The 102,482-nt window shown below is 34.6% G+C and overlaps 16 protein-coding genes and 1 pseudogene across 20 annotated transcripts; 7 read left to right on the plus strand and 10 right to left on the minus strand.

Annotated features, from left to right (window-relative positions):
- Nucleotides 1–5,810: 5,810 nt before the first annotated feature.
- Nucleotides 5,811–7,238, minus strand: Crz (Corazonin). 3 transcript variants are annotated; one of them, XM_036361292.2, is made up of 3 exons: nucleotides 7,129–7,238; nucleotides 6,346–6,525; nucleotides 5,811–6,287 (listed from the first exon to the last, which is right to left on the minus strand). In XM_036361292.2, exons 2-3 carry the CDS (start codon nucleotides 6,513–6,515, stop codon nucleotides 6,122–6,124), a joined length of 336 nt encoding a protein of 111 aa, XP_036217185.1. In that variant the 5' UTR covers nucleotides 6,516–6,525; nucleotides 7,129–7,238; the 3' UTR covers nucleotides 5,811–6,121. The 3 variants fall into 3 exon arrangements, with proteins under 3 accessions (XP_036217185.1, XP_014093041.1, XP_036217186.1); XM_014237566.3 differs by lacking the exon at nucleotides 7,129–7,238 and adding an exon at nucleotides 6,653–6,863; XM_036361293.2 differs by lacking the exon at nucleotides 7,129–7,238 and adding an exon at nucleotides 6,672–6,689.
- Nucleotides 7,239–7,941: 703 nt separating this feature from the next.
- On the minus strand, nucleotides 7,942–58,124 carry LOC106619470 (solute carrier family 46 member 2). Of its 2 annotated transcripts, XM_014237564.3 has the most exons (11): nucleotides 12,919–13,307; nucleotides 12,616–12,847; nucleotides 10,252–10,365; nucleotides 9,954–10,113; nucleotides 9,805–9,893; nucleotides 9,302–9,742; nucleotides 9,142–9,243; nucleotides 8,831–8,934; nucleotides 8,645–8,762; nucleotides 8,420–8,576; nucleotides 7,942–8,290 (listed from the first exon to the last, which is right to left on the minus strand). In XM_014237564.3, the coding sequence occupies exons 1-11, from the start codon at nucleotides 13,105–13,107 to the stop codon at nucleotides 8,179–8,181; spliced, it is 1,818 nt and encodes a 605-aa protein (XP_014093039.2). In that variant the 5' UTR covers nucleotides 13,108–13,307; the 3' UTR covers nucleotides 7,942–8,178. The 2 variants fall into 2 exon arrangements, with proteins under 2 accessions (XP_014093039.2, XP_069962026.1); XM_070105925.1 differs by lacking the exons at nucleotides 12,616–12,847; nucleotides 12,919–13,307 and adding an exon at nucleotides 56,785–58,124 and having other exon boundaries at nucleotides 7,947–8,290.
- sav (scaffold protein salvador) lies at nucleotides 14,860–17,328 on the plus strand. Its single transcript, XM_014237560.3, has 2 exons — nucleotides 14,860–16,812; nucleotides 16,923–17,328. The coding sequence occupies exons 1-2, from the start codon at nucleotides 15,140–15,142 to the stop codon at nucleotides 17,005–17,007; spliced, it is 1,758 nt and encodes a 585-aa protein (XP_014093035.2). The 5' UTR covers nucleotides 14,860–15,139; the 3' UTR covers nucleotides 17,008–17,328.
- Ctns (lysosomal cystine transporter cystinosin) lies at nucleotides 19,723–35,016 on the plus strand. Of its 2 annotated transcripts, none has more exons than XM_014237561.3 (9): nucleotides 19,723–20,030; nucleotides 31,103–31,205; nucleotides 31,271–31,400; nucleotides 31,645–31,827; nucleotides 31,903–32,263; nucleotides 33,236–33,403; nucleotides 33,516–33,633; nucleotides 33,696–33,798; nucleotides 34,737–35,016. In XM_014237561.3, the coding sequence occupies exons 2-9, from the start codon at nucleotides 31,133–31,135 to the stop codon at nucleotides 34,819–34,821; spliced, it is 1,221 nt and encodes a 406-aa protein (XP_014093036.1). In that variant the 5' UTR covers nucleotides 19,723–20,030; nucleotides 31,103–31,132; the 3' UTR covers nucleotides 34,822–35,016. The 2 variants fall into 2 exon arrangements, with proteins under 2 accessions (XP_014093036.1, XP_014093038.1); XM_014237563.3 differs by having other exon boundaries at nucleotides 31,274–31,400.
- On the minus strand, nucleotides 35,228–37,481 carry LOC106619464 (heat shock protein 68). The gene has a single exon (XM_070105923.1). The coding sequence runs from the start codon at nucleotides 37,345–37,347 to the stop codon at nucleotides 35,422–35,424; it is 1,926 nt and encodes a 641-aa protein (XP_069962024.1). The 5' UTR covers nucleotides 37,348–37,481; the 3' UTR covers nucleotides 35,228–35,421.
- LOC106619474 (heat shock protein 68-like) lies at nucleotides 39,824–45,115 on the plus strand (annotated as a pseudogene).
- LOC106626198 (heat shock protein 68) lies at nucleotides 49,587–51,888 on the minus strand. The gene is given in 1 exon segment (XM_014246010.3): nucleotides 49,587–51,888. A coding segment is annotated over 1 exon segment (1,902 nt). The 5' UTR covers nucleotides 51,697–51,888; the 3' UTR covers nucleotides 49,587–49,794.
- On the plus strand, nucleotides 54,121–56,468 carry LOC118680639 (heat shock protein 68-like). The gene has a single exon (XM_070105924.1). The coding sequence runs from the start codon at nucleotides 54,312–54,314 to the stop codon at nucleotides 56,235–56,237; it is 1,926 nt and encodes a 641-aa protein (XP_069962025.1). The 5' UTR covers nucleotides 54,121–54,311; the 3' UTR covers nucleotides 56,238–56,468.
- Nucleotides 58,125–58,751: 627 nt separating the features above from the next.
- Nucleotides 58,752–66,000, minus strand: ry (xanthine dehydrogenase rosy). The gene is made up of 6 exons (XM_014237573.3): nucleotides 65,649–66,000; nucleotides 60,542–63,148; nucleotides 60,214–60,482; nucleotides 59,272–60,148; nucleotides 59,039–59,206; nucleotides 58,752–58,974 (listed from the first exon to the last, which is right to left on the minus strand). Exons 1-6 carry the CDS (start codon nucleotides 65,754–65,756, stop codon nucleotides 58,924–58,926), a joined length of 4,080 nt encoding a protein of 1,359 aa, XP_014093048.2. The 5' UTR covers nucleotides 65,757–66,000; the 3' UTR covers nucleotides 58,752–58,923.
- Nucleotides 66,001–70,961: 4,961 nt separating this feature from the next.
- Nucleotides 70,962–81,532, minus strand: LOC106619479 (gelsolin). The gene is made up of 11 exons (XM_014237571.3): nucleotides 81,384–81,532; nucleotides 76,108–76,291; nucleotides 75,720–75,888; nucleotides 74,400–74,474; nucleotides 73,974–74,166; nucleotides 73,321–73,614; nucleotides 72,197–73,248; nucleotides 71,884–72,129; nucleotides 71,701–71,811; nucleotides 71,497–71,622; nucleotides 70,962–71,063 (listed from the first exon to the last, which is right to left on the minus strand). The coding sequence occupies exons 2-11, from the start codon at nucleotides 76,134–76,136 to the stop codon at nucleotides 70,989–70,991; spliced, it is 2,370 nt and encodes a 789-aa protein (XP_014093046.2). The 5' UTR covers nucleotides 76,137–76,291; nucleotides 81,384–81,532; the 3' UTR covers nucleotides 70,962–70,988.
- Nucleotides 81,533–81,995: 463 nt separating this feature from the next.
- abs (ATP-dependent RNA helicase abstrakt) lies at nucleotides 81,996–84,310 on the minus strand. The gene is made up of 3 exons (XM_014237559.3): nucleotides 83,315–84,310; nucleotides 82,720–83,251; nucleotides 81,996–82,653 (listed from the first exon to the last, which is right to left on the minus strand). The coding sequence occupies exons 1-3, from the start codon at nucleotides 84,146–84,148 to the stop codon at nucleotides 82,151–82,153; spliced, it is 1,869 nt and encodes a 622-aa protein (XP_014093034.1). The 5' UTR covers nucleotides 84,149–84,310; the 3' UTR covers nucleotides 81,996–82,150.
- A 518-nt stretch (nucleotides 84,311–84,828) lies between these two features.
- Nucleotides 84,829–86,300, plus strand: LOC106619483 (pre-mRNA-splicing factor RBM22). Its single transcript, XM_014237576.3, has one exon. It carries the CDS (start codon nucleotides 84,962–84,964, stop codon nucleotides 86,219–86,221), a length of 1,260 nt encoding a protein of 419 aa, XP_014093051.1. The 5' UTR covers nucleotides 84,829–84,961; the 3' UTR covers nucleotides 86,222–86,300.
- LOC106619482 (NF-kappa-B-repressing factor) lies at nucleotides 86,292–88,068 on the minus strand. The gene is made up of 5 exons (XM_014237574.3): nucleotides 87,642–88,068; nucleotides 87,282–87,507; nucleotides 87,096–87,222; nucleotides 86,681–87,039; nucleotides 86,292–86,609 (listed from the first exon to the last, which is right to left on the minus strand). Exons 1-5 carry the CDS (start codon nucleotides 87,976–87,978, stop codon nucleotides 86,393–86,395), a joined length of 1,266 nt encoding a protein of 421 aa, XP_014093049.2. The 5' UTR covers nucleotides 87,979–88,068; the 3' UTR covers nucleotides 86,292–86,392.
- A 759-nt stretch (nucleotides 88,069–88,827) lies between these two features.
- Boh1 (Buddy of Hmr 1) lies at nucleotides 88,828–90,316 on the plus strand. The gene is made up of 2 exons (XM_014237569.3): nucleotides 88,828–89,092; nucleotides 89,160–90,316. Exons 1-2 carry the CDS (start codon nucleotides 88,976–88,978, stop codon nucleotides 90,174–90,176), a joined length of 1,134 nt encoding a protein of 377 aa, XP_014093044.2. The 5' UTR covers nucleotides 88,828–88,975; the 3' UTR covers nucleotides 90,177–90,316.
- mRpS22 (mitochondrial ribosomal protein S22) lies at nucleotides 90,294–91,699 on the minus strand. The gene has a single exon (XM_014237568.3). It carries the CDS (start codon nucleotides 91,577–91,579, stop codon nucleotides 90,410–90,412), a length of 1,170 nt encoding a protein of 389 aa, XP_014093043.2. The 5' UTR covers nucleotides 91,580–91,699; the 3' UTR covers nucleotides 90,294–90,409.
- Nucleotides 91,700–92,145: 446 nt separating this feature from the next.
- On the plus strand, nucleotides 92,146–94,622 carry LOC106619475 (uncharacterized). Its single transcript, XM_014237567.3, has 5 exons — nucleotides 92,146–92,504; nucleotides 92,577–92,847; nucleotides 92,905–93,027; nucleotides 93,086–93,247; nucleotides 93,312–94,622. The coding sequence occupies exons 1-5, from the start codon at nucleotides 92,230–92,232 to the stop codon at nucleotides 94,329–94,331; spliced, it is 1,851 nt and encodes a 616-aa protein (XP_014093042.3). The 5' UTR covers nucleotides 92,146–92,229; the 3' UTR covers nucleotides 94,332–94,622.
- On the minus strand, nucleotides 94,476–96,652 carry mil (milkah). The gene is made up of 6 exons (XM_014237570.3): nucleotides 96,435–96,652; nucleotides 95,511–95,677; nucleotides 95,324–95,447; nucleotides 95,028–95,259; nucleotides 94,874–94,953; nucleotides 94,476–94,817 (listed from the first exon to the last, which is right to left on the minus strand). Exons 1-6 carry the CDS (start codon nucleotides 96,519–96,521, stop codon nucleotides 94,620–94,622), a joined length of 888 nt encoding a protein of 295 aa, XP_014093045.2. The 5' UTR covers nucleotides 96,522–96,652; the 3' UTR covers nucleotides 94,476–94,619.
- Nucleotides 96,653–102,482: the final 5,830 nt, after the last annotated feature.

Genomic DNA, 102,482 nt, shown 5'->3' on the forward strand with positions numbered 1-102,482 from the left:
TTGATGCGTAACTTTGCAATTGCAATCGAATGCTGTGTAACGCAGGTGACAAATCTGCTGTCAACAGCATAACAAATATGCGAATGTCAAAGTATTCTTGTTGTTTTTGTTGTAGAGTTATAAAACTGCAAAAGTGTATGTGTGTATGTAAATATATATTTGCCGAGGCACTGAAGTTGGTGACGTAAATTTAATTTCAATAAAAGTCAATAAGCAATTTTGTTGGCAAAGAGAGAAAGAGCATGCAGTCATCCTTAACCAGCAACTCCCCCACACAGCAGAGGACAAGAGAATGCACTTTGTGCAGAGTACAGAACAACAAAGTGGCGAATTTGAATGTGAGAACAGGTATTGATAACCCTGCAGGAAAAATACACGTATATGCAACTTGAGAATTTTTTTTTTTGCAGTTTTGGTGGTGTTTTTGTTTCACATAAAATTCAAGCCCACTTTGACCGCTATTATATTTTTGTAAGAATTTGATTAATTTTTTATCTTTCACTGAACTTGAAATACGTTTATTTAATATATTATTCGACAAGAATATAATTCGCCTTATTCTTTTTAATATAATATATACATATGTTGCTAAGCTTGAAAATTAATGCTAAAAAAACGTTACTTGAAACAATGAAAGAAATTAATGGATACCGATTATTTTATGTTGGAATCATTAAGTAGTAAATTTTACAAAAAATATATAAATACATATATATATATTTAACTTTTGTGAAAGCCTCTTTTGTATCAATATAAAAATACTCTTAGGAAACTTTTTCAAAAGCTTCAAGGACAATATTCTTACTTCAATATTAGGCAATTTTCGACGAAAACTCAATTGTATTAATTTTTTGTCTAATATTTTTTGTGAAAAAGCTAGCAATAACAAGTAACAATATATAAAAGAAGATTTTAAGAACTACTTTTAAAATAAAGGAATCAATCTATTGCAATCCAAGGGTAAACCCAGAAATATATGTATCTTTAATAAAATACTAAAATTTTATATTTTTGAAAAAATCGTTGTTAATGCAAAAAATTAACCTTCTTTTATACCTTGAACAAGGTCGGTTGTCACGTAGTTTGTAACAACCATAAGGCAATTTCGGAGACTCTATAAACGATGAGTGCGACGTGTCGAATCGATTTAGCCATATACTGTCCGTCAGTCTTTATATACGGGTACTAGCCCCTCAGTTTTTGAGATAAGGATCATTGTTTAACTGTCTCTTACTCCTCAAGCAGCTGCAAAATTTTTGGAATCGCCGATATCGGCCCATTGGCATATGTCTGCCATAAACTGACCGATCAAAATCAGGTTTTTGTATAAATTTTTTTTTTATTTAACAAGATATCTTCACAAAATTTGCATATAATGTGGATTTAACATTAACATATTTTTCATATGGGACCACTTAAGCATATAGCTGCCATACAAAAGAGCAAATCAATATTCAGTTCTTGTACGAAAAAGTGTTTTATTTGTGATGGGCATTACAGGGGATGGGTGAACCGAAGTTTACCTTTTTTCTTGTTTTCATATATAACTTTACAAGAAATGTTCGAAAAATTCTATCAAAAAATATTTTCGCCCAATCTTCATATTTCATATACAAATGTTTAAATATTAGCGAAAAAATGCCTACAGGGCACTATTACATCGAACAGTGTTGCCTGGGAAATCGTCGATACATTTGTTTTAATATTTGTGCGAAACACAGTAGCGACAACGACAAGGAAGCATCAATTGTAATTGTATTTTAATGCAATTTACGCTTCGGACATCAACTCTTCCACCCTCATCCGTACAAAAGCGTATGAAAAGCCCATAGCGATTTACGATTGTTTCCTTGTGCATGGACAAACGAACACCCTGCCAGTAGTGTCAGTCGCCATAAACGGCATCAGTCAGCTTTGTGGCAGGCTATGAGTGAACATACGCACACACACATAAACACATTTGGAGTCATTCATTGTGAAATATGTCCGATGTCCTTAATTTTACTTTTTGCTCTTTTACCAGATTAAAAGATAAAAATTCATATTCCCCAATTCCCAAAGCATACGTTCGTCGCCCAATGCCGTAGCGTGAAGCTGCCTCTACAGCAATCAACATCGAGCAGCAACAATAACAAGAGCCATCGTATAAGCTCTAATACACATATAAATTTATGTGTATGTATATATCACTCGTGGTATGATTGCTGCAAATGAAAAAGGAAAAATTAAACACGAATGACAGAGTTATTCGGACTTTGTTACAATCATCCCGCCTCAGCCCTCACAAACAATCCCCGAGGATCAATTACCTTGTTAGGTAGAAATTCAATTTGAAAACATATTTCGCTTGCCGCCGCCACCAGCCAGAGCCAAAGTCGCAGCCAAAGCCGACGCGACACCAGCACCACCCTCTTTTAGTGGCTTACAAATGTACAATCATTTGCCACTTGTGTTTTGTATTCATTTATTGTGTTAATAGCAATGCATGTATGTGTGTGTGTATGTAACTAGGAAGTAGATGTTTATTTATGATTGTTGGAATGATTTGTTTGTTGTTCTTACAGTGAAAAGTGTTTGCAAATCTTTTGTACCGAATGTTCATACATTTTTGGGTATGTTTGTATACATGAGTGTAATGAAATGTATGTTAAGTTGTCCTCTTAATTGTTTTATAATTATTTGGATATAAAATAAATGTGATTTAATTATTAAGCAAAACCAAAGAAAAACTTTAACTTCGGCTGCACCGAAGCTATAATACCCTTCACAAATACAAAGGTTCCTTACAAAAACTTGATTCCGATTGTTAAATTTTTATGGCAGCTATATGATATAGTGATCTGAACTGAACAACTTCTTTGGAGAAAACATGTTTGCCTTAAGCAACAACTCTCTCTTTGACATGGCTAAATCAGCTCAGCTCATCATGCTGATCATTTATGTATATATTTTATAGGGTCTCCTTCGTTTCCTTCTGGGTGTTACAAACTTACAAAAATATTGTATATAATATTTATTCTTTAATATAATATAATGTCAGCTACATTTTTTTGGGATTTTCTTTCTGGATGGATGAATGATATCTTCAACCGTGATACCATTATTTTCGATACATTTCGATTTCGATAAGTTATACCTCTAAAAATCGCATACTACAATTTTAATCGATATCTCAAATAGTTTTTGAGTTACAGCCTTCTAAAGGGCAGCCGCTCAGTTCAATCAGTTCCAACAGCTTATCTTTAAAAGCGTTTTTCTCGAAACTACATTTTTCAAAATTGTTTGAGTGATAACCAGATCGCTTACCAAATTTTTCATCATATTCTGTATAAACCTAGTTCTTCATACAATGACCTCCCAGTTTTTTGATCAAGTCAAAAGTTTAATTTTGGCTAGCCAAAAATAACTAAAATTTTGGGTAAAATTCGAGTCTTTTTTAAAAACCTAGCCATTTTTTCGATTCTTTTTCGATAGGTCATTGCACGGATAATATATTCCAGTCGAGAATTTTTTTAGGTTTCATCCACGGAGAAGACCAGACTTAGCGCATTCCATATATATGTGTATTCTTTATATATGTAAAAATATGATATACCATTAAAATTAAAAAAACAAGTTTAGTTCACAAAAACTGCCTTTCTTAGGCTATCGCACTAGATGTCTCCCTTAAAGGTTGTTATCTTAATTAAATAAATGGATACCGCATAAAGAACTTTTTTTTAAACAATAATTGATAAATACTCACGCAAGCTAAAGACCTATGGTCCATATTACCGTCAGTATACACCAGCCACACAGCATAGCCAATTTACCGCCGTAAAACATTTGCAAACATATTTATACTACTTTTATTTTAACGGGCACATCTAGTGTGAGTTTGAAAAAATCGATGTTTTATATTTCGATCGGTTATACCTTTAAAAATATCATACTAAAATTGTAAATCGATATCTGAAATAGTTTTTGAATTACAGTTCTTTAAAGTGTAGCCGCTCATTTCAAGTTGATGGAGCAGCAGTTTATTTTTAAGAGCGTTTTTCTCAAAATTTTCTCTGATTGTAGATCACTGTACGGAAAATATCTGCTAGTTTAACGCGGGTTTTTTATTTTTAGGTTTCATCTCCGAAGAAGGAATCCATGCAGCAGAAGGAATCCATCTTTTTTAGCGTCGTCGCAGGCCTCGTGGAACTCAAAAAATATTTAATTTTGTTTAAATACCACTGTGTATTTATGGAACATGTATAAATGTACCATGAGAATAATCGATGCAGTATGTTTTTTTTTTAATTTCCAAAAATTGACTTTTTCAGGCTGTCAAACGAGGTGTGCCCCTTTCGATTTCGAATTGTTTCAAAAACTGACTCCAGCTTCTTTGACTTGTTTACCTTGCTTATTTATGGCTGTTTTGTAGTTGTGGGGCTCTGAAATTCGGTATGATAAGGAACATTCCTATGTGTCTAAGAAAATACTGCAAAGCTACGGTATTTTTACAGTCTTTAAGCTAACTTATAATAACGGTATTTTGCGGAAAATTTCTAATTAGTTTGGTATGAAAATTAATATTTTATTTCATATTGGAAATTTTGGATGAAACTACCTACAAAATTTGACGAATTCTTTTAGCACACATTGTTCATATTATACGAGCATGTACATTAAGGCGGTTACAAAAGTTTGCCTTCGAAAAACAATTTTAGAGGAAATATGGAATACACGCAGGACTCAAAATATTCTGCAGTCTAATTTTAATGAAATATATTAAAATATATTTTCTATTTTCAAATGAAAAAAGAAATTTTGATCATAATTAATGTTTGTTTATACAATCAGATCGGCTCCAATGTAAATGCATAATATATGCGTATACCATCTGCGCATAAACATTTACGCGTATTTACACACGTATAAATAAGGCATTTATCACACGGCATGAGTTATGAAATTATGTTGTTACAACAAAATACTGAGGAACACCAAATACACCCCTGATAATTTTTTGATGTAACCAAAGTTGGTGTTTATAAATATTTGATGAGGGCTGTTGCTTGTTATACAATTGGCTATTTACATAACGACACTGTTGGGAGGAGAAGTGGCTATTCAATAAAAAGGGAGCGAACGGGACTTTAAAGACAGAAAAATGTAATAAGAAGACTTGCCTTATTAGCAGATCGAATAATAAAATCTCTCTCATCGGAAATAATTTGGCAGATATTTTAAGTAGTAGTCTAAGAATATACACATATACATATAAAGTTATACAAGTATATAGCAAGTCTATTTAGTACTGCCCTAAGTTCTGTTATAAGCTCAGGCCGTTATAAAAATTCCCGATGTACAAAATGTTATTCGAAATGGTCATTTTGTCAATGCTTTCACACAAGCCCTCAAACGATTCGACCATTGATCCATAACACCACAGACGGTAGTAAAATGGATATAAATCTGTTTCATATTGCTTTTAAGCCACTGTTGGGTGCTTTTGGTCGTGAGTGCTGCATTTTCGTTGACATAAATTTTTTTTTTCTTAGAAGATTTCTGCGAATGCGTTTGCGAGTACTTTTTATGGCTGTATTGGTTCGAAACACGCGACGACCACTACTTCTCTTTCTGTCATCAGCTTTAGACGTTTGGGAACAAAAGACGAATAGTGCGGTTTAAAAACATGCTCAAAATAATAACTTTTTTGAGAAGCTCATAAAGTTCTTTTCCCACACTTATACAGAGCAATCAAAAAAACGAAATAAAAATATTTTTCACGACCTTAAAAATCTTTTTACTCCATTCATGGACAGAATCAAACACATATATTGTTTTTCAACTTAGCTTTTCGCTATATTTGCACGATTTACTTAATTTTTTTTTTATTATTATAATTTTTTACACATATGGGTGTAGTTATGAACATTCAAAGGACATTTTAAACTTGCAAATTCATATAATATTTTAACTGTAGTTTATCAAAAATTTTAACGAAATTATATATGCTATATATATACAATAAATAATTTTATTATGTATGTGTATGCATGCTGTTCCAAATATTCTACTAAATATACATACTACTAAATTCGTGTGGAGCTGTTTCGTTTTATTAATATTTTATGGCCATAATCACGTTTTAATGTTTTCCATAATCGTTCGCTTCGGCAGCATTCAGTTCTTCGTACAATTCATTTGATTGATGATGATTTCCAAATAAATTGCCATTTGCCGGAGTCAAGGCCGGTACGCCGGCACGAATCGACAGGGGATTGTGTAATAAATATTGCAACTGCATAAGACACCTAAATAGAGTAATGCGATTAAATATGAATATTGAAAATAATTTCGGTTTCAACACACCTTTCCAATTTGCGTTCGCCATCTTGTGGGAGCATTTCGGATATATCATTGTCACGATGGGAGTTCATAGCTCGCTTGCCGCTGGTCCAGCCGTGCGAGTATTGAAACGTTTGGCCAAAGCAAGTGGCCAATAAGCAGAAGACAGCCAAGGAGAAGAATAATTTGAACATCTTTTTTATGCTGTAAATAGGCAATTGTTGTACGTTATTTGAATATTTATTTGATTGAAATATGTTTAGAGGAGGTGTATATTATTTTTAAAAACCATTTGTTGTAAGAAATATAATATCTTAAACAAGGTTCTTACTGTTTGTTAACTTATTTACAATTTATATGTACAAGTGTAAGTATATATCGCCCAGATTTCTTAAATCCTTCAAAAGGATATTGCAACATATTTACATATGCAATCCCTGTCTAGGCACCGTTTTATTTTTATTAAACAATTTATAAATAATCATAATGAATTTTTTCATTAAGTTGACTCTAAACAAATATTTGCTGCAGTTCTTGTTGAATTTGTAAACATTACAAAGTGTACAGCGCGCCATCTTTGTGTGAGCTATCGAACTACTATCAGACATATGCCAAATCACAACAGTGGCTGTATACAAGATTTTGCTTTAAATACTAGCACAGTGCCTCCCAATATACAATTTCACACTAATGTAAATTTTTAGTCGAAATACCAAAGTACGATTTAAACAACATTTATTTAAAACCTTCTAACAAAATTCACTACAAGTTATCGAAAATAAATTTATTTGTTTAATTTATGCTTACTTTGACTAGAGATTCGTTTGCTTGTGTAAACTTTGTACTCGATTGGAGCAAAGCGCTGATTGTACTGGGCTTCCTGTTGATGGAGTATCCGTTTTTATACCAACTGCCAGGCCTAGATGTTTGCGGCGCAACGATTAAGAAGATATGGCTACTCACTCACGCACATATTAACTAACAACACATATGGATAACAACCTTGGTTTTAACAAAGATTAACAATGATTATTTTAGCTACGCTATTGTTTTCCAAGGCAGTTATCCCGACAGTAGTATTTAAATGGGTAGTGCGCGAAAAGCCCACCCAAACACAAAAAGAAGCAGAACACACACATGCATGCAAACATACATAAATGCAAATAGAGCATATGTGTTGAAGCAAATGGCACAGGTTTATGGTCGAAAGAATAAATTGAATGAATTTGTTGATTAAAATTACCACTTACGGATTTCATGGATTTTATGCTTAAGCAACAAGTGTTAGCTGCGGGCCAATGTGAAGGAGTTAAAACACACAACTCGTGCACAAATTGCATATCAAAGTGTGTACGTAAGTATTTAATTTTGTTTATGTATGTGTTTTTGTTCAGCGCTGCGGTAATCATTGCTTCAATCAAACTGGGAGATATTTTAGTAGGCCTTTAAGTGAAGAATTCATTGAGTTGAAGGATATATGAAGTTAAGTGTAGGACAAAGAGAAGGTTTAAGAAAAAATATTTTGGTAAAACCGAAAAATTTTGTATATCGATTTCAATTTGAAGTTAGAGAATTTGTATACTTTTATTTACAAGGAAAATCTCTTATGATGGACATAAAATAAGACATTGTAAAATTAGAAAACTAAAGTTTACCATAATAGAAAAAAAACTTTTCAGCGTGAAAAGTTAAACAGAATTGAATATTATTTTGTTTTAAATAAAGGTAAGGCATCGCAAAATATTTTCGCTATATAAAACTCAAGTTAAATTTTCAATCACTAGTTTGAATAGAAATTTTTCAAAAATTCTTGAACAACCTGTCAGCACTCTTGCTAATTTTATGTAAAAACATTTATTATAGACTAGTTATTTCACAATCCGGAGTTGTGGGGGCAGTATTTGCATTAGCACTTTCCGCTGGCTTCTGCTGAGTTTTATTTCTGCGCCGTAAAATGATATAACACAATCTGCAAGCGAAAAGAACAACACATTTTTTGAAATTAATATATAATATTATATATAAAATAAATAGAACAAAAAATACAAAAAACACAAAAATCAATTTAGAAAGGGAATATGCAAAAAATACCACTCACATAAACACCAGCACATTGGGTACATAGAATATTTCGCCAAAGAGAAAGATCGCACCAGGAAAACTTTCCACAGTTTCTTGATATATGACACTAAAAATTGGCGGGAATATGAACTGCCCAATTGGCTCACTAATACCAAATATCGAGTACATTTTACCTGTAAAAACCGAAAATTTTTGACAAAATACAATCACATCGTTCAAACAATGACCTATAAACACTAACTTAATTCCTCGCCATCAACAATGCTGGAGCTGATAGTTTTAATGGCAATGACACGCAAACTCACGAACATATCAACAACACCAGCCACATAGAAGGACTTTGTATCCTTGGCAAAAGCCTAAAATGATGCAAAAATTAAAATGGCTATAATTACAATAAAAAGTAATTTTTCAATAATGAACTTACAAATAGAATTCGTGAAATAACTATTGCCACGGCTGATAACATACCAATCGTAGGGTCCGAAAATTTCAACAATTTACTAAGTATAGCCGTGCCAATGAAAGTACCTAAAAGAAAAAACAAAAATTTATAAAAATTGGTTAAAATAGAAGAAGTCTAAACTAAAGATCAGTTAGAGAGAAAAAAAGTACAAAAGTTGTCTGAACGTAACTAAAAACAGTTTGGAACGTATAAATGATTTTGAAACCAAATGTGTATATATACCATATACTCGTATGCATAATTTTTTAATTTAAAAAAAATTTTCTAAATACCAACTAAGGCCGCTGCAGAAGAAAACGTGAAGAAGAAACTGAAGTCATTGCCGTTCCAGTTGAGTTTAATAAGTGTGTAACGATACCAATAATCGTTTTCGCCTGCAAATTATTTACATAGATTTACATTTACATTTAGAAGTTAAATGTTTTGACCCACCTGAAACTGGACCCAACGTCAAAAAGTAAGCAGTAATAAGTAACATCAATAACATTCTGCCATGGTTGGGACGTTTTACTAACGGAAATTTAATGCAATCTATCACCAAAGTCGGATCGAAGAATTCACGAAGAAAGGAACGTCGAGCGGGTGTTGCAGCTGCAGCATTCGGCAATTGTACCGACTTATCCGACGGCTGTAAATGTGAATTTAATTCAAAACTCACATTCTTGACGCGATCCACCTCATCGCTGCCGGTGTGTTGATAAGCCAAATTGTCAGCGCCAACTCGTAGTGAGGGTGGACCTTGTGCCGGCAAAGGTGGTGGGGTGTCTTCAATGACTTTTTCAACTGTTTTTGGTGCGGGTTGTACCTCTTTTATAAAGAATATTATGTAGAGTATAGCAATAATTTGAAATGATGCGGCCATTCCAAAGGAAACTGAAAGAGACGATGCAATAATGCGAGTAATTTGTGCTCTAAAACAATTAAAAAGAACTTACATATATAACCAAGTTTCTGAAATAGAAAACCGCTTATAGGTTGGCCAATAAAAGGCACGGCTGTCACAAACATCGCAAAGATGCCAAATCTGTTGAGATTTGACAGAAACATTAATTTCAAAATAATAATTGAAAATTGCAAAAATCACCTAAATATGCGATCTTTTTCAGGTGTCGCTATAGTTATATAACTATATACAGCCATTAAACAAAACGTGAGTCCACCGAATAATGCCGGTACGATCGCCTCACAGTATGCGCCAAATTCCATTGGTAGGGCGTCGAAGAAGATTGCCGAAATGAGCAAACCTTAAGGGAATTCATGTCATAACAACGTTATATTAAATTTTAGTGACATCACTTCTGATTTTCGTTTTAATTTACATTTTATAGTTAATTATTTTTCGTTAAGAAGCTAGATTTTTTTTTTAAATAAAATATGCTTACATGTGAAGGAAAGTAGCTCGCCGACAATGGGCATAATCATGCATGGCTTGCGTTTATTATAACGATCAGACCAGCCGCCAGCAAAAAGTAGCACAATCAAAGGAAAGATAGCAGCTGTCAATAATAATAAATACAATACATTACTTATAGTCAAAGAAATAATTCTTTAAGTTCTTTCAAAACCTTTGGCACTGAAAGTTTTTGAAAATCATTAGTTATTTTAATAGCCTATACCATTCCATCATATCAGTGTGACATAACCTACAAATTATAATTATCATCGAACTTTTAGTTTATTTAATTTTAATCTAATTTTTTTTAAACTATTTTTGATTATAGACGAAACAGTGTAACGGGTTGAGCCGATTTAGCCATGTTCGCCTGTCTGTCTATTTGTATACATATACGCGAACTAGTCTCTTAGTTTTTGAGTAATCGTTCTAAAATTTTGTACACGTTCAAGAAACTGCTTATTTGTCGAAACCGCCAATATCGTATCACTACTGGATATATCTGTCATACAAACTGATCGATCAAAATCAAGTCCTTGTATGGAAAGTTTTTTTATTTGATAATATATCTTCACGTAATTTGGCACTTATTATTGTTTATGGCAACATTATAATCTCCAAACATTTTGTTCAGATCGTACTACTATAGCAAATACCATAGGTGCTCTATCGAAATCAAGATAAAGGTTTTATTGCGAAGGGTATTGCCTTGGTGCCGCAGAATTTTGTTTTTTTGCTTGTTCTAATTGAGAAAAGTATTGTTATTCAATTTTATTAATATATTTTTTTTATTTATATAGTTTTTGTTTTTAAAATAATATTATTAGATTTTATTTATTTATATTTTCTTAAGCTTACAAATTTTCAAAATATTTTGAAGTAAAAATAAACTAAATATTGATAAAACAAAAATTTGCATATAACAGTTAATTCAATTGTTTAATACATACATACATACATATTAACCTTCATAGAGAAATTAAGCTTCGTGATGAGTAAACGTTTGCATTTGAATATGTACTTATGTATGTATGTAATTAATCTCTGAAAATGTATGAGAACTCGTCACAATTAAAAATTTTGTCTGTAAAGAGTTCCGCAAATCAATTTTTCCGTGTCATAAACTGAATTGACAATTAATTGAAATATATCTCCTTTGCATGCAATTGAATATAAATGTTTAAAATACTTTTAGAAAATTTGTTTTTTATTATAAAATAGTTTCCTTGAAATAATTAAAATTAAAAAATTATTTTCAAAATCCATGCTTTATCTATTTATATGCTTTTTATAACGGTATACACACCAGCGCTTACAGCGAAAATAAAAAATGTTCTAATCCATCACTAATAAATCCATTTCATTGAAAGTGGCTATTTAATAGCACCTCTAAATCAATTAAACAAGAGAATGTTGTAATAAAGCTATTTTGCGATCATCTTCAAGTAGGAAAAATTCATTCAACGTTTCACTAATTGACATTATCTCACATCGAATATGATTGCCTACGAAGATTTATACACAAGCACACAAATGCTATAAAAAACATCAACCAGTACGAATGCTGATTAATCCGTTTATATAAACACTAAAAAATTTTAATGAAAACAACTTGTTTGAAAATCAAACTGGACGGGAGGTAGATGCCTACGGAACCAGTTTTGAACTATAATTCAAAAATCACTGAAGTTCTGGAGATGAATTGGCAACTATTTGCGTGCGTGAAAAAGGCAAATTACCAAATCAAAACAAACGAAAAATCACATTCCAATAAACAATCGAAGCCTCTAATGGAGATTCTTTAAGTGGATTTTTTTTTAGTTTATCAGACATTAACAATTAACATAAACGGCGCAAAATTACTATATATATTTGGGATTTACAAGTACCACTAAGCATCATTAAAGAAAAACAAACTGAAAAATAATAATATGTTAGTTATTTCAAAAAAAAATCTTATGCAAAAACAAGTAAAATTTAATTATGTCTTGGAGCTATTATTGTGAAGATTGTTTTACTTTTTTGTTTTGTTTTCTTGTTTCGCCACACACATATTTGCATAGAGATTCTGTAGCTTGATTGCGAAAGGAACTGGTAATTCCAGCAATTAGTGGATTGGTATTTATATTTTCTAAAATTTAAACACAAATTTATCAGACTTTCATTATTTGTTAAACACGAAATGCAAATACCCTAAACAGGTTCCAAATATTAAATTCTTTGGTACATACCCAAATAAATAGTCAATTAAAAAAGCAAATGAAGCGTTAATGCAAACAGCGGATGTCATGTGAATTCACAAAATTTTACTATGGGCCCACAAAGGATCAAATGCTATAATAAACATACACACCAATGGGTGCCCGTTTCCCCGATACATCGGCAGCTAATTTTTGCGCCTCGACTTCAGCTTTGCACACGGTGTAGTTGAAGCCCGTCGAACTAATAGAGAGCGCAGCATCTGCTGCCACTGCGCCGAGCGTTGTATTCTCGAAATTGAAGTCGTCACATTCTATGCCCAGTTCCGATTTGTCCAAAGTGGTGTCGCAGATAATTTTATTATAACCCAAATTAACGCGACACGCCTAAAAAATCGAAACAACTTCAGTTTTAAGCGAAATCCAAATTGAAAGGGTTCACTCTCAGGCAGTGTTACCTTGTCGAGCGGAAAATTTTGCATTGCGACTGCATTAAAAACACTAGCCATCAGGTAAAAAAAGAAAAATGGTTCGATCACCAAATATTGGCGATATGCCCATAATTTTTTTAAATAAACCACCATTCCTTTTGGCTCCGTCTCCGCTTCCGCTGCGTCATCGGCGGAAATGCCATTTTGTTGTGACATTTCACTTTATAGCGAGTGCACTTTGCAACTTTTGTACAAATTTAATATTTAATTTCTGTAATCTTTAAATTTCTTTATTTATTTTTTATTTTTGCACTCTTCAAGACAATTTAGCACATTTCCAGTGCATATATATTAATTATTGTAATTGATGACTAGAATTATATAGTATAAGCTTCTCGAGTTAGTGACTGCCGATGCTCGCGCCCGTTTAAAAACTAAACAGTCTATAACAATTCGTATATTAAGCACCTAATGGTTATTTGCATTCATGATCATCTCAACCTTTACTAAAACTGGTCCAACTCGTGTTGAATGATCAGCGCTTGAACAAAATGCTCATCTTTCGCATCAGCCAAATTATAATAACTCTCTTATGCTTAGTCGTTAATTCTGTAATAATTTATGAGCAAAAACTTTACTAACTAATTAATTCATATAAACAAAATAATTACAGGCACATCGATGATTTTGAGTGAAGTTGTGCTAGGCTCATGTTATTACATTTTGAAACAAGCTGAATTGGATTGTAAACAAAAAACGGTAAAACAAACAATTATATATGTAACTTCGATGTTATACATACACCGTTGTAACAACATACACCGATGTCACAGTCAAACTTTTTTAACGTTTTTTTTTTTAATAAAACGGCAGACTAAACTACTTTACTACAAACGCAAAAAAAATTAGATGTAAATTTAAAAAAAAATCTTTATTAACTTCTAATTATAAGCTTCAGACGATCACGATCTGAGTATTATTATTATGTTGTTTATTTTATAAAAAAAACATTTTCTAAAAAAATTTTTTTTTTCTAAAAAAGTTTTTTTTTCAAATATTAATAGTCCGTGACAATTTAAACAAAAACAAAATAAACAACGTAGAATAAAAAAAATTAACTCACAAATAGCTTTCTTTGAAGTTAAAAAAGACGATTTGAGAGGTTAAAATGAAATATTGATAAAATAATAAAAAATATTATGAAATTAATAATTAATTTTTAATCTAGCTTTTGGTATTAACTTCTTTTTATTCGTTTTATTCTCCTGTATTTGGATTAAATTTTTATATAAATCAGTATTCGGTGTAAAATATATAAAAACTATTTTTAATTAAGATTTTCCGGATTACAAAAAAAAAAGGAAATTGTTTTCGAATGTTGATTCAATTATCTTCTTAATGCATTATCAACACAACGAAAATGGGGAGTGAAAAAGGTATCAGTTATTAGGTTTTTCTGAAAAATATTATTTAACAATTGGGTCTGAATAATAAGTAAACTAATTGAAGTACTAAGATATTTCTTATTTTCTACTAAAGAGTTTATGATTAAATTGAAAACAAAGGGAAAATTTATTTAAACTCTTTTGAACAATTATTTTAAATACTGAAATGCCTGAAATGCTTACAATGTATATTTATTTAAAATTTTCACACGAAACAAATGTTTTATTATAAGAATTTCCAATATTATGTCATGGCAACTCTCCCCATTCTTAAATGTCAGGCAGTAAGTCAAAGATGTGTTTATATATAATTAATCGATATTCTACTATCGAAAAATAACAATGATGATGAACTGACAATCTCAAAATGAATATATTTAAAAAGTAAATGTTACAAGTCAAGCACTTTTTATATATATAATTTGTTTGTTTTTGAATTTATAATCAATATTAATCATAAATAATCGATAAGAAAAGTGGCTCTACTATCTAATGCATATTTGCACATCACTACACAATCCAATTTGACATTTTGTACTTGTAAATTTGTTCCGGTTGTTTATTTCTTCACGTCTTCATAAGTTCTTTATTTATTTGCTGTGTTATTAGTGAGTAAGATAAGAAGTAAAAATTAACTTCAACATTCATAATAATTAAAAAGAGCGCATGGAAATTAACGCAGAATAACAAATTGCTACCGCAACTAAAATCTTTGCTTTTGCATGGCAACAAAAGAAATTTTCATTTTAATATGGATACTTCGATTTTTGGTAGCTTTTTATGAGAGGCGTTGTAGAGATTGAATGAACTACCTAATTTTGCTGTGCAATCGTAAACCGACCATGTTGTCGCGCCGCAGTAAAGAAAAGGCTACCGCTCATAAGGAAGGTGTGGTTGGTAAGTATGTGAAAAAGGAAACACCTCCTGAAATACCAGTGATAAATGTCTGGTCGTTTGATGAGCAACGTGCCAAGCATAATAAGAAATCACTGCAGCGTTGTGCCAGCACTTCGCCCAGTTGCGAATTTACCGGACGAAGTTCTGGTAATTCTAGTCGCAATACTTACTCCTGCGGCAACGACTCACAATTGAATTCGCAGCCTGATTATTATCATGCCAGACGGGCGCAATCTCAATTGCCTCCAACGACAACAACAACAATGCGTTCAGTGTCGCAGGCACATCAACAACGTTACGGTGTGACCGGTTTTTATGCGCCTACCAATTCCATGTCTTCAACAAACCAACATCCACATTTTTATTCAAGTAATAATTTGGATGTGGCCAGCAACGGGCATGGTCATAGCGGTAACAGCAGCAATGCTAGTAACAGCACCAGCAACTATGTAAACATTGAGCAAATTGATCGAATGCGACGTCAGCAATCATCACCGTTGTTGCAGCCAAACAATGCAGCGTACGAACAATTTCATAGAAGGCATTCTGCGAATCAAAAACATAGTAACTCTTATGATGGACGTATCCGTGGCTTTACAAACAGTGATACTAATGCCACATCAATAGCTGAAGGTATGGATTCCTACAACAATGTACTTCAGATACCACGTGGGGCTACGCCAACTCCACCACAACATTATCCAACCAATGCCAGTTATTTAGCCGGCTCTGACTCCTATCCCATCTATGAAAACCCCTTTCGAGTTTCTTCGAATACTTCGGGAAGTGTGGTCAACAACAATCATACATCAATGAATAATTTCGATAGTCGATCTGATCAATCAACTGCAGAAGTACGCTCTGAGTCACCCATTTATAGTAATACAACTCTGGCCGTTTCCAACAATAACTTACATTCATCATACGATTTGACTGGTGGTACAGCAGCTGCAACGTCTGTTCAATCTTTGTACCATGCACCGTCAAGGCAGCTACACTCACAATCGGTCGGCAAAACAAACAGTACAACAAATGTTTTACAAAAGGTGCCATCACAGCAATCCATAGAAGAAGAGCTACCACTTCCACCCGGCTGGGCAATGCAATATACTCTTCATGGACGCAAGTATTATATAGACCATCACACACATACAACACATTGGTCACATCCACTAGAGAGGGAAGGTCTCCCGGTAGGATGGCGACGTGTTGTTTCGAAAATTCACGGTACCTACTATGAAAACCAATATACAGGGCAATGCCAAAGACAGCATCCCTGCCTTACCTCATATTATGTATATACTACATCTGCCGAACCACCGAAGGCCATATGCCCCGAAATGCCAGTTCCTTATACACCGCCAGTACACACACATAATGCGCTAGTGCCGGCCAATCCGTATTTGTTAGAAGAGATACCCAAATGGTTGGTGGTATACTCAAATGCTGATTCATCGAAAGATCATATGCTGCAATTCAACATGTTCAGTTTGCAAGATCTTGAGTGCTTCGATGGCATGTTGGTACGCTTGTTTAAGCAAGAGCTCGGCACAATTGTTGGCTTTTACGAACGGTATAGGTAAGTGGGAAATACTGTTATGTAGCGTATGTTGGTATACCTTATTTATTTTTGTCATAAATGTTTATCGTTTCGAGTTTTTAATTTTCTGTTGTTTTTCGGTTTATCAGACGTGCTTTAATCTTGGAAAAGAATCGTCGTGCAGAGCAGGAGCGCTATTTGCAAGAGTTACATACACAAGCCACACATCAATAACACACGTTAAAATGCAGCTATTTGAATCCTACTTGAGTATAGTGTGTGCTGTGCTTCTTCAACACATACATATATACGCATATAAGGAAGCCTTATATCTTTTTAAGTAAAATTGAACTGTCTTGTTCTGTTGAACTGTGAACTGTGAACTGTTTTCGTACCAACAAACATTTTATAACTTTTAAGTAAAAAATTTATGTTACTGATTTTAAATAATATGTATATTATTTTAATTTACCAATTATTATGTTCTATAAAATGTTTTTGTGATTTGCTCTACTATCATTTTATTTATACATATATATTCATATATTTTTCATTTTAACATATCTGACTTTTGCAAAAATAATTATAAATATACTTTATATTCAAATTTTTTTCAAAGATAAAGATAAGTGTTTTACTTTTTCATGTGTGTACATGTAAATATATATTCATGAAATTATTTTTTATAGCCTGAAGAGATATATTAAGTTTGCCACGAAGTTTGTAACACCCAGAAGGAAACTTCGGTGAGTTGAGTTGATTTAGCCATGTCCGCGTGTTTGTCTGTCTGTACATACTAGTCACTCAATTTTTGAGATATCGATCTGAAATTTTGCACACGTTCTTTTTCCAAGAAGCTGCTCATTTCGGAACCGTCGATATCAGCCTACTGTAGCGTATAGCTGCCATAAAAACTAATCGGTCGAAATCAAGTCGATGTAAGGAAAACTTGTTTATTTGACATATTGTCTTTACGAAATTTGGCACATTTTATTTTTGAAGGCAGCGCTATAATCTCCAAACAAATTCGATCCACTATATCCTCTGCCTTACAATTTGACCGATATAAATCAAGTTGTTGTATGGAAAACTTTTTTAATCGACAAAATATCTGCACGAAATATATATACACACTTAGTTTTCATACTTAAATTTTGTACTTACACTTTTCGTCACTTAATTGACTTATTGCTGAAGTAATTATGAAGTTAATAAAAGATGTTTTAATTTCATAAATTTGCTTAGTTTAAAATAAATGATTATTTATTGTATAAAACCATTGTGGATTGCTTCTCTTGTTAGCAATATTGTTAATTTATCTGCGACTTAGATGAACAAACCCTGAAAATAGTAGGTTAGGTTTGAAAACTTTTATTAATTGTTCAACAAATTTACTTTTAATTCGTAAATAAAAATCAATTTTCGACTTGGCAATAGGTGAAAAGAAAGAGGTAGTAGTTCTGGAGAAAGGACCATTTTCAGATCTGCGCCAAGATCAGTTTTGTTATATAAGCTGAAAATATTTACTGAAAAATAAGCATTTAACTTCCTGACCTCAACAAACAGCGGCCTTTAACTGGTGTAACCATCGCACAATGGCACTTTGTATGCTGTAAAGGAATACAATTTTCTGACTCCGACCACAAAATTTAAACGTACTCGTCTAAGATCTCTTCTCTGTAGGCCAACAAATTCGAAGCGGACCTTTCCCTAACCTTCCGTTTTATAGTTTCTACGAGAATAGCTTAAGTCACTCATAAGAACAGCAACACCAATCAAATTATTTCAAACCATTTATGTAAACTCGACTGCTTTGAGAACGAGCTCAGTTGCTGTTGTTGTAATTTCGAGGAATGGTGACGAGTTGACTGTCCTTGGTCGGATAAAAATCCAGGTTCGTTCCAGTTACTTAGACCCGACTGTCATAAGCTCAGTAATAGATAGCAGTGAAGTGTACTCCATCCAGAAAACAAAAAAACGTTAGCTTCGGTTCCTTCACAAATATAAATAAAAATTTATATAAAATTATCATATTACATTTAAAAACTTCATTTTGCCACAATTTTATGGTTATTAATATGCTTTTATTAGCTTGGGTTGTATGTATGTAATGGAATCTTAGAGCTTAATTTTCACCGGTTTCCAGAAGTCTGATCAACATAAAACTTTGCATTCGTGTCAAGGACCTAAGACAATGCAATAATTTGATAACAGTTTCCCATTACTTTAAAGGTGGGCGTAACCCCGCCCCTAAATGATTTAATGTATATATCTTCCAAACCGCTAAAGCTACCTCAACCAAATTTGCTGAGAGGAAGTCTTTTTCATACGCGATGAAAATGGCAAAATCAGATAATAACCACGCCCACTCCCCATATAACAGTTATGTTAAAATATTCTAAAAGTGCGATAACTGACGAAATAATTGCGCCATAAGCATTAATTTTCACAAACAAGATGGTAGGGAAGAGCTTTATAGAAGGAGGTTTAAAAATTCCTTTAAAGCGTGTTTTTTAGTTTTTTAAACTATAATTTATTTTATACACTACTACAAATTAAAAAAATAAAACATTTCAAATCTGAAGTTTTTGAAATTTGTTAAAAACTTTTAACTTAGTTTAAATTAAAATATATCTCTTATATAGCGATTACTTACTGTACATATCTGTCACTCATATCCCCATTTGATAACAATCTACATTGTTATCAATTATAGTACATATATAAGTATTGCAGATGTAACTGTAATCAGTTGTAGATTTGGCTTTCGTATGCTCTTGGATGCGGTTATCAGCTTAACAAATCGCTATATATTATATATAAACACTTCGCTGAGGCGCAAGCAGTAAGTACACTGAGCTGAGTGTACTGAATTGTCCGATTTAAAGTTTTCAACACTCATGTGTTTGCACTTTAGTGTTTCAATAAGAAGCGGTCTCCTCTTATTACAGACTGAGTGTGCCGTCATTAGTCGCGATATAAACGTCGAAGCGGTCGGACTCATATGTGCTCTGAGACTCGTATTTCGAACCCCGTATCGGCAACGGCTCACGTGTGACGATAAAGAAATTTTCGCTTAAGTTGCAAAGTTTTGCCCGCGTTATTCTGTATTGAGGGCTTTAAACTCAACACTTTATGAATACGCGAATAAATATTGATGTAAAAAAGTTAAAACTCGATTTTTGCATATTTGATTAATTAAACATTTCGGCTTTGGCCTATTAGCACAATTCCAACAATAATCGCTGGGCACTTTGGTATGTTTGTTTTCGTTTTCGTTTAGGTTTAACGTATATGTTGTTGTTTTTCAAAGTGGCGCTTATTATTTCCTGTGTGTTCCTTTTTATTCGTCGCTTTTTATTTTCTTTTTATATGTATGCAAAAATGTGCAAAGCTTTATTGCTTTTACGTGCTGTGGCGCAAGTTTTTGACGATTAGCAAAAAAAGAACGATTTTCTGTCGTATTGCTTACTGAAATAATTAATTAATGGCATACGCGAGCCAACAGATTTCAATGTGATTATTCAAATTCAAAATTATTATTCTTCAAATAGAAAGTGTTAATCCATATTTATATATACCCACTATATAAAGATTTGTATATTCTGCTGATTATTTACAATATAAGTATATGAAATTATCGGTTCATTCACACTCGGCCGGTGATAAAAGCGTGAATAGGCGTTCTAATTTAAGGATCAACATGCAAAAATAAACCAAGAACTGTGATATCTTAATACTATATACAACACTTCCATGGACACATATATACATACATACATCGTTGACATAGGGTATGGAAAGTATCCTCGGGTTTTTACTTTAAAAAATACTTATCTAGATATATTAAAGTTGAAGTCTGTAAATATATTAAAGTTAAAAAAATAAATGCTAATTACAAATGCTTATAATCTGAAATCAATTAAAACAAAAAAAATTTACAATAAAAATCTGCATAGTTAAATTTATGTGTTTAATTTCCTGGATTTTAATTATTCGATTATAGTTCAATTAATTTGACATTTTCATCGCGGCCATCTGGCTCACTAAACCTAATCAATAGAAAGTTTAATTTCTAAAAATATGTTAAATATTTTAAAGCAAATCTAGCTTACAAGACCTTGCCAATGAAGAACTTAAGATTTTATTCCGTTCAAATAAATGACAAAAGTCATTAAGGAATTATTGTAGTGAGTCTCTGCATAAAAATAAGACAGTTGTATAACTACTTTTGTAAAGAGAAGAATGTACTCATGGACTGGAAATAAATATCTTTTATTATTCATCATACTACAATATCCATTTCTTACTATGAAAAAATTAAAATTTATCCTTTATATCGTTAGAACGGAGTTTTATTTCTTTTGATGTTACGTTAATAATCAAAAAATCGATTTTTTTTGGAATATATGTCCAATGTACATGAAAATATTCTCTTAAAAATCCGGCCAATAGTTTCGGAAATATAAGCGTATTTTTATGAATTCTTTAACTTAGTAATCGACTCCCAAAACTTTAACCACGTTTTCGTCGAAACGCTGTTGAGTTGAAATTTTTAAACACCTTTGTAGATATATTTGTCAGGTAATGGTCGAAGGAATGCGATTTTTGACAATACTTTTCTCATAAAAAACCACGAATGAATAAATCGCTGATTATTAAGGTATACTAAACTATGTAAATGTACACTGTTTTTTTTTATTTACCATATAAAATGCCTCTTAAAAAAAAATTAACTTAAGAAAGAGTTTTTTCTGACTTGCAAGTGAAAATAACTCATTTAAATACCGCCGAGATAGTCAAACTATTGGTCCAGTGACACTGAACTGTAAGCTAAATAAATTGCAAAGGTTGTGGATAAATTTAGGGAAGTAATACTTAGATTGTCGCACTAATAGCAGGCAGAACCTGAGTGTGATTCTTATTTCCAATATCCAAAAGTGTTTTATAAAAAAGGACAGCCCCGCCGCTTATGGAAAAATCCAAAAATATTCCTGACATGGCAAACTACTCATAACATTTATTAGCCATAACGAGTCGGCTGAAAATTTTTCAGACCTTCCTAGAATGTGCACGACCACCTCGAACCACCACAAAACCACGACCAAGCTTCCAGCACAGCTATGCACCGATTGTGTCAGAATTACAAACCTTTCACGAGTCATATCGCTCGAACTGAGTTCGTGAACGATTTTTAAAGCGTGTTGGTATTACAGCAGCTCAAAATGTGATTCTATATGTGATACATTTATGCGTTCCTTTTTATGCTGCTATGCAATAATAGGAAATTCTTTCTTAATACAAGCTTTTACTACATTTTTTATAACATTCATACACACATATTCGTACAATCTGTTATATATATTATCACACTTGCAGGTATTAAATACATATATAAGGTACATACATATGTACGTCTATAAAAATAGTTATTCTGGTTCAATTGCTTCATACCTAAATGTTCTACGCTAACGTGTCAGTGGAAAAAATTCAATGCTGTATAATTATGCAAATATTTTCGAACAATACCAAAATATATTACACTAACCAAAAATAATTATTCAATTTGCGGTATATTTTTTAATTATTTTATTATTTCTTCTTCAAGCTTCATTTGGAATTCTTTAAATTATTGCGAAATATTCTAACTTGTGTTCTAATCTACGCTAACCACACTTTGGTTATAAAAATGTGCATAGTATATATTCGTATGTACATGTATGTATATTGAATTGCAACAAGGTAACGGGAAAATAGTTATAAAAATTTTATAACAAGAACAAGAGTTTGACGTTAACTGATTATTGATAAGGCAATAGAATTGTTAAAATGAATGATTTTCTTCGTCAAATGGAGGATAATAAAGTGGAACACATTCACATATGAGTGGTTTTATTATAATTATGTAATTAATAATTTAGTTCATTTAACTTGAGTATTACAGATATTAATAAGTATTAGTAAAAAGGGGATGTTATCAGTAATAATTAATAATTTGTAATAATAGCTCGCTTCTGCATTAAAAATATGCATCAATGTTATAGTAAAATGAGGAAAATATTAATATTTTGGTTTAGGTGCACACCGTTTTTTTTACCTATAGTTTAAATATAGTGGATACTTATCATACAAGGAAATATTACTAGCCTCTCAATGTAGAAATGGCGGACCTCTTTATCAAAAAAAAAAACCTTCAGATATGTAACGTACAGAAACCATTACTTTGTCCTGTATTTCAAAAATTTGAGCTTGGTAAACCTATGAAGGAAACCTCGGAAACCAAGACGTAATGATCCCAAAAATGTGATTTATACACATTAATTATCTTCAAGTAATGTATATAATATATGAAAATATTTAAGATGGCTGTTTTTAATGATTTAAGTATCTTTTATTCATTTCATATACGAGTATTTTAGATAACACATCGTGCCTATGAAAGTACATAATTGTATTGAAACCTCCTTAGTTTATAAATATAAACACAAAACGGCGTGTATAAAAACAAGATTGCAGTCTATATAAAATGATTTGCCAATATCATTACCAACTTCCAGAATAGTAGCATAGGCAAACTGTTTCCGTTTTATGTTATACTTGTAATATTTTTAGTAATCTTTTGTATTTCGGCTCTAATTGCATTTTCTGTTTAGGAAAAACAACGCTGGCCCCAAAATCAGCTGAATCGACTGAATATAAGCTACAGCACTCTGACAAGACCTTGAACAAGAAAAAATATGTATGTACATATGTATATAAACACAAGCTCGTAATTATCAATTGTCTCAGTTTTGATTTCACAATATTTCATACAACTAGAACAGTAAACTCTTCCGACACTAAACACGTCAGCCTCGCTAATTATTTGAAGATTTATTCTTTTTCAAGTGAATTCTTATCTTGATTTTTGAACTAAACTTTCGTCGAATTTCGAAAATTTCCAACATGTCCAGCAACATACACATATCGGATGGGATAAAATAATTCACTTCTTTAAAAGAAATTTAGACACATTATGTGCACAAAAATATTCTCGGAAATTCTTTGGAATCATATCGATATTTTTTTTAGATTTTAATCTCAGTTAATTAACTTTTTTCGACATTTCATCATTTTTTCCAAAGCGGAGGCCAAAAAATATGAGATTTTTGAATCCACTCAGCAGTTCGTTCCTGAGGATCTCTCATTTATATGGGTAATTGAACCCGGTCTCAATTTGTTGGTCGTTAGCGTGCAAGCCAAATCAGCTATATAGGTATGTCAACAGCTCGTTATTTTTAACTACGACTGTAAAGTTTATTTTTAGTTCTCTGTAGACTAAACAAATATACAGGTACCTAAACCGCTTAAATAATAATAACAAGTTGCGCATCATATTTATTTTATTTATGTGCATTGTTGTAAAAAAAACACTGAAGAACAAATGCAACCAAACAAAATGACAAATTTGCACTTTGAGTTGGTTGGCCCACAATTAATAGAAGCACAGCGTTGAGATAAAAAAAATATCGAAATTGAGATTATAAAAAATCTCGGAATATGTACGAGTAGAACTACCCAGAACCGCGGCTGGTGGAATTTAAAATGACACAAATTTTAATAAATTGTTTTTTATGGCTTAATAACTTGAGGCCACAGGCCAGGTTTCCCGTTATGAGGTAATTTTAACAAGTAGATAATTGCGTCATATCTAACTCACATTCCACGCAAAGCAATAAATTGCTCTTATCAAACTATGTGACATGTTCTTACATTCCATATAGACCTTATGAAAGTGTTACTTTGTTTAGGACTTACTTTGTTCAAAACTAACAAAATTATGGTAGGCTTGAACTGCAATGCACTATTCTTCTTTCTTTTACATTTATTGTGGTGTTTGTGTTTTGCTAATTTGTTGAGCACTGTGCATTTTCTATTTCGAATAGTTTAGTAATATAAGCTTATTATACTTGTTTATTTGCTAACTTTTTAAACCGGCTTATGAATACAGGCACTGAGACACAGGTGTTTTTCAGCGCTACTGAACGCTATATACATAAGTAGATACATGTACACTTACATGCGTATGTTTGTAGACCAGAATGTACAACCGAAACTTTAGCGATTCATTGCCAAGAGCGAGACTTATAAATTAGTCTTATTAACCATTTTTCAACTATGTGCTAACATATTCAGAGTGCACTCGTATATGTACATATGTGAAATTCCATACAGTTCAACTAAATTAAATACATATCACTAATTGATTTCCAAAGTTGAGGTAAGCTCCATTTTTTTAAACTGAAACGATCGTTTTAACTTGAAATTTTCTCTTGTTGCTAACACGGTTGCATTTACAATATGGAAAGTGTTAAAACTTCCTACGCTAAATAACGCTAATTTCGATAAACTTTGATTATACTTCAAAAAGTTGTACTAGTTTCTACGAGTTTTGCAAAAATGCTCATGCCATTATAGCATATAGCTGTCATTGTATGATCTGCTGATCGATAAAAATCAAGTCGTTTTATGAAAACTTTTTATATGATATCTTTTCGAAATTTGGCACAGACTGTTGCCCAAGCCAATACTACAATCTCCGAATATATTGGTCAGAGCGGACCATTTGATCCCTGAAGATCTTTTTAACAGATCATTTATCCTTATTAAGTAACCTAAATTCAACTTCAAGGTTGTTTATATCATAAAACGTGTCTAGAAAGAACTAGCAAAACATTTTCTGTTAGAATAAGTCATGGTCCGGTTTCGTTCAATGAGAAACTACTGTTGTTGGTACGAAGTATATTTTTTTTATTCAATATTATCTCTCTTACTTCCATACTTTTATTCCAATGATCCTCCAATAATTTTATGCCATCCTTATAATGGCTTTCCGAAAGCTCTGCAAAATACCCGTCTACGGCTGTAAAAACTTCGACGAAAAACGTTTGCAAGGAAGGAATTGTTTCAGGTTTCTGAAGAGGTAGCAGTCGCTGGGAGTCAATTCTGGTGAATACGGTGGATGCTCAAGCAATTCGTTCTTTAATTCGTTGAATTTTGTCATTGTTAAAACACCTTTGTAAGCAGGTGCATTGTCTTGAAAAAAAATTATTTTTTTTCTACTGCAAACCAGGTCTTTTCTCACGAATTTTTTCATGCAGCTGATCCAAAAGGCTGCAATATCATTCAGAGTTTATTGTTTTACCTTTCTACAGAAAATCAATCAACAAAATTCCTTTTGCATCCCAAAAAACTGATGTCATAACCTTCTTTGCTGATCGTTATGACTTCACCTGCTTTAGAGCTGAACAACCAGCTTCAGTCCACTGTAAACGTTCTTGTTTTAATTTAGGATATTGGTGATAGATCCAAGTCTCATCCATGGTTCTAAAACGACGCAAGAAATCGGTTTTATTCTGCCTAAAACGCTCCAAGTTATGCTGAGAAATTTGTTTTTGATACAGTTTTTGTTGAATTGTTAACCTGTGCGGCACTAACTTTTCCAAGTCCTTTTTCATATGTAAATCTTCATGTAAAATATAAAGTACTCGTTCGTTCTGCGATACCTATGGCATTAGCAATTTTACGCTTAGTCAAGCTTGAATCATCACTAACAATATTATGAACTTCCTCACTGATTTTTGGTGTGGTTGCTGTTTTTGGTCGTCCTTCCCGTGAATCGTCTTCAAGCCTAGTACGACCACGTTTAAATTCATTAGCCCACAATTCAACGGTGCGTTTTGAAGGTGAGGACACTTTATACACTTCAAACAATTGTTCATAGATTTCCTTTGTTTTTAAACCTTTCAATACAAAGAATCTAATCACTGCGCGATATTCAATTCTTTCCATAATAAAAAAAAATACTCTGACACGTCAACTTCAAATGGCATGTAAACAAAGAATTAATTGAGAGAATGACTTGTAACTTTGCATGTGTTTTCACGACAGATGCACCAACTTGACAAAAAAATTTAGAGCTAGTAGTGCTAATTCTTGGTGAGAGCAGAAACTTGACAACCAACCTATTTTTGCTGTAAGAAATGTTATATGTATTATAGCTTCCGCAGTGCAGCCGAAATTGACTGCGCGAATTGAATTGACGTAGTGAAATCCGTATATAATCAATTATCTATATATTCCTACGTTTTATTTTATAAAATAGATATACTTATAAGTAAAAATATTACATTATTTCTGCTTATTCCTTGTCCCTAGCACCACTCCAATTGCGAGATATACTTCTTTAATCATACTTTTCCTAGCCATAAATTATTAGTGACAAAAGCAAATGTATTCAATTAAGCGGAAAATGCATTAATGATAATCCGATCAGTTCATTCAAGAGCGATAAGTTTCATTCATATATTACGAGATGGAGAATATGTCCATAATCGAAACTTATAGGATCATGAAAATAATTTAAGTAATTAATTCTTAATTATTTATATCAGATATACTTTGAGTCATTTGCTTAAACGGTATCCAATAAATCTTAGATAATTAAAATCAATCTGCAAATCCGGGAACAAAATGTATCTATGATATGGAGATGGCTTTTGAGTTACCCTATATATATAAGTTAATTAAAGAAAAAATAAGCATTTATGTAATCTTTGACAACGGATTTTTATTATTGTACAACTATGCAATTAATAATGAAATGACAATACCTGTGTAAAGATTTTGTCCTATATGACGATTTACACATCAGATAAACGACCCTATTATGAAACAATGTATTCTCGATATAAAATTTATAATCATATTATTAAAGACAACCTGTCCGACGTACTCACATAGAATAAACCAATTTTTGTAATAACAGCTTGCATATCGATTTAATAGCGATATTCTAATCTTAGCTGTACAAAAAATTTATGTGCAATGTCAATTTAATAACCGTTGTTATCAGCTACGTGGTTTGTATGAGTTTTATGGCTTGTTGTTGTGTATACTTAATAAAGTGACTATTGAAATTATTAGGGATGAACATTGAAACTAAGTTAAACACAGATGAATTTAACAAAGTAATAAAGCCAACCTTAACGAAATGTCAGTCACCAAATGATAGATAAATTTTCTTGTTAAATTGTAAGCAATAATTTTTCATAATCATATAATCATAATGGCAGTATAAGTTTTGTATATCAAATTAGATATGTAAAAATTTGACAGCTGTCAAACAATATTGGAAGTTAACCGAACAAACTTATATGCATACGAGCATATGTATACAAATATAGATAAATTAGCTAGAAAAATGATCAGTAGAAGAATCAACCATTATGTTACGAATAATTCCATTATTAGATTTAAAGTATTCCGCTTAAATTACCAATCCCGGCACGAAATATGGGAATTCCATATTATGATTACGTCAAATAAACGTCATTTTCAATGGTAGTGGATACTTATGCACGTCCATTCATCAACAACCAAAATAATGTTGCCTAGAATTACTAATTACTGGTCGAATTCATGTTACTGACCTTTACTTAGAAAAGTAAATAAGTCATATAACAATTACAATTTAAGCAAGTGCTCACGTACATATCTAACATACTTCCCCCATTGCCCCGTATAGACAATGGCACACTATTGGCAAACAGCGATTACATTTTCACTGGCGCAATTAATCGGCGTTTGGTCATTCCAATAAACACTAATATGATAATTTTAGCACGTTCGGTCTCGTTTTCATTTAATAAATGGACGTCGCAGTACTCAATCACGTTTTAAAGGTTCACAGCGTATGCACGTATGGACGTATAATTTTTACAAGGGTGGTACAATAAAGCAAGGGTATTTAAAACCCAATTTTGAATTTAAAATACTTTAAGATAATATTCTCTCTCTCATTTATAATTAAATCTTTTTAAACATTAATGGAATATGCCACGATCTAGCACCACTTAGTAACCTAACTTTGTCTTTGGAAAAGTTGACATGTTTCTACATTTTTAGCTTACATCCGCTCGACAAAGTTTAAGATTGGCGCAGACCATTAGTTTATAACCAGTGCTCACCTTGTTCAGCTATTTCCTCCTTTCGAAATTTCACTCTTATGGTATGGGGTCGCACTGAGTAGATGGGTTATGGTCACGAAGGCCTTCGCATCTGTATGCTTGTGTACTGGATTAGGTGTGTCCCAAATAAGTTGGACTCTGTTACAAGCTGATATGCTATTGACTACTCTTGCTACGCACCCCCGAACCAATAATGACTAATTACTTATGTGTATATCTGAAATAAACCGAAATATTGTACCGACCAGGGTATTATCATGTGCTCAGTTGACCTGGGAGATTTAAAGGGAACTTATTCGCTAAATAGGGCTTCACTTGAAAAATGTATTGAAAAACGAAAGATGCCATGTTGATTTTTATGCTTTACTTATAGAGCAGAGTCGATAACTTTAAACGGAACTTTGGTTCAGTAACGTTCTTTATTTTTTTGCGTTTTCTGAAAAAAAAATTACCGTAGTAATATATATATATTTTTTAGCATTAAAAAGTAAATAAACAACGAAGAAAAAATCACACCGGCTATTTCAAAAAAGCAGATATTTTGTCGTGGATCTCCTTCACCGATATTAAATCAAAATAAGGTGAAAACATAAATATTTGAAATAAAAAGATACGGTGTGTTTGGGATATAAAAAGGTTAGCTCACCCCAAATTTAGTGTAAATTATTAGAGAATTTTTTTTTTGTAAAAGAAAAATAATATCATAAATATAATCACATAAATATGAAGTTATATGAAGAAAATGTTAGCACAAAAGTTGTAGATATTCGTATTAACTACAACATTACCATGTAACTGTTTTCCCTAGGACTTGTAGTCTTTCCGGGAATCGAGATAAACCGTTTTTTACCCTTAAAGTTTCAACCACTTCCCCTTTTTTTCACTTCCTGACCACATATTACCTGTATATTATTTTTTCTTTCAATTTTGTTATATTTTTTCTTACATGCATATCATCTTCTATTGAGTTGAATCTGTTCAATCCCGTCTTGTAATTACAAAACAATTGATTCAACCAATCTGTAGTACTACATACAAAGTACATATGTGAAGTATGTATCTTTATTAGGGCAATCAATAAATGCACTTTCATAAATACATCAGTGTATGAAAAATCCACACGCACTTTACTCGTATTAATTGATTCAATTGCGTGGAATTTCCGCACTTAGGCATGAAGCAGTAAAGGAAATTATTAAAAATAAACATACACATATACATATGTACATATGTACATTCCAGACGATCTGATGTGCATTCCTTAAATATTGTTTCAAATACCAACTAAACATTTTATATAAGTGAATATGAATGAAAGTGTTGACAAAAAAATTTAAAAATTTTTTGAATGTAGCTGTTGTAGTAGATTCTCAGAGAAACAATAATAAATTAAATAATATAATGAAAGTATTAACAATTAATTAATTAGCGAGTAGTAGTAGTAGAGAGTTTACAAGTAATGGAAAATATAATATATGTATGAACATGACTACATACAAGTATTATATATCCATGTTTGCCATGCATTAAATATGTACGAGTATGAACACAATTACATTCAATAGTAGTGATACCGAAATGTTGATAACTTTAACTATAATGAATGATATTTAAAACGAGAAAAAGCGTTAACTTCAGACCAAAGCTATACTATAATACTCATCATAAATCCATACAAGAACTAGATTTTGATCGGTCAGTTTGTATGGTTGCTACATATACCAGTCTACTATAGTGGTCAGATCTGAATAACATGTACAGTGAATGGCAGCAATGAATATCCTATAGTGGTCCGATAACAGAGATTACGACAAATGAGCAGCTTCTTGGGGAGAAAATTATATCTGTACATATATTTGTAAAAGTTCAGAGCGATTTCTCAAAAACTTAGGGGCTAGTTAGCATATATACAGACAGACGGACATGGCTACTATAAATCGATACATACATATGTATATACTTTAAAGGGTTTCCGACGTTTCCTACTTTCTGTTACATGCTACGTAGCGAACTTATACCCTGTTCAGAGTATAACGATTCCACTACAATGATTACAAGTATGCGATATAAGCGCATATACATGTATGAGATTATTTTAAATGCTTTCGACAGATTTCAGTTACTAATTTACTAGTTTTTTTGAGAGATCATTAGAAATCTTACGAGGAAATCGCGCACTTCTAGAGTTATCTAATGTATTGCCGATTAGCTAACTTTCAATCTCCAAAACAGCTAAGATATTATTCGATGAAATTTGCAATCTAATTTTCTTATATCTATTTTCAATTTGTTAAAAATTTTAAAATATTTATTTATTTCAGAAAATTTGTGTAATAGAGAACGCGCCAAAAATGAAGGGTTCTACTGGTATTCACAGTATACCACGATATACGAAATCATTAATTTTTGTGTTATCAATAACAGGTGAGTTAGGGAAATGTATATTTTATTGTATTTTATAATAACTAATTAATTCGGCGAATTTCCAGCAGCTTTACTCACACAAACAATCGCAGATGAACGATTCACGCGAAGCTCTAACCGAAGCGGGTTAACGGTATCCACACATGATCTCACAATTATAGTAAATAACATAAAAACATTTGATGTTTTACTCAGGTGAGTCGCAGGAGAATCAAGTATATGTAAGCCTTTACAGGGTGAGGCAATATTTGCAAAGTATTAATACTGAGAGCAAGCAATACAATCGCAACAAGCGAAATAAAATTAATCCGTTCCTACGCTAGTAGAAACTACGTCACCAACCACCATTTGATGATTATTTTGTTAATTATTAGATTTTACAATTCCTTCGCAATGAGATTGCTATAATTACATAGGGTACTTTTCTTATATTCTACAGTGAACCATTGGCACAAGACGTCTTTATCCAATTGGTAAAACAACATGAGACTTTAGTAGAATTGGACCCTAACTATTTCACAATCAGTGCGTCGAATCCACAAAATAGAACCGTTAGCGTGCGGGGTCTCCAACTTGGGCACCTAGATGTTACCGCCACGAGTGTACCGGACGAGTCATGGATGTACGTACTATGCGCTACATTATGAATGAACTAACTTTTTATTATTGTAAAATATTCATACAATTTTCTATACAGTGTTGACGATTTATTTATACGCATTACTGTTGCAAAGTCGGAGCCTATTATTTACACCTCAATTGTGTTCGGTTGGATTTATTTTCTGGCCTGGTCCATTTCGTTCTATCCGCAGATTTTCATTAATTTTAAGCGAAAATCTGTAGTTGGACTCAACTTTGACTTTCTCGCGCTCAACGTTGTTGGTTTTGCACTGTATAGTGTTTACAATTGTGGCCTTTATTGGGTATCCAGCATACAGGAGGAATATGCCAGTCGACATCCACGTGGTATAAATCCAGTTTTATTGAATGATGTAGTATTCGGTTTACATGCGGTGTTTGCGACAGTCATCGCAATTATTCAGTGTGTTTTATATGAGGTGAGGTTGGGTGAATCACAACGCAAACATATCTACTAATTATAAATAGAAAGGTAAACTTTAATTGGTACAGTAATTATAACCGAATAGTGTATATTAAGATTTCCACGATGTTTATGACCCAGAAAGTATATAGAGGGTCAAACTATATAGTAATCGCTATAGATGGGTTTTCCCTTGTCAAGATAGTCGATAAATATTACACTTGTCATATCCCAAAATACCGAGGCCATAACCTTTCCAGCACATTGTTGTGATTTCGAGACGAGGTTCTCCAGCTGCTGTCCACTCAAATGACGGTCATCGATTCCGGAGTGAAGTGATGGATCCAAGTTGAAAATTCCGGTTTGTTACGTTTAAACATGGCCAAACACTGCTCAGAATCATCAACATGTTGCTGTTTTTGGTCAACAATCAGCAAACGCGGCAACTGAGCTTTCTCAGCTATATCAAGCAACTTTACTTCCCGATCATTCAGAACCATTTTGTGGATATTTTTATGATTTCTGGTGTTATAGCCTCATTTGGACGCCCACTGTGTTTTGAATCGCTGGTGTCTCTACGACCACGTTTGAAGTCAGCAAACTAACGTTTTATTGTGGTTTCTGATGATGCGGAGTCCCCATAACAATTTTTAAGCCATTGTTTTGCTTTTACGAAATTTTTTCCCTCAAAAAGCAGTGTAAAATTAAAACACGAAATTAGTTATCACCCATTACTTTTAAAATAACAAAAGTAGCGTCACTCTTAGCACACTAACTCGCAAATGTATAGAATGTTATGAAATTTTAACAGCTGGCTTTTGAAGGTTAATACTAAGTGGAAATGAGGGAATTTAATAAAACTAGTGCCATATGAGACCCGGGACTTTTCAGCCCATGTGTTATATTATAAGCAAAGCACCTGAGAAGAGTACAACCGAAGTTAACATTTTTTCTTATTTTATTTTATTATTATGTGTTATTATTACAGCGCGCCGATCAAAGAATCTCCAGAATCGCTTCATGTATATTAGGCGCAATCGCTATAATTGTTTTGGTTACATTAATTCTAGCCGTTACTGGTGTTGTGTATTGGCTGGATTTTCTATACTACTGCAGTTACATTAAACTGGCGATGATCATCAAATACGTGCCTCAGGTTAGTTAAAAAAAAAAAAAATATTGGCTTAAAGGCAGCTCAAAAAAAAAACGCTGTGTAAAAGATAAACTATCAAATTTTATTAATACTTGTTTCTCTTGAATGTCTGTAGGCGCTGATGAACTATCGCCGCAAAAGCACTACTGGCTGGAGTATTGGTAATATCCTATTGGATCTCACTGGTGGTTTGCTCAGCATGTTGCAGATGATCTTGAACGCATACAATTATAGTAATTTGTTTTGGTTTTCATTCATTTAAAAAATAATTTATATTTTATTTGCATATTTGTAGATGATTGGGTGTCAATTTTTGGTTCTGTGACGAAATTCGGCATGGGTCTATTCACTGTGCTCTTCGATATATTGTTTATTCTACAACACTATGTATTTTACAGGTTTGTTCGAAAAGCTCTAAAGTATATTTATTAATCACTTATCTTAGTGTTGGCCACAATTTATCCATACATTAAAAATCACACAAATACATGTACAGGGTTTTCCAATAAGAGTGATATGATTAAAAAAAAACCCCACTACTTGTTAAGGAAATTCAACAGTTTTTTATTTAATGTGAAGTAAAATCGATACAATTGAGTTCTGTATATAACATCATTCAAATGGCCTCCAAGACTTTTTTTGCAGGAACGAATTCGATGAACCCAATTGTCGAGTACTTTTTCCACTAAATCAAGTCGTTCAATATTGACTTCAAACGCTTGAAGAGACTAGTTTATAGCTAAAGACCAATGACTTTAAATAACCTCACAAGAAGTAGTCTAATGGTGTTAAACCACAACTTCTTGGAAGTCATTCAATGTCACAATTTCTTAAAACTATCGAATCTCCAAACTTTCCTCGCAATAATTCGGTTGTTGCACGTGCATTGCGGCACATAGTACCGTCTTCTTAGAACCAGATGTTGTCGAGATCAACTTCTTCCAATTTCGGCCTTAAAAAGTTTTTTATCATCGACCGATCTCCATTAACAGGACATCAGCTTTATTTCAAAAAAAAAAAAATGGGTGAAACGACACTTAGAAATCATATCATCCCTATTGGAAAACACGATATAATATTTTGTGATATAGACAAACAGATAAATCACAGTTTGGTCAAGGCAAAAGCTCAATAATTCCAAATTGCATCACCAACTGAACACACAGCTTCATCAATGGCATACACGAATACACCCATTGAAGCACCTGCATACGCACACAATTATAAATGTACATATATGTATATGTATGCACATAACCACATAACTGTCATATTCATAAAAATGCACTTGCTCTGCTAGTCGATATTCTATATAAATGCATAATTTTTTTTCTAGGCACTCCCAACAGCTTTCCATCTCTACGATTACTAACGCCACAGAAGTGGTTACTGACAAAGCTGACGAGCAACCGCGCTATTAGTTTTACTTATTTATGTTTTATTATTATTTTTTAGGTTTTGTGTTTAATATTTATTTTGTTAATGCTTGTTAAACACTCATGTGTATATGTGTATACTCACACACTTTTCTTGTACTTAAGATGTAAGTATGTAATATAATTTAAATTATTACGAATAAAAGTATACAATTGAGTACTTTTAAGGACACCCCAAAATTGTAAACACACTTTTATTTCAAATGATTGGAAACTAATTTATTACTTTGCAAGAAAATTTTGAGAGATAACTCATTAGAAATTCGAATGTAAATCTATAATGGAATTTTTATTTTCGGAATTGCCTAAGTACAAATAAGCGAAGAGCGGAACAACAAACTAAAATATTCGAACTCCATATTTGAAACACCCGTTTTAGTAAAATGCGAAATTCTTTGTTTAAAACATATTAAAAAGCGGCCGATTTTATTCAATATTTGTAAGAAACTACGAACTTAAATCAACAATAACAACAGATTTACACAAGCTTTCATTTCAAAGATAATTTAACTAATAACTAAATCACAGTCTTGTTCTAATTACTTAATCAAATAAATCAAAATTGAATTGTATTGAAACTGGAGTTTAGTCCACTTCTTCGACTGTTGGTCCACCGTAATTACCACCGCCAAAACCACCAGATTGTTGACCGCAATTACCAGGTTGCGAACCAGCACCTCCTGCTTGCTGGTGCATTTTTGTCATAATTGGACTACATATTTTCGTTAGCTCCTCCAGCTTATACTCAAACTCCTCCTTTTCGGCAGTGGTATTGCCATCAAGCCATTTAATTGTCTCGTTACATTTCTCCAGTACTCGATCTTTATCTGATTGACTTAATTTACTTCCCGCTTCGTCAGCAGCTTGTTTCACACCAAACACATAACTTTCAAGTTGATTACGAGCAGCTATGCGTTGACGGTGTTTTTCATCTTCTTCGGCATATTTCTCGGCTTCATTTACCATACGATCGATGTCTGCTTGTGAAAGCCGTCCCTTATCGTTCTTTATAGTAATATTCTTAGCATTTCCGGTGCTCATCTCCTTTGCAGTCACATTCAAAATTCCATTAGCATCCAAATCGAATGTTACATCTACTTTGGGTACTCCTCGAGGAGCTGGTGGAATTCCAGTTAAATTGAATGTGCCCAACAAGTTGTTGTCTTTGGTCATGGCACGTTCGCCCTCAAACACCTGAATGGTGACAGCTGGTTGGTTGTCTGCATATGTCGTAAAGGTTTTAGACTGTTTGCATGGAATACGACTGTTCCGCTCAATCAATTTGGTCATCACTCCACCAGCGGTCTCAATTCCAAGTGATAATGGTGCCACGTCAACCAAGAGGACATCTTGAATTGCACTGCTCTTATCACCACTCAGAATGGCTGCTTGAATAGCTGCACCATATGCTACCGCCTCGTCTGGATTGATAGAAAGATTTAAACTCTTTCCACCGAAGAATGTTTGTAGCAAGCTTTGCACTTTAGGAATACGAGTTGAACCACCAACAAGGACAATATCGTGGATTTGGCTTTTGTCCATTTTGGCATCGTTCAAAGCCTTTTCTACTGGATCTAGTGTACTGCGGAACAAATCACCACACATTTCCTCAAACCGTGCTCGGCTTATTTTTGTGTAGAAATCTACTCCTTCGTATAGAGCATCAATCTCGATAGAGGCTTCTGTGCTGGACGACAGTGTACGTTTCGCACGTTCAGCCGCGGTCCTTAATCGTCGCAACGCTCGAGGATTCGATCGCAAATCCTTTTTATATTTTCTTTTAAACTCTTCTGCAAAGTGGCTTACCAATCGATTGTCGAAGTCTTCTCCACCCAAGTGAGTATCGCCAGCCGTCGCACGCACTTCAAATAGCGATCCTTCGTCAATAGTTAAAATGGATACATCGAAAGTACCACCGCCCAAATCAAATATGAGCACATTGCGTTCGCCTTTAAGGTTTTTATCCAGACCATAAGCTAACGCCGCTGCTGTTGGTTCATTAATAATTCGGAGAACATTCAACCCTGCAATGGCACCAGCATCCTTGGTGGCTTGACGCTGCGAGTCGTTGAAGTAAGCCGGCACTGTGATAACGGCATCTCTTACAGATGTACCCAAATACGCCTCAGCAGTTTCTTTCATTTTTGTTAGCACCATCGAACTTATTTCTTCGGGAGCAAACTTTTTCTGTTCTCCTTTGAATTCAACACTTAACTTAGGCTTTCCACGATCGTTAACCACTGTAAAAGGCCAATGCTTTATGTCCTCCTGGATTTTAGTATCATCAAACTTTCGTCCAATTAATCGCTTGGCATCAAACATTGTGTTCTTTGGGTTCATGGTAACTTGATTCTTCGCAGCGTCACCAATAAGTCGCTCCGAGTCTGTGAACGCCACATAGCTGGGTGTTGTGCGATTACCTTGATCGTTCGCTATGATTTCCACTTTTCCGTGTTGGAATACTCCTACACACGAGTATGTTGTTCCCAAATCTATTCCAATTGCAACCATTTTTATGGCTTTGTACTTTTTTAATAAATTATTTTCAATTAAACTGAATTAAACTTTCAATATTCACTAATATTCTGAAATTGTTTCTTATGCACTTGGTAAAAAGTTGTTCTTAATCTCTTTTGTTTTGCTAAATAACTTTAGCTAACTTTGTTATGTTTATTCGTTTTGACTTTTCAATTCAAACTATGCGGAGGAGAAATTTTCGGCCGCTATTTATATGAAATTGGTCGGAAAGAGAATTTTCGAGAACAGATTTCTTGACCTTTCTCGAAATGACTACGTGCTATCCGCTGTAAAAAAGGCAGACAGCTGACGATTGTGTGCAGTAATTGGGGAGAGAAATAAGAAACTGTCCTCAGCAAGGCGAAACCAGAGAATTTAGAAGAAGTCTATTTACGTTCTCTGGTGGAACTATGCGGAGGAGAATTTTTCGACCGCTACTTACATGAAATCTTTCGAAGAGAGAATTGTGGTAAATATAACTCTTGAGTAATCTCGAATGTCTAAGGACCGTTCGCTATTCGTAATTGAGAAAAACAACAAAGAGACGTAAAATATGTTGCCAGTAGGAATCTAGAAAACACTAGTTCTTAAGGTTTTATTGACACTGTCTATAACTGCAAAGTAATTATGCCGTATACAAATAGTTCAAAAATTAAAATCACTTACATGTTTGTTTACAATTTATCTGAGAGTTCGAGAGACTACCACAAATTGGTTGCAATCTCAAAAGTTTATATATAATAGTCGACCTATTTAATTTAAATTTGTATCTGACAGTTGATAAGGAGAGTATGAGTAATACTCTCATAAAATTGTTGTAGGAATTAAATTTATCAATTAAATATTTCTCTTGGAATGAAATTTCTTCTAGTAACTGTCGAATTGTTATGTCTTGAAATATTAACAATGAAATATTAACAAATTATGATTCTTAATTGAAAATATGTACATAATGTATTCAATTTACTAATATTACATTTACTACTTAAACGTAATGCTATGTGAAAGTTCACAATCTATAAAATTTCTTAACGTAACAATTGACTTTGCTAATTTTTTTAGATTAAGTTTTGGAAAATTGTTGGTCCTTTAATATAAAAGTATTCTCTAATTTAGGTCTAGCTTTTCTTGAAAACACTATTTTAGTTGTTTATCAAATTTCAAAGTTAGAATTCCACAAAACTACCTATTCTTTCTAAGAAGTATTGACTGCTTATTGGATATCCGAACAAATTGAAACAAATGTTGTTGTGGTAATCCCATAATATAATGAGTGAGTATATCAAATAGAATGTGGATTTCTGCATCAAAAAAATGATCCGAAACATGCAAAGCCAGGAAAGCATTGCTATCTAGCTTCAATTCTAACGAATTTGTAGTTACAGCTCAAATTTCCCGAACATTTATAGACCTATTCCACTATATTTATTAAAATTTGAAACCCAAACCAGTGTTCTTACTACATTAAGAATCAACTATTTGTCTGTACTTTAACTACTGTCTTATTGTATGAAAAGTATACATACTGCTTATTGTGTTCCCGCTACCTGGGATTGCAAATGCTACTAGTTGAAAGTTGCATATAAATACATTTGTAGTAGAGTTAAATTTCTAATGTTCCTCAATATGTGTGGATTTATGGGGTTTTGTAAATACAGTAAGTCCGCAGTTTTGATTCACTGTTTTTTTTGTGATGAAAACTTATTAAAATATGATAGATACTTATGTACATCAATATGGAGTTCATTTACATTCTCTGGTATGTACACGTGGAGGAATAGAATTTTTAATATTATCACTTATCAATAAATATATATGCGCGCACTGCTCTATATGTAAGTATGTATGTAAAAATATTCGTATGATCTTGCAAAATAAGTTATGCATACAAATATATTAGCGAATGTAAGTATATCACAATTGACAACTCCGAAATTTGTAGTAAATCACACAACATTTTCATTCATGAACGCTGGCGCACATGCAATAAGCTAAGTCGTTTCATTCATAAAAGTAGACACCATCTCCCTCTACGAACATGCGTTTACATCAAGCGCCTTTTCGCGACGATTCTTCTAAGTTCTCAGATTTAACAATATGGGATTGAACTTTTGTTTGTTTATATATTTGTTTAGAAGAAGATAAATATAATCTTGTTTAATTTAAAAACAACATTATTTCTCTTTTAATATATTGGTACTCTCCGCTCCCATTTCTCAAAATATACATTTGTACATATATATGCATAAACGTTCTCGATTGCAGTTAGGAGGAGATGCTCTTCTCCACTTTGTTGAGAACAGTTTCTTATTTCTCTTCCCAATTACTGCACCCAGTAGATTATATTGTTCTCTGATAGCACGTAGTCATTTCGAGAAATCTCAAGAAATCTGTTCTCGAAAATTCTCTTTCCAACCAATTTCATATAAATAGCGGCCGAAAATTTCTCCTCTGCATAGTTTGAATTGAAACGTCAAAACGAGTAAACATAACAAACTTAGCTAAAGTTATTTAACAAAACAAAAGAGATTAAGAACAACTTTTTACCAAGTGCATAGGAAACAATTTCAGAATATTATTGAATATTGAAAGTTAAATTCAGTTTAATTGAAAATAATTTATTAAAAAAGTACAAAGCCATAAAAATGGTTCCAATTGGAATAGATTTGGGAACAACATACTCGTGTATGGAAAAGTGGAAATCATAGCGAACGATCAAGGAAATCTCACATCACTCAGCTATGTGGCGTTCACAGACTCGGAGCGACTTATTGGGGACGCTGCGAAGAATCAAGTTGCCATGAACCCAAAGAACACAGTGTTTGATGCCAAGCGATTAATTGGACGAAAGTATGATGATATTAAAATCCAGGAGGACATAAAGCATTGACCTTTTACAGTGGTTAACGATTGTGGTAAGCCCAAGTTAAGTGTTGAATTCAAAGGAGAACAGAAAAAGTTTGCTCCCGAAGAAATAAGTTCGATGGTGTTAACAAAAATGAAAGAAACTGCTGAGGCGTATTTGGGTACATCTGTAAGAGATGCCGTTATCACAGTGCCGGCTTACTTCAACGACTCGCAGCGTCAAGCCACCAAGGATGCTGGTGCCATTGCAGGGTTAAATGTTCTCCGAATTATTAATGAACCAACAGCAGTGGCGTTAGCTTATGGTCTGGATAAAAACCTTAAAGGCGAACGCAATGTGCTCATATTTGATTTGGGCGGTGGTACTTTCGATGTATCCATTTTAACTATTGACGAAGGATCGCTATTTGAAGTGCGTGCGACGGCTGGCGATTCTCACTTGGGTGGAGAAGACTTCGACAATCGATTGGTAAGCCACTTTGCAGAAGAGTTTAAACGAAAATATAAAAAGGATTTGCGATCGAATCCTCGAGCGTTGCGACGATTAAGGACCGCGGCTGAACGTGCGAAACGTACACTGTCGTCCAGCACAGAAGCCTCTATCGAGATTGATACTCTATACGAAGGAGTAGATTTCTACACAAAAATAAGCCGAGCACGGTTTGAGGAAATGTGTGGTGATTTGTTCCGCAGTACACTAGATCCAGTAGAAAAGTTGAACGATGCCAAAATGGACAAAAGCCAAATCCACGATATTGTCCTTGTTGGTGGTTCAACTCGTATTCCTAAAGTGCAAAGCTTGCTACATACATTCTTCGGTGGAAAGGCGGTAGCATATGGTGCAGCTATTCAAGCAGCCATTCTGAGTGGTGATAAGAGCAATGCAATTCAAGATGTCCTCTTGGTTGACGTGGCACCTTTATCACTTGGAATTGAGACCGCTGGTGGAGTGATGACCAAATTGTTTGAGCGGAACAGTCGTATTCCATGCAAACAGTCTAAAACCTTTACGACATATGCAGACAACCAACCAGCTGTCACCATTCAGGTGTTTGAGGGCGAACGTGCCATGACCAAAGACAACAATTTGCTGGGCACATTCAATTTAACTGGAATTCCACCAGCTCCTCGAGGAGTACCCAAAGTATATGTAACATTCGATTTGGATGCTAATGGAATTTTAAATATATAATATATAACAATAAGGGACGGCTTTCACAAGCAAACATCGATCGTATGGTAAATGAAGCCGAGAAATATGCCGAAGAAGATGAAAAACACCGTCAACGCATAGCTGCTGCTGTAAATTAAGTCAATCAGGTAAAGATCGAGTACTGGAGAAATGTAACGAGACAATTAAATGGCTTGATGGCAACACCACTGCCGAAAAGGAGGAGTTTGAGTATAAGCTGAAAGCTGACGAAAATATGTAGTCCAATTATGACAAAAATGCACCAGCAAGCAGGAGGTGCTGGTTCGCAACCTGGTAATTGCGGTCAACAATCTGGTGATTTTGGCGGTGGTAATTACGGTGGACCAACAGTCGAAGAAGTTGACTAAATATGAATCATAACGGATTTCTCTCTTGAGCTCGATCACTGGGTTGTTAAATTAGAGTCCCAATTTAATGGCTATACACTTATCTTTATTCCAACAACTTAACACTTATTGCTCGATATTCCAGTTTGCAACTTATTGCTTATAGCTTAATTGCTTTTTACACGGCAGCACTCTAATTAGAATTGTGTCTGCTCAGAGAACGTATATATATATATATAATAATAATATTTTATATATATATGTATATAATAATAACATATATATATATATATATATATATATTATAGCCCTTATATAGTAAATTTTTAACAAAAGTTCGCTACTAGAACATTCTGGCAACTACGAATTCGCTATCTAGTTGCTTCTGGCAGCTTATCGTTGTTTCTGATTTTTTCTGGTATTCGTGTTCGCCACACTGCCCTCTACCTAAGTCTGATCGACCCGATTAGACAAATTTGCGGTACCAAACGCTGCAAGCCGTTGCAGATGAACCACCTTCATTTTATTCCTTGGTCTTCCAACGGTCTGTATGCGATACACTACATCATTGAGTCGTTTAATAACCTGGTATGGTCCCAATTACACTGTAATTTGGGAGATAACCCTTTCTTTCGCTGTGGGTTATATAACAATACCAAATCGCCTTCAATAAAACCCTCAGAGTTTATTGCCTTGTCGTATTTTGCTTTCATCTTATCGCTCATATTTTTGGTGCGGTGTCTCACCATGGCATGTATATCCCTCATCTCGTCTTCTAGGATGTTATTGAATTCCTTAGTATTCCTTCCTCCGTTGGCGTTAATTCCAAACTTTAAATCAATCGGTAGTCGAAGATCATTACCAAAAATTACCCCGTCAGGAGTCTGCCCCCCCGTACAGCAGACCGATAAGCCATTAGGAACAAGGATATATAAATATCCCAATCTTTTTGATACTTGTCTACAACTTTCCTCAAATGTTCTTTCAAAGTTCAATTGAATCGTTTTACCATGCCATCGAACTGCGGATGTAGTGCAGTTCCTTGGTCAGAATGTAATTCTATTGGAACATCATATCTCGATATCCAATTGTTGATGAATACATCCGCTACTGTTCCTGCCTTTTGCTTAGGAATTGCGTATACCTCTGGCCATTTGCTAAAATTGGACATGACTACGAAAACATCTGTTTTCTAATTTACTGATAGGAAATGGACCAGCTACATCCATGGCTACTCGCTCAAACGGCGCACCTGAATTGTACTGCTTCATCTGACCATGACTCCTGGACCGCGACCCTTTAGCAGCAATGCACTCGACACAATTGGCGATCCACTCCGTAACTGATTGACGACAACCAACCCAATAAAATTTTTGTTTTAATTTCTCCAAGGTTTTAGTGATACCCATGTGTCCTCTACTTGGACCGTTGTGCAGCTCGTTGAGAACTTCAGGAATTCTTTCTTTGGGACAATCAACAGAGCTCGTGAACTTTGCTTTCTCATACGCGATGCTAGCAGCCAGACACTAACTTCAAACTATTCCATTGTGCTTTATAAGCCTTTGCGACTGGGCTTTCTGCAGCTATTTATTCTCTCGTTGGACGTTAATCCAATCCGTGTATTAGACTTTTCAAATCTGGATCCTGTTGCTGACATTTCCGTAGCTTCTCCGGATCCCAGTCTGATGTTATAGTCATAAATCGGACATCTATAATGTCTTCTTTAGTTTTTCCTTTACGTCCAACTGGATTATTGGGCTGGTTACAGTTGCGTGCAATATGGCCACTTTTTCCGCAGTTGAAGCATTTATGCACACCATCATTTTTCTTATGCGCTTCCGTAGATTTTTCCATTGCTTTCAGTACGTTGTCAATTTGTTTAAGTAATTGGTTCACCCTCTATTTCTACTTTAAGAGCTTTAAATGAGCTTGATTGCAAAGCAGAGATGCAGTTTCCTGTGTCAGAGCATACGACACGGCTTCTGCAAACGTCAATTTTGGACATGCTAATGCAGCGAAGCGTGCAGTGTTATCTCGTATTCCATTGGCGAAAGTCTGAAATTTCGTGTCCTCGATGTATTCCATGGATTCATGTGCATAAGCTAAGTGAGCTAACCTCTCAATCTCTGTAGAAAACTCCTGCAGAGACTCATTGGCTTTCTGGCGGCGATTTCGCAACTCGATTTGAAAGACCTGCTTCCTGTGTTCACTACCATACCGTCTTTCTAATGCGCCCATCAACATTTCATAACTACTCGCCTCGCAGTTTGGAATGGTCTGTAATTCTGCTGCAGATCCTTTTAATGCAACGAACAATGCAGCTACTTCATCTTCAACGTTCCAATTATTTTAAGATGCCGTCTTTTCGAATTGAAGCTTAAAAACGTGGAACGGAACAGTGCCATTAAAGGATGGACCTTTTACCTTGGCAGAAGCTGTTGACACAATTGACCGATTTAATTGTAGCTCGCGGAAACGATCTTTCAATTCATCCATTTCAATTTTAATTTTAACCCGCTCTTCCGAAATCTGTGAGGACGGTTCTGCTATTTGTGAGGTCACCTGTGCTGATATACGTGCATCTTGCGCGGCGAACTGCTCTTCCAGCCGCGTTTCTAACGAGGACAATTGGGATTGTTGTGTCAACATTTGTGATGACACCTCTGCTATTTTTTGGGTTATACGTGCATTCTGCTCTTTCCCCATCTGCGATACTGCAGCAAAAATCATGTTTATGTCCACCATCTTTAACGAGCATTGAGCCTCTTCCTTTTCTTCTATCTTTGTTGTCTCTTCCTCTAATTCCATGTGAAAGACATATTCCTCAACATTAATATTTTCCGCCTGAATGGCCTCTCTCAACCCTCCAGCTCCTTTTTCAGTTATGGAATCTTCAGATCGTTAAACTTGGCCATTTTCAAACAAATTATCTCCTTGGGAATTTCTTTGACAATCCCACTTCTGACACCAATTATAAATGATTTCTCGAGAAATCGTCTACCTGTAACTCGCTTTTCAGTTCGATCACTGGATTGTTAAATTAAAGTCCCAATTTAATGGCTATACACTTATCTTTATTCCAACAACTTAACACTTATTGCTCGATATTCGAGTTTACAACTTATTGCTTATAGCTTAATTGCTCTAATTAGAACAGTTTATCGTCGATTCTGATTTGTTCTGGTATTCGTGTTCGCCACAGTATATTTTAAGTTCCTTATAAATTGTTAATATTTTTAATGTATGTATGATGGAATATTTGGCTAGTGCTGAAGTTATGTTAGCGTAATTAGTGAGTTTTATTTGTAAGCATAATTTAAATAAAGGCGACCGCTAGTCCAATATTTTGAAAAGAAAATGGTGTTTTTTTGCATTTATAGGTATTCAAAATAATATTTTGCAGTTGATCTTCTGTGTTTTATTTATTAATTATTACAACAATCAGGTTCGGGAAGTGTGAAAATATCTTTTACCTAACAATAGCACATATATATATGACTGTCTGATCTGATGCAGATATACATACAAGTATGTACACAGATATTGATTTTGGTATCATGTAAAATTAGCATCTACTTTCGTTATTTTAAAAGATTATTCAAATATTTGCATCATAGATGAAAAAGGTTTTCGTTCTAATTAAAGCACATTAAATTTTTTCCAAAAGTAACAAAAATTTATACAAACTGTTGATACTTGTCACTTGATTTAATTTGGCGGTAGCCATGTTCGATAGTTATGAAATTGAATCCATAGGAGGGGGAAGTTGAGAGCAGAAAATTTTTGACAAGTGGGGAAGTTTTAATTGTATTAAATGCCATCTGTCATTTGTGCTTTAGTCAGCCAATTTCCGCTGAGGCTAGTCAAGGTTTCCATGAAGGCTATTATTATTATTATTATACTATTGGAAATGGTGTGGTAGAATTGCTCGATATTAAATACTTCCAATAGAATTTAATATTTCAAATAAATTTACGTCAAGGAGTAAAAGAAACCCAAAAAACAAGTAAGGAAGAGTTATGTTGTACCGTAACCGAAATCGTGAATGGATTACAATCTTAATTGATATATTATTAAATTGCATTACAGATCACAAACTCACTTAGTTTTACAACTATATATTTATCTTCTGGTCAGCAAAAGTTATATTAAAATAGTCGTCAAATGAGATGTAGCTGACATAATCTCAACTAAAAAAGCTAAATTTAATATATTGAATTGATAAGTTGATGTGCAGAAAATTAATCCGAAGATCGAAATTGATTATACTCGTATTAGGGACATAAAGTTTGCGCCAAGGTCTAAAAAGCTTTTCCGCTTAACTTCATTAAAATATCACTCATTTTGACCAACCTAAACGGTTTAAAGTCAGCTGGAAAGTCGGAAATCACTATTTAGGGTATATTGGGGGCAAAAAAACCCTGGCCTGATTGCACTAACTTTTATCATCGCTGAAGTATACTCGAGAATATATTTTCAAGCTATTTTATATATGGGTCATTCCATCGAAAATTTACATTAAACATTTTTTTCTTACAAAACATTTTTTTGTATTCTTGGAAGCAAAATATTAGACATGTTTTTTATTTCGACTACAATAAATATAAAAAAGTTTGGAATTATGAATTTTCAAAATTTCAACGCTCGAAAAAAGTACCTTTAAACACTTGCGTATACGAAGAAAACTATTTCATTATAAAAGTAACTAGCCATTGTTTACGATTTTTTCTCAGTTTTCCAATGAGATATAAGTGGTATTTTAACGTTATTTTTAAATAAAAAGAACATGTTTATAAACATTTAATTTTTTTTCAATTTAAAACTATTTTTATTTAATTTATTTAATGAAAAATGTACATGCAGAGTAAAGTTAACCGGCTAGCGCAGGTTTTCACCCGATTTTATCCATATTTTGTCCAAAGATATACTATTATTGGTAAAACACGCTCTCGCAATTTCAGTAAGATAACTCACTTATTGACCGTTATATGCAGTATAAAGTCACCTGAATATTCGAAAATCTAAGAGAAGTATTGACCCGATTCAATCCATTAATGACATTGGGAATACTATTATCAGGAGAGGAATTGTTTCGAACTTCTATAATATAATATATCTCATACATTGATCAATATTTTCGGTAAGAAGTAAGCAATAGGATCTGTGGTCCACATATTCGGTATCTGGAGGCTTGAACAGTTGCAGTACGATTTTGACAATTTTTGGTTATAAGGTGACAGACTTTAGAGGCACTATTTGTACAAAATTTTATCCCAATCACTGGTGCTGGACTTGTATACTAAAAAGTGAAATTTAAAATTCTGTTATATGGGACAGGACAGTGTTATGTACATAATTTGGTTAAAATTGATGCAGTAGGTCCTGAGATATGTGATTTTACCTAAATGTGGGCGATGCCACGTCCATCGTCAAACTTTGACACCGGGTCCAAAACACCCTCTCGTACCTTCTTGGGCGTAAAATTTAATGTCCCTGGCGCATTTATTTATTGATGTATCGCACTTTTAGTAATTTTTAATAAAAAACCGTTATATGGGTGATGGGCAGGGATATAATCCGATTTTATTCATTTTCGCGCGATCAATAGCAATATCAAAAAGATTTGTTCTGAGAAAATTTGGTTATTATAGCTTTAGTGGTTAAGGAGATAAGATTATTAAATCTATTGGAGGACGGGGATAAGCCTACTTTTTCAAAAGTTTTTAACCGCAAAAGCCTCTTCTTAATGCGATCCGTTGTATTAAATAACAACCTTTTATATTATCTTATTGTGGATATTAGTTATTGAACTTTATAGATTTTCGTGGCAATGGTCCGAATACGCAAATCTGCAATACGAACATTCTTATGGTGCCCAAAAATATATGCACCAAGTTTCATCAAGATATCTAAATTTTTACTCAAGTTACCCCCGGTTTTCCGGATGGTATATAACCTTATATCTATCTCGATTAGTTTTAGGTGATACAAACAACCGGTAGGTGAACAAAATATTTTACTTTGTAGTATTTGCAAGAGTATAAAAATGTTTTGAAAGAATTCGATATTCATTATTCGTGAATGGATTACAATCATATTTGATATCTAACATAAGTATAAAGCATAAATATTTATATCTAAATCAATCTAGATAACACAGTAATATTCATTATTCTCGTATTAGTATTGTGCGAAGGTACATACTGTTATCCATAATTTGTATTACCGAATGAAATGACTGATTATTATTATAACATAGTCTCTCTTAATTTAATTGCAATATCTTCTGTTGAGATATGTGAGATATAAACTTAACCGAAGAGGCAAAATTTAAAATATTGGGTATTTAAGGGAAAAGTAACTGAAGGTGAAGATACCGTTATATTGGGGATTTGGACTTACACTTACTTTTTTCTAGTGCAAATGGTTAAGAAAACTTTTAGTTCTATTAAAATATCACACATATTGTCAAGTCAACTACAAAGTCGAAAATCACTACAGTAGGTATATGGGGGCTAGCAAAGTATTGACCCGATCATAGCCATTTTTGTCATAAGGACACAATTATCGTAGAAGAACGCTATCTCAACTTCAATCGAAAGTTCGAAAATTTTAATATTAATTATATGGCGGTTAGGGAAACTATGGAGCCGATTTTAATAATATTTGATATAGGACTCTCTTAATTTCATTAATATTTCTAAAAGACTGATACATTAAGTATAAGGGTCCACATATAATTTATGTTTCGATTTCGACAAATTTGGACTTAAAAACGCTATTTGCGAGGAGTTTTTTTCCCATAATTTCTTTGGTGCTTGATTTATGTACTCTAAAATGAAAAATACAGATGGAATATAAATTTGTGTTTTCCCGTTTTCACACGGTAACACAAGAATATTAACACCAAATTTGGTTGATATTGAGATATGTGGACGGTGCCCAATCAATTTTTAGACTGAATCTTATGTAGCTTTTCCGTCCCATTTCAAGTGGGAAATTTAATGTTTCTGGTTTTTATTTAATGCGTTATCTCAATTTTAGTAGTTTTCAACATAACAGTCATATGTTATGCAGAGCGGACGCAGTTAACAAACGATTTCATGAATTTTCACACATTGTGAGAAGATGCTAAAAAGGCTTGTTCTCAGCAAGTTTGGTATATTTAGCTTTAGTGGTTTGTCAGATATACAAGTATACCACTTTAAATCTATTAGCGGACAAGGTCAAAACAAAATTTATGTCCGTGAAAACGGTCCGATTCCGCCCTTCCGCAATACCAACATACTCAGAGAGTCAAAGAAATATATGTATGCAAATTTGTTCCCATTGTGTATTAAAACAGCTTTTAGACTTTTATTGAGCCATTAAGTTGTATGATAAGGATACCAATTTCTTCAAATAAATCATTCACGTTATGACCAAAATAGAGTACATCTTTTTTACTGAAGAAACAAGAAAATGTTTCATGCTGTTGTTGTTGTATTGGTTATCTAATCCCCGGTTGGGTGGTAAGGTTTAGGTTAAATGTCATCGAAGTCATCTAACGCTAGACTCAGAAAGCATGCAAGGAAGTGGTTAGTATTATGCGGATACCCGTTGCATGCGGACATATATTTAGTATGTCGCGGTCGACATCAATGTTATGACAATGTTTTCTATTTACAATTGTAAGTAAAATGTAAATTAAACAACAATTAAAGAAATATATATGTAACTAGTACTTTTCTTATAATGTAACTTTTCTCTTTACAGATGGGAGAGTTCTAGATTTCGATTGACGTAAGCATGTGGTGTTATCGAACATGTCGATGAAATTAAAAACCAAATTTTAGATTTACAAAATTTTTTGTAAGTGTTCGCTTTATTCAATTGTATAAATAAATTACTACGTCAAATAACAACATTTTCATACAACTTTCACATAATTGAGAAAAATAAATAAATTAAAACAGATTCTATATATATATTTACAAGCTAATATTAAAGGTACATTTTCTTTGGCATTTACATGAATAGAATGATGTAAACTGGAATTTAGTCAACTTCTTCGACTGTTGGTCCACCAAAATTACCACCGCCAAAACCACCAGATTGTTGACCGCAATTACCAGGTTGCGAACCAGCACCCCCTGTTTGCTGGTGCATTTTTGTCATAATTGGACTACATATTTTCGTTAGCTCCTCCAGCTTATACTCAAACTCCTCCTTTTCGGCAGTGGTATTGCCATCAAGCCATTTAATTGTCTCGTTACATTTCTCCAGTACTCGATCTTTATCTGATTGACTTAATTTACTTCCCGCTTCGTCAGCAGCTTGTTTCACACCAAACACATAACTTTCAAGTTGATTACGAGCAGCTATGCGTTGACGGTGTTTTTCATCTTCTTCGGCATATTTCTCAGCTTCATTTACCATACGATCGATGTCTGCTTGTGAAAGCCGTCCCTTATCGTTCTTTATAGTAATATTCTTAGCATTTCCGGTGCTCATCTCCTTTGCAGTCACATTCAAAATTCCATTAGCATCCAAATCGAATGTTACATCTACTTTGGGTACTCCTCGAGGAGCTGGTGGAATTCCAGTTAAATTGAATGTGCCCAACAAGTTGTTGTCTTTGGTCATGGCACGTTCGCCCTCAAACACCTAAATGGTGACAGCTGGTTGGTTGTCTGCATATGTCGTAAAGGTTTTAGACTGTTTGCATGGAATACGACTGTTCCGCTCAATCAATTTGGTCATCATTCCACCAGCGGTCTCAATTCCAAGTGATAATGGTGCCACGTCAACCAAGAGGACATCTTGAATTGCACTGCTCTTATCACCACTCAGAATGGCTGCTTGAATTGCTGCACCATATGCTACCGCCTCGTCTGGATTGATAGAAAGATTTAAACTCTTTCCACCGAAGAATGTTTGTAGCAAGCTTTGCACTTTAGGAATACGAGTTGAACCACCAACAAGGACAATATCGTGGATTTGGCTTTTGTCCATTTTGGCATCGTTCAAAGCCTTTTCTACTGGATCTAGTGTACTGCGGAACAAATCACCACACATTTCCTCAAACCGTGCTCGGCTTATTTTTGTGTAGAAATCTACTCCTTCGTATAGAGCATCAATCTCGATAGAGGCTTCTGTGCTGGACGACAGTGTACGTTTCGCACGTTCAGCTCGAGGATTCGATCGCAAATCCTTTTTATATTTTCTTTTAAACTCTTCTGCAAAGTGGCTTACCAATCGATTGTCGAAGTCTTCTCCACCTAAGTGAGTATCGCCAGCCGTCGCACGCACTTCAAATAGCGATCCTTCGTCAATAGTTAAAATGGAAACATCGAAAGTACCACCGCCCAAATCAAATATGAGCACATTGCGTTCGCCTTTAAGGTTTTTATCCAGACCATAAGCTAACGCCGCTGCTGTTGGTTCATTAATAATTCGGAGAACATTCAACCCTGCAATGGCACCAGCATCCTTGGTGGCTTGACGCTGCGAGTCGTTGAAGTAAGCCGGCACTGTGATAACGGCATCTCTTACAGATGTACCCAAATACGCCTCAGCAGTTTCTTTCATTTTTGTTAGCACCATCGAACTTATTTCTTCGGGAGCAAACTTTTTCTGTTCTCCTTTGAATTCAACACTTAACTTAGGCTTTCCACGATCGTTAACCACTGTAAAAGGCCAATGCTTTATGTCCTCCTGGATTTTAGTATCATCAAACTTTCGTCCAATTAATCGCTTGGCATCAAACATTGTGTTCTTTGGGTTCATGGCAACTTGATTCTTCGCAGCGTCACCAATAAGTCGCTCCGAGTCTGTGAACGCCACATAGCTGGGTGTTGTGCGATTACCTTGATCGTTCGCTATGATTTCCACTTTTCCGTGTTGGAATACTCCTACACACGAGTATGTTGTTCCCAAATCTATTCCAATTGCAACCATTTTTATGGCTTTGTACTTTTTTAATAAATTATTTTCAATTAAACTGAATTAAACTTTCAATATTCACTAATATTCTGAAATTGTTTCTTATGCTCTTGGTAAAAAGTTGTTCTTAATCTCTTTTGTTTTGCTAAATAACTTTAGCTAACTTTGTTATGTTTATTCGTTTTGATTTTTCAATTCAAACTATGCGGAGGAGAAATTTTCGGCCGCTATTTATATGAAATTGGTCGGAAAGAGAATTTTCGAGAACAGATTTCTTGACCTTTCTCGAAATGACTACGTGCTATCCGCTGTAAAAAAGGCAGACAGCTGACGATTGTGTGCAGTAATTGGGGAGAGAAATAAGAAACTGTTCTCAGCAAGGTGAAACCAGAGAATTTAGAAGAAGTCTATTTACGTTCTCTGGTGGAACTATGCGGAGGAGAATTTTTCGACCGCTACTTACATAAAATCTTTCGAAGAGAGAATTGTCGGAAATATAACTCTTGATTATATAGGAAAAACAACAAAGAGACGTAAAATATGTTGCCAGTAGGAATCTAGAAAACACTAGTTCTTAAGGTTTTATTGACACTGTCTATAACTGCAAAGTAATTATGCCGTATACAAATAGTTCAAAAATTAAAATCACTTACATGTTTGTTTACAATCTATCTGAGAGTTCGAGAGACTACCACAAATTGGTTGCAATCTCAAAAGTTTATATATAATAGTCGACCTATTTAATTTAAATTTGTATCTGACAGTTGATAAGGAGAGTATGAGTAATACTCTCATAAAATTGTTGTAGGAATTAAATTTATCAATTAAATATTTCTCTTGGAATGAAATTTCTTCTAGTAATTGTCGAATTGTTATGTCTTGAAATATTAAAAATGAAATATTAACAAATTATGATTCTTAATTGAAAATATGTACATAATGTCTTCAATTTACTAATATTACATTTACTACTTAAACGTAATGCTATGTGAAAGTTCGCAATCTATAAAATTTCTTAACGTAACAATTGACTTTGCTAAGTTTTTTAGATTAAGTTTTGGAAAATTGTTGGTCCTTTAATATAAAAGTATTCTCTAATTTAGATCTAGCTTTTCTTGAAAACACTATTTTAGTTTTTTATCAAATTTCAAAGTTAGAATTCCACAAAACTACCTATTCTTTCTAAGAAGTGTTGGAGTCCGAACAAATTGAAACAAATGTTGTTGTGGTAATCCCATAATATAATGAGTGAGTATATCAAATAGAATGTGGATTTCTGCATCAAAAAAATGATCCGAAACATGCAAAGCCAGGAAAGCATTGCTATCTAGCTTCAATCCTGACGAATGTGTAGTTACAGCTCAAATTTTCCGAACATTTATAGACCTATTCCACTATATATATTAAAATTTGAAACCCAAACCAGTGTTCTTACTACATTAAGAATCAACTATTTGTCTGTATTTTAACTACTGTCTTATTGTATGAAAAGTATACATACTGCTTATTGTGTTCCCGCTACCTGGGATTGCAAATGCTACTAGTTGAAAGTTGCATATAAATACATTTGTAGTAGAGTTAAATTTCTAGTGCTCCTCAATATGTGTGGATTTATGGGGTTTTGTAAATACAGTAAGTCCGCAGTTTTGATTCACTGTTTTTTTTGTGATGAAAACTTATTAAAATATGATAGATACTTATGTACATCAATATGGAGTTCATTTACATTCTCTGGTATGTACACGTGGAGGAATAGAATTTTTAATATTATCACTTATCAATAAATATATGTGCGCGCACTGCTCTATATGTAAGTATGTATGTAAAAATATTCGTATGACCTTGCAAAATAAGTTATGCATACAAATATATTAGCGAATAAATGTAAGTATGTCACAATTGACAAATCCTAAATTTGTAGTAAATCACACAACATTTTCATTCATGAACGCTGGCGCACATGCAATAAGCTAAGTCGTTTCATTCATAAAAGTAGACACCATCTCCCTCTACGAACATGCGTTTACATCAAGCGCCTTTTCGCGACGATTCTTCTAAGTTCTCAGATTTAACAATATGGGATTGAACTTTTGTTTTTTTATATATTTGTTTAGAAGAAGATAAATATAATCTTGTTTAATTTAAAAACAACATTATTTCTCTTTTAATATATTGGTACTCTCCGCTCCCATTTCTCAAAATATACATTTGTACATATATATGCATAAACGTTTTCGATTGAAGTTAGAAGAGCATCTCCTCCACTTTGTTCAGAACAGTTTCTTATTTCTCTCCCCAATTACTGCACACAATCGTCAGCTGTCTGCCTTTTTTACAGCGGATAGCAGGTAGTCATTTCGAGAAAGGTCAAGAAATCTGTTCTCGAAAATTCTCTTTCCGACCAATTTCATATAAATAGCGGCCGAAAATTTCTCCTCCGCATAGTTTGAATTGAAAAGTCAAAGCGAGTAAACATAACAAACTTAGCTAAAGTCATTTAGCAAAACAAAAGAGATTAAAAACAACTTTTTACCAAGTGCATAAGAAACAATTTCAGAATATTATTGAATATTGAAAGTTAAATTCAGTTTAATTGAAAATATTTATTAAAAAAGTACAAAGCCATAAAAATGGTTGCAATTGGAATAGATTTGGGAACAACATACTCGTGTGTAGGAGTATTCCAACACGGAAAAGTGGAAATCATAGCGAACGATCAAGGTAATCGCACAACACCCAGCTATGTGGCGTTCACAGACTCGGAGCGACTTATTGGTGACGCTGCGAAGAATCAAGTTGCCATGAACCCAAAGAACACAGTGTTTGATGCCAAGCGATTAATTGGACGAAAGTATGATGATACTAAAATCCAGGAGGACATAAAGCATTGGCCTTTTACAGTGGTTAACGATTGTGGAAAGCCCAAGTTAAGTGTTGAATTCAAAGGAGAACAGAAAAAGTTTGCTCCCGAAGAAATAAGTTCGATGGTGCTAACAAAAATGAAAGAAACTGCTGAGGCGTATTTGGGTACATCTGTAAGAGATGCCGTTATCACGGTGCCGGCTTACTTCAACGACTCGCAGCGTCAAGCCACCAAGGATGCTGGTGCCATTGCAGGGTTGAATGTTCTCCGAATTATTAATGAACCAACAGCAGCGGCGTTAGCTTATGGTCTGGATAAAAACCTTAAAGGCGAACGTAATGTGCTCATATTTGATTTGGGCGGTGGTACTTTCGATGTTTCCATTTTAACTATTGACGAAGGATCGCTATTTGAAGTGCGTGCGACGGCTGGCGATACTCACTTGGGTGGAGAAGACTTCGACAATCGATTGGTAAACCACTTTGCAGAAGAGTTTAAACGAAAATATAAAAAGGATTTGCGATCGAACCCTCGAGCGTTGCGACGATTAAGGACCGCGGCTGAACGTGCGAAACGTACACTGTCGTCCAGCACAGAAGCCTCTATCGAGATTGATGCTCTATACGAAGGAGTAGATTTCTACACAAAAATAAGCCGAGCACGGTTTGAGGAAATGTGTGGTGATTTGTTCCGCAGTACACTATATCCAGTAGAAAAGGCTTTGAACGATGCCAAAATGGACAAAAGCCAAATCCACGATATTGTCCTTGTTGGTGGTTCAACTCGTATTCCTAAAGTGCAAAGCTTGCTACAAACATTCTTCGGTGGAAAGAGTTTAAATCTTTCTATCAATCCAGACGAGGCGGTAGCATATGGTGCAGCAATTCAAGCAGCCATTCTGAGTGGTGATAAGAGCAGTGCAATTCAAGATGTCCTCTTGGTTGACGTGGCACCATTATCACTTGGAATTGAGACCGCTGGTGGAGTGATGACCAAATTGATTGAGCGGAACAGTCGTATTCCATGCAAACAGTCTAAAACCTTTACGACATATGCAGACAACCAACCAGCTGTCACCATTCAGGTGTTTGAGGGCGAACGTGCCATGACCAAAGATAACAATTTGCTGGGCACATTCAATTTAACTGGAATTCCACCAGCTCCTCGAGGAGTACCCAAAGTAGATGTAACATTCGATTTGGATGCTAATGGAATTTTGAATGTGACTGCAAAGGAGATGAGCACCGGAAATGCTAAGAATATTACTATAAAGAACGATAAGGGACGGCTTTCACAAGCAGACATCGATCGTATGGTAAATGAAGCTGAGAAATATGCCAAAGAAGATGAAAAACACCGTCAACGCATAGCTGCTCGTATTCAACTTGAAAGTTATGTGTTTGGTGTGAAACAAGCTGCTGACGAAGCGGGAAGTAAATTAAGTCAATCAGATAAAGATCGAGTACTGGAGAAATGTAACGAGACAATTAAATGGCTTGATGGCAATACCACTGCCGAAAAGGAGGAGTTTGAGTATAAGCTGGAGGAGCTAACGAAAATATGTAGTCCAATTATGACAAAAATGCACCAGCAAGCCGGAGGTGCTGGTTCGCAACCTGGTAATTGCGGTCAACAATCTGGTGGTTTTGGCGGTGGTAATTTCGGTGGACCAACAGTCGAAGAAGTTGACTAAATATGAGTCACAAATGTTGTGCAAAAATTATTATAGTAATTAGCACTAGTTTATACAAGACTGAAAGTTCCTAGAGTATATTTTAAGTTCTTTATAAATTGTTAATATTTTAAATGTATGTATGCTGGAATATTTGGCTAGTGCTGAAGTTATTTTAGCGTAATTAGTGAGTTTAATTTGTAAGCATAATTTAAATAAAGGCGACCGCTAGTCCAATATTTTGAAAAGAAAGTGGTGTTTTTTTTCATTTATAGGTATTCAAAATAATATTTTGCAGTTGATCTTCTGTGTTTTATTTATTGATTATTACAACAATCAGGTTCGGGAAGTTTTATAAATGTGGAAATATCTTTTACCTAACAATAGCACAAATTATATATATGACTGTCTGATCTGATACAGATATGCAAGTATGTAAATATGTACTTAGATTATCTAATTGTTTCTACGGCTACTGAGTACCAGATATTGAAAATAGTATTAAGTAAAATCAGCATCTACTTACCACAGATTATTTTTATTGTAGTTATTTTAAAAGATTACTCACATATTTGCATCATAGATGAAAAAGGTTTTCGTTCTAATTAAAGCACATTAAATTTTTTCCAAAAGTAACAGAAATTTATACAAACTGTTGATACTTGTCACTTGATTTAATTTGGCGGTAGCCATGTTCGGTAGTTATGAAATTGAAACCATAGGAAGGGGAAATTGAGAGCAGAGAGTTTTTGACAAGTGGGGCAGTTTTAATTGTATTAAATGCCACCTGTCATTTATACCGTAGTCAGCCAATTTCCGCTGAGGCTAGTCAAGGTTTATTTGAAATGATTAAATTTTCATAAAACTGAAATTTAAATCAAAAATATAAATTTGTGATTTTAAGTCACTTTACTTTTTTCAAGTCAAACTACTGTAGTAATTCTTCCAAAACTTTTTCTTATCAGCACGTGCTGTGTTCGAATACTTTAATTAACGCTTCAATTATTTCTGAAGAAGACGTCCTACTTAATTTAAATAAGTTAAAAACATCTTTTAGTTACGGCCCAGACATGACACCTTCATGCTTCCTAAAAAATAGTGCCAAATATATTTACTTGCCTTTGACAAGGATATTCAATTCCTCTCTTAAACACGGTAATACCTTCAATATGGAAACAGTCATTTATAATTCCTTTGCATAAAAGTGGATTTAGATCCAACATTGAAAACTATAGAGTTATCGCAAAACTATCAGTTATACCTAAACTTTTTGAAGCTTCTATCACTGACCATATAACCTTTTCGATTTCTCCGTTAATTTCCTCATCTCAGCATGGATTATACACAGACTTTAGCAAAGCTTTCGATAAAGTAAATCTCTCGATTATCATACATAAACTTGATCTACTGGGCTTTCAGCCAAGATTTCTTCAATGGGTAGCTTCCTATCTTTATAATAGAACACAACGAGCGATATTTGAGGATACACCTTCAGATACAATTAATGTTTCTTCACGTGTTTCGCAAGGTAGTCATCTTGACCCGATTCTCTTCTTGTTGTTTATTAACGATATCTCTTCAGTAATAGAATTCTCAAAAATTTTATTATACGCTGACGACGTAAAGCTTTTTAAATCATACACTTCAACTGAGGAAAGGTGGCTGTTGCAATCAGACTTAAATAATTTGGTTGCATGGTGTGATAGAAATGATTTGCCATTGAATCTCAATAAATGTAAGATGATGTGCTTTTCCCGTAAATCTGAGCACCACTCTTCTTATGTAATAAAACACCATATTCTAGAGCAAGTTTTTAACTATGTTGATTTAGAAGTTAATATGGACCCTAAGCTTAATTTTAGTCTTCATATTGATACCATGGTCTTGAAAGCAAAAGCTGTCCTCAGTTTTGTTAAACTTTGGTCTAAAGAATTTAGAGATCCGTATATTACTAAAACACTTTATACAACTTTGGTTAGACCTATATTGGAATATGGCTCTGTTGTATGGAACCCTAGCTACCAAATCCATTCTGACAAGTTAGAGTCTGTTCAAAAACAATTTTTACTTTTCGCCTTAGCGCATTTCCGATGGGATTCTAGAGTAAGTCTACCTCCATACACTAGTCGTTTAAAACTTATTAATCTACCTACACTATCTAGACGTAGGGAAATGCTTGGCATAATATTCTTAGTGAAAATTTTGAATGGACCAGTTTGCAGTTCTTTTCTCCTGTCTGAAATTAAATTTAATATCCCGGTTTTGACAATTCACACGCTGGTCCGCAATTGAACCTTCTCTATGATATACGTTCTCTGCATTGATCTGAAAATTTGCACACGTCCTTTTCTCTCCAAGAAGCTGCCCATTTATTGGCAAAATTTTGCATGGATTATATCAGATCGGATAACTATAGCATATAGATACTATAAAAACTCTCTTTTTAGTCATAAGCCATATTGGTATTGATCACAATATTGTTAGATAAGTTAATAATTTCTCAACCCGAAAATTTATCTTAATGTATTGACCATATAATTTGCATGTGTATGTTTTATTAATATTATCATCATATTATATGATAGCACCAATTTATACTCTTATATTACATTCCCAGTATATCAATCTACTGATAGTCAAATGCCTGCAGGAGTGTAAATACTTGTGTACAAATAATATATTTTGACTTCAACTCATGATTTCATGTTTATGGTACCACATTCCAAGGTGTGTAGGTATCAGGGGGCGGTTGATCAATCTTAAAATACAATAGAAAAACATTTAATTAACCATAAGTGACGAAATTGTAATTTTAATTATACCAATTCTGTAAATTCGTCTTGGCATGCCATTCGTATACGAGCAGCCGTCGCTGGGGCATTCAGTACAAAGTTGCCGTTTAGCCGCCTTTCAGCGCGTGCAGCTGATATTGCTTCCTTAATAGCAAAAAATACAGTGCTGCCTATAAATAATGGTGGCTCCCCAACGGCCTGTATAAGATATGTATTGTACTAATATGTATATTTAAAGAGCACAATAAGTGAGCAGTTAGTACCTTTGAGGAATAAACAGCCCTAGGATTAGGCGCACCAGTTAAAAGGCTCACATTAAACTCGCCCGGTATATCGGCAAATCCTGGAAGTTTATACATGCCAGGTCCGCGCGAATAAAGAGCACCTTGAGGTGAATAAATGAGCTCTTCCAATACAAACAAGCCATAACCTTGCATGAATGCACCTTCAATTTGTCCAATATCGATAGCTGGATTCAAGCTGGAACCTATATCCATTACGATGTCTGTGCTCAACACTTGATGATCACCTGTTAAGCAATCAATTTCAACCGTTGATACACCAACACCATTCGTATAATAATTATAACAACGCGCATTTGGATTTGTCTTTGGGTCGTCGCCAACATCTAACATTTTATAGAATCCACTTGCTGAGAGACCTATTCGAGCGAAATATGCTTTACTGATCCAATCTTGCCACGTAGCTTTCGGATTGGCCTCCTTAATAGGATTCAGTCGCTGATTTATCTTCTCACAAGCATCCAATACTGCCATACCATTCAAATCTGAACCTACACTAGCTGCCGTTGGTGAAGTGTTTGGTACCTTATCGGTCGCGGTTTCAGCAATATGAATTAGCTCCGTTGGTATGCCTAATGCTCGCGCGCAACATTGTATCATTTTGGTGTGTAGACCCTGTCCGATCTCGACGCCACCATGCGAAAGTAATACCGAACCATCGCCATATATATTTACCAGCGCTCCGGCTTGATTGAGATGCATTGCACCAAATGCAATACCATATTTGGTAGGCACCAGGGAGATACCGCGTTTGCGCCAGCGATGGCTCTTATTAAATTCTTCAATTTCTGCACGCTTCGCGTAGAATTTCGACAGATCTAAGCAATCTCTGAAACATCTTTAATAAAAGTAAGAAATTAATTTCAAATATCAAATGTAAATACTACGAATGAGACTACTTACTTTTCAATAGGGAAGTTTTCCAACTTTTGATTATAGTGTGTGTAATCACCAGTTTTATAAAAATTCAACTGCATGACATCCAAGTAATCCTTGTCAACTATGCGCGCCACATCACGTACTATATGTTCCGCCGCAAACATGCCCTGAGGCCCACCAAATCCTCTAAACGCTGTGTTAGATGGTAAATTCGTTTTGCAAACCCAACCACCAACTTTAACATTTGGTATGCGATAACAATTCTCGAAATGATTCATAGCACGATCAAGAACCTAGAGAAAATATATAGTCGCTTTAGCAATGTAGTGAAATTGTAGTGGAGAACACTTACACTAAATGAGAGATCCATTGAGCAGCCGGCATTAGTAAAGCACTCAATGTCGCATGCCGTTATTAGGCCTTCCTTGGTGAAACCAATTTTGTATTTGAAGAGAAATGGATGTCTAGTGCCCGTTGTCATCATATCTTCATCTCGATCAAGCATACAGCGTACCGGTCTTCTTAGCCTATAACTGGCTAATGCAACTGGAAGTGCTACGATAAATGAACGCGACTCTTTACCGCCAAATCCGCCACCCAAGCGTTTAGATCGGCATACCACTCTATGCCATGGCACAGATAACACATGAGCAACTAGTTTTTGTATCTCCGTGGGATTTTGGGTCGAACAAAATAGTTCAATTTCATCACTATCTCGCGGCGTTGCCACACAAGCGTGCGTTTCCAAATAGAAATGTTCCTGACCACCCATCCGACAGCTACCTTCATAAAAGTGATTAGCCTCCTTAAAAGCTTTCTGTATATCACCCTTCTCAATATATTGTGGATAATTGGGAAAATAGGATTTATGTGCGATGGCCTGCTCAATTGTTACAATTATCGGGGTTAGCTCCTCGTACTTGATATGCACTAGACGCGCCGCACGTTGTGCTAAAACTTGACTATCCGCAACAATGGCACCGATTACTTGCCCCTGGCAATAAACTATTTCCGAAGCGAAGACTTCCTCATCGTGAAACACGGCACCAACTCTATTTTCGTGTTCACTCAAATCTTTGCTGGAAAAGAATGCGTGTACACCGTGCTGTTTCAGCGCTTCGGTAGCATCAATAGATATGATCTTTGCATGCGCTTTGGTACTAAGTACAAGCGCTAGATATAATTCATTTTCATGACGCGGAATATCATCGCAGTAAATTGCTTCACCCGTTGCCTGTTTCAGCGCGGAGGTGTGTACCTTTGGTCTACCGATGGGATCACATGTTGATTGTTCGGCACATACCCTCTCAAAGAGCTGGGCACTCTGCAAAATCGGTGTATGGAAGGTATTAGCACCGCTCAGTTCTCTCACTGGTATTGCATCATCTTCAATAGTACCGGCTTTAATTAATTCTTGACTAATGGCCAAATATGCCTTGAAGAATAAGCTAACTACCAGTGAACGACGATAGGCGATCATACCACCCGGTGCAGACGGGGCCAATGGCAATTCGGCACATAAGCTTTCAGTCACACGCTCAACTAATACCCGATTCCATTTCTGCTTTGCCATGATTTGTGATGTTTTCGGTGCCATGATCGTTATGGGTGCCATACCGCCGAAAGCCATATAAATTTGTTTGACTATATTGGCATTCGGTTCGAAGGTCACATTTATAACTGCATTCACGATTGCAATGTCATCATCTCTACGGCGCGCTTGCTTAAATGCCACAAAGTGTTGATCTTTTGAGCTCTTCGGAAAGTATATGCCTACCAAAACTTCATGTGGCAAAATTGTATTCTTGCGATATCCAGTAAAGAAGCCCGGACCCATGTGTACATCCCGAGTTTGTACTTTCCCATCAACTAAGCTGCACACTTTAAGCTTGGCGCATGCTGCAGTCAAAATGGGGTTCATGTCGGAAATTGGACTTCCAGTCATAATATTTCCGCCGAGTGACGCCACGTTCCGTATCTGTTTGCCCGCGAAGTAGTGTAACATTTTTACAGCACAACGGAAGAAACGTGTTTCGTGCTCCGGCAATTTCTCTATACGTTCGCGTAAGTACTCATCAATGTCCATTAAGGTAACAGCAGAACCAAATAGAATGCTATCCTCTAAATCACATATCTCATTCAATTCCGGTACCTTAATGGGATTGATGTGTACGGTGTATAGGAACTGCTTAAATTTCATTTCAACACCAACTTCCGTATTGCCAACAATTATTTTGCCATGCGGGTGCTCCGATTTCAGCTTCAGTAAGTCTAATAGTTCCACCGGACGGTACCATGTCGAACGCGGTCCTTTGAATAAAAGATTTTCCGCATCATATTGCGAATTTAAATGCAGTTCTGGTGGAAAAATGGGTTCCTGACTGGAATCGAAGGGTAAAAATTCGCTTTTTTCAAATAACTTTTCGTTTTCGTTTTCATTTTCGCCATTTTGTCTTTTATTACCATTTAACTTGCAGCACTTATCACCCATGGCACAGCTAAATTCTTTCGTGAAAGTCTTATATCCTTCCAAAATAGGACGATAACCGGTACAACGGCATAGGTTGCCTTGAAACGCCACTTCCAAATCCTTCATTGATGGCAGAGGCATGCTTCGAAGTAGTGCGTACATAGACATTACTATGCCTGGTGTACAAAAGCCACATTGACTGCCATGGGCTTTAGCCAGACGCTCTTGTACGGGGTGGAGGCGGGTGCGTGTGCTACCGATCCCCTCTATGGTGGTTACTGCGCACCCATGCATCGCACATACTGGCATTAAACAGGCGTTAACAGCCAAGTGTTTGATGCTGTTGGTGGCGCGATCAACGCGCGAAAGCATAACCGTACAAGCGCCACAACCACCTTCGCCACATCCCAATTTCGTGCCACATAAACGCAGTTTGTCGCGCAGATATGTCAGTAGAGTGCATTCTGGATCTGGTGTCGCATCAACGACCTAAACAATGGACAATATATTATATTTTGGTGAAAAATTAAATTTACGATCTAAAATATTTGTCTGCCAAAGTGTGTGTCACAGATATCTACTTAATACCGATTAGGTTAGGTTAGGTTAAAAGGTGGATCCAAAACAAAACGGATCCCACAAGCACAGCTGTAAACGCCGGTATATTGTGATACCTAAATAATCATCCTAATTATTGACAAAAATACTCTCAAAATTAGGCAAAGCGCTTTGTGCCTGCCGCAAATTTGTTGAGGCGGTTGATATCAATGCCGACTACTTCGCCAGGTTCGCCAAAGGTATAACTGTGGAGATGTTTCAACCACTAGTTAGTTGTTGTGCAACGCCTTTGTCGAATACAGTTCTAGTTATACTCTCACGACATGTTGCTACAGAGTATATTTCGTGTGTATATATATAATTATAAATAATCAGGATGACAAAACGAGGTGGGATCTGGGTGGCTGTCTGTCCGTACAAGTGATAATTTGAGTAAAAATTTAGAAATCTTGATAAAACTTGCTACATATGTTTTAGTGTACCCAAGGAAGATCGGTATTGTAGACGGACGTAATGGGACCACTGCCACGTCAAAAAACGCCATTTTACGAAAACTTATAAAGTATCATAACTAAGCACAAAGTTAAGATACAAAACTGTTATTTGGTACAAGCGAACGCAGGGTCGCTGTGTGCTAAAAATTGTTTAAAAGTGGGTGTGGCCCGCCTCCTGAATGGTTTAATGTATATATCTTCCAAACCGCTGAAGCTAAATCAATCAAACTTGCTGACAAGAAGTTATAATCAAAAAATCAGATAATAAAAACTCCCAAATATTCTTATCACACACGGTGAAAATGGACGAAATCGGATGACAACCACACCTACATCCCGTATAGAAAACTTCTAAATTGCATCTGATTCCTTCACTTTACAAATACAAATCAAACATCAATGAAGAATAAAACTTTGCACAAATAATGCCCTCAAGATATTTCAACTTACGCCCAAAACTGGCACCAAATATGTAGACTTCAGTCTGGTATTGAAATTCGGGGAGAATATATTGTTATAACAGGATGCACTTGGCCCAGAGATGGGTAAAATCGGGTCAACACATCCCTTAACTCCCATATACCTAATATAAATATTTTCCGGTTGGCTTTATGCCGCATCTGTTGGTCAATATGTAAGAAATCTCAATGAAATTCCGAAAGAATCTCTTTCTAATAACAGTGTATCCTCTTGTTTAAAATAGATGAAGTAAAAAACTACAATCTAGGAAGAAGCCAAAAGTGTTGGAGGGTGGAAAAAGCCTTGGCATCAGTGTTTTAGAAAAGAGGAGATTGCCTTTGAAGGCAGTTAATATGGTTAATAAACACGCCAATAGAGTTTTCTAAATTTCAGTGATAGTTGTTAGCGAAAATATATCTAAAATGATTTTTATCAACTTCAGATCAGATGTTTATAGGTAATGAAAGACCTCCAAAAAACAGCTTTACTTGCAAATTACATTAATAAAAATACGATGTTTATATAATTATTATTGAAACGTCAAGTGCCATTCAGATATTGACATTTTAATACTAATAACCTTTTACAATATGTTCATACAATATATACAAAGACGTTCATGATACATTAAGAAGTCATAAACAACCCTGTGAGAAAATCCCGATCAGTAACTAGCTGAGGTATAATTAACTAAAAGTAACACTACATAGGTATTTCTACCTTTACTTTCAATGTGAACATTTTCGCCTATAACGCATCTCTCTGGCTAAGCCGAATATCGTACTAAAACGATTATTTTCGAGGCAATCAATAAAGTATTTTCTTGGTTTATAGCAAAAGTAAAAAGGGGCACCAAAGTACTTAAGTACTTTCTTATAGGGGCTATACATATGTATGCATGTAGTATGTATGTACATATTTGTTATTTTTTGTGATTATAGGTCCATACATTTTAGACCTCAAGCTTATATATGTACGTATGTGTGTATGTATATATATTTATGATTCTACATATGTACATACTTATTTATATTTCACTGCTGCATAAAATGTCAGTCAATAAATCATGCTTATCACAAATGAAATACCCTACAGTTACGCAGAACAAAGTTTCTATTATTTTCTTAAGAGCCTTGTGCAAAAGCTGATGTAAAGTGTAAAAACTAGTTCAAAGATAACGACATCATAATACTACTACACTATAATTTGTAACGATATTATAATTGTGAGTTTTTTTTGTTTGTCGCAAGAACTATAACCTATTTTGAAAGGGGATTCTAAAAACAGATTTCTTTCGTTTCAAATATATCTCTTTGAAATCCATAGTTATTCGCCTCTCTTATAGGCTACGTGTAACACATAGCGAGCACCTTATACATTTCTTGCTTCTCGCTCTTTGCTCTACAATTTTGTCGTTACACATTCATTGACCTGTTCACTAGTATTTTTTAAGGTTTTAAGTATGAATAGACACACACCTTTTTGCCATTCACGAAAAATATTAACGGTGACTCCTTGTCAATTGGAATTTTTGTCGCGTCTCCATTTACCGCCATGATATGAGCAATTGAATTATTTTGCGACATTTTATTGTACTTATATCTTCTAAAATTTTTCCGAAATTCTTGAAGATGTTTTACTATACACTTATATACATATGTATACTTTCACTTCATAACACTCTTTAAGACTAATGTTTTCAGCTGCCGAAAAGTTTTTATTTATAAAGATAATTCTGTTAAAATGCAATTACGCGTAGTTTTTGAACTCTAAAATAATAGTAATATTTCACACACAACTAGCCAAGTGGACTGACAAAAGCGAACTGAATCCACAAGTGCTGTCTCTCCAGCATATGAGTTCAGTGGCAATATACGTGTATGTACATACGTATAGCCTCTGTATTAATTGAGACTAGCTCATGACTGGTTTGGAATAAGCATTTTGTAAATCAGTACTAGTTTGCGTGTGGCCCCTTTATTAGAAACAATAGTGTATTTTTTTTAATCAAAATGTTTTCTAAATAAGATTTCTTAATCGTACCCGAAGAACGGAAAGTATTTAACTCGAACCCTACCAAGGTGGTCAGTGTGCTCATTACACACTGTGTAATGTCTCCAAATAAATGCTTGCAAATAGCTTGTATTGTTTGGGGCGCCGTCGACGGCAAGTACTCACGTAAATCACAACGAAAGTTGTCCGTCTGTCTGTATATACGCGAACTAGTGCCTCAGTTTTTAAGATATTCATCTGAAATTTTGCACACGTTTTTTACTCTCCAAGAAGCCGCTGATTTGTCAATATCGGACCACTATAGCCTTCAGTTGTCATACAAACTGAACGATCAAAATCCAGTTCATGTACGAAATGTTTTTTCAATAATTAGCTCCTGAAACTATCAACTGTTTACAACGCTGAATAATTGCTATAGTGAGAAGAGCTCCAAATTGAAGATATCATTAAAAAATCAAGACCATGAAGACCATTTTCAAAAAATAAAATAAATTAATTTTACATTATACCAAAAATGTAATATGTATTTGTTAATGATTCAATCAAAGTCCGTTTTGAGATACTTAAAGACGACAAAAAACTGATAAATGAGTGTCAATCACTTGAACTCTCTCACCCAAAGTGTTCAAGATCAGTATACTTGTATAAGCCGCTGCAACTACTTGGTATGTTAATTCTAAGATTCAATTTGTGAATCTAATCACTATACCACTGTTCATTTATTACATACTCGTATTTATGTTTAAAAGTATTCACAAGCAGCAATGGTTCTACCTCGAACCGTTTTGAGTTACTTAAAAGGCAGTTAAAAAATAAAACCTTATTTATTTATTTGTTCTTGAAACAGCTGAGAAATATACCCAATCTCTTGATTTCTCGCCATCACTACTTAAAGTCTCTCAGCACAGCTTATCAACTACGATGAAAACAGTTTCTCTTCTTTTCTCATATAATAGAATGTCATGTTTTTTTTCATTTTGCTTCAATGTTTACAATTTTTACAGTATTTAAATTGCTATTATTTTATTTGATAGTAAATTATTTGCGTGCACACTCGTACATACATACATATTTATGTAAACAAGTGCAAACGTAGCTCAGTTTAATGAATAAACTCAAATACTGCCAAATGATAACCACATACATATATAAATACATACGTAGACGCATGCACGTAAAATGTTGATAATTTACTACCTCAATAGAATTCAGACAACAATAACAGTATTCGCGCCGCTTTCCTCAGATGCAAAGAAGCTCATTAATATTTGGCGAAGAACAAAAAGAGGAGGTTAGCAATTCAACTAGTGTGCTTTAGAATTCTCACACCCTTTTTTTAGTTTTATTAATCCATTAACGATAATTATTTAATATTAGATTTCGATCCAATGATGGTAGCTGTGGGAACCTCCATTTATTTACGATATATAAACATATCTATATACATACATACTTTATAAATCAATCATGCATCATAAACTTGAGATGGAAGTACCGCAATCTCAACAATAATTAGTATATAATCTCCGTAGCACTTTGCGAACGATAAAAAATTACAATAACTACAATTCGTTAAAGTTGCTTTGATCGGACGATTATAAAAATATAGATTATTATATTATTATAAGTAGCTACAATGTCAATTGGCATTTATACGAGAAATATAACTTTATCGCAATATACCATACATACATATACTTACATATGTATGTACAATATTAGTTCCGCTCCACAGTACTATATAAAATTAGAGTAAAATGTAATGGCTATTTTGCAAGCAGTAAATTGGGAATCTTTTCCGGAGATATAATTTCAAAAAAGTTATAATATAATATAATTATGTCCGCGTTAAAAAAATTTAAAAAAAAATTTGTTTATATTTTCCGTTGGAAATGGTTTTTAATTTCATTTCAATTCTATTGTCTTGACATTGATAGCAGGAAGCAACTGCCCGTGGGGGCATAGTTGGGCTTTTTTTTAGAGCCACCCGGCGATATCGAATACAGTGCGAGCACTTAACTTGGCCTCAAAAACGTAATAAGCAAAGTCGATGTTGGATCTAAAACAGTTTAAGCACTGGCAGCAGATATACATCCATTACCACGAGAAGGAATTAGCACAATGTTATTGTATTCGTAGGAAACCATAAAGCCCGTTTTATTTTCTTGTGCTGAAAAATATTGCATCGGATTTCACGGATTGTTCTGGAACCTGAATTCTGTGACAGTTTCTGCGCTCGAAATGAAAAAATACTGTTTTTGGTACGAAATATATTTTTTTATTGAATATAATCTCCCTTAATTTCAATACACTTATTCCAATGATCCTCCAATAAATTTATGCCATCCATATAATGACTTTCTCGGAAGCTCTGCAAATTACCCGTCCACGCCTGTAATAGCTTCTTCTTTTGACGAAAAACGTTTTCCAGGAAGGATTTGTTTTAGGTTTAGGTAGTAGTCGCTGTTAACCAAATCTGATAAATACGGTGGATGCTCAACAATTTGCGTAGTTTAATTTGTAGAATTTTGTCATTGTTAAAACACCTTTGTGAGCAGGTGCATTGTCTTGATGAAAAATACTCTTTTTGTTCACCAGCCCACAATTCAACGGTGCGTTTTGAAGATGAGGACTCCTTATACACTTCTAGCAATTGTTCTTTTGTGTTCTCACGACAGATGTACTAACTTGAGAAAAAAAAACATTTAGAGCTAGTAGTGCTATTTCTTGCTGAGAGCAGAAACTTTTTAACCATCCTGTAGTAGACAAATATTTCAACCGCGAATATATATTTTTTTGAAGAGCTTACAGTACTCCAAGGTTGAGCTCCATAAGTCCATATTGGTTCGAGGACTTACTTGAAAGAACTTTTTATAAGAAATTCTATATTATATTACATATTATTATATATTATATTTTTATATTTACACGCAATTATGCGTATACATTTATATATTTCGAGCTATACCATACCAGGAAACTTTTACTTTTGGAAATTAGTATACGAATTTCAAATTAGTATTTATTTTGTGTAAGCTACTGTAATAATTAATCAAATAAATAGAAATGCATACTATAGAAAATTTGAAAAGCTTAGCGGCATACTTACGAATAGCTTTAAGAGTAGCTTTTTATACGTTTTCCGTTATTTACGATACTCGCGTTAAATGAAATTTAAAATTTATAGCACTCATACGATATACATTCGTTCCTTAACGGAATATGTCAATAAACGATATCCCTTAATTACGGTAAAATCATATAATTTCCAGCGAAAATGGTCGAAATGTTAAGGGAAGCTATTCACATCCCGTAAAACCATTATAGTATTTACACAGAGAACAGATTATACGTTCTTTGGTTGGTATTTACTTTGGATGGCGAAATTTCGGTCAAAGCTTATACAATAAACTGACCCAAATTAAAAAAAAAAAAACAAGTAAGGAAGTTCTAAGTTCGGGTGTTACCGAACATTTTAAAAGTCAACTATAGGCATTGGAGTCCACATATTCAGTACCTAGGGGCTTGAACAGTTTTGGTTCGATTTAGACAATTTTTGGTCACAAGGTGGCATACTTTAAACGTATTATTCACGCAAAGTTTTACCCCGATATAATCATTGTTGCTTGATATGCATAGTGGAAAGTGAAAGAATCAGATGGAATTGAAAATGGTGTTATATGGGAAATAGGCGTGGTTTCAAATAGATCTCGCACTATAACATAGAAATATGAGAATAACATTATGTACCGAATTTGGTTGAAATCGGTGAAGCAGATCCCAAGATATGAGTCCCACCTAAAAGTGGGCGGTGCCACACCCACTGTCTAATTTTGAACGCGGTTCCTATAAAGTCATTTCATAGCATCCCAGAGATAAAATTTAATGTCTCTGGTGTGTTTTGTGCTTGATTTATCCCACTTTTAGTAGTTTTTAACAGTTCCATTACATGAGGAGTGGGCGGGGTTGCCACCCGATTTCACCCATTCTACCCACGGACGGACAGACAGTCACCTGGATTTCAACTCGTCTCTTCATCCTGATCATTTATATATAAAGAACGATATATCTAACTCAATTAGTTTTAGGTGATACAAACAACCGTTAGGCGAACAAAACTATTATACTCTAGCAACAGGTTCCAAGAGTATAAAAATAATAACACCGTAACTTTGATATGTTAGCATATAAAAATGTACGAAATCGGGCAGATATTCGCGTAGGCTGAACAGCTCAACCGTGAAGTCGCTTAGTTCTTAGAACGATTCTTTATGACCATATTACTATCATAAGATGTTCACCGAATCGAATATTTTAGCTATCGAAGGAACAAACTGACCCAAATCACCATCTTAGAAATGTTGAATGGATCCGGAAGAATTTCCAGACACACAAAAGATTAATTTTTTCAATGTTATCGGCTGCAACAGGAATAAATGAACATGGCATCATATTTTTCGTCACCGAACTTTCACAATTAAATACCTGCGTTTTCGAATGAGAAAACACTCAAACCACTTTCGCAACTTTTGAAGTACCAATTCTATTGGTAAAACAGAATTTATAGTTAAGAATCTTTTTGTTAAACGAATTTGGTCATTTGGAGTGACTAATAAAAGTACTGCAAATATTCGACTGATTATAGATTATAGACAAAACATTTCTATATTAAAAACTACGGTTATCAAATAAAAGAAATCTTTTTTACCATTTAAAAATAAATTTGATGTATTTATTCTACAAAATAACTTGTTCATTGCTTATTTATAGGGTATTAGAGACATTTTGTGTGGTTAGAAACCTTTCTAAAGCTCATTTGAGTCAAAGATGTCGTTGCTATCCACAATTTGCTTCCTGAAGTCTTCATACGAGGGGGTGGCCTATTACATAAGTAAAAACAAATTAAGTAGACAAAAGTATATATAAAGTTAGTTGAATCAAAAAAATATATATTTAAAAATATAAAAATTCAAAGTTAGTATTTAATTTTATATAATATAAAAAGTGAGAGGAATTTTTAAAGTATAAGAAAAATTTTAATCTAAATGTAAAAAATGATTATTTTGTGAGTTGCTCAGCTTGTTATAGAATTGTTAAGGTATTTAAGACAAGTACATATTTTTTTATGTATGTAGAAGTTTCGTATTTGTAACTATGAGCATACTAAAGTGAATGTTTGTTTTTGTTTTTGTATAGTATATCGAATAATGTGTGTTAATGTAGTTCAAAGAAAACAATTACTGAATTTAGGGAAAACAAACGCATTAACTGAAATATGATTCCTCAGGTAAATTCAAGCTAATTTCTACTAACCTGCCAGTAATTGGCTTCCCAAGTGGGAAACAAGCGGGTGAAGGCCCGAGGTTCGTGACTCTGTTCAATGCGTATGACAGTGGTAGTATCGATTGTACGTTCTGTGGGCTCGTCTTTAATATATTTCTGCAATAAAAAAGAAAACATTTAAATAAACAGCATATAATACCAACATATGAACCCCTTTTAATTTAGTTCACAAACCTTCGCCAAATCGAGAATTCTGCCATTTTCCTCGGCTGTGGCACCAGTGCCGACCCACATATAGATTTCATCACCGGCATCCAATAGCATAATGTCATTTGTGTCGAGATCCTTTACATATAGTATAATAGAAATATTTATTTGTTAATAAAATCTAAGTTACAGATTATCTAGAAAACCCACAGCTTGCTCGAAGCGCGCAATTTCTTCCACCTTCAAACGTTCACCATTCAAACGGCAGTGAAATAGCCTTGGTTCCAACAGCGGCTTGGTGGCCTCACTCATGCTGCGATCGTATATGCCCTCTCCATGCAAAATCTCCCAAAAGTTATCGGGTTCAGCACCCTCCTCAACCACTTCGACAACAGCATCAGACCAGTACTTTGAAAATCGTTCGATGGCCATGTCTTTCTCGAATTTGCTAGCGGCCTGCATTTTTGCAAGATTTTAATTAAATATTCAATTATAAAAATTAAAGAAAAACTTTAATATTTACCAAGCCAACCCATATATAGATCTTGTGCGGGTTCATTGTTGTCAAAGCAAAAACATCAATTGAGGCTAGCGACGAAGAGTCTGCAACCACTTCGCTAGCGTGCACATCGCTGGCATCAGTGCCACGTATGCGATATAGTTGTGGATGGATTGGTACAGCAGTATAAGATGTGATCAATTTTCCCTTGAATAATTTGAGAAAATGTCGGGGTTCATTGTTCTGTGTGGTACGCACCAATATTGCATCGAGTTCAAGCGCTAAAGCCAAGCCATCCTCGAATGCACGTTCCTTTACAGCCTGTGTAGCTTTAACACCCTCCCACACGTATATAATCATACCTGATTCCCTGTTCTTGTTATTGTACTTGTAGACAATTACATAGGCGGCGAATCCCAACAACGGCATTTTTGGTGTCAGTGAAATAACATTTCGTAATGTGTCTCCACGTCCGTAATTACTAACATATTGTACCGCTTCTACAATATCATTTTCACCACTATCAGGCATGAAGCCAATAGCACTACCACCGCTCTTTTTAAGTTTTTCAACATCGGTAAGTTCGCTCAATTCAAAATCGTCCGAGTCATAACCCATGGCAGAGCGTATCAAACGTGTATGTGCCATACCTGCATCGCGCCAAGTGGAGAAATATTGTTTGAATGGCGCAGATTCAGCGCCTTCGATCACACGATGTACCTGTGTCCAAGCGGGGTACTTTTTAGTGCTTAAAAATTCCTGTGCCTTGCTCAAGGCATCAGTCTTTTCCTTTGATGTCGAGCGACGGCCCACCCAAACGTAAATACCAGAACCAGTATCCAAAATAAAACAGTCGTTGGTGTCCAGCATTTCTTGACGCAAGGGCTTTGCGGAGATTGGATCGATTTTCAAACCACCACGTGCATCTGATACTTTATATAAGGACACAGAGTTTGCATCAGCCGTTTCAAAAGCGCCATCCTCTTGCTCAGCAGCCTCGTCCGGCACTTGGTTGCTCGCACCTGAGCCTAAAACTTCAAAAAAGTGCTGCTTGTCCAAATCCGAGCTGAACTCATCTTATAAATTACACAAAAGTATATATTTCATAATTAAATATTAAATTATTACCGCTAAATAGAAATGCTTACCAGTTATCTCAACCCTGGCACGACCATTGTGGTCTTGATCGCGAATTTGATTCGCCGCGCTAATCGCTTTCAACTTCTCCACGCGCTTCGCTTGAGGTCCGACATAAACGAGAATCTCATTGCCGGCATCTAAAATGAAGCAATCGCCTTTGTTCATCGACGACACAGACAGATTCACCTGACGGACACGCACGTTACGTTTGCCCTTCACCTGGAAGAGACGCTTCTCGCCGGCTGCATTAGTCTCCACATGCTTGAAGCCGGTTCCAACGCCACCTTGCTCATAACGCACACCTAAAGACGACGTAAGAGAATACAAATACATTTTTTAAGATCGGAAATGTGTGATGTATGATCATATAGGGACGGAAGTATTTATATATATAATATTATTGCACTCAGAGCTCATTAAATATGTGAATATTTCTAAATTGACTTAGTAGGTATTATCTTGTCGCAACTCTTTCGCGTTCCACCCCTTCTATACGTTTTGGAGTTAGTGCGGACACAATCATCGTATATTGGTAATAATTATATTACATACATACAAAAGTTCTGCAGTAAATCAACAAGCAACCACGGCGACCTATGTATTCAGTGCTTGCATCTATCCCTTGCATTTTTTGCATGTGAACATAGTTGTTTGTACTCACCGTTTCTGAAGTAACTGAGAAATAGTTGTGATTCGTGATCCTGAACTTCACGGTGCTGCACCGGAGTGCCATTAAGCTGGTCATCCAACTGCACAGCATAAATAGCGGCAGCGCCAGCTTCGTCGGTCGATGTTTCCGAACCCAACCAAAAATGAATATCCCAGGAGAGTTTCTTATCTTTGCGTTCGATTGTCTATCAAATGCAGAAAAAATGTCCAAAGTAAAATACCATAAATAAGAGGCAACCAATACAAAGAGAAAAAGAAAGATTGTAAAGAGGAGGGAAATATGCGAAAAGTTATGGGCATGCTTTGCAGCTTTAGCCACCCAATAAACGATAGGTGCCTAGAATTTTAATAATATTTTCAAAATCCTTCTTTTTGTGCTGCTTATAAATGATATTCTATCAAGAAAATGTCAACTTACGTTTAGTACAATAAATGAGTCTCCGGTATAAAATTTGCCATAGTTATTTTTGGGGTAAACCACAGGTTCAAAGTTCTGAAAGGAAAAAAATATAATATTTAAATAGATATTTGGCTTAACCCTACTTAATTAGAGAAATATCTGTGTATTCTCAAACTGTGTTAGATCATTATAGGTTATGTTAGATTAATAGACTATAAGTTATACAATACCCTAAACCACTAGATGCAATAACTAGACAGGTACTTGAACTTCAACTAAACAAAGTTAATGTATAATTATTTGTAATAGTATACAGCTAAGCTGTTTCGACATCGATCTCTTACAGAGAAGACCGAATCCAGCATTGAGATTCAAACGATCTCTTCGATATATTTACGGATGTTCATTTCCTTAAAGTTCAGAGCAAATAACTTGACAGATTAAGATGCCTGCCTTGAAGCTCAAAGGCACTTGGATTAATTTTATAGAGGCAGTAAATTAATTTCTAAAAGAACTAAGTGCCTCCATTTTAAAATGCATTCACTTATCGAAGAAGGTGTTATCGATTACGGCATTTGTTATTATATACATCTATGAAATCCATAGGAATAGCCAGCATAGAGTTGGTCCCAATATTTGTACTTCGAAAATGATTAAGCGAACGCTTCACTAACACAAAGTTAACTTTACAAACTGATTAAAGACTAGATATAAAGTGACTTTATTATACGAAATAAGCTAAGCGGGGATGTTTCGAAGTTTCAGAGGAAGGATCGGACATTCGAAGAATGTAAATCGTGGTAGGATAGTTGCTTTCTTCTAAATTTCTTTAGTTTCTTTGGCAGATGATCCAGATGAAGGTTCGTCCACCTTTAGCATATTTAATATTTGTAAGTTTTTCTGTAAAGACACAGTTATGTATACCAACACGTATAGCACATAAGACTTTTTTGATATTATCGCATGAATTTTTTCTCACTCAAGCGAAACGAATCCGTTTTCCGATCATGAACTTATTTCATCAGTAGGTACTTTCTTTGAAGAAATCTTGTTGCATTTCTGATTGATCTATTGCTGTTGTAGTTCGCTTATCAGCAAAAACCACATTGCCTATGATACAAGAGCGTGTTGCGTGCTGCTGATATTTTGCATAAACAAATCACTTTTTTACATTTTTTAACAAACCGCGAAACACGCAACAAAACACAATACCGTAAAATATGAAAATCCGCACCGTTAAATGTTATATACATGCGCACATACATGCACACATATCTTCATACAATATTAACATTATTTTTAGATTGAAAACCCTTTAAGCCCCTGAGGATAACTCACCTCAATGCGCCATATCTCCAAACCAGGCGCTCGGCCAGCATTAGCGAACGCACGATGCATGACGTTACGGCTGGGGGCAAATTTGTCACTTTGCGCCGGGGGCTGTATCAGGGTCGACTGCGTGCGGAAGGCGGGAGCGCCGGGCAGCAGAATAAACACAGCCAAAATGCTGGAAAATATTATTTTACATATTATTGCAACAAAATGTGGCACGTATAATAAAGTCGTTTAAATTAACTACAGCACATTAACAAATATTTTAGTAAATTAATTTTTTAAAATAAATTTATAAAAAATAATTTTTTTTGTCACTTTGTTTCGGCTATAAATTTTTTTTCTTTCAATAATGTCGGAAAAGTGAGAAAAGTGAACTATGCGATTGAATTACCTGCAGATTACTGCCATCTTCGCTGCCATTTTTACAGCTCCTACCAGACGTAGCCTCAGCAACCGTTAAACCAGAGCTTGATTTGATTGATTTGATTTGTTTCGTTGTAGTTATATAAATGCTCTCTTTTCGGCACGCTCCACAATGCGATCACGCGATGCTCAATGAATTATTTTGTATTTAGCTGAAATGAGATGTAAATAATTGATTAATAAACATAGATAATTTTAGTGCACGAAATTATCTAAAGTATGCTGTTTTATCTATGAAACATATACATAAATGTTTCGGTAAATTATATTTGAATCCTGTTTCCATCAAAACATTAAATTATTAAAAATCCGCGTTAAAATCAAAAAAAAATTTCGGCGCCAAATAATTGTAACCAAAGGAGTATACTTGGATTTTTGTCCGGACAATAATTGTCACCGTGGCAGTTTTCTGTATAACGGTATAACGATAACAACAGTACTTTCGAGACCCCTAAACCGAATAAGACCTACCATTTTGACACCTCCTACTCTAGCCAACTCAGATAAATGCGTCCAAATATAATATAAGGACTATAAAGTAGTGCTCTTTTAAGAAATAGGTCCTTGTGGAACGTTGTCTACAATAGTCGGTACCATGGAACTACTTGGTCTTTTTACGAAATTGGTTTTTTCTTGGTAGAATGCCAATTGGTGTTTAGGTTTCTCCCTAATAACTCCATCTGATATAGTAAAGAGTTTAAGGGGTTATATCCACTTGTAAAGTTCAAAAAAATCTGTTTTTTATGTATATATAATAGAAAATATTCTCCGAATGTTTTAGGTTGATCGGACATATAGTTTCGCGGTTTTGAGCGTAAAATATTTGTAAATTAATTATAAATTTGTGTAATCGGCCATCAAAATTTTAAACACATTTTCCTCGAAACGTTGTTTTCAGAGTCGATAAGGAAAATTTCTGCGAAGCGGCTGGACCGATCGACTTTTCACATATATATTATATTTGTCAGGTAATAATCGAATAATTAAGATTTTTGTTAATAATTACGATTTTTTAAGTCACTCAGAAGTATCCATTTCACAAATCATGACTTATTTCTTTGGAAACCACCATTTTGTTGGAAATTAAAATTTTAACTTGTACTTCGATCATTACCAGTATTCATCTATTTTAATATAAAATTTTTTTAGTTTGGATTTGAAATAATTTAAAGCGTCTCTTCTTCACCGCCAGACACAGTTTTTCAGAGGTCCTTCTGAAGATCGGTTACGGGATCAAAGGAAACCAAAATTAATCAAAATAAATCGCAGATTATAAAAGTGCATTCAATTCTGTAAATGTATTATTTATTGAATGAAATGTCTCTTAAAAAATCATCAAAAAGAGTTTTATCTGAGATCATGATCAAATTGTAGGGGCAGAGTCACTTGTTAACGACGAGAGTTCTAAAGTTACCTAACAGGCATTATTTCTCCTTTCTTCATATATAACAGAATTCATTTAAAGAAGTGCGATATTTTTCCACACTTTTTTATGCATCGTTTTTGTTTATTTTGCCATGGACTTTTCTTTACTCATTTTTATTTGTATGTGTCATACGAAAAATGCGAAAAAAAAAATTATTTGTTTAAATAACATAATTTTTTCTGTTAATATTGCAATTCGTGCTTTTAACTTATACAACTTTTTCTCAAATTTATTTTTCGTCGAATGACATCACTTATCGCAAAGATAAAACTCATTTTTGAGTATTTTCTTAAAAAAATGGCATTCTCATAATCTTTTTGTTTGTTGAGAATATGTTGTAGGTACATACATATGTATGTATGATTATATGTATGCATCCCATAGGTCTATAAGGTATTCCGTACTAACACAGCGAGGTTATGAAATACGTGCAAATTTCGTCTAATTGATTTCAATTTTTTTAACTGTGCTCTAAACTAATTTTTCTATTTTTTCTGCTGCCTATTTATTCCTCCGCCTTTGTAATTAAAAAAAAGCCTAGCGCTAAACAAAAAAGTAAGCCATAAACACATAAATTATTTAGCAGTTAAAAACTTGAAACAAGGCTTGGTGATACCTTGTAACTACTGCGCCGTGAGCTTGTCAATCATCTTTAAGAAACAAAAGAGCATACATTCATACATACGAGGTGTGTTCAAAGGAAAGGGTAAATTTGGTTTTTCGCGGTTCACTAAATAGTCATAAAAACTTTTGTCTTGCCTTAGTTGTTAAATATGCTGCCATTTTTAGGAAATACTTCAAATGAATATGTGTCATAAAGATTGGTAAATATCTCATTTTTATAGTGCATTCGATTATCGATATTTTGTTTTTGTTATAATCGGACACATATGTATATCTTGTGCATGCATTAGGAGCCAATCTCGATTAGTAGTTTGTTTTTGACAACAGAAAATATTAGTTTTGTGTACTCTTCGATTTTTGACTTTTGAAAGAAATGGATCAAAGAATATGTCTTACATTTTCCGTTGAAAATGGAATAAAGTGCTCCAAGGTAAAGGATGTTGGCATATCTATCAGCGAAGTTTGTTCCGAAGTTGCTAAATTTTGAGCAAAAGCAATGTCGCATTAGTATCACTCAGGAGTTGTTGAATGTCGTCAACAACGATCCGCGTTTACTTAAACGGGTTATAACGGGTGACGAAACGTGGGTATATGGTTATGATGTCGAAACCAAGGTCCAATCCAAGATGCCCGAAGAGCCAAGACCGAAAAAGGCACGCCAAGTTCGATCATGTGTGACGGTTGTGCTCCATGTTTTGTTTGCTTACAATGGTGTGATGCATCATGAGTTCCTGCCAAAAGGTCGTACAGTTAATAAGGAATACTACAAGGAAGTTATGCTTATTCGTGATTTTTTGGCCAAAACCAAAACCGTAATCATGCCTCAACCACCGCATTCACCAGATTCGGCTCCCTGCGACTTTTTCCTATACCCAAAACTGAAGAAACCAATGAAAGAAAGCTTTTTGCCACGCTTGATGAGATCAAGACAGAATCGAAGAAAGAACTGATGGTCATAACGAAAAGCGCATTTTAGAAGCGCTTCGAGGATTGGAAAAAGCGTTAGCACAAGTGTATTATATCCGAGGGTGATTACTTTAAAGGGGACAAAATAGATATTGATGAATGAATAAGTACTTTTCAAAAAAATTCAAAATTCACCTTTTTCTTTGAACGTACCTCGTACATATATACATAAAATAGATATATCATTGGAAAAATCAGAAACTGAAAGAAAGCGAGCTTGTCAAAATTTGTTGCCGCATAACGAGAGTCATAAACAAAGCTTAATGATTTGAATGTTCATGTTTTTATTTTATATGAAACCGATGTCAACGAATACCGCAAAGTATTTACTACGAACTTGGCACTGACACTGTCCTCAAATGTACGTACGCGTTCATACACATATTAGGTCATGCCAGTAGTCATATGTAAAGCGCTGTTGTTTTACAATTTCTTGCCGGCGATTCAAAGTAATAAAATATACGTAAAATAAATACATATTGTATAATACTCATTACATATGTGAATGTAATCATGCCACTGTAAGTGCTTACATATGTACCTACGTTATTTTAATATATATAATGTGCATATATATGTATAATTAAAAATTTCAAAATATTTTATACATATGTATGTATAAAAAGTACAAGCTTATATTCCAAAGCAAAATAGAGCAATGTATACATACATATATATGCATGCATGTATAATTCATTTCAATCAAAGTAAAATAATAAATATTTAAATTCCAGGATCACGACCCTAAGATTATTTTCAAGTTAGCCCGCGATAAGTCAAATTCTAGAAAAGTATTGCCATTGATACGTCAATAATTTAAAAAACAAGATTGACTCCTAAACAGCCTTAATAAAATAAAATATTGAAATAAATACTAAAACACTACTTCGTTTTTCTGCGTAAAATATCAATATTGCGAATATAAAGCACAGATATAAAGAGTTAAAGTTCCATTTACCGTAAGCATGGTTTGAAGAGCAAAACTACATTTTTATCTAAACCACCTAAGAGTAGATTTTCGCTATTTAGCATTAAAAGTTATGAGTATTGTCCAAAGTATAAACATATAAGCTATAAATATGCAAATACTTTCACCGCACAGAGAAAGAAATGCACAATAAGACTATTTCTCCGTTTTATAGCAAAAAAAAAAGAGATTTTGTATGTGCCTACGTGTGATTTATATTTATGTACATACAATAATATTTATTTATTTATTTACTTTTAAATTTAACAGCATAGTATATTTAAAATTCATACAAAAATGTTTTAATGATACTTCTCTACATCGAAGTAAATCAATTTCACTTTTATTAGCTATGAATCACAATACAATTGTACTTACAATTATTACCAAGAATTCTAAATTGATATTGCCTTTTTTTTATTATTTTTCAAGCTTCAAAGTGAAGTGAAATTAAAAAATTTATGTGCGCAAGTAAAGCCAATTACGTTCACTCAAGCAGGAAACCACATAAAATTTACCGTTTGGCATTTTCTGTTGCTGAATGACTTATTCTATAGATATTTGAAAACAGTTGAAAGTTGTCTCAATGTCTGTGTTATTTTTATTCTAAATTTATTTTCCTCCTTATTTCACCTTCACTGCGTACTTGTTGTCCCGATATTTCAAAAAACCACATACATATTTAACGGTGCATATTACATATTTATATTACAATCAATTAAAATTTTAAATAAGCTCAAATCGAACAAAAGTCTTTCTAAGCGTTCCAAGTGTTCGGCATAATAACTTCCAAAGAAAATTGTTCAATTTGCGCCAGAATTATAAATTGCTCGCACCTTCAATGGTATGGACTTGGCTACTTATTTTTAACTTTATACGTTTGAGCTAACAAGTGATGGTCTGTATCAATCAACAAAAGATCATTTACTTAGCTAAATGCGCAAAACAATTATATATATTTTTTTTTAAAGACGGGTTCAATTACTCTACACTATTGTATGCGGAACATACCAAGATACGCAAATCTTCAAATTCTATATAGCGTTGCAGATATATTCTAACATATTCGTATTCGTTTAATTTATTCGCATATATCATTTGTTTATATATATGTGTATAGTATGTACGTACGTATATGCACGTTATGATAGGCACTAACAAATTTCTTCCGGGCATAATTAGCGTACATAAATAATACTCAATAATATATGATAAAACTTGTTTAAATCACAATGCAACACACAAATATATATGTATGTACCTTTTTCCACGTATAGTTCCCACAAAGCACTCGCGATTTTTCGTCTACTTTAAAATCGTGTTATTTTTCTTTGGTATTAAAAACAATTGACTTTTACCTCCGGCGGATAACGATGTACTGAATTGTTTATAAACTCTGTAGCTGTTTATATTCAATTTTTCAATTCGCTTGTATTGAACCTATGCTCTCTCTCTTGCTCAAATGTTCAATGCGTGATTTAAATTAAATTCATAAATGGAATCTCTTTACGCGGAGAACTTTCAGCACTAGTAGATCATCTGTGGTTTAAGCGAGACTTAGTGACGCTTATCAATTAAGCTGCGATGATTTATAATTTCTGAGAACCGGTAACATATGCATACTATGTATATAACTGAATACTGCTACCGATTTGTATGCACTTACATTTATTTAATAAAATATTGTATTTATTTCTGTAACTTCTTTCGCTACCGTTAGACCGTAAACCAATCATGATTTGTTGACAAACAAAGACGTTTTCTAAGAAATGTTTTTAATTCACACAGCTTTCTTATCAATTAATTCAATTGGACACCGGAATGTCCCACACCTACAAGGGATATTTGTACAGTAAAGGAATTTCCGCCCATATATTGTTCATTAGCCATCTGCCAATATATTTATAAGTACAATTTACATACAATATATTTATATAAAAAATTTAATGATCGCAGCTGTATACACAAGTTAACATCCATAAAAGCATACAGTTCTGTTCAGTTCGAAACCGAGCAATTGTGTGGAACTTAATAATCCGCTGCAGTATTTGATAAATAATCCCTGCGTCCAATATTTGAAGCTTGTTTGCTTTGTACAGCTTCTAGTTTTGGACATTCAGTGATACGATGACCCAAACCACCACAATAACTACAACCATGTGAATCGCCAAGATCCAGGTAGTTTTCTGCTTCTGGGCACAGCTCATTGAGAAATTCGGGTACTTTTTGTTTAGCTTCGATTAATAAATGTTTCAAATCCAATAACACAGATTGCTCGGCTGTTTTATTGATAAACGTAGTGGCAAGTCCTTTCGTATTCGAACGTCCTGTACGACCAATACGATGCACATAGTTTTCCACATCGTCAGGCATATCATAGTTGATGACATGTTGCACATTCGGAAAATCCAAACCTTTTGAGGCGACATCGGTAGCAACTAGCACGTCCTTTTTACCCTCGCGATATGCTTCGACTGCACGTGAACGTTCTTCTTGATCTTTACCACCATGAATTGCTACCGCTTCAACACCTAAAAATACCGATTTTTTTCACTTATCGTTATACCTACATATAGCATAAAATAACTGAAAATTACCTTTGAGTAGCAGATATTCATGTATGCAATCGACATCCTGTTTCTTCTCAGCGAATATAAGCACTGGAGGTGCAGTTTTCTGCAGACAATCCAAAAGATGTACCACTTTCGCCTCTTGCTTAACATACTCCACTTCCTGTGTCACATTCATCGAGGCCGCACCGGCACGTCCCACATTGATAGTTACCGGTTTTACCAATGCAGAGCGGGCGAAATTTTGTATTTTCTTTGGCATAGTAGCGGAGAAGAGTAATGTTTGTCGTTGTCCGCGGAAGAATGAAAATATTGTGCGTACGTCTTCTTCGAAACCCATATCTATCATACGATCAGCCTCATCCATACATAAATAACGGCATATATCTAACGTGGCCATTTTCTTTTCCAACATGTCCATTAGACGACCTGGTGTCGCAACCATGATGTGCACTCCTCTCTGTATAACTTCCATGGCGCTTGAAACTGGCAACCCGCCAATCGCCAAGCAAGCACGTATTTCTGGCATACCACATTGTTGCAAGTGTTTGCTATAATGCTGCGAAATTAATTTAAATTCTAATTAGTATTAATTTCCTTAATAACAATCGAATATACTTACCAAAATAATATCGAATGTTTGTTTAGCCAATTCACGAGATGGACAAATTATAAGTCCATAAGGACCTTCATTTCTTTCGAAAGGCAATCGATATTCTTGCTCTAGTGCAAACATTATAATAGGCAATACAAAAACTAACGTTTTTCCTGAGCCAGTAAAGGCGATACCTATTAAATCCCGACCAGAAAGTACCGCCGGTATACCTTGAATTTGAATTGGTGTCGGCTTTTTAATGCCCTTTGCGGACAGACCATTTAGTATGCCTTTTGGAAATTTCATTTCACGAAAACTGCGTATAGGTGGTGCTACATCATCACCTTCTACGAGTATTCTTAAGCGTTTGCGTATTGCGTTGCGCCGCTCGTCTGTCATAACCGCCAGATAACGTGGTGGACGCCAACTGGTTTTAATAGGGTCTTCATATTGAATGCCCTTGGCCAATTCAGCAACACCCATTAAAGCTTTCTGTTGGGTCACACTTTCCAAAATCTTCTCCTCTTCTTTAAGCTGTTTCTCCACAGCGCTTATTTTCTTTGCTTCAGCGATTTTTTTTAATTCCGTATGTTGGTCCAACAAACTGATGTTGTACTTGCGCCCCCATAACTCAGCTTCATTAGCTCCTTGAGACTCTTCATCACCTTCATTTTCACTGGAAGATTTTGGTTGTGCTGATGCTTCTGAAGCCAGCTGTACAATTCTTCCCAGTTTCATTAACTGCTGTTTTTTACGCTCCTTAACAGGAACATAAGGTACATAACCATCGTCTTCTTCATTATCTGAATTTTTTTCATTGTCCTCCCGACGATATCGTTTAGGTTGTGGAACTTCTGTCATTACTTCAACTTGTTTACAAATTTTATATCGTATATGTTTAGTGTGAGGAAATGTTTTTAGATTTTATATTTTCGCGAAATTCGCGTCTTCACGTTGACAACTATGAACTGTGGTGCCATATATAATTTATTTGTTAGGGATACCATGTGATAAAATGAGAACTATTGACATACCGACAAAAATATTTTTCGTTATTTTTCTGTTTTTTTGCCGTTCGGAATTTTTAAATTATAAAAAAAAAAATTTCTAAAAATTCTCTTTTAGTGCGATAGTATAATGTATAAAAAAGCTCTGTATAAAAGTTCAAGTAAATCGATTGAGTAGAACTTGAGATTGATGCACACGGTTTCTAAAAAATATAGTGAAGGGAAAAACGACACTAAAGCTCGCGCGGAGCTGCCAGTCGACTTTGTCGGCGCATCTCGAAAATAATTGAAATTTCAAAAAATCATTTTAGGGCCATATTTTTAAAGGGTTATACTACAATAATATAACAAGCCAAAAAATAGTCATAATAGTTGTGAAGTGATAATCATATCATGCAATATATGTTGTGATAAAAATCTTGACGAATCTTGCCACTTTCAAGCGATTATCCACCCTAAATATAAAACTATTTCAGAAAATCTGGCAACATTGAAATCATGTGGTATGACATTTCATTTTACCCAGTATTTAATAAATTTTGCCATTTGCTTTGTGCATCGTGTTGATAAAATTTTTTCCAAGGTATAAATGCGTTTCTTTTTTCAGTGAAATATATATTAATTGCTCTTATCTCCGTGATTATACTTCGAAAAATATTCATTCAAAATGGCTATGTCAAAAACAACAAATACCTACAACAGGCAAAATTGGGAAGATGCTGAATTTCCAATTCTGTGTCAGACTTGTCTTGGCGACAATCCCTATGTGCGTATGATAAAAGAACGTTTTGGTAAGGAATGCAAAATTTGTACCCGACCATTTACTATATTTCGATGGTGCCCTGGAGCGCGTATGCGTTTTAAGAAAACAGAAATTTGTCAGACCTGCGCTCGTCTGAAAAATGTATGCCAGACGTGCCTGCTGGACTTGGAGTACGGACTGCCGATACAAGTTCGTGATGCTGCACTTAAAGTGGCCGACACGATTCCTCAGAGTGATGTGAATAAGGAATACTATATACAGAATATCGATCGCGATTTAGCCGACGGTGACGGTACTGAGGCAGCGGGTGCGGTTGGTCGTTCATTGGCCGCTAACGAGATGTTGGCAAAACTTGCACGCACAGCTCCATATTATAAGCGCAATAGACCACATATTTGCTCATTCTGGGTCAAAGGTGAGTGCAAACGTGGCGAAGAGTGTCCATATCGTCATGACAAGCCAAACGAGCCCGATGATCCCCTTTGTGAGCAGAATATAAAGGATCGTTATTATGGGCGTAACGATCCGGTTGCTGAAAAAATTATGAAACGGGCAGCTACTTTGCCCACGCTGGAACCACCAGAAGATCGAAATATCACCACTTTATATGTGGGTAATTTGCCCGAAGAAATAACAGAACCAGAGTTGCGTGACCACTTTTATCAGTATGGCGAGATTCGATCTATTGCCTTAGTTCCACGCCAACAATGTGCATTTGTTCAGTATACAAAGCGTGGAGCAGCGGAACTAGCAGCAGAACGTACTTTTAACAAATTAGTGTTGCACGGACGTAAATCAACGATCAAGTGGGCGCATTCCCAAGCAAAACAGAGTGGTTTAGCAAAAACAGATAGACGTTTTGATGTTCCTGCTGTGCCGCCTACTCCTGTGGCTAATCCAAATGATTTCTTCAATCTTCAACAAGAACAGGTCACCGTGCTACCTCCTGGTATGAAGCTACATCAAATACCACCAAGCCTTATACCTGCGTCGTCGTATCAAATGTATTCACAGGCATATGCAGCGCCATACTCGAATATTCCAATCCCATCTACCTCCGGGGCGGGTTTGGACGCTATTCCTTCACCACCAACGGGTGGCGCACCAGGACAAGTGCACTATCCTAGTCAGGATCCAAGTCGATTGGGTGCAGTGAAAAAGTAACAGTAATAACTTTAATACAATTTGCTTTGTATGCATATTCGTTTAGAAAATTTTGAATAAAAAATAATAATTTCAGTAATTCCTCACTTTTATTAAAAAACTACTTATATGTACATATATTTATACTTAGTTCGGAGGGTGCAGGGCAACCAACTACAACTTCTTAAATCTTTACATGTCTAAATCTAATTTTTCAGTGTGCTCTGGGTAGAAGCGAGCTTTTGCCTCTGGCACTTGTACAAAATACTTATCAATATAGCTGGGGTTCTTTTTCAATAAAATCTCATTTAGAATTTGTTCGTTGGTAATAGTCTTTTTAGATATAACCAGACGACGTTCTTCATCTTTTCCATGGCTTGTTGATTTTAAATTAAATTTTCCAGCGATTCTAAAACGAAAAAATATATGGTGGTATGAAAAAGTACATCGTTTTGAAGGAAAAGTAGCTGCATGTCGTACTCGTGTAGCATTGCACGTTCTTCTTTAGTAAAAGATGGCTCAAACTGCAGTTCACGTATGTCTTCGGAATCAAGATAATTCTTCAATATCTGTCTGAAATAATTGCGATCTAATTTACAAGATTCGTTACCGAGACCAGCGCGATTATTTTTTAACAAGTATCCCACTGGTTCTTCACGGCCTTGTGTCTTTGAGCCTAAACCACCACCAGTCCACCCCATTAGCTTCATCATTTTATAGCCTTTATTAGACGCATCCAATTTTTTATCTTCTGCATTATCAGCTTGTTGTTTGACTACTCCACAAACGATCTCATTATTGGATTTGTTTATTTTTATTGTATCACGCAGCGGATTTGGCTAAAATGAGTGCATTTTCGGTTATAATGACGATATAATATTAGGCAGAATGTTACCTTTATTGAATAACATTTCTTTTGCAGCACATCTAAAGAGTCGTTAAAAACCTGTGTCTTGGTTGCTTTTAAGGTTTCTTCGCATGCATCACTTACTAACTTTCCGTTCAAGAACACATTAATTTTTCTAAAGAACAATATTTGTCAGGTTATATAAAGTTTAAAACTAGGCAATTCACAACATACTTTCTGTTATTTGGGCCTTCAACTTCTTTTTCTTCATATTCCATATTACATCGTTGTGCAGACATACGCAAGCAATTTCGCCCACCCATTAGATATAATACAAATTTACCAAACGGTAGGCCTTCAAAGAGATTATTACTCTTATGCATTCCAGATATTTTGCTGTTATCATAATTATTTCGATTGTTAAGATTTTGTTGATGTCCCGAATGTCCACCCGACCTAGCTGCAATTGTTCATGGAAAAGGGTATACAAAGAAAATAATATTTTATTGGACTATATTCTAGACAGCAAGTACTCACATAAATTCTTAAGACTAAAGCGATATTTAGAGTTTGTAGTTGTTTTTTATCGTCTACCTTTGACGCGTGCCTCAGCTGCTTCTGAAGCTGCTACAAAAGTACGCTTAAGCCGCGATTCTCGACTTTTCCTATAATCTTTTACAACTTCCTTCGACAACTCGGCCACCAGTTGCATGGTCTCAGGTGGATATCGGCAACCCATGAACTCCATATTCGTAAACACTGCAGCAAGGCAAACAAGGCGATCTTCCGGGAATTTATCCTTATGCAGCTCCATGAAGTGGCGTCTCATTTGCCAATGCTCCTCACTTTCATGATCAGCACGGTAGTAGTCAATATCCCAGTCCGTGGGGAATTCTTCATTGTTTTTACTTTTCTTTGATGTACTCGCCATAGAGTATTAGTTTAAATTTACAATTTGTATCTTTTGGTTAGAGAAATTAAAATGCGGCACGATAGAAATAGATGTAAAGAGAATATGAAAAAACAGAGAACGTAAATTACAAAATACGTGCTCTGGAAAAAAGCACATGAAGCATTTTGGCTGTGTTCACTGTACGTGAGCGCTCGGCTCTTCATTATTTACCGAATGCTAAAACAGTCTCCGACGTTACGCACTTTCGTACTTACCGCCCGTATTAAACAAAATTTGTCAATAATTATGCCTGTAGTAGCAACGTAGAAATTAAAAGTTCTCTTTTGTTTTCATTTCACCAATGTTGTCATTGCTCAATTTGTATAGATGATTTTGTACACATTTAGCTATTGGGTTATAATTGGGTTATTCAAGCTTATATTTTAAATCCTACACAATATCGAGACTGGCAACCTTACGTTGTAAAAGAGCTCGTGAGAGCATTCACCTAACTCATTTCTACAGAAAAATTTTAATTTTCGCGGATATCGCACTAACTAACTAACGGTCGTTAGATAGGTCGTATCAGCTGATTCGATCTACGGTTTTGCCGTTCCCACGACAGTCGGGTTTACGTAACCGGAACGGATCCGGATTTATTCCGGCCAAGGACTGTCAACTCGGCAGAATTCTGCCGCTACACCAACAACATCTACGGTTTTGCGTCAGTGTCTGTTTCCAGCATAAAAGTATTGAAAAGAACGTCCCACTTTATCATAAACCGAATAAATGCAGAGAAAGGAATATATACGTTCTCTGCTATAAACCCAAGCAATTATATGAAGCGCAGCAACCCTGCGGCCGAACTGCGAACCGAAAAGGCAATATGTAAACATTTTTGACAGATCAATATCACAAAAAAACTAAATAATCCAAAAGTTATAAGTGCTTTTGTTTATCAAGGCAGTTATAAAATAAATGATGTGTTAAAAAACATGTATAATTTGAAACGCCATTCTAATGAGGTACTAAGCATATGTTCGTGATTTATAAATCACTACAAATAAATAACTTTAACATTAACATGGATACTACTGTTTTTGTAAATACTGAAAACTTCATCCAGCCCCAAAAGCCATTAGTGGCTCATCAGGTATGATATAACAATAATGGCATATTTATTGATGTAAAAATTTATTAGGTATATAATTTCTTTACAGATGTATGTGACAGAGATTCCGGACATGATTGTCGTAGAAACAAGGTTTATAACACGTCAAATGGCAGAACTGGAGGAAATGTTATTGCCACAAACATTGGTACTCTCTTCCGAAAACTTTAATATACAGGAAAAAACTCAAAACGGAACTTTTCATATATTTCATAAAACCAAAGAAGCAGGTGTTATGGTAGAAGTCGATATTGCTCATAAGTCTGTTCAGACTGATAGTCGTAATCCACTACGAAATCGTGAACAGCAGACCGTTAAGTTCTTTACCCAACAAGATATAGGCATCCAATGTGATATTGAAAATGACATAAGCAGTGAAATATTGCTTATGGATAGTAACCCACTGGAGGAATGCGATAGCAATGAATATCATTTATTTTTAGATTTTGTGGGAAAAAATACCTATCTTTACAGGAATAACAAAAAAGAATGCATAGTGTGTGGTGAAATTTGTTCTAATTCAAAACAAACACTATCACATATGGCGACGCATTGGGGTTCGCCGGTGCTTTGTGAACTTTGCGGCCAAAAGATTGTACATGCAAATCTTTTAATAATGCATCAGTGTAACAAGGCTACCAAGAAAAATATGAAGCGATTTTTTGAACAATGTCCATTATATTCATGTGGAGTAATTATTAAATCAAAAACTGATTTATATGATCATATTAACGAGCACTTAGGTTTGCCTACCTACTGGTGTTTTTGCTGTAAGCAGAAGTTTAGAACATTAAAGAAGCTGCGACATCATTCTATAGTACAAAAAACGTGCTTGCCAAAGTTCTGGCGTTTGCCTATGCTACAAAATTTAAGTCAAACAAAAAATGGTAAACTTCGCCGAAAACGTATTTCAAGAATTAGAAATAGACAACCTTTTCGAATGTATTTTAGAAAAAATTTACGCTGTCAAATTTGTTTACTTAAATGTCTAAATACTTCTTTATTTGCAAAACATCATAAAAGATGTATAAAAAAATTTAGGGAAAGGTTAGAAAAGCTGAAATAGATAAGTGGTGACAAGGAGTTCCAGCGGATGGAAATAAACTAGTCATCAACCAGCTATGGTATTTAATTCCAATTAATTTATAGATAGTAATAGGTATTTATTAAATAAAATGAAGAATTACGCTTTATATGTAACTTTAACGATTTTTTCTATTTTTATTTGTTTCTGATAAAATTTTAATCGACTATAACAAATGTACAATCTTCATAGCCCGAAAAAAATATATTTTACAACTAGGCCACGCCATGTGCTTTGCTTATACCTTCAAACAGCTGGCGTTTCTCACTATTGATTTCCTTAATGGTTTGCGTTGCTAATTCTAACTGAACTTTTTTAAGAGCATGTTTACTAATGTAATCTTCTATGAAGGGTAAGCAGAGATCATCTAATTCAAAATCAACTTGTGTTTTGCCAATAGTCGATTGTATATCCTCTTTTACATCTTTCGATGCACGTTTTAGTTCCTTCTCAAGCTCTTTCAACGCCAAATCTTCTTTAGGCTTAATTTCATCAATTTGTTTTAAAATATCTTTGTAATTCGGTTCCATATCGTGTAATTTATATAAGAGTGCTATGAGTTCGGCTGCATTTTGTAGATAATCCCGTCTCACCATATCGTAAAGTAAATCGTCAATGCAACGATGCCAAGCAAAGAAGAATGTCATTGGCCCAAAATGTCTCGTAGAACGTAACACATCAAATTGTTTGGTTTCGTTGATGTGTTGATATACGCGACTGCTAATGTAATGGAATTTGGGCTCGAAGGGATCAAATTGCACTACCATACGATTCAATATAAATAAATATTTTTGTTCATCCAAACATCGCTGTAAATGCTCATCTTCAAACATGCGTGGCATACGAATGCTACGCCCAGTAAGTGGAAAATATAATTGATGCATTCGCTTAGTTATCTCCATTGGTGCGTGCTCTAGCGTACCGTCGGTTTGACGTACAACAACTTTTCGTTCTGTTTGTCGTAAACCGTATGTTATGTCTGTTATAACATATTTTGTGTCCGAGAAACCGCTTAACGCACCATCGTTAGATATGATTCGCCGTTCATCTTTCTTCATTTGTACGACAGGGGGCATTTGCAAAAGTTTTTTGGCACGTTCAATACTCTTACGAAACTCTTCTTCTAGCATGTCAATAGTCATGAGTTTGTAGTCCACGGAGTTGTCTGACACAGTTGTCTTCTGATAAATTTTATCTAGATGTAATTGTGTCATGGATTGCAGTAGCTTTTGTGTTTCCGGGTCGGTGAATTGTGGTTGTGGATCTCGATCATAGAGTAGAGTTGAAGAGGCTGTGCCCGTATTGCTTGTGGAAGAGGCAGCTCGTTGTAAAGCATGAAAGCTTGTCCGTAGGTTAGCATGATTATATATTTGACGCAGGAACATTATTGTATATATTTTATTTTAGAAATGTAATTCACTTTTTTGATAGAAGTATGAAGAAACGAGTTCCGGTAAATTATTAGAAACAAACAGCTGTTTAACTAATTACATGCAACTGATTACAGGTAAGGATGTAAAAGTTATATCGACTTAATAAAAACTATTCGATGATCAAGTCGAACTTAACGATATTTACATATCATTACTTTGATATTATTCAATACTGTTAATTTATTTCACACATTAAGCAAATTACGTATATTATATATATATAATTTTTTTATTTTTTCGTAGTGTATATACAAAAGAAAGTACTTATCAACTATAGGAAATAATAATTTATAGTATATATAAAATATATATAAATATTTTAGGTATATAAAAATTTTCTATAAATATATACCCACAAATGAATTTTTTATTTTTTTATTTATAATTTAATATATTGATTATGACACATTTTTAGTAAAAATATGACACCTTATCTGGAATTACCTTCGTATATCAATCCGCCGTGTGCGATCGCCCTAAAATTCCACTCTATTTTTGCCGATAATTCTATCATACAATCTTCTACACATCTCCAATTGTTTTTAAATGGTGAACTAATTTGTTGGTGCGTTCCAACAAAATTGCAGAAAATACCGTAGAAAATGGATTCTGGGACTGAGGAAAAGACACCAAAACTGCAAAATGATCTCCTTGAGTCAAGAATTCAAAGAAAACGTCGCCATACGGATGACGTTGAACAACAGAACAGTGACACTGCATCTAATACGAATAATGGAGCCGTGGCGGAGTATATACCTGCTGCAAAGGTACGCAGTGTTGTTGAATCGAACAAAGTTTGTATCACAGACTTTCCGGACGAGCTTCTTTACGAAATATTTAAGAATTTAGACTCTTGGTCGTATTACGTTCTTATGAAGTAAGTATGCCGGTTTCTTTTTTATGACATACATACATGTGTATGCGGTTATATCGGTTTCTATCATTTCAGCTGCTGTAATCGTTTCTATACTTTATTGATGGACCGACGGTTTTGGCACCATATAGATCTAAGTCAAAAACTATTGCCATTAGGTATACTTGAATATGTGATGGAGCGCACACATCAAGGAACTACAAGCATAAAATTGAGAGGTCCATCTAGAAAATATACAAGTGCGGAAATATTGAAGTTTAACAAAACGCTGGCGGATACTTTCGCTTTGCGTAGCACACAATTAAGTATTTTGGAATTACGTGGTGTTACAGTAGATCTTAGGAATGTAAGTAACTTATAATTGTTCGTGTGCCCTATTATTACATACTTGTTTTGTTTGAAGGTACGAATTGTGCATTTTCCGAAAACTCTAAAGCGCTTAGTTTTTAAAGATTGTAATATCTGTAAGCCACCAGAAGAACAAACTGTTTTTTCCGGTATTCACACACATTTAGTGAATTTGGAGGTATGTAAATAAACTACATTACAACGATTTACAATCTTTATTTAACATTACTCTAAAGGAACTTGGAATTGAATTCTGCAGTTGGTTTGAACCATATTATATCATGATGATATCCAAAATACCTTCACTTCGTTGGCTTAGTCTAAAAGGTTGTCCGCGATTGGGTGACTTTATACCGTATGGTAGCATGGCGGCTCGTTTTGGTTTTAAAAAATTAGAAGTAAGTATTTATCTAAATATTTGAGCACTGTTATTGTCAACTAAATATTGCTTGGAATTTTTAGTACTTAGATTTGCGTTTTACACCTATAACAGATTCAGATGTTCAATGTTTTAATATGGTACTAACATTAAAAGAACTACTACTTGAGTGTCCTTTAAATATGCGTGCTAACGATACAAAAACTAGCTTAGCAAACAAAAATAATAATAAGGATTCTGATAGTAAAGATTGTCAACCGTCCACATCAAAAGCATCAGTCACACGCGAAGACAGTAATTCACCTACTAATTCCATTACTGTAGAGGCCAATTTAAATACACCAGGACAAGAAGGACGTGAGGATGCATCTACGGAACAACCGACTTGTTCTAGCCCACAACCATCAACATCATCCTCTTCGTCTTCTACATCATCGTCATCGCCTTCATCTGCAATGAATTCACCTTTCGCTTCACCTTCGCGCTTGGCACTAGACAATCCAACAGACAACAACAACGCTCCAGAACCGGCCGGCAATGTACCGTCACGTAGCCGATTTTTACCGCGTCCAGATCAAGTTATATTCTTAGATTTTGTAAACCGCCGTCCGAGTATACGGCATGTGCGTCCGCTACCAATTTCGGATAATCAAATTGATCAAATGATACAACATCCACTATTTTGGAATATCATCAATCCTTTAAGCGGACGTGAAGCTAGTAGGTCGAGCTCTGGGCCAGGACAAGTGACGCACTTCAGTCCTCACCCATGTTTTCGCCCATATCCCATTTCAGATCGTGGCATTTGTTGCTTTGGGAGGCCGCAAAATCCAGTGGAGCATGGGGTATTTTGGATTCGTATTGGCAATCGTCCGAGCGAAAATAGCTTTGTAAGACTTAGCGTACGAAATTATAAAAAAGTCACCGACATCTCACTGCATCATCTCGTGCAATGTTCACCTGAGCTAATATATCTAGATCTGAGTGGCACCAGCGTAACGCGGGAGGGCGTAAAACGCTTCAAAGCTGGAAAACCAGAGTGCCAAATCATAGCCGACCATATTATTGAGACGAACGACCCTGATATACCGACAATAGATTAATTCTAAAGTACGTTTATACATATGGTGCTGTAATATTTATGATAACCTAACATGCACACTTAATACTACATACATAGATACATACATATATATTTATGTATATGTATATATATATCTCAATATAGTTAATAAGGACGCATATGATACTTGTTGACATAAATTTTATTCAGAAATATTTTGAAAGTATATATACATACATATAAAATGCATATGCAGTGGAAAGATAGTTTTCACAATGTTTAAAAAGATAGTGATAATATAATTGAATAAATATAGGAAATAATAAGCTTAGTCCTCATTCGCCTCATTATTGGACGAGTCCTCCTCATCGTCATCATCGTCGTCGTCATCCTCATCGTCCGTATCCTCGGACTCGGAGTCCGAACTTTGACAATCGGCAATTTCGCCAGTAAAAAACATTACAGCTTTTGGAATTACGCGTTCCTTTAGATAGAAACCGAGCTCAAAATCATTTTGTAAAATAGCCTAGTCAAGCAAGTTAGTTGAGTTATATAATCGTTATAATTATGTAAATTACTTGCATTTATATCGCAATAGTTTGGATCCTCTGTGTCTTCGGGCAGTGTCGGCGGACTGAAGAAGTCGAAAAACGAAGTGTATGCTGCAAATTTATTTCGTTCGTTTAGTTTCGAAGTTAAGAAAAAAAAATTATATCTACTTTAGTTTTATACATACATTTTTTTTCCTTTTCACTATTGCTTTGCTTCCAATCGATTTTACAACCTTCACATTTATAAATTTCAGCACCATCATACGAAAGCGGATCATCCACGTCGGGCAGACAATTCAAAAAGTATGTTTTCGTTAAAATAGTATTCGAAAAAAATTCATTCGGTTCAAAATGAAATTCAATAATAAACATAACTATCGGGTCGTTGCACAATGTTGATCGTATATCGGTGAGATGCTGAAAGTTTAACAAACAATATACTAAAAATACAACAATCAACGTGCACATAACGGCCACATACCGTTAGTATTTTTTCATCTTTTTTGCTTATAAACTCCGTGTATGATGCCTTGAGTACACGCAACCAAAAGTTTGACAAATTGCTCTCAGCGGTGGAAACATCTTTTGTCTTCTTGCGATAATCACTGCAAGCGAAGGCAATAAAGTTAACGGTAAATGCAACTTAACCATTGCTAAGTGAAACTTACTCGAGCAGTTTGACGCGCTTTTCGAAAATTGTATTATGCTTAACTTCAAATGATTTTTCCATATTATAAATCTCTTTTTGCAAATCCACGTCCAGCTTAATGGTTTCCAAGTAAAGTTTCTTAAGCTCAGTTATTGTTTTGGACTCGTCCTCACTGAACTTTTTGTCCTAGTAAATAGAGATTTTGATTAGCAAGTTTCACATACAAAAACCGTTATCCTTATTGCATATACTCATTTTACACAAAAAGTAGTGTCATTGAATATATATATGCTATTTTTGCAGGATTAAAAATAAATAATTTTATATAAAATTTATCGTGCGAAATGATTGCTGTTTGCATAAAATATATAAAAAAAATACAACAAAAATCAATAAAAAAAGTACGCTGTTGCTTGACGTTAACCTTAAAAGCATAAAAAATAAACAGAAAATTAGTGAAGTCTTCAATAATTGAGGTAGGTGGCTTCTGATCATTGCTCTATACCCTTCACAGGTGCATTACTTATACAATGAAACGGTATGAAAATAATTTATCTTGATTTTGATTGGTCAGTTTGAATGCCAGCCATGTATATGTTATAGTGATCAAATCTGAATAATATTTTTGGAGATTGTATCATTTTCTTGTAAAATAATTCATACCAAACTGCGGGACGATATCTTGTCAAATGAAAAACTTTTTCACACAACGACTTGGTTTTTATCGATCACTTTCTATGGCAGCTGTATCTTATTGTAGTCCGATATCGGTGGTTCCAACAAATGAGCAGCTTCTTGCATACATATATACAAATGAACATTGCTGAATCGACTCAGCTTGTCATGGTGATAATTTATATATATGTACATATACTTTAGAGGGTATTATTGTTTCACTCATCACAGAGCACATGTGATTACTTTCCCGATGAATGTTACTCACCGCTGTTTTCTTGGCGCTTGCTACTGAATTCTGCTTTGACACAGGAATCTTCGGCAAGCTGCGCATCTTCATTGCTTCCATATTCATTGTTTACAGTTATATTGGCTCGCTGAGCTGTAATTAACGGAAATTGTAGAATTGAAATGTTTTTGATTAAAAGCAAAATAACATAAATTTTTGTTTTTCAAAATTTAGACACTAAAAGACAAGCCAAAGCTATTTTTGACGATTTAGCTCGTTCGTTTTTATTTCTACGAGCACAAGTAGAATATTTATGCATGAATGCGGCTTGGTTTCGAAGTGTGTACAATCCCCTCTGCATATGCTTCATCTGAGAAGCTAATAAAATGTCTATTTGTCCTTCAGTTTAGATTGTAGCTGAATGTGTTGTTGTTGTGGATGCGGGCGATGTTGTCTGTCTGGACTCATTTAACATCGTTCCGCGTGGCTTAGTAGCTGTTTTATGTAGGCATTGCGAGTTTGATTGAACATGAAGGCAATCGTAAAATGTGTTGGCGAAAAATTTCTTAAAATATATTTCTTAGCTAGCAGTCTAAAGTAGCCAGATGACAATCAATTTTTATGGTTAGAAAATTTCACGCCATCACAATCGGTTGCAAATTTTTCAATTCAAATATTTTGGAAAAATTTTCATTTTTTAATCACGATGTTAATTCAATTATTTTTTTAATGCATCGTTGGCAACGCTGAACACAGTTCATTTGGTAATTTTACATAAATATTTAGATACCGTTATGTTGCGCTTAATTCTGAACGGGACTAATAAAACATGATAATGAGATGTGTCATAATCCCATATAACAAATATTTTTTTCGAAAAATTTCGTCCTTCCTCCTTTTGCTTGATTCTGCATTTTTCAACTTTCGTATTGTAAGAAAATGAGAACTAGTATTTTTCTAGTTCAATAATAAAATTAAATTTGTATTATGTAGAAGAGCTGTTTGACTTAAGATACTGTTACTGAGGCTTTAGTTTTCTATAAAAGTTACATTTGGTAGAACGGAGTAAAGTGAGGACTCATTAAAGACCATATCCAGCATAGCTTGGCTACTTTGAAATCTTCGAATTTATTTTTGACAAGCAAAAAAGTTTTTATACGAGTATATAAATAGTTCGTTATAAAAAATCGAGTTCCAATACCGTTAACAGATATGTATATCATATGTGTGACTGCTTTTAAGGTTGTGCAGATTACATTTATGACCATATAACAGGTGCGTTCAAAGTTTTGAGGGGTTATATCCACTTGTAAGTCAGTAAAAGCGCGATTTTTTTGGTGATTTTTTTAAATATGTAAATAAAAAGTGTGCATTTGCAGACCTTAATTTACTTTAATAATTCTCAATTAATTTATATATATTGGATTCCCTTGATCTTTCGTCCGTAGACGACCTCCAGTAGACCTACGAAAAAGATGTCTGGCGGTGAGGAAAATTTTTCTGCTTAAAATTATCTCAGATCAAAAAAAAAAAAAATTATGTAACAGATGAATACAGATAATGATCGAAGGACCGGTAAAAACTTTAATTTTTTACGAAATGACGGTTTCTAAAAAACAAAGTAATTTTTTGTGAAAAAATTGACACTTCAAGGGAAGCTGAAAAACCGAAATTTTCCTCAAAAATCTTATCCCATCGATCGATCACCTGACAAATATATCTAAGAAAGTTATGTCTTTCCAGCCATTTCGGAGAAATTTCCCTTATCGACACTGAAAACAGCGATTATATCAAGATAATTCTTACAAATGCGCTCATATCTTCGAAACTATTTGCCTGATCAACTTAAAATTTTCGGAGAATATTTTCAAATGTATATACATTTGACATACATATAAAAAAGTTACCGAAATTTAATTTAATTATTCATTATAGTTGTTCAGAAGGACGATTTATTGCTTTTTCAACTTGTTGATAACACTTTTGTTGTACGATAGACCTTTTGCTTTAAAATAGGCGTAGTCTCGGTAATTACCACTGCATTGTCGCTAACTTTCTCCCCAGCGAGTATTTTCTTCAGGTTCTCAGTCCGACTCTCACGAAAAAGTCATTGAGAACCTGGAGGGTCTTGAGAATACGGTGGATGTGGACCAACTGTCCGATGAGGACTTGTGTACTTTGAAGGTTAGGGCTCACCTAAACATGTGTACTTAATTCTAGTGGCGCCTGGAAATGCTATTAAATTTTCTTTGCTTTGCTAAGTATATTTCAGAAGTAGTTATTTTAGGACCTCCCGGCGCTTTCTGAATTATACTTTTTACCAAGAGTTTTGCACTTCAAAGCGTAGTAACTGTTCTAAGTGTCTTGTGCTGCTGCTGCCGCACTGTTATGTTTCAAGCATTGCGAAAAAAAACCTAATTATGCCTCGAAGTGTAATTAATCCCCAGCGGGCTATTCAGTACGGCCTACTGTTGTCGCACTTCATGCAGAACGCACTTTATGTAGCTGTAACTGGTTGTCGGTGTCAATGAAGCAGCGCATCGGCAATTATGGCACAAACGCGCTGTCCTGTGTCCAATTGACAAACGCTTATTGCTTACTAATTGAAGATACCGAATGCGCAGTACCGTTCACTGTTTACCATCCAACAGATACTGCAAATGAGCAGGAGCAGAACAAATAAAGCGGCTGCCGTAAGACTCCCCAAGCACCAACCGAGCCGCTGGCGCTGCTGCCAGCTGGCCATTTGGCCATTTCTACGCGCTGCTCAGGCGACCTGTAGAGTTGGTTGGCGTTCAGGCGTTCGCACGATGTCCACTACTCGGTTGGGCGCCAGCGAAGAGGATATGCTCGGCTGCAGTCAGCCATGTGACGCGTTGCATGCCACCTGTGGTGGTAAAAGTCAACAAAGAGTCAGCGAAATCACAAAACACTTGGACGAAGTGCACAAAGGAAAATACGTTATGAAATGGGCATGGCAAGACAAACCAAAGTGTAAGGCTGTGTGGGAGCAGCCTGCGAACTGAAATGTAATGAAATTATGAGTGGGAATACATACGTGTTTACAAATGTACATATGTACATGTGTGAGGGGAAAAAATGTCGCAAATGTAAACAAATTCAGCGAAGCGAAGAAAAATTCGCTGGACCGTTGCGTGGTGTTTGTCTGTGTAGACTAGCGGCAAATAGGTTATGTGTGTTTATGCGTGTCACAATGTGCATTGTTGGCGTCGTATTCGCAGTTATTAATTTTTTTTGCGGCCCACGCTAAACACCTTAGGGAAATTAACTTAAAAAAAATAGTTTAATTTATTTTAACGTCGCCTTTTTCGCAATTACATTCTACTAAAGACCTGGCAAGCGCTTATGCCACTCAGTAACGGCACTTTTTTCGACTTTCTTCCTCATATGTTTGTATTTATGTGTGTGTAAATGTTTGCGGCCCCTCAGCGTGTTGTATTTTTCTTATTTGTTAACCTTTGAAAAACTGCACATTGATTACATTTCAAACATGAGAGCCTCTTGCCTTGAGCGCTACCAATTAACTGCAATGTTTAACACTTTATTTTCATAGACTCGGCAGAACTCGGAAATAGTCAGTTTGCTAATAAATTAAATAATCTAATTTCTGTTTTATATTAACCAGACTAATATAAAGGACTCTTGTTTAAAGAGGATCCCTATAAAAGAATCGTGTTTCATCCTTGCTCGTTGGTGATCGTCAACCGATTGACATTGTCGAAATGGTCGTTAAACATGGTTACTCTGAAGTGAATCGCAACTCTGTCTTCTTTTTATTCTACTGATCTGGTTTTTCTATCGGGATCTGAAATGTATTTATGGCCTTGACATCTTTCATGTTACTATAATGTGCAAGTATGTGAAGAAGACAAGTTTCCGACCCAAAACTGTGGTGCCATTTTCACATTTCTGAGAAAACTTCAAGGTTTAAAAGGTTGAAAGAAGTATATGTATGACGACAGTTTCCTAAATTTCGTTTTTTGTTTTCAATTGCTATCAGGAGTTTACGGAGTGAGAAAAAGCAGGTCATTGATGACCTTAGAAATATAGTTTGGGAATTTTATCGGAAATTAGGATTATAAAAAAATTTGAATCATATTTCCTTTTTTTTCAGCGTTAGTTTTGTTTACCAAAAATATACTTTAATTGAGCTTTGTAATTCAAATGTTTTTGCAGTCAATCATCACCATCAACCGTGCCAAATATACCGCTTTATCAAATTTGGGCCAAATTTGACCCCGACTAACAAAAAAAAATACATTTTCACGTATCTTAATATAAATAATTTCTCATTTTTGGGGAGCCATTCGCTATATTGCTAGACAGTTTCGACGATATATTAAGAGCCATCTCTCTGATGTCAACAGAAAATTTTTCAAACACTTTTTTTGCAACTTTTTCGATATAACATAATTTTCATTAACAGAGGTTGGTGGACGATTCGAATGAGGCAAGTTTTTGATGAGGTTACGACCTTCACTGAATGCTTTGCGCCACTAAGGGCCGTTTTCTCAATGTCTGCTTAATATTATCCTTAACCGCTGGTGGCTTAACTGGATGATAGCGATAGAGAGGAAAGACGAAGAGAACGTGTAGCCCATGCTTGGGTGGCGCGCTTTGTGTTATTTTCCGTAACAGCTCGCCGCTACGCAATTTGGAATTTCTGTTCTTTTTGAAATTCCTTTCATCGTTGCAACAGCGCTCGGTTTCAAAGGAATAAATATTCCTTATGTTCGAATATTTAAATGTTATTACCCTGTTTTTTGTATATAATATGCATATATTAATGAAAATATGCTTAATAACTAATGATAACGAGCGACAAAAGAATTACCGTTTGAACTCCGTCCACGCTTATAGATTTTACAGCTAACAGCTGTCATTTCATATGCTATATGTTAGAAACTAACCAAGACTCCTTCTTTCGGTAAAGTTTACCAGAACTTAACTGACATATGGTTGCTAACCAGATATTAAGAAAACCATTTTTCAACATGTTGCTGATAAAGTTCTGGTTAAGCGCTTAACCAGACATTGAGAAAACGCTCCTAAAATACTTGTATGATAAACACGAAAACTTCTGCAACATTTTCAACGATTCAAATAGCTGCCAAATATACACTAATTGACATATGGAGATCAAATAACTCACACGAACATAAAAAAGATGATTCTGTTTGCGCGTACAGCTTAAAAGGTCCAGGCTGAGTAAAATTTGATCAGATCGTATACTAAAGCTATCTCAAAATTTCTTTCGGTATAGTCGTAAATTTTATTTTAGTAATGGGTGTAACTGGTCTCCCCCAGCATAAATTTATTGCATGCAGGGATCTCCCATTTTCAATACTACTTCTTCTATAATAAAAGTATGCAATGATGCAGAACACTCAAATGCGGCCTGCAGCTCATTTCGGTTGCGAATTAAATGTCAAAACTAAAGAAAATGTTGTGCGTGTAATAAGTTTGCTTCTAAAGCTTTATTTAAAATAAATGTGTGGCTGTGTATCTGAGTGAACAATGGAGGCGACGTGCGTGGGAGTATGCATACACATTTATATGTATGTATGTATTTATGTACGTCTGTATGTGTGTGTGTGCAATTCCAGACAATATTACAACTTATTGCCACATCCGTTTCCGCAAACGATTTCATTGAAGCGGAAATAAAGATATCCAATAAACCGTGTTATTACCGCCATTTTGGTTTTACATGAATAGTTTCACATTTAGGGGCGCTTGTTTGCATGGCTGTGTGTGTGTGTGTGTGTGTGTATGTGTATGCGCTGTCAATTATGAATGCATGCATTCGCACTGTTGCTGGTGTTTTAGCTGATTTCAAAGCGTTTTTGCATGAATTATTTTTCTGATTAACTTTTTTGTGCTTATTTTCTGTAGCAGTGTATAATTCTTTCATATTTTTCGGATATAATTCAATTTACATTAGCTTATTTTCTTTTTTAAAGTCTTTTGATGTATTTGAGCAACGCTGCTCTTAAAGTCTTCTGAACTAAAATCTGGTAATAAGAAAAAAAAAATATTAGAATATTTCAGTACTTCTATAATATA

The sequence above is a fragment of the Bactrocera oleae genome, chromosome 2 (genome assembly GCF_042242935.1).
Source record: "Bactrocera oleae isolate idBacOlea1 chromosome 2, idBacOlea1, whole genome shotgun sequence".
NCBI lineage: Eukaryota > Metazoa > Arthropoda > Insecta > Diptera > Tephritidae > Bactrocera > Bactrocera oleae.

Bases quoted from the DNA above. Each gene is read 5' to 3' on its own strand.
- Crz (XM_036361292.2), bottom strand. From the start codon at position 6,515: ATGTTCAAATTATTCTTCTCCTTGGCTGTCTTCTGCTTATTGGCCACT. The intron at 6,288-6,345 runs GTGTGTTGAAAC...TACTCTATTTAG, and splicing joins GGCGAACGCAAATTGGAAAG to GTGTCTTATGCAGTTGCAAT.
- LOC106619470 (XM_014237564.3), bottom strand. From the start codon at position 13,107: ATGTCACAACAAAATGGCATTTCCGCCGATGACGCAGCGGAAGCGGAG. The intron at 9,894-9,953 runs GTGATTTTTGCA...AAATCTCAACAG, and splicing joins GAAAAAGATCGCATATTTAG to ATTTGGCATCTTTGCGATGT. The intron at 8,291-8,419 runs GTGAGTGGTATT...TTTCGCTTGCAG, and splicing joins CCCAATGTGCTGGTGTTTAT to ATTGTGTTATATCATTTTAC.
- sav (XM_014237560.3), top strand. From the start codon at position 15,140: ATGAACTACCTAATTTTGCTGTGCAATCGTAAACCGACCATGTTGTCG. The intron at 16,813-16,922 runs GTAAGTGGGAAA...TCGGTTTATCAG, and splicing joins GGCTTTTACGAACGGTATAG to ACGTGCTTTAATCTTGGAAA.
- Ctns (XM_014237561.3), top strand. From the start codon at position 31,133: ATGAAGGGTTCTACTGGTATTCACAGTATACCACGATATACGAAATCA. The intron at 31,206-31,270 runs GTGAGTTAGGGA...GCGAATTTCCAG, and splicing joins TTTTGTGTTATCAATAACAG to CAGCTTTACTCACACAAACA. The intron at 32,264-33,235 runs GTGAGGTTGGGT...TTATTATTACAG, and splicing joins TTCAGTGTGTTTTATATGAG to CGCGCCGATCAAAGAATCTC.
- LOC106619464 (XM_070105923.1), bottom strand. From the start codon at position 37,347: ATGGTTGCAATTGGAATAGATTTGGGAACAACATACTCGTGTGTAGGA.
- LOC118680639 (XM_070105924.1), top strand. From the start codon at position 54,312: ATGGTTGCAATTGGAATAGATTTGGGAACAACATACTCGTGTGTAGGA.
- ry (XM_014237573.3), bottom strand. From the start codon at position 65,756: ATGTCGCAAAATAATTCAATTGCTCATATCATGGCGGTAAATGGAGAC. The intron at 60,483-60,541 runs GTAAGTGTTCTC...TATTTTCTCTAG, and splicing joins CAATGGATCTCTCATTTAGT to GTTCTTGATCGTGCTATGAA. The intron at 58,975-59,038 runs GTATAATTAAAA...TTGTATTTTAAG, and splicing joins AAGACGAATTTACAGAATTG to ATTGATCAACCGCCCCCTGA.
- LOC106619479 (XM_014237571.3), bottom strand. From the start codon at position 76,136: ATGGCAGCGAAGATGGCAGTAATCTGCAG. The intron at 74,167-74,399 runs GTAAGTTGACAT...TGCATTTGATAG, and splicing joins ACTCATTTATTGTACTAAAC to ACAATCGAACGCAAAGATAA. The intron at 71,623-71,700 runs GTTTGTGAACTA...TTTTTATTGCAG, and splicing joins GAATTCTCGATTTGGCGAAG to AAATATATTAAAGACGAGCC.
- abs (XM_014237559.3), bottom strand. From the start codon at position 84,148: ATGACAGAAGTTCCACAACCTAAACGATATCGTCGGGAGGACAATGAA. The intron at 83,252-83,314 runs GTAAGTATATTC...TTAATTTCGCAG, and splicing joins AAACATTCGATATTATTTTG to CATTATAGCAAACACTTGCA. The intron at 82,654-82,719 runs GTAATTTTCAGT...CGGTATTTTTAG, and splicing joins TGAATATCTGCTACTCAAAG to GTGTTGAAGCGGTAGCAATT.
- LOC106619483 (XM_014237576.3), top strand. From the start codon at position 84,962: ATGGCTATGTCAAAAACAACAAATACCTACAACAGGCAAAATTGGGAA.
- LOC106619482 (XM_014237574.3), bottom strand. From the start codon at position 87,978: ATGGCGAGTACATCAAAGAAAAGTAAAAACAATGAAGAATTCCCCACG. The intron at 87,508-87,641 runs GTAGACGATAAA...GAACAATTGCAG, and splicing joins AGCTGAGGCACGCGTCAAAG to CTAGGTCGGGTGGACATTCG. The intron at 87,040-87,095 runs GTAACATTCTGC...CACTCATTTTAG, and splicing joins AGAAATGTTATTCAATAAAG to CCAAATCCGCTGCGTGATAC.
- Boh1 (XM_014237569.3), top strand. From the start codon at position 88,976: ATGTTCGTGATTTATAAATCACTACAAATAAATAACTTTAACATTAAC. The intron at 89,093-89,159 runs GTATGATATAAC...ATTTCTTTACAG, and splicing joins AGCCATTAGTGGCTCATCAG to ATGTATGTGACAGAGATTCC.
- mRpS22 (XM_014237568.3), bottom strand. From the start codon at position 91,579: ATGTTCCTGCGTCAAATATATAATCATGCTAACCTACGGACAAGCTTT.
- LOC106619475 (XM_014237567.3), top strand. From the start codon at position 92,230: ATGGATTCTGGGACTGAGGAAAAGACACCAAAACTGCAAAATGATCTC. The intron at 92,848-92,904 runs GTAAGTAACTTA...TTTTGTTTGAAG, and splicing joins TTACAGTAGATCTTAGGAAT to GTACGAATTGTGCATTTTCC. The intron at 93,248-93,311 runs GTAAGTATTTAT...TGGAATTTTTAG, and splicing joins TTGGTTTTAAAAAATTAGAA to TACTTAGATTTGCGTTTTAC.
- mil (XM_014237570.3), bottom strand. From the start codon at position 96,521: ATGAATATGGAAGCAATGAAGATGCGCAGCTTGCCGAAGATTCCTGTG. The intron at 95,260-95,323 runs GTATGTGGCCGT...TTAAACTTTCAG, and splicing joins AAGATGAAAAAATACTAACG to CATCTCACCGATATACGATC. The intron at 94,818-94,873 runs GCAAGTAATTTA...TTGCTTGACTAG, and splicing joins CAAACTATTGCGATATAAAT to GCTATTTTACAAAATGATTT.